The sequence below is a fragment of the Artemia sp. Qi Xiang Cuo genome, chromosome 18 (assembly GCF_049724085.1).
Source record: "Artemia sp. Qi Xiang Cuo chromosome 18, ASM4972408v1, whole genome shotgun sequence".
Lineage (NCBI taxonomy): Eukaryota > Metazoa > Arthropoda > Branchiopoda > Anostraca > Artemiidae > Artemia > Artemia sp. Qi Xiang Cuo.
In genome coordinates this window covers 42,537,925-42,682,103 of record NC_142811.1, presented here as the reverse complement: position 1 = coordinate 42,682,103, position 144,179 = coordinate 42,537,925, and the positions used below count along the sequence as shown (strand labels likewise).

General features: G+C 35.5%; 1 pseudogene; it reads left to right on the top strand.

Annotated features, from left to right (window-relative positions):
* Window positions 1–85,140: 85,140 nt before the first annotated feature.
* On the top strand, window positions 85,141–86,879 carry LOC148941515 (putative ATP-dependent RNA helicase DDX5 pseudogene; annotated as a pseudogene).
* Window positions 86,880–144,179: the final 57,300 nt, after the last annotated feature.

The window sequence follows — 144,179 nt, the reverse complement described above, 5'->3', positions numbered from 1 at the left end:
AAAAACAAAATCTCTGGCTGAATCATGAAGCACCAATGGAATGTGCCCGTCAATGTCAATGAACCATCCTTGTGGCCCATTGTCCTCGACGGTGTTAATGTCGGGGAACTCACAAGGATTCTCAAGCCATTTATAGTCCCCACACGGCAAAGAGTAGTGAGACATTGCCAAGGGGTACAAAGAGTTCATGTCCAAGAACACTGCATTTGACATTACACCAGTGTTGTTTTGTCCACTTGGATGGGTGGTCAAAACGCAATCCCTATCAAAAACATAACCTCCCCTCACTGATCTTTCTACAAAAAAGGTGTTAATCTACATCAGTTATTAAGCCTATTTCCTCCAAACTAATTTTTAAAATCAAGTCCATCACCAAATGTGGTGTGGAAAATTAATAGCCTATATCTAGTCCAAACTCTGAATAGATTTGGTCTTTGTTCTTGCAGACAATATCTAACAGAGTTAAAACGTCACTGGCCAAGTACAGTCTACAATAATCCCACCCATTTTTACAATTCCCCTTAGACCACACCTTCTTGGCAAATTCATATTCCTTGGCTGTGCATTTACTGTTGGCGAGTGAATTGAATTGGAGGTAGTTTCTCCTCGCTTAACCGAGCGCCAAAACAGTAATAGTCGTATGCATATACACCTTTACAGGTCAGTGGGTCATACATTTCACTGTCTGGAAAGTGCTGTTTAAGCAAAGGAAAACTATCAAAATTGTCGCTTTTCTGCACTTGAATCAATTGACTCAATGCCTTGAAAAAAAAACTAAAAGAATGTAAAAACCTGATTTTATTCCAGCACGTATGCCCATTATTTACTACCAGCCATTTCAACTCGAGAAGCACTTTTTTCTCTGCTGATTTGGGAATGATGTTAAAGGTAAATGAATTATTTACCCATGGACTATCTACTCCCCCTCCCTCCCTGTGCGTACGTGCCAGTGCCGGTAAAATAAATTTTAAATCATAATTTGAATTATGAATAAAAACTGGAATAAAAAACTGCTGGCTAACGTTTAAGTTACACGATTGATGCGCCACCCCTCTAAAATTACTCCCCCCAGTGGATATTTCCTGCCAATAGTGATTGTGGTCTCTGTTTTTCCCCTTCCCCCCTCTAGTTCCTTTCCCCTTATCCCCCTGTTCAAACTCCCCCTTACAAACCCAGCATATTTTTTGATTTTTAATTGCGAGACGATCCTCTGCAGACAGCACCATTGGGTAATGGGTATTTCTCGAACGAGAAATAGCGCCATTAGCGATGCCAATTAATTTAGTCAGTGCCTTGACTATACACTCTGCCTCATCCAACGTTTCAACTATTTCTAACAACTGCATAGTGTTAGAACTGTCTCTTTGCGCGTGGGCGTAGGAGACTGCAATAGCTTGATGTTCTTTGATTCAGTTTGGAAATTGAGGATCGTTCACTTCCATTAACTTCGCTTCACAATCCAACGAGATTTTAGTGCTCTGGAGGAGGGTGTTTTGAAAATTTTTTAAACTTAAAATGGCCCTATCCCCTGAAACCGTTTCCACTGACTGGTAGCCATGCCATACAAGATTTCATATGATTTTGCAACTTTAATTCTGTCCAAAATCGAGACAGGTATGTCGGAAAGTAGAAACATACCCCCTTTTCTTACCCTCTCCCAGAACTCTACTAATGTCTGTAATTGGGTTAAAATGGCCAATTGAATTGGGGTCACTAGGTGGTGTGTACAACAGCCATGCCCAGTGTTTCACCAATTAAATCGACGGCCCTCTTACTGCGAACACCACCCCCTTCTTTTTAGAACGAACCCCATCTTCAAATTCAGTTTCATACTGAACCACAGTAACGCCGATATTGAAATCGGCATTGGCCCTTTCAAAAATATCAATAGACCTGAGCGTTACTGGGTATTTTCCCTCTAAACAAGAAAAATCTACAATGGGAAAATCGGACCCCTCCTTCCCATGTACAGCCCAGTGATCTAAATTCGTCTTGGTAGCGTCACGTGCTAGAGGCTCGAACGCTGATATGAGGAAAGCATACTTGAAACATTTTTGATCTGTTTCAAAATAGATTCGCTGGATCCCTTTACATCCTTCTAGATCGTGATTATATTTTAAAACTGTATCCTTCTCACCACCACCCCCTCTTAAAATAAAATATGTTTAAATTTACAGATATTAACGCTTAAATTTTCAACATAAAGAACTACAGACCCACTACCATTTTCGTTATAATTCTCGAGATGCGTAATAATATGGCCTATCCACTCTGAAAAAACACCCTCAAAATTCTCTAAATTTGGATAGACCACTTGCATCTCGGTGTGTACATAATGAAGATATACCTCACTTTTTCCCTCATTTAAACACCTTTATAACAATTGGAATCTTAACGGAATCCCTACCTCCTCTCCACGACTTCATCCGGTTTTCTAGCAGTAATGGAATTTTATCCACATACTCATGGTGAATTTCTACAGGGTAAAACACAAAATCACCACCCAAAGGTGAATTCAAAGGGTCTTCTAAGGTTACAGTGTAAACAACTGTCGTATTTAAAATTGTGTTTGAGAGCTGAAACTCATGAAATGATGTAAATTGGATAAAACCCCCTCCCCCCCCCCCCCCTCTTGTATATTATCACCACCCCCTCCCCACATTGTTCAGTAATAGGGCTATAGGAAGCCACTTTAGTTGTTTGAAGTGGAAGTATGTAATCAGTGGCGGGAGGGTTCCCTGTTTATTCCCGGGTAAAATCCTCTATAGGCTGTAAGGTGTATGGACTTAGCAAATGTAAGTCCCCCTGCTCAACTGTGCTATTATCAACATTAAAATAATCAGTTAAGAAATCATTAGTATTAAACGCTATTTCAAGTGAATTACCATTGATATGTGAATTGTTGCAGAGCTCCACAAGCGCGTCTTCTTCTCCAACGGACGAACAGGGGGGAGATGGCGAATATGGAACCAGAACAACCTATAAAAGAAAATAGCTTATTTTCAAAGTGTCTAAATCATCCTATATTTAAAATTGGATTATTATTTAAAAACGCGCTTAGCAGTAGCATTTAGTTCCCTACTCTATATGTATTCTGAAAGTTCCAACTTAATACAATCTAAAAGATGACATTTGATTGTTTTGAGGTTTTGATTTTGTTCAAACAACTCATCAAAAAAATTTCATAATATATATATTTTCATAATGATGCTCTATATCTGCTTTGGAATAAAAACCGAGGTCTTTAAATGATACCCTATCTCTTTCTGGCCATATAGTTTATAACACAAAGATTTTGCTACGAGGAAATTATGATCGGAATGTAGTGCCTTTTTGTCTTCACTATGAGAATTCAACAGACTGAATGTAAACAATAATTGACCTGATTTAAAAGGGGGAACAATGTCTTTTAATATCTCTGACACGCTTTTACTGTGATGAAATGAATCGATTGTCGGAAGGCCCCTTAAAGCTATAACATTCTAGCAAAAAATAGCATTTTGAGATAAAAAGACTCTCTAATAGTAAACTAGAAATTAACTAAAATATTATTATGAAGGTTAAAAAGATAGCGAAGATGCCTACAGTGGGCAGAGAAAATAGGAAAGATTAAAAAAAGAGCGGTTTTTTTGACAGGTAAAAAAAAATACATTATATTTAGATATCTCTGAGGGAGGGGGAGCAGAGAAATTTAAAATAAGGGGTGGGGGATTATAGAGAAAATAACATTTCTAATATCTCTGACACACTTTTACAGTGATGAAAAATGGGGTGGCTTAGATATTTCTATAGCCAGGTAAAAATGCTTACATTTTTATATTTCGGCTGCAGTTGTGTGCTTGAAGACCCTGGTATAACATGCTGGAGGGCAACCTCCTGACTTTGCGTAGGTGGGGCAGCTCTCGAAGTCCCTGGTAACACATGATGGAGGGTGGACGAGCCGGCGGCGTTACGTTCCTGCGCAGATTGGGTTGCGGCTTAGGGCCAGTGTATTAGGGCCAGTGATGGTACAGACTCGTGCAGTCGATTCAGCGATGTCTCGGGCTTGCATCGGTGAGAGAGCAGGGTTCTCCATCTTTATGGCCCATTCTCTTTTTGTTTCTTGCCTAAACTGCATAGGGACTGGCACTGATGGGGCCGCCTCACCCTCTCTTGCTCTCTTCGATGGAGGGAGTACACATTCTTCATAATTTTCCTTAAAAGGAAGAAAAAATTTAGTATTGAAATAATTTTTCCCTTTTTTACAGAAGGAAAATAAGTACCCCCCACCCCCCGACCCATAATTTTGTCTAGAAAGCATTTATTGCAAAGAAGCCCCCCCCCCCCTTTTTCAACAAAGCAAAAAGTAAAAATTTGTGAGAAATATACTTGTTTCAGAAATAAAATGCTATTCAGTTTACACATAATAAAGTTATGTATTCTTTTTCTTAGAAATCCCGGCCCCTTAGTTTTCACGCGAAGAAACACTTTGTTTTCACTTTACAATGAAGGTTTTAGAAGCGAGGCATTGCAACCCTAACCCCCACCTCCATATAAACACTGAGTACTGAAAATGGAAAAATGAATATTACATGAAACTGACATCCATCCCCCTCTTAACAATCCCCCCTCTTTTTACAGAAGAAAAACCCTCTCCCTTTTCAGTAAAGCAAAAGTCAAATTTGCGATAAAGAAGCTATGATGTTAATTTGATCAAAAGTATCCTTTTAGATCTGTGAAACCTTTTGGTTAAACCACTAACGTAAGGATTAACAAGCAGGAAGTGCAATTGTGGGGTGTCAGCTAATTAACAGCTATCTAAATCTTTGCGGAAATGCTTAAGTCAACCCATAGTGGCTTAATAGCAAAGGGATTGACAGAAAGTTGGCTGTCAAAAGGAGAGTTCAAAAACATAGTTATTTCTGTTGGAAGAATCAGTCATAAATTGAGGAGGGGGAGAGGTTAGGTTTGCATGGTAAAAAAGAACATATTTTACACTTTCTAGCGAGTATAAACAATATATAGTGGAGCTTGTATTACGTGTGTGTGTGGGGGGGGGGGGTTACCTGAATTTGAATTTACTGGAGGGTGACTATGTAAAATGATTTTATTTGAAAATAAACAACGAAAATTTACTAAACAGAACTCACATTATAAATCGCTGTAGCCAAGGCTTCCAACTCATCAATATATTCCAATGTTATATCCATAGTGTCTTGGAACTTTCTGATCACAACGCATGTCCGTTATATACGAAATCTCAAGGGCGAATTGTGATGTAATGGGAAACCATATGTAACCAACTCCCTGATTGGCTTAGAAGGAGACACGTAATCCTGTTTCCCGTCATCGGATTAATACATTCTCCCCACCGATTATGTAAATGAATTTCTCGAAAATTCACTTGTCCTAGTCAAGTTCTGGATCAATTCATTCCCCACCGATTATGTAAATCAATTTCTCGGAAATTCACTTCCCCCCTCGAGTCCTACATCTATACATTCTCCACCGATTATTTAAATCACCCCCCAGTGTCATTTCACCTGGACGAACAACAAATAAATCGACGTTGACATCATCCATTAGACTCGATCGATAATCCTTGAATAAATTATGTACGTCAGTGTTAGACTAAATTGTAGATAGCAGCAGTGGTGCTCGTCACGAGTACTAGGGGCCTTTCTACTGATGGCTATGTAATAGTTTAGGGGATATTATCAGATCACCAACATTGTGGATATTGATATTGTTCTTAGAATACTTTTAGTAATAGATGCCGTTACTCTACTGGAATTTGAAGGCACTAACAGTGGTGAAGTGAAAAATAGGATACCCATATGGTTATATTATGATAGACTTTCTAATAGGGTCAATATTCTGTCTTTTCCTCTTGGCTACACCGAATTTTACAATTCTATTAGAGACAATCGACAATACGGACAATACGGGTGTATCTAATGACTACAAATGTACGTAGGCTAAAAGATGCCTAAATTGTAACGGTGAAATATATTGAAGATTCGTCGAGGAAGAAGAAATATAAAAGATGAAGACTTTTATTGTACATATAAGTTCTATTAGTAAATTCATTTACAAACAATATTAAAATACTTTATTCTTAGGGCATTGAAATCAAAATTATACAGCTAGGACAGGGTATTCTTAACTATGAACTCATTCAATCGATTATTGTCTAAATAAAAACTGAGAAAGTCACTATAATTATACTCACGACATCAAAAATATAGTAACGCATGAAAACGACAGCTTTTGATCTATAAATCTTGTACTCGCTTCCGATTTGGTCCGAAGACCTTTGTAATCCCACGACAACTAGTATAAACTGTATAATGTATTCATCATATTCTTGAATAAGCCTTTTCCTTATTCCCTTCAACCAGTGGTTTTATATATTTTCCCCTGTAAATTTAAAATCTTCTAAAACACACAGAAAATACCTTCGAAAAACAGGGCAGCCCCCTTTCTTGCATTTTAGATATGACTCTTAAGTTTAACATCGCTCCTTACTTTTGGCAAAACATTTGACGTAATTCAATATCTTTTCGTCTTTAATTTTATATTTCCTTATTGTTACAGAAGACATAGAGTTTAAAACATTTTCTTGAATGAGTCTTCTTATTTCCAGTGATTTTCTAAAAAAAATACCCTTTGTTGTTAAACAGGGGCATAGAATTTTAAACATTTTCTTGAATAAGCTTTTTCCTTATTTCCTTCAACCAGTGGTTTTATATATTTTACCCTGTACAATTAAAATTCTAAAACATACGGAAATAACCTTTTAAAAATAGGACAGCCCCCGCATTGCATTTTAGATATATCTCTTAAATTTAACGTCACTCCTTACTTTTAGCAAAACTTTTTATCTAATTCAATATCTTTTCGTCTTTAATTTTTGATTTCCTTATTGTTCAAAAGGGCATAGGATTAAAATCATTTTCTCGAATGCACCTTCTCCTTATTTCTAGTGATTTTGTAAATAATTTCCCTCTATTGTTAAAAAATGAACATTGAATTTAAAACATTTTCTTGAATAAGCCTTTTCCTTATTTCTTTCAACCAGTGGTTTTATATATTTTACCCTGTACAATTAAAATTCTAAAACATACGGAAATAACCTTTGAAAAATAGGACAGCCCCCGCTTTGCATTTTAGATATGTCTCTTAAATTTAACGTCACTCCTTACTTTTAGCAAAACTTTTTATCTAATTCAATATCTTTTCGTCTTTAATTTTTGATTTCCTTATTGTTCAAAAGGGCATAGGATTAAAATAATTTTCTCGAATGCACCTTCTCCTTATTTCTAGTGATTTTGTAAATAATTTCCCTCTATTGTTAAAAAATGAACATTGAATTTAAAACATTTTCTTGAATAAGTTTTTTCCTTATTTCCTTCAACCAGTGCTTTTACATATTTTCCCCTGTAAAATTAGAACCTTCTAAAATATACGGAGATAACCTTTGAAAAACAGGACAGCCCCCGCATTGCATTTTAGATATATCTCTTAAATTTAACGTCACTCCTTACTTTTAGCAAAACTTTTTATCTAATTCAATATCTTTTCGTCTTTAATTTTTGATTTCCTTATTTTTCAAAAGGGCATAGGATTAAAATCATTTTCTCGAATGCACCTTCTCCTTATTTCTAGTGATTTTGTAAATAATTTCCCTCTATTGTTAAAAAATGAACATTGAATTTAAAACATTTTCTTGAATAAGCCTTTTCCTTATTTCTTTCAACCAGTGGTTTTATATATTTTACCCTGTACAATTAAAATTCTAAAACATACGGAAATAACCTTTTAAAAATAGGACAGCCCCCGCATTGCATTTTAGATATATCTCTTAAATTTAACGTCACTCCTTACTTTTAGCAAAACTTTTTATCTAATTCAATATCTTTTCGTCTTTAATTTTTGATTTCCTTATTGTTCAAAAGGGCATAGGATTAAAATAATTTTCTCGAATGCACCTTCTCCTTATTTCTAGTGATTTTGTAAATAATTTCCCTCTATTGTTAAAAAATGAACATTGAATTTAAAACATTTTCTTGAATAAGTCTTTTCCTTATTTCTTTCAACCAGTGCTTTTACATATTTTCCCCTGTAAAATTAAAACCTTCTAAAATATACAGAGCTTACCTTCTAAAAACAGGACAGCCCCCTCCTTGACGGATACATTATTGTGGTCAAGTGAAGGAGTATTTTGCTGGATGATTAGCAACGATAGCCGAGAGAAGCTTATCCCCGTGTATACGGGGATAAGCTTCGGCTATTGACTGCAGCTATTGACTGCTGATTTTGGATAGGTGGAAACAGATTTGGCGCTAATATGACAAGGAAAAGAAAAAGGGGAAGGGAGCAGATGATTCCTTGCTGTCAAGCCAGTCATCAACTGATGCAGTGGTTACCACGGTGACACTAGAGACGCTTGCGGACAGTATCAATGTTATTTTTATCAACTTTGCAAATTAATGCACAGAAATTAAGTGAGCTCACGACAAATATTAACCGAATTGAGGAGAAAGTGAATAGCTTAGAATCTCAAATAAATAATGCAAGGAGGGAAATGGGTGAGCTAAAGCCGAAAGTCTAGACTTTGGAGTCGGAAACAGAGAATCTTAAAAGACAAGCTGTGATTCTAGCAGATCAAAGTATAACTTTAAAGGCACAGTTGGATGCAGTTACACGTACGCTTGTAAAAGTCGAAAGTAAGGAAACGGAGAAAAATCTACTCATGTGGAATTTGAATATTAAAAGTGAGTCTGAAGAAAAGGACTTGTTTAAAGCTGTGGCAAATGAAGGGCTAGGTGTGACTGAGGATTTTCCGTTTATAGTCACAGAATTTCAAACTGAAAAGAAGTTTGTCAAAGTTGAACTAAGCTCCAGGGAAGTGAAAATTGGAATGTTGAGAAATTCTACAAAACTGCATGGTAAAACTATCGGTGGTAATACGTGAATCTTTTTCGCTGGCGATGTGCCTATATCAGTGTGTGTACAAAGGAAAAAGTTACTTACTTTGTGTTCGAGGTTGCGTGATAAGGGTATTGAATCGTGGATAGGAAAGTTCTTACCCCCCTGCTTGTTTGTTCGTGGTCAAAATGGTGCTGTCGAAAAGTACCTTCTTGGTGAAATCCCGCAAAATTTAATGATGCAAATAGAAGGGACTTAGTAACTATTGAATGGAAGAAAGAGAGGGAAAGGAAGAGAAAAAAATATTTTGAGTCTGGTTAAATTTGATTAAAGTTTGGTGAATATGACTGTTTTTTTTTTCTTTTACTGTATTGTAAGTCTAGGCTATTGCTACTATTGAGTAAAAAAAAGTCTAAGAAATTATTTAAAGGGAAAATGAGATAGTTTAGGTCGCGCGCTTTAATGTCAGCATTTAGGTGGTATTTGCGACAGATGATAGTCGCATTGATAGAAATGTTTTGTTTCTTTATTATTATTTATTCTTTAGTCTTTTTTAGTTTTGATGGGTGTTGTGTATAATAATTGCTCAGATGAGAAGGTAGTTGAAATATCGACGGATGCTTTTGTGTCAACTGTTATTCATGGTTATTATGTCTAGTGAGAGATTGGCACTACTTGAGGATATTGGAGTAACATTTTTTGATCGTTTGGAAACGCAGCATAGGGATGGTGATGAGGGAGTATTATACCGAGGTTCTTCTGATGCTAAGTATGCTTTTGCGTGTGATATTATTCGTGGTTCGGCGCATTCTGCGGATTTTACGGTTATGAATTTTAATTGTCGATGTCTAAATAGCTCATATATGTATTTATCTGAATTGTGCCAGGAGAGCGATCTTCAGGTTGCAGGTTTAACTAAAACTTGGCTGCGTGACCACAACGATTCTTTGTTCGATATAAATGAATATAATTTATTTAAGAAAAATAGGAAAAATTACCAGCATGGTGGTCTGGCGGCATGTGTGAGGTCGAATTTTACCGTAAAGGTGAGAGGAAATATTTCAGTATATGAAGAAATGGTTTTGGAGAGTATGGTATGTGAGATAGTTCAGGGCGAAACTCATTTGTTTATTGTATTGGTGTACAAGCTACCGTCTGCATCTGATTCTCGTTTTTTGGAACTGATGGAGTGTCAGCTTGAAAAAGTCCCAGTTTCAGCGTACCCGTGTTTGGTAATGGGAGTTTTAACGAAAATTCGATGCTATCAAATGATTGATCTAGTCGAAATTTATTTAATCTCATGCTTAGGTTCGATTTATATCCAGGTGTTAATATCCCTACAAGAATTAGTGAAAGTAACGCGAAAATAATCGACAACATTTTTATGAATATTGGATTTATTGATCCGAAGGTAATTATCAATGATGTATCTGACCATTGTGCTGTCATGGTGACTTTAGAAGTATCGAGCCCCCAAAATAAAAAAGAGAAAAGAAATGGGATTAAATTAGATGCTGCTTCGATTAGGAAGTTTAAATGTAAACTAGCATCACAGGATTGGTCACACCTTAATAACTATGAAGATCCTAGTCATCAAATGGACAAATAGCATGGTCAGTCACTGCTCTGTTCAAGTTGCTCTAAGTACAAACAGTCGAGAAAAGATGAACCAAATAAGCCGTGGATAACGAAAAGCTTTCTAAAGTGTATAAATAGAAGGCACGATTCATATCAAGAGAAAACCCTGAGCCCAAATACATTTAATGAAGGGTTCTATAGACGATATAATAATGCTCTGAATAAGCTTCTCAGAAAATCAAAGCGGGGTTATTATCAAGCTGCATTTGAGAAAAGCGAGGGTGATTGTGCGAAGACATGGAAAATCATTAAGTCAATAATTGGCGAGAAAAGGCATGTATTACGTGAACACGATAACCCAAGGAATTTGGCAAATTGTATGGCGGAACATTTTGTGAATATTGGTGTTGGATCGAGAAGAATGACTGAACGAGATCTACCGGATGGTGAACCTTTCAAAGAATACTGTCCCCAAGAGAGTGAAGTAACCCTTTGGCTGACTAAAGTTACAGATTCCGAAGTTGAAAAAGTAATTAAAGAAATGAAAATATCGCCGTCCGGTGCCAATTTCTTGTCACTTAAAGCTATTAAACAAGTGTTGCCGGAATTACTTCCAAAGTTTTTTGAGCTAGTTAATAGTTGTTTCAAGGTTGATGTTTTCCCATATTTTCTTAAAATAGCTAAGTTAAAACCTATTCACAAAAGTGGTGATAAACAGGATTATTTCAATTATCGGCCGATTTCCCTTTCGCCGGTCCTTTGTCGAATAATGGAAAAGTTCCTGTATTGTAGGTTGATTTTTTTTTATGTAAGAATAATTATTTTTTTAGCAATCAATTTGGATTCCGGAAGGCTTATTCGACGGAGCATGCTCTTCAGTTTATAGTGACAACGGTAAGCGATGATTAGATGGTCACATGAAGGTGGCTACATTATTTTTATATATACTGAAAGCTTTCGATACCGTTGACCCCCAGATTTTGTTAGGGAAGCTTAGGAATTGTGGTGTCCGTGGTAATGTGATCTTATCTAGCAGATAGGTCAACATTTATGGAAGTGGGAGGTATCACGTCTATCCATTACCCAATCCAGTGCGATGCTTCTCAAGGATCTCCACTCGACCCATTGTTTTTTGCTGTTTATATTAACGACCTATGCAATGCAGTGTCTGGCCTAACAAATGACCTAAGTTCTGATTTTAGAGGCCCAAATAAGGTCCTTGTGTCGTTCGCAGATGACACAATCTCACGATTATTGCTCGTACGGAGCAAGAGTTAGTCGGATTGGTAGAAGGTTACCTGCATAATATTGAAGGATGAATGACAACGATCAAACTGGCTGTCAATTTTAATAAATCTAACATGATTATTTATGGGAGATCTAAGAATTACTATCCATGGTTAACAACCCTCAATGCTGGTCTAACCCCCCGCCCATGCCCATCATTCCCCCAAACACATCCAATTAAAAAAGTTGAGATAGCCATTTTATTCAGCGTAGTTAATTTCCAGATAAAAATATGTTTTTGAGGAGGACACTCCCCCAAAACCCCAGGGCAAGAGTTTTAAGTTATGCCCTGGGGGCATATACGGTTTTTAGAGAAGTTGTTGTCGTAGAAACTTAAAAACAGGCTCATTAGATTGGAAATTCGAAAGGCTTGTACCCTTTTTAATAGTCGAAAGTGATTTGAGGGCAACTAGCCCCCCCATGCCCATCATTCCCCCAAACATATCCAATGAAAATTCTGAGATAGCCATTTTGTTCAGCGTAGTTGATTTCCAGATAGAAAATATATTTTTGAGGAGGACACTCCCCCACAACCCTCAGGGCAAGGGTTTAAATTATGCCCTGGGGGCATATGAGGTTTTTATAGAAGGCGTTACCGTAGAAACTTCAAAAAAGGCTCATTCGATTGGAAATTCAAAGGGCTAGTGCTCTTTTTAATAGTCTAAATTGATTAGAGGGCAACTAGCCTCCCCCACGCCAATCATTCCCCAAAACACATCCAATCAAAATTTTGAGATGGCTATTTTGTTCAGCGTAGCTGATTTCCTGATAGAAAACGTGTTTTTGAAGAGGACACTCCCCCACAATCTTCTGGGCAAGGGTTTTAGGTTATGCCCTGGGGGCATATAAGGTTTTTATAGAAGGCGTTGTCGTAGAAACTTGAAAAACCATTCGAATGGAAATTCAAAGGGCTAGTGCGCTTTTAATGGTTGAAAGTGATAAGAAGGCAACTAGCCCCCTCCCCCACGCCCATCATTTCCCCAAACACATCCAATCAAAATTTTGAGATAGTCATTTTGTTCAGCATAGTTGATTTCCAGATAGAAAAAAAATTTTTTGAGGAGGACACTCCCCCACAGCCCTAAGGGAAAGGGTTTTAAGTTATGTCCTGGGGCATATAAGGTTTTTAAAGAAGGTGTTGTCGTAAGAAGTTAAAAAAAGCTCATTCGTTTGTAAATTCAAAGGGCTAGTGCCTTTTTTAATAGATGAAAGTAATTGGAGGGAAACTAGCCCCCCTCCCCCCACGCCCATCCTTCCCCCAAACACATCCAAACAAAATTTTGAGATAGCTTTTTTGTTCAGTGTAGTTGATTTCCAGATAGAAAATATATTTTTGAGGAGGACACTCCCCCACAACCATCAGGGCAAGGGTTATAAGTTATGCCCTGGGGGAATATAAAGTTTTTATTGAAATCTTTGTCGTAGAACCTTGAAAAAGGGCTCATTCAATTTGAAATTCAAAAGGATAGTACCCTTTTTAATAGTCGAAAGTGATTTGGGGGCAACCAAACCCCCTCTCACGCCAACCTTTTACGCAAACACATCCAATCAAAATTTATAGCTAGCCGTTTTGTCCAACGCAGCTGAAAGTTTTGAAAATTAGGTCTTTAAGGATGACAACCCCTCCCGCGCAGCCCTCAGGGCACGGGTTGTAAGTTATGCCCTGGGGTATATAAAGTTTTATTGAAAGCGTTGTCGTAGAAACTTCGAAAGGGCTCACTCAATTGGAAATTGAAAGGGCTAGTACCTTTTTCAATAGTTGAAAGTGATTGGATAGCGACTAACACCCCTCTCACGACCACCACTTTCCAAAACACATCCAATCAAAATTTTGAGATAACCATTTTGTTTACCTTAGTTGAACGTTCTGGAAATAAGGTCTTTTAGGATGATAACCCACTCAGAGCCCTCAGTGCAAGGGTTGTAAGTTATGCCCTGGGGTCATATAAGGTTTATATAGAAACTTTTTGCATACATCATAGGTAGCAGGATCGCGCTGCCTAAGTAAAGAACGGAGACACTCGAGAACGAGACAAGAAACGGGGACTAAGTAAAGAGGAGAACACTCCCCCACAACCCTCAGGGCAAGGATTTTAAGTTGATCCCTGGGGGCATATAAGAACGATGTTGGCACAATGGATTAGTTATTAAATTTTTCCTTTAGAGCAGGGCACTTCGTATCGAAAAAGTTGTCCAAAAAACTTCGAAAAGCGCTCATTCGACTGGAAACTGGAGTGGCTTGTGCCCTTTTTAATAGTCGAAAGTGATTGGAAGGTGACTAACACCTCTCTCACGCCCATCATTTCTCCAAACATATCCAATCAAAATTTTCAGATAGCCATGTTGTATAACGTAGTTGAAAGTTCTGAAAATTTGGTCTTAGAGGATGACAACCACCCTAGCAGATCTTAGGGTAAGGGTTGTAATTTATGCCCTGGGGGCATATAAGGTGTTTATAGAAAGCGTTGTCGTATCCGAAAGAGCTCATTCTATTGGAAATTGAAAGGTCTAGTGCTCTTTTTAATAGTCGAAAGTGATTGGAAGGCTTGACATTTTTATAGTTAAGATCGAAGTGGGTATAATGCATTATTTTTTGTTGTTGTTGTTGTTTAGATCAGGGCACTTCGGTTTGAAGGAGTTGTCGTGTGAACTTCAAAAAGGGCTCATTCGATTGAAAATAGAAAGGGCTGATCCCCTTTTTAATAGTCGAAAGTGATTTGAGCGCAACTAATCCCCCTTCCACTCTCGCCCTCCCACGCCCACCCTCTCACGCCCACCCTCCCACGCCAACCCTCCCATTTTTGCTTATAAAATTTAAACAAATCAAAATAGCGTAAGTGTATCCAAGCTATCAAAGACAGTAAACAGATTTTTTTGCAAATTGTATCAAGTTTTCCATTTCAGGTCAACTAGAGGAGCTATGAACTAAATTAAACAGTACTATTTATTTCCAGATTTTTAAAAGGGTGTATGCTGTTAAAAATTGCTGAAAATTTTTCACCAGCATACAAATAGCAGGCCAAACTATAAAGTCTTAAAAAACGAAAATATTTAAAGTATTATTTTCTCTTTCCCTGAAAAGACTATGTCCATACAAAATGAACAGAAATTAACTAAAAAACCTTTTTCCACAAAATATATTTTCAAAGAAAAGTAAAGAACTCCTTTAAACAAAAAATGAGCAAAAATAAAATCAAATAATCTACCAAGCGTTAAACTACCAGAAATCAGCATAGATAAATAAATGAAACCAAAAACGAATAGAAATTACAATAATTAACCGAGTCAAGCTCAAAACGAGCAAAAATTAACATAATTTGTGCACAAAACCCCTATGCCTTCCCATGGTCAGAACAAAATTTGCAATGTACTGAAAAAATACAAATGAATGTACATTGTCAGTTTAATATACATATACTCAGATTTAGTAATCAAAATGTTAATATTATTTGATCTATTAAAGTTATAAAAGTAAAAACATTTATATTTTTCAGTAAAGTGCGAATTTTTTTCTGACCTTGGGAAGGCATAGGGGTACAGTTAGTAAAATTAGGTATTGTTATGACATTGTTGATATGACCTTTGGATAACCCGTATACTCACATATTTCTTGCAATTTTCATTTTAATGCTCTTAGCCTTACAAATAGTTAGAATAGAAGTAGTAGTTGGAGTAGCAGTAGCAGTAGTACTGGTAGTGGTAGTAGTGGTAGTAGTAGTAGTAGTAGTAGTAGTAGAAGTAGTAGTGAATGTAGCAGTGATGGTTGTCTTAGTAGTAGCGTGCACATATTGCCTTTTGGTCAGATGATCTTCCACTTTCTCTGAAAGTTCCAACTTAATACCCATATCAGTCCTTGAGATACGTTCATTAGACAATGTGCATGCACATAGTGTCAGTTGGTTTAGTTCAAATGCCCCCTCAATTTTGTAAATGGAGTAGTGTGGTTAAAGTAGTATTAGTGGTAGCAGTTGTGGTGGTGGTAGTTGTAGTAGTAATGGTAGCATGCAAATATTGCCTTTTTGGTCATCTCCCTTATCATTTCCTGAAAGTTCCAAATTAATATACTTAGTCATTCCTCAGTTACGACTCTTAAAAGGGAACTATTTTTGGCTCTTGAGAGGGAACTAGAACTTTATATTTCCAATCAAATGGGCCTCCTCTAAAGTTTACACGATCGCCCCTTCCATAAAAACCTTATATGCCCCGGGGTATAGATATAAACTGAGTACAACTGAGTACAATTGGCTATTGTTATGACATTGTTGATATGACCTTAGGATAACCTGTATATTCATATATTTCTGGCAATTTTCATTTTAATACCCTTAGCCTTACAAGTAGTTGGAATAGAAGTAGTTGTTAAAGTAGTAGTTAATTTTCATATCGATCCTTGAGATACGCTCATTCGACAATGTGCATGTACATAGTGTCAGTTGATTTAGTTCAAATGCCCCCTCAATATTGTAAATGAAGTAGTGTGGTTATAGTAGTTGTAGTGGTAGCAGTAGTAGTTGTAGCAGTAATGGTAGCATGCAAATACTGCCTTTTTGATCATCTCCCTTATCATTTCCTGAAAGTATCAAGATTGAATAAATTCTTTATCAACATCCTTTGTCGGATACGTTGGATAACATTATCAAAATCTATGCATTAGAGTGAAAAAATTCTTTATCAATTTCCTATGTCTGATAAATCAGATATGTCTGATAAAGATACTCGCACCCATGCTAGATTACATGAAACACTTTTCAACCGAGATACACTTCGCCATCTTTTCATTATCAATAATGTAACTCCTCCATAGTTCTACCATTTAGCGATCGCTTCCTTTGTAATCCAAAATAAGAAAAACCTTCTATTCTCTCCTCTTTTTCCAGCCACGTTTCGACTAATGATTACAACTGAAAATCACGACATTTAAGAAGACACTCTACTTTAAGATACGAAGAGCTCTGAACTTTCCAATGTGCTTAATGACACTCTTAATTTCCGCCATGGCCCTGCTACTCCTATACACTATGTGAGCCAATAGGTTGTGACGGGTTAAATAGCCGCCTAGGCTCCATGTTTTTAGGGTCGTCAGCTCTAACTGACTTGCTCTTCTGTCTTAGGTAGCCTTCTGGGCTAATAATTTGTTGGCTGTTATGTTTGTGATCCCCCAAAGGCCCGACAAAAGTTAATGTGGAGCCTTTTTTAATAACCGGAGTTTCACTGTCCACCCCATTTATTTCGTTAGCACTGCTAAGCTCCTCCACTACACTAAAGAAAGATTGAATTGAGGATGAAGATCCTGAACGCGATCTTGAATTTCAAAGTTCTTCCAGGTTCTCTACTTTAAGATACGAAAAACCCTGAACATTCCACTGCGCTGAATAACACTCGTAATTTTCACCATGGCCCTGCTTATCCTATCCGCTATATGAGCCAATGGGTTGTGACTGTTTAAATAGCTGTTTAGGCTCCATTATTTCAGGATTGTCAGCTCTAACCGACTTGCTCTTCTGTCTTAGATGGTCATCTAGGCTAATAATTTGTTGGCTGTTACACATGAGAGCCCCCACAGGCACGACAAAAGATGATGCGGAACCTTTTTTAATAACCGGAGTTTCACTGTTCACCCCATTTATTTCGTTATTACTACTTTGCTCCTCCACTACACTAAAGAAAGATTTAATTGAGGATAAAGAGTCCGAACGCGATCTTGAATTGCAAGGTTCTTCCGGGTTAAACCGATTACTTTTATAAACCAAAATCATTATTAAATTCTTTTTGCAGCTCTGTTACAAACCCGGGTTCACTGTGATACTTTTGTCCCACATTTCCTGAAAACGTGAAGTCATAATGAATCCAGAAAATGTGGTAATGATATTGAAAAGATTAGTTATCTATCTGTTTATTAGTGCAGTCCGTAAATCATAATCAGTTTTTTCATTTATGAAACCAGATCGCTTTGATTTATTGCATCCGTAAAATGCTAATGTTACTTTATCTGTTCACAATTATTTCACTTTTTAGACCAGTTAAGGTCCACTAAGCTGAGTACGAATCAGATAATATATCCAATTTAAGATAGGTCCGTTCTCCTTTGAACTCTGTATCAACACTGTTAGAACTTTTACAACCCATGCTTCCAGGCTCTGGGGAGTTATGTCAACACCGAAGGCCTTGTTATGTGATCTTTGGACTAGTTTTTGAATAAATGGCTATCTCGAAATTTCTATCGGATGCGTCTGGGGATAATTGGACGCAAAGGGGGGGGGGGCTAGTTGTCCTTCGATCGCTGACTCTTTAAAAGGGTACCAGAAACTCCGATTTACAATTGAATCCCATCTGCTTTCTAATCCAATGAGCCCCTTCCAAAGTTTATTTAACCACCCTTTCCATAAAAAAATATATATGAGTACCCCATCCATTGGTCCTCCCCTGTTTCAAGGACATGCCATCTCTTTTCCCATAGGATTTCCAGGACATGCCCTCTGACTTCACGCAACACACATGTTTCTACCGAAGCCCTGTTTCTAGGCGATATCTGGCAAGATTTATTCAGTTTTATTATATGATTACTTTGAATGTGGTCCGTATAATACACAACTTTTGATAATAAGCTCCTAACCCCTCGCCCCTATTTCTAGCGCATGCCCTCTGATATCACAGTGCACACCCCGTTTCAAGCGCATGTTACACCACGCAACACATCCTTGCCTCTATACAAGTGGAGCTACCGACCCCTCGCACCTTCACAGTGCAGTCGCCTATTTTATTAAAGGGGACACACTTTGCAAGACTCCATGACACAACCCTCTGGACTCCAGTGACGTCATACAACTTACTGAATTTCAAATAGATATGTCTAATATGCTTGACGCAATTTTGCGTAAACCTACCACAGAAACCCATGGAGGAATCCCCGCTTGTAACGTAACGAGACCCGAAACCCCCAAAGCATTATTTTTTCACTAAATTAATGGTGGTACACACTTTACGTAATGGTTGTACATCCCTCACTGTCAGATAAAACCATTTTGACATTTTTAGCTCAAAGGCCATTCTTTTTTTGGCGTTTCCTTTTTTCGCTCAAAACACCATTCATAATTTTTTAGAGTTCTTGACCCCACCACGACTCGAAAGTTCATTCCCTTCCAAAGGTACTATGCCTCAAACAACTCGTCCATGACCCATTGCCAATATTTTGTATCTTGAACCATATTCTAAAAATAAACTATCGCACGACACCTGAGATTCACCATTTTTTGGCAGTCGTTAGAACGGCGTGTTTACTACAAAATTTGATACACTTCGGGGGGTATTGCTTTCAATATATTAATAAAGGGGAACAGGTGTCTTACTCGCCCAAAACAATAAATCTCAAAACACAGATAATGAAAATAAAAACAAATTGACGAACAATAAAACATAAGAAAAGACAGCTAAAAACACGACAAAAACTAAAAGATGGAAATGTCACGTTATAATATACGCAAAAGAACCATCTATTATAGAAAACTGGGGGCTTCTAGCAACCCCGCAGGGTAGGGAAGGGGGGAGTAATATTAGATGGAATTTAAACCATATGGTTTTTAATATGGAATTTAAACTGCTACCTGTTATATTTTCACCTCTTATTTTGAATAATTGAATTGAAAGGCACCATTTTTACGAGCCGAAACTTTTTTGTTGATTTCACGACAAAATTCCTTCATACTCCCAAACTCCTTATATGATAATGTGTCAAAGGGGTATTCAAATGAATTCGTATTTTCAATCACATATTGATCGCAAACAATTGGCCAATCATTGGGTCTAATTTTTATATTGTATGTATGATCCTTTCTTGGGATATCATATCTGTTTTTAAGAATACAATCTACAAGAGCCACTTCACACCTTCCCTCAAAATTAATGGCAGAGGAAAATTTTGTCCAAAAATCGCTCTTTTTATTCAAATCGTCATAAAGAGGATCAAAAACATTGAACATGAATGTCATACGAAAACCTTCAGATATTAAGGACGTCTTCAGCGGGTACACACGAATCAAAATCAGAGTTGAATCCTAGCCAGAGAACAAGCAGCTGTCGCCTACCCTGGCGTGTAGTAAGGAGCGCTCCGGCTCAATGGTAACCGAAATTCTAAAAAACGGAATTTCGATACCAATAGATACAACAAAAGAATAAAATTTTAATTGTTATTTCAAATATATAAGTTTCATCAAGTTTAATATTACCCATTAAAAGTTATGCGCCTGAGAAAATTTGGCTTATTTTCGAAAAAAGGGAAAAGACCCCCTAAAAATTATAGAAACTTAATGAAAATCACACCAGCATATTCAGCGTATAAGAGAACCATACTGTAGAGGTTTCAAGCTCCTATCTACAAAAATGTGGAATTTTCCATTTTTTGCCAGAAGAAAGATCACGGATGCGTGTTTATTTATTATTTTTTCTTTTCCCCAAGGGTGATTGTATCGACCCTGTGGTCCTAGAATATTGGATGAGGGATCATTGGAACGGAAATTAAAAGTTCTAGTGCCCTTTTTAAGTGACCAAAAAATGGAAGGCAACTAGGCCCCCTCCCACGCTCATTTTTCTCAAAGTCACCCAGTTCAAATTTTTAGATATCTATTTTGTTCAGCATAGTCGAAAATCTAACAAATATGTCTTTTAGGATGACTTAATCCCCCACAGTTCCCAGGGGAAAGGCTGCAGGTTATGGACTTTGCCCACCGCTTACATATTGTATTGATTATTGGGAAGTATACAGACATTTTCAGGAAGGATTTTTTTGGGTGGGGAGGGGGGCTGGAGGAGGGGGTTACTCGGAATAATCTTACCGTGGAGGATATTTCTTTGGGGTAAGGGACACTTCTATGAAGGTGGCGTTGGATTTCCAAGCATTATTTAAAAAACGATCAGAAATTAAATTTAAAAGAACAAGTTTTTTCTACTGAAAGTAAGAAGCAACATTAGAACTTAAAACGAACAGAAATTATTATGTATATGAATGGGTTCTCCCCCAAGTCAATACCTCGCTCTTTACGCTACAGTTTTTTTTAGTGCTTTCAAAAGAGTTATCTATTCTAATTAAACAGCCTTTGTGATTCAAGGTTTTGTGAATTGAACAAAATCTTAACTTTTGACGTAAAGAGCGTGCTATTGACTAAAGGTAGAAACCCCTCATATACGTAATAACATATACGTAATAAAAAAAAACAAAAAAACAAGCGATACGGCTCAATAGTAATCGAAACTGCAACTTTTGTACTTTTTGCCAGAAGAAAAATATGCGAATATAGAAGTTCGTTATGATACGTAAGTTAATTTATAAATTACGTCAGAACCAAAGTTAGAGACATCCATTTAGCAAAAGAAAATTAAAATTTTTATGCAAATTTTGTTTACTTATTCAATGATGGTGAGCCAAAATAAAAGCTGAAATAACTAAAAAACGATCAGAAATTAAATAAAAAAAAACAAGTTTTTTAAACTGAAAGTAAGGAGCGACATTAAGACTTAAAACGAACAGAAATTATTCCATTGATGAAAGGGGCTGTCCCCTCCTCAACGCCTCGCTCTTTACGCTAAAGTTTTTTATTGTTTGACAAAAATAGAGTTGTGAGAAAGCCAAACTTTAGTGTAAAGAGCGAGGCGTTGAGGAGGGGACAGCCCCTTTCACATACGGAATAATTTCTGTTTGTTTTAAGTTTTAATGTCGCTCCTTACTTTCAGTTTAAAAAACTTGTTTTTTTATTTAATATTGAACAAGGATCGATGAGGACGTTGGTTGTGTGTTTGCATGCTTTTATCTAAATCATGAATAAATGCAGTCGTATTTTTCATAGTACAATATCTTGAAATTAAAAGTCGAATAGGTCGTATTAAACATTTTGCCAATGCGGCCTTTATGAGACGATGACTATGATAGAGTATTGTATTATATTTCAATAAAATTTTGTTTACATGGGGATTAACAAATTCACTTCCATGGTCTGTTTGAATTTTTTTATATGAATCTTGTTCAAAGATGGATTCAAGGGCTTTAGCAACTTCATTGCCTCTCTTTGACTGCAATGGAACTGCATATGCATAACAACTAAACACACTTATGGTGAGTAAAATATACTTGTACCGTTTAATGTGACGTCTTTGAATCGTGTTTAGAGTCAAAAGGTCTGCTTGTAATATATGCCGAGGGTAAAAGGCTTTAGTTTTTCGATAGTAACGACACCTAGTCCTATGATTTCAATGAAGAGTAAAACTGGATTCCTTTTGCAAATACTCTTTTGCTAGCTTCTTTTCAATTTTGATAACCTGTGCAAGTGTAGACTGAGAACTTAAACTTCCTGGTTTTCCACTATTTTCATAAACACCTTTCAAAGTTTGATTCATTTTGATCGTAATCATCCGCTACCCTTTTGTATACTACCGGGTGAATCAATACGTCTTTGCTTTTGTCTAGATACCGGTGTCAAGTCACCACTAGGTGTGCTTTCCAAGAAAGATTTAAAATAATCTTCTACCTTTAATGGACTATGTTGTCTTAGTTTCTTTGGAATTTACTTATTTCCGATAAGACTTTTGGGAAAATTTTACGACTTTAAAAAATTATAGAAATGCTCGTCATAGGATTCTACTCTTTTACGATTCGCAATCAGATCCGATTATAAATCAATTAAATTGTAGGGCTTTTCCCTGCATTATAAGTTCATTCTTTTTCTCATCAATTTGTTCATTTTCAGTGAGATAAGTCAAGAGTATTTTACTTTGTTCACGAAAGGATTGAGGGAACAAGTCTGCAACAATTGTTATTAACTCTTCATTTCTTGGTATTTCACTGTTTTCAGAAGGTTGATCAATGACATTGACTTTGAGTGGTTTTTCAAGATAAGGTTTTCGCTGGTTACCACGACGTATTAATTTTGAAGCAAAATTAATTTTTCATCATCAGCAATTGTTTCATTGTTAAGAAGTTTATCACGATTATCTTCAAAGTGATATTTGGGTGAAAGATCAAGTTCCATTTGCGTCAATTTATAGGGTTCAGCCATTTTTAGAGAATAGTCTTTGCAAGTCCGGTGATTATCAGTAGTAACACTGAAAAGAAATTACCACCCGCTTGAAAAAGACGTTTTCTTTTACAATTTGTTTTCTTTTTTCAAGCTAGAGCACGTACAAGTGATCAATGTTGCCTTGTCTGTTGCTTATCACGATCTGACAGCTGAACATTACCCGCTGTCTACCGTGAGTAACATATGACATATTTAAAATATAAAGATTCTTTCCTTCTAAAGATAATTCCGACATAAATTAAACTCCCCCTAATTAAGTTCAAATCCCGTTTCCAAGAGCCTAAATTCTTAATCAGCAAAAAGAGAAATTGCGTTTTGGCATCAACCAAACAAAGACGCTATTCGGTTTTGAATTTCGCTAAGATAATTGGTAATAAAAAAATGCGAGGAACAAAGTTTCTCTGGAATTTTAAGTTATAAAGAGCAGTGTCAATGTTTAAATCGTCAAAATATTTAAAACAAACTATTGGATAGAGAGTTGGCATAATGAAGCTAGTTTGCGAACGTAATTACAAGGTAGCGGCCCCCTCCACAGGTATTGGGCCAATCGTGAAAAAGCTAGTAGAGCGCAGAAGCTATATTTGTCTGATATAGTGAAGAAAAGTGTTTTTCGCGTCAATTATGTTTTGTTAATTCTTTCATAGTCAGTAATGGATTGTCTCTATTGCCATCATCATTATTTTTGAGAGCCACTTTTATCCTTGCCTTTGTCGTTGCAGTTGAAGGGAAACACTATTCTACACCTAAATATAAGTCTAAATAAAACTATTGCTTTTCTGATTGTGTTTGTTTTATTTTATATGTTTGTATCTAATCGCACGGCAGGTAATTAGTTCGTAGGTCTCCATCGGTAGCGCTCCCAGGAATCTGATTTCTACATAACATTAGATGTAATCGTCACGGCGATAACCCGATGAAGCGAGGTTACGCTCCCGAATTGATAGCTGGAGAATTTCTAACCTACTATAGCTACGCATTTTGTTTTCTCGCCTTCAGCGAGTGGCACGATCGGTATACCGCTTTTAATCATAGTATTACATTTGTGGCCCCAGACTTTATTGCCACATTTGGCGCATCTTAATCACCACAGCTTTAAATCATAATATTATATTTGACGCGGTCAATATTTATTACCACAATTGCCTCAATCTTTATTTTTTTATCGCTACATATGGCACGGTAGGAAATTGGAGGAAAACATGCGAACTAGTTATGCTATAAACTTTGTAATTTAAATTTAATCATTGGCGAGATACAGACACATAAGAAAAGTAATTAGGCCTAAAATCGTTAAGCTATTACAGGAAAACTCTTTAAAATATCTCATAGGAGATAATAGCGTCCCCCAAAATAGGTTAAGTGAAAAAAAAAATTATTTTGAGTTAATTCAAAGCCAAAAATGTCAGAAGAATTAAGCGAACTATTAATGGCGCAAAAGTTGGTCGCGAAGAATTTAGAGATAGCGAAATCTAATTCCACAATACGATGGACAAACAGATATCGACGAATTTAATATCTAATTGGCTCAGTTTGTAGAATTAACAAAAACAGAGCTAGAAACGTTAGTCGGCATGCTCCTATTAAGATTAAAAGGGCAGGCCTTAACCTTCATAAAGCAAATTGAACATACTATAGGTGATGACACTAGCTTGCCAATAAATACGGTGGACAAATCGAAACCAGTTCCACAAATAAATTAAAACACGGAATGGTATGCTTTGACCATTCACAAAACGTAAGAGAATATCTTGATAATAGACGGATTTCAGTAGAAGCAAAATACGGAGAAGGTTCAGGAGAACCATATGAAAAAGTCATACTACATACATTTTTGCAAGGGTTACCCCCAAAACTATATAGAATGTTAATATCCAAAAATATTCAAACGTTTGACCTTGCAGTTCGGGAAGTATGTCGAATGATCGAAGTTGATACGATAGTGGCAAATCACAGTAAAATAAAAATAAATAGCCTAGGCGAATCAAACGCAAAACTGACCTTCAAGGGTAATCAGGCGTCTCCCAATTTCTTTTCAAAGGATAACTCCCCAGTGCCACAAAGATGTAAAACGCAAGAACCCGCTAGGCAGAAAACAGTATGTTTTCAGCCCGTCAAACAATTTAGTTGTGAAAATAACCCTACAATAATAAGATGCTATATTCGTAATCGACCTGAGCATATTGCGGGAGAGGGCCGTTATGTCCCCAATCGCACACCAAGAATTGCTATCGATAATACACAAACTTATGGAAACCATTTGTTCGGAAGAACAAATTTTAGTGCCAGTGGTGCACTAGGCTGTAGCCAGGGAAGATTGCGGTAATCAGTACCTTACAACGTCCTCCCCACAATAGAGAAATTAATTACCGATTTGAAACCCCAAATACTCGCTAAAGCCAATATAATGCGAGCATGGTATATAGAAATCCCGAAAATTTGCCAACGGGAAATGAAAATTTTTCAAGCCGACGGCAAATAGTTAATTGGCCGACAGAAATGAAAATTTTTCAAGCCAACGGCATTTGCAGTTGACGCTAGCACCCGTTACTAGCGCAAAAAATCCAAACTATCGTAATAATACCTGGCAAAATCAACAAACAAATGTAAATCAATTAGATATGCCTACGGAATGTCACATGTTTGAATCTCTATTGCAGACAACGACGTATGAAATAATTCCGCGGGAAACGCGTCAGGCCCCTCAGAAGAATAAATTTGACCCAGAGGGCGCCTAGAATGTTTTATAGGTCCAAACCGATAGTAGTTCCGTCTTGTAGTGATAGTAATAACAAGTTACCTATATTTAATGATTTTTGTGTAGCAAGTGTTTACTTTAAAGCTTTGATTGACTCTGGTGCAACAATTAGTATCATAAGCTCATGCGTGTTTAATATGTTGCCTCCGCATATTAGGCGACAGAGGAACCCTAATAATCCCAATTTAACTAGCGTGACAGGGAATAAATTGGTTGCAAGAGGTTCAATTTGCCTAGACGTAAAAAGGGATAATAGAATTTTTCCGAGAAATTTTATAATATGCGATAACTTTCCGTATGAAGCCATTATCGGCGCAAATTTTTTAAGGTCTAATAGGGTACTATTAGACGTAGCAAACGAAAGGCTTGTCTACCTGGCTAAGGGAGGGGAAGGAATTTCTATTTTAACAAATTGTAACAGAGGTTACGAAGAGAACATAACAGTAAATAAAATTTCTGGCGATACAATGTCGCAATCTTTTGAACCTCATGTCTCGCAAGGAGGATATGGCATAATCAGAAATTTGTTTAAATATTCTGAGAAACATTGCAGAGATGAAGTAAATTTAAATAACAAGTGGATTGAATATGCAAAAATAAAAATAGGAGATATGCGATAGTACAGGTCAAACGAAATCAAGAAAATAGTGGAACTGTTGAAAAAAATAGTAAAACCCATTGTGACACCGGAAGATGCCGAAAAGACGCAGGAAAGCGCCAGTATGTATCTAATAGACAACAATAGTGAAGAAAAATTGTACGGGTTCGTGATACTGAAAACAAAGATCCCTCCCAAAACGATGCAAAGAATTCAAATATCACAGATGATTGAACCAGTAGATAGTAAATCTGAAATATGGTTTACGATCCCGTCAAATGAAATTCCTGAAAATCTGTTATGCAAGGAACAGATTATATCTTACGACAAAGGAGAAAGTTTTATTTGGGTAACTAATAACCACGAAAATGATACAATTACAATAAAAAAGGGGACGTGTTTAGTGCAAATCCAAGTTATCTCGGAAAATGATTTTGATAGATTGGAAAATTCCAAAAGAAACCTAGTAAATGGCATTAAAACCTCAATTAACAAATACCCTCTAACTAAATCGCAATTCTTAAACAAATTTAATATGGATTATATTACGGACTTAGAACTTAAGAAAAAAGTATGCGAATTGCTATGGGATTTTAAAGATGTATTTTCCGCATCTGAAGATGACATCGGACTGATATCGTTTTATGAACATTCAATTTTAACAACTGGTAACCCTGTAAAGAAACAGCCATATCGTTTGCCGTATAAGCACAAAGAATGGTTAAAAAAATAAAATTCATAAATTAGAAAAAAAAATGAAATTATACGCCCCAGTATAAGTCCGTATTCTGCACCAGTGGTCTTGGTACCAAAGAAGAATGGTGATCTAAGACTTGTAGTAGATTATAGAGCCCTTAACAAACAAGTAGTTAGCGATAAATTTCATTTACCAAGAATAGATGAAACTCTTGACTCAATTTCAAGCAAAAACAAAATTTTTATTTCTTTAGACCTTACCCAAGGCTACCACCAAGTAAAAATAGCCGAAAAAGATGTCTATAATACTGCGTTTTCTCCGACCGAATGTGGATCATATGAATACTTAAGAGTACCTTTTGGACTTAAGACAAGTTCAAGCGCACTATGTAGACCCTTGTTACACCTGTTAAGAGGATTAAAAAATATCATTCACTTTGTTGACGATGTCATATGCCTGGGAGAAACTGCTCAACAAAACTTAGCAACATTAGCTAATGTTTTCTAGAAATTCAGACAAGGCAATTTAAAATGCCGGCCTGAAAAAGTAAATTTATTTCAACCTAAAATTAAAGTTTTAGGAGTGGTGGTGACGCAAGGAGAGATATCCCCAGACCCTGACAAAATAAAATGTTTTGAAAACCTCAAACCCCTAGAACTATGAAAGAATTAAGAGGAATTTTAGGTCTAGAAAAATTCGTGCGCAATTACGCCCAAATTGCAAAACCCCTCACGGAATTAACTAAAGGGAACTCCCAAAATATTACCTGGTCCCAGGAAGCTCAAACTTCCCCAGACCGTCTCAAAAAGGCAATCACATGTGAACCAATATTATCGCTGCCTGATTTTGAGAACAGACAATTAGTGGTCACAACTGATGCTAGCTCGAAAGGCATTGGTGCTATTCTTTCGCAAATAATTCCCATTGGAAACCCTGATCCTTTACAAGGACTTTCCAAAAAAATAGAATAGTTATATGCTATTCGAGTAGAACTTTATCAAAAGGCGAAAGTAGTTATTCCACCACTAACTTAGAATTATTATCTATAATCCACCACTTGGACAAATTTAAACACTTTTTAATAGGTAGAAATTTTATGCTACGATCAGACCATACAAGCTTGCAGTACCTGCGCACATTTAAAAACCCCAGAGGAATTCTAGCTAGATGAATTATGAAAACCAAGACCTGGATTACGAATTTGAATATTTAAAAGGTAAAACAAAATGCAGCGTGTGGCTTTTTGAGTAGATTCCCAGAAAATATGCCTTCGGACAATTAGGAAAATGAAGTTAACGCTATCAATACTAAGAGCAATTATAAATGTAAGAAAAACAAAATCAAAGACTCAGTAAAAGAAAATAAGGATAACTGTTGTCCCTTGTCTTTAAAAAATATAAAAAAAGCAAAAAAAGGACGAAATGTGTGTAGCACTTATTAATTATTTTGTGAATGATGATGCGTTACCAGATAAATTCAAAACTCTTAGAAAAGAGATAGATAATTTCTACTATGATCTTGATGAAGAAACACTATGCAGAATCGTGACTGCTGTGGCAAATAGAAACCAAACCTCAATAATACCTGTATTATTCCAAAACTTAATAACACCTGCATTCGAATATTTTCATTCAGATGTAGGTGGACATTTAGGAGTAGCGAAAACTTCCCATAAATTAAAACAATATTTTTACGTGCTGTCGGCAGTAACAAAACTTAAGGAATTTGTAAGTACATGAGAAGCGTGTAACTTGAGAAAAAAAGCCCAAGCTTATTCTAATCCTCCAATGGGAAGAGTCCCGGTAGCGAGATTCCCTTTTGATATTGTCTCATTTGATTTATATGGAACCAGTGGAGGCATGCAAGTTTCCAATAGAGGCCACAATTGTATTCTTTCAGTTATAGATCACTTTTCCGGATTTACTTTTGCAAAAGCATTAAAAAATTAAGGCGCTTACGCTACGAGTAAGGCGTTAGCGAAATTATTTTTAAAATTTGGCATTCGAAATAAGGTTTTAAGTGACAACGGAAGCAATTTTGTTTCAAAAGTAACAAAAGACTTAATGAGTTTTCTTAACATAGAGAAATTGGTGACATCGCCATAACACCCACAAGGTAATGGTAAAATAGAAAACAAGCATAAATTATTTTCGAATGTATTAAGCATTTATGCAAAAGACAGCAGGAACGATTGGGATCACCTGATTTAACTAACATAATCAATACTACTTAATCAATACTGCATAAACAGAAACAACCAAAGACAACTCTTTTTATTTACTTTTTGGTCGTGATTTTGAAATCCTATATGATCAGATTATTGAGTCCCGGCAATATTACAATAACTCGGAGGATTACAAACAAGAATTCATAAATAGGATGAAGAAAACTTATAAGATAGTTAGGCAAGAGTTCTAAAAATATAAAATAAACCAAGAGCTAAGAAACCAACCCAAAGTCAAGGGGAGCATAAATTTCAAGATAGGAGATTGCGTCTACCTAAAGAACGAGGCAAAGACGGAAGGCAAAGAACTTTCAAACAAATATTCTGGACCGTACAGAATAGTCAAAAAGTACGATAACAATTTCGATCCTACAAACAGAGGTTCTTCGTTCCGAGAAGATGTAACTAAAGCACCGAACTTACATCTGACAATTTAATTTTAAAATGGTGAACCCCGATAGTGGAAGAACTTACAAGGTGCATGTTAGCCGAATAAAAAGAGCCAAATTTCCAGAAAATGGGTACCGCGTCCCCCGTCTACCGATGCGTCAGATGCAGAAAATGATTCCCCTAAATCAAGATTGGCAGAGCTAAAACCCTTTAATTTCAAGCAAGACTATTTCGAGAATGATAGTGACGAGGAAAACTTTGAAGAATTTTTAGCTATGAGAAATCTGGTTATTCCCAAGAGAAAATCCCTAAATCAAGAGAGAATAAAACAAAAATCCCTAAGAGTTCATCATCGGAGAGTGCAGGAGAGTTAGATTATACGATATCTCCGAAAACCCAATTTTTCCCTGATAGAATTTCGACCCCATGTCCCTCCAAAAGATTTCCAGACGGTATTGTTTCCCCTGCAACACCAATAGAGAGGCCCCTGTCATTACAGGAGGAATTGAACAGAGCTGTAGAAACTCCGGGTATTACTGTAAAGAAAACTTCTCCCAAAGATTCAATTAAAACAAATCTGCGAGAAGCTATGGATATAGTAAATTTCCCCATAAAAAAGAGTCAAAGTAAATTGCCTAAGAATAAAACTCCCAAGGATGACCAGCAAGGACAATATCATGATATAACTGTGTCCAAGGTCAAGCCTAAATAATGGACTTCATGGAGGAAAATACTAGTGCAAAGAATGCCCCATCCCCCTGAAGACATGGCATTTAAACAGTGGAGGAGCCCCGCAAAAACTTTTGATTCCTCTCAAAGCTCTCAAGAATCCTTCAAATCTCTCGAGTTGAAAACTCAAAGCGAGGACTTAGAGAATAAACCTTCTACTCCCAGAGGAGTAGAAATTTACGAAGGAAGGGGAGATGATACCTCAAAAATGCGAGGTGCAACCTCTAAAAGTTTTAATGTGGAATCATTGGAAACCAGTTCCGAAGAGTCTGGCGGAAAATCAGACCATATAGTAGTAAAAGAAATAGGGAAATCAAAACCGACTTCAGCCGCCGCGCACGCAAAAGAAACAAAATTAAAAGGGCAAAAATTTTTTAAAAAACAATACAATAAATTTGATCTTATATCACTAGCAAAACCTAGAAAGAAAAAACCGCAAGAAGTCGAGGAGAAACAAACGACACAGTCAGGTAGAACGGTTAAAAAACCCGATAGATGGATTAAACTTAATCAGTATAGGATTAAAAGATTTTTATGGATAGGCGTCATAAAGGATTAATAATTAAAAAAAATTTAGCTCACAAGTAAAAATCATAAAACTATAAAAATGCTATAGAAAAGTTTTGTTCAACATTTATCCCGAAAACAAATTCTAATTAAAAAGTAACATTGTACATAATTAATTCGAATAATTTCCTTTAATATAAGAAGTCCACCCGTACCATTCCAGTACGATGTATCCAGTCCAACTGAAAGAAGCCTTGATAGGAAGTACTAAACGAGAAATATTCATACACCTTAGAAATGATCTTCGGTTGTTCTCTGTTCCAAGAGAAACTGTTGGAACTTTGTCTTGCTATAATAATACAGGAAGAATAAATCCAAGTTACAGGAGAGAATTACTATTACAAGATGTGGGTACAATAACCATAAAACAAGGATGTCGACTGGTAACTAAAGAGTCAACTGTTCGAACGATGTTAATTACCACGAGCGCAAATGTAATAAGTCCTAAAATAATCAATTTTAAGGCAATTAACCTGTCATACACTATTTCCAATATAGAGAGAGTGAGGAAATGAAAACCTCGATATGGTCCAAAATAGAAAAGAATAAAGGGACATTAAGGCTGACAAAAATAAGAGAAGCATTAGACTCCCAGATTCCCCTATTTACAAATTAGGACCAGAGATTAACGTATATGGATAATAGATACGGATTATTCTCAACCAATTTCTTGTAGAACAGACTACTGACCGTATGTTTCGTATTCGCGATTTCCCTGACCATGAGAACCTTACTGACTTTTAATTATAGAAAAATCCTGATACTAGGAAGGCAAAACTTAAAGGAAGAACACAGGGAAACGACTGAAATGTAGAAGTTAAACCCGGAACCCCGTGAGAAAGTCTAAGCCAAGAAATAGGGAAGACATTAGAAAACGAGTGGGTATAGAGATTTCCACTCGTCCTTGCTATGTCTTGTTCCCTCTTTGTAAGTGTCGTTTACTTAAAACCGTGTGGCTATGAACCTACAACATGCATTTCTTAAACAGCACGAACTTGCGTGAGCAATGAACGCATGAAATATGTTGTAAACTGAGTCCTCAAATTTAACAATGTAGAGTATTTTATGTTTAAAGGATTGTTTTAAATCTAATTGAGAATTAAATAAGTGTCGAAGAATGAAATAAGCCTTGTATCGTCGTTTCTTTTCTCAAAATAAGTTAGAAGAAATCTATCTTTTAGATTTCCCAATGGGAAGTCTATGTATATGAAACCAACATGATAATAATGTCGTTTAATTAAAATCATTATTCATGTAGTAATATTAGTGTATCTATTTAAGGTTGTCTTGCAGGGTAACATTCACCCTAAAATGCACCTAATCGTATTGATTATTATGTATTAAGACTACTTGATTTTAAAGAACGTGTGATTCTGCCTCTTTATTTTTATTACAGGAAGTGGAATGACATATTGGAAATCGATCATTATAAAGCATAATACAGTGTAGATACAACTTATTAGCATCTATTTTCATCATACCTCAACCAAAGAAGAGTACTCACCCTAGACTCCAGGTAATTTTCATTCTAGATTCGTTTACGAAAGTTATAGTTACCTTTGATCGTCGTTTCGTCGACCACAGACCATATTGCGTATCAGGTAACACTATATTTGAATCTCAGTTTCCAGTGTATTATCGAACTATATAATCTCATAAATCTTGAGAGCCCCATCGACCAGTACAAGATATAAGTACATGAATATCACCCTTGATGATCACTATGGACTTATGTACCAATACGACTGTATAGTTATGATATTTGATGATCCCAAAGATCGTTTACGTATAACAGATTCACATGTCGAATCCATTTTGACCGTCCCTCGGATTCTAACCTATAACCTCTATCAAATGCGAAAAGTTAATATCTCTGTTATCCCATAAATGTTACGAGATAATTTTTTGAAAAATGGACCTGGAAACCAACCATTGAATTGCAGAAACCAAAATTAACCGCAGTGACTAACCCCTCAGTGACAATATACCCCTCCCACAAGTTAAAGACAATATCTTGAAGCAGTCACTAAAGTTCGATGTCGACCCATTCCAAATCCAAACATCAATCATCCTGTGATTAACCAAGGAATCACTGCAAAAGTTAATAGACGCAAGCCAGGCACGAACAATTTTATAAGAGAACTATCATCTCTAAGTGCACAAATGAAAAATTTTATACGAGAATTACATTCTCTATGTGCTTTAAAATATCCCAAGAATGATATGCTGAGAAGAAAATGAACGCAGTTCCAGTGTTCAACCCCTTAATGATAAAGCACCCTTTGAACTATCTAAAAGCAGCAGGTGAGACTGAACTCTGATATAAAAATTCCAAACACATGTATCTGGGAGTATCATTTCCCGTTTGAAAATTGTATAAGCAAGATAACTATGCTCGAACTGTTCGGTGAAGAAACTATATTTTAAGTGTTTTTAAATTTTTGCCAAGACGAAAGGAGTGAAGGACCATAATTTACAACAGAAGGATTGAGTACGCTAAAAGACATGAATGGTGATGAAATAGGTGTGAATTTACATATTTTACATTTTAATAACTTCGATAACTTAAAAATTCCAATATCCTATCAGTAATTTTACATAGCAAACATTCCCAGTGAAAGTGTTTTAATCTTTACCAGTGAACGTGGTAAACATGATATTGTGTGTTTTAAATTGTTCTTATATGTAGTGTTAGATGTTCAGATAGAGTTATGTGTAGCGTTGTCGTACTATTCATTTAATGTAGCATAGATAGGAAGCAGTGTGCCCTATAGTCAGCAAAATCAAAAAAAAACTTGTAAAAGGTGAATTCTCAAAAAATCTTATGTAAAGGTTGAATAGCGTCAACCTTGCTTGAAATGTAAAAGTCATCAGTGTTAGATGAAGAAAAAAAATCTTTAGCATAGTAGCTAGGCTAGAACCATAGATAATCGGTAGATGAATTTTAGATAGGGATGCATAAAAAAATAAGAAAAGTAATAGAGAAAATTTGTAGCACTCCTGATTAAGCTTATATAAAAGTATAAAATAATACAATGTCAACTAAAATTACGTAGGACCAATAGTAAATAAATCGCGAATATTTCAAAACCCAAGGGCAAGCAAATCCAAATGACGGGACGTCATTAAATAATGGGAAGGGTAATAAGTACCGTGAGCAACATGTGACATATTTAAAATACAATGATTCTTTCCTTCTAAAGGTACTTCCAATATAAATTAAACTTCCCCTAATTAAGTTCAAATCACGTTTCCAAGAGTCTAAATTCTTAATCAGCAAAAAGAGAAAGTGCGTTTTAGCTTCAACCAAACAACGACGCTATTCAGTTTTGAATTCCGCAAAGATAATTGGTAATAAAAAGAATATGAGGAACAAAGTTTCTCTGGAAGTTTAAGTTATAAAGAGCAGTGTCAATGTTTAAATCATCGAAATATTTAAAACAAACTATTGGATAGAGAGTTGGCATAATGAAGTGAGTTTGAGAACATAATTACAAGGTAGCGGCCCCTCCACAGGACTGGGGCCAATCGTGAAAAAGTTAGTAGAGCGCAGAAGCTATATTTGTGTGATATAGTGAAGAAAAGTGTTTTTGCGTCAATTATGTTTTGCTAATTCTTTCATAGTCAATAATGGATTGTTTCTATTGCCATCATAATTATTTTGAGAGCCAATTTTATCCTTGCTTTTGTCGTTGTCAGTTGAAGGGAAGCACTGTTGTACACCTAAATGTAAGTCTCAATAAAACTATTGCTTTTCTGATTGTGTATGTTTTATTTTATATGTCCGTATCTAATGGCACGGCAGGTACTTAGCTCGCAGGTCTCCATCGGTAGCACTCCCAGGAATCTGATTTCTACATGACCTTAGAGGTAATTGAAACGGCGATAACCCGAGGAAGCGAGGTTACGCTCCCGAATTGATAGTTGGAGAATGTATAACCTGCTATAGCTACGCAATTTGTTTTCTCGCTTTCAGTGAATGGCGCGATCGGTACAACGCTTTTAAATCCCAAAATTACATTTGTTGCCCCAGACTTCATTGACAAATTTGGCGCATCTTAATTGCCACATCTTTAAAACATAATATTACACATGGCACAGTCTTTAGTGCTATATGTGGTGCTATCGGAGAACTTATAAGGTGTAAGTTCACAGCTTTAAATCATAGTATTACATTTGTGGCCCCAGACTTCATTGCCACATTTGGCACATCTTAATCGCCACAGCTTTAAATCATAATATTATATTTGACGCGGTCAATCTTTATTACCACAATTGCCTCAATCTTATTTTTTTATCGCTACAGCTGTTAACTTTAAAAAAAAGTTCCGACAAGAGATTAATAGCTTCCTTGTCAATAGCTTGCTTGAGAATTGCTTTTTTAAGTTGTGAATTTGAATTGGCTAACACAGAAAATAAATGCCGTTGTTTGTGTAGCTGCTTCAATGTCATGATTGCGACTAATGACCTTTTTTACTAGTCACGGGTAGATATACAGTAATTTCAGTATCGAAAATATCAGTGACTACACGCAACTCTTCGGGCGTGTTTTGATACAAGTCTAATAAGATGTCACCATAAGGTTTATTAGTTACTTGATTGTATGCAGAAAGTAAAAATTTAGGTTCACCAGGATAAGTTTGTTTGTTTAGAGTTATAAGAGAACTTGAATCACGATCAACTCTATAGATGATGTAGTAGGCACAATTCAATGCTCATGCATTTACTCTGATGAAAGAGACTATTGAGAAAAATAGTTACGGAAATTTTTTCGTGATGGGACCGGACAGTTAACAATTGTAACATTTCCTGTGACCATTCTTCAATAGAATCAGCTAAAATCATCAATAATCAACCATGAATTTGGTGCAATACTAATAAACACGTCAAGTCATTGAGTAAAGTTTATGCTTGGATCAATATTCTTCATTTTATCATAGGATTCTTGTCATATATTAGAGCAATAATAGATATTTTTCGTATGTTCTAAAAACATACGAAAAAAGTGGCTTTTTGCCAGACATGGGCGAACCGGCAAAACGAACTTTGAAAAATAAGCACTTTATCACGATTGGGCGGCCAGCCATAACAGTGGTCGAGCCGGCCCCCTTGGTGGCAAGTGAGAAAAGTGGCCGAACCGGTACCCAAGGTGGCCAGTGATAACAACGGCCGTGCTGGCATATGCGTTGGCAGTGGCAAGATAAAATAAACACTTAAAAATAAAACACAAAATAAACACTTGAAAATTACCGCTTTGCGCAATGAAATTTCATAATTTTAAATGACTTGGACAAAAAAAGCAGTGCTGAGCTGATGACGAAAACGGCTCTCCTCCCAGCCGACGGCCCCCTCCCCCATCCCACAATTATAGAGGTTTCCCCAAATGGAGTTGCTTTCCATAATCTACACATTCAACTCGATCTGAAGTAAGATAATGGCCATATGGTAGTGCTCTCACACCACCTTCGAGTACACTGGCTCTTGGAACAAAATTTTGCTCTATACAGTTCCTATTAACACTTATGTTGAAAGTTCCCTTTACAGAGTATGCAGGCACCCCTTTGCACACTTTTTTGGTAGTCTCCTTGTGCGTTTCCACGCAGTACAACTTCGGACCGGGAAATACACCATGCAATACCAAATCTCTTTCCGTTTCTGATTTTAATTTAAACAATTGATTTGGGGCCTGGCGTTTCACCAGCTCTGGATAGTGGGACTCATCCCAGTTTGTATAATCCACCCGAGAGCTAATGTACTCTCCATTTTCCAAATCATCTAATAAATTATCTGTTTTAACTTTTAACAATAAAGAATCCGTATCCGCATAAAAAACTTTAACTTGTCCCTCCCTCGGCCACTGGCGCTGACATACCTTCTAATAAAAATCCAACATGAGTTTCTTTTATATTTTTAAAATGGCACTACCAATTGCAATGTTGTTATTTAAAACAACATCTCTGTTTTTACAATGTAAGAGGACCATATTATAGTCTATGATCCTGAAGGATGTGAATTTCGGACCCGCAGTGATACGGGCACATTTTTTTGGGTCAGTCAAAACGTCACAACATCTCCTGTTTCGTGCACTCTCACACATCTTACCAAAGGCTGAATTTAGAATGAGTTTAAAGATCTCTTTTTCGACCTTTGTTTTCGCTTGAGACTTTTTGTTGATAAAAGCGTCAACAAATGTCTTCATATAAGGTTTTCGGTCAAATTAGAGGGCTCTATGAATCCTTGTGACATTGAAACTGTTGGCAAGCATCCACCGCAAAAGAACATGGTGTGAAACAATATTTCGTTTCGGCTCAAGCTCGGCAATAAGCTTTTGTTGTCAAGGTTTCCAATGAATGTCTTTATTCTCTACTAATGATAAATTGGAGGGACTCAGCGAGTTCCTATGCACCGGTCTATTGAATCAGGGAAAAACAAAGTCTTTTACCGAGTCATAAAGTTATAAAGGAATTTAACCATCAATTTCGAAAAACCATCGATATGGTCTATTGTCCTCAATAGCGTGAATATTGGAGAAATCTGGAGGAGAAGAATTGTCAAGCCATTGGTAATTCCCCACGGAAAATAAAAGTGAGACATTGCCGATGGATATAGGAAATTCATATCCAAGAAAACGGCTTCCAACGTTTCATCGGTGCGTTATCCAGTCGGGTTGGTTTCAGGGATACGATCCCCGTGAAAAAATACCCTCCCCTAATAGAACTTTGTACAAACAGGTGCTGATCCACGTCGGCGATCAGACCTATCTCAGCTTCACTGATTTTGAAAATTAAATTCATCACCAGACGAGGAGTGGAAAAATAATACCCCTAATCCAAACCAAATTCTTCATAAACTTTGTCTGTTTTTTTACAGACAATATGCAACAAAGTCAATATATCACTTGCCAGGTACATTTTACAATAATCCCACCCGTTTTTACACCTTCCCTGTGCCCATACCCTCTCGACAAATGCGTAATCGGCAGTGGTGATTGCCGATCGCGAAGTGAATCACAAAATTCTGCGATGGGCGGTAATTGTTCCTCATTTAGCTTCGAGGTGCAGATTTCGTACTCCTACGGGTATATGCCCTTTCACGTTAATAAATCATACAATTCCTCATCTGGCAAGTGGTGTTTGAGGAGGGGGAAACTATCAAAATCTTTACTTTTCTGTACTTGAATTAATTGACTTAGGGATTTAGGGAAGAGACTAAAAAAATCAATGCAACGGATTTTATTCAAGTACTGTTTGCCATTATCAATTGTTTGCCATTTAAGTTCTAAGACTAGCAGATTTTCATATGATTTTAGTATAATGTTATATGAACGAAACCATCTACCCATGCGCTGTCTACAACTTCACCTTTCTGCAATCGTGCCAACGCTGATAATACGAATTTCAAATCATAGTTGGAATTGTGCATGTAAACCGATAAAAAGTATTTTTGCCTAACATTGAAATAACACGATTTATGCATGACCCCCGAAATTTACCTCCCCTTGATGAAATTTATTGGCATAAATGATCATGATCCCGGGTTTTCACATCCCCCCTCATAAGTTTTTTTCTTACAAACCTAACAAATGTCTTGATTTTTAGTTGCCAACTCGTCCTCTGGTGATAGATTCATTGGACAGTGTCTATGGCACAGCCGTGAAATTACCTCATTTGCTGTTTTAATGAGAGCAACCATAACTGTGCCAACACAATCTTTTCCCCTAACATCTCAAACAAACGTCTCAAAAAAATCTACGAATTACATGGCATTATTTGAGTCCCTCCACGCATGCGCAAAAGCGATCGCAATGGCTTCATGTTTTTTAATATGATTCGAATTTGACGGATCCGACACATCCATGCGAGCAGCTTAAATGGTCAATGATACCTTGTTGCTCTGCTACAGTATGTTCTGAAAGCTTTTGAATCGCAAGGTAGCATTGTCCCCTGAAACTGTTTCCACAGACTGGTACCAATGACGCTTGCAGTGTCTCAAATGATTATTTAGTTTTAATTTGGAATACAATCTATTAAAACACATTGGGCAGTAAAAGCGCGTAGTTTGATTTTTACCTTCACTTGAAACCCTGCTAATATTTGGAATAGGAAATAAAGGTCCAATTGAATCAGGATCTTTGGCAGGCTCGTAAAGAAGCCATACCCAGTGAGTCAATGGACGGTGCTCTTACAGAATAAGCTAGCCCTTTTTCATCACTTAGTTTCCCATCTTAAAATTCTTCATCAAACTGTAAAACTGTTACCCCAACTTTTAAATGTTCATTAGACTTTTCAAAAACATCAATTCCCTTAAATGTAATTGGATATTGTCTCCTTAAACAATTAAAATCTACTTTTGGAAAATCAGAACCCTACTCGCCACTATTTACTGCCCAATCGTCTAACATTGTCTTACTAAGAGCATCTTTCTCGGGCCTATGACCCGCTACAAGGACGGAATACTTGAATACTCCAAGCCTGTGTCGAAAGAAAGTTTCATACACCCCTTGTAGCTTTTAAATTACTATTATATTTTTTAAAGTTAGGTTATTCGAAAAGTTAGTTCTAATTTTTCTAAAAACAATGCTGATAGCCCACTCCCATTCTCATTGTACCCCTCCATCCTATTTAAATTTCACCCACCCAATCTGAAAACAAACCCTCAAAATTATGCAGGTCTGGGTGTAGTGTCTGCATTCTCTTTTGAATATGATGATCTACCAAAACACCCAAACTTGCATAAGAAAATATAATTTAAACGGGATGGATGATTTTAAACAATTCCACCCTCCCGCCTCCCGTAAATGTTTTTCGAGAAGTTCCCTAATCATGCTGACGTAGAGGTGTGTGGTTTCTATAGGATCCGTTTGAATACTTCCACATGACAGGGAATTGAACGGGTCACAAAAGTCGGCCCTATATACATGAATATTGTGCAAAGTGCCATCTGATAAAAATTCAAATTAGGTTACACTTGGATCGAACCAGCACCACTTTGTTCCCTATCACTGTGAGGGGCGGGCGCTTCTAGCACTCTCTCGACCTGGTTAGCTGGTAACTGATTTAATAAATTGTCCAAAAATTCATTGCTGAGGCTGAGATCCCTCACAAAACTGTCTAAATCAATGTTGAAGAAGTCACTAGCCGGACTTGCTCCTGCACTTAAACAACCCTCGTGTTCACTTTCCCTTATACTCTAGTAAAATTGCGATGGTGACGATAATATGTTCTCTTGAGATGACGCTGTGTGAACCTAGAAAAATAATAAGAGCATATTAGCTCACTGGAAGCTATTGCCCTATGAAAAAGAGAGAACGGTTATGACTAGTATGCCCTCTTGGAAGTGTGACACCCTACTACTCATAGCATTATAAAGGGGTACCATGCCCTCTTGGAACTGTAACCACTCCACTACTCATTAGAATGTATCATTGTATTATGATGGGGTGCCACGCCCTGTTTGAACTGTAGGCCCTCCACTTCTCATTGGAATACAAAGGCGTCCTATAACCTCACTACTGATATAAATGGAATGCCCCTTCCATAGAGCACCTTTTGTATGTATTATGAAGCATTGAAAGGTTTACCCAAACTACTGCTATACCCTTTGGAATTTAAAAAAAATAGTTATGGAAAACTTACCGAAGGGGGGACTATGTCAAGAAGATTCTCCGCCCATGCCATCAAATCTTCAGAGGCTTCCTCGACTCTTCCTTCGCCAATAAATTGGGCTACATGCTGGTCAATCTCGGCCTGAAAAAAAAACTAGCAGTAAAATGAATGTCCCCATTTCTCCCTTTATTAGGAACCCCGAAAACTTCTAAGCGAATAATCCTCGCAAAAGCTAAAAGAGTCGACAAGGCTAGAAAAGGTTAATAAATGTCATTATATCTATTAAACTAAGGAGGGGCATGTAACCTGGAACTTCAATATTTCGACTTCTTGAAAAAAAGCGTACAGGTAAAACAAAAGAGTACGTTCTTAAATGAATAAAAAAAATCTAACAATGTGAAAAATTAAAAAGAGTATTATAGGAAGAAACAGATGACTCCAAAAACCAGTGAGTATGCGCTTAAAAGCTGAAAAAATCCTTATTTCTAAGTCCCTTGAGACTCGGGGTGGGGGGGGGGGAGGGGGCTTATGAAGCCTGAAAAAAGACAAAAGTATCAAAAAAAGACAGATAAGTTGGCTAGTCAAGAAAAATAAGTATGAATGAAGCTAACAAGGGCACACCGAGAGTCCTGAAAACCAGGGAGTATGCGCTTAAAAGCTGAAAAAACAATCTTATTTAGAAACCTCTAATATTCTAGCAAAAATATATACACATAAAAGTTTCCTTACAACGCTTAAAAATGGTGAAAAAACAAGCTTATTTCTGAGGGGGAGGTGAAATTTAAAACTAGGCAGGGTAGGGATGTATTCTGAAACTTTAATATTCTAGTGAAAATCCATACATATAAACCAAGTAGGTTCTTATTAGCTTAAAACCCTCCTTCAAAGCCCGAAAATGGGGGAAAATGTCGGTAGTGGACCAAACAACAATTTAATATCTCTGACAGGCTTTTATTATGTTGAAAAATAGTGGAAAGAAAGGGATATATTCTGAAAAAGTTGAAAAAAACAGTCTTATTTCTGAGTGTTTAAAACAAGGGTAAAACTACAGATAAAAAGAATAAAAACTCCTCCAAGGGCTTAAAGAGGCATGGAAAATGCTTTTACTCGCCAGGAAACATAGGGTAGGAAAAAGTGAAAATAAAGGCCTAAAAAAGTTGAAAAATAGTTAGATATTTTTAGAACCAGGTATCAATTAGAGGTAAAAATGCTTACATCTCCAAATTCTGCCTGCACTTGAGTGCCGGATGGTCCTGGGAGCGCATGTCGGAGGATGGACGGGGCGTTGGCATCACGCTGTTGTGCAGTCTGGCCAGCAATGTTAGTGGTATGTGCGGATACGGCAGCGATGTCACTGGCTTGCACAGATAAGTCAGAGGGGGTCGCCATTTTGTAGTTACCCGCCCACTATCTTTTCAATTTTTTACCAGGTTGCATTGGGGCCTTTCTGGAAGGGGTGAGACCTTAACTAGCGTGATGGACTCCGGAAAATACAAGATGAGTTATCAAAGGCTGTACCACCAGTGCCCTGGAAGGGCTTGGCTTCTATTGATGGGGAGCCAAGGGTTGCACGGGCAGTGCCCGTCCAGAAGGAGGACCATATCTGATTACTGATGGCCTTACTGGGGTTGCCTCATCCACTCTTGCACGTTTGTTGGGAGAAGCAAGGGCAGGGAGATTCTGAAAAGCAGAGAAAATTTAGTATAAAATAATAATGTTACGGAAGAAGAGAAATTAGTGAAAGTATGAATTTAATGAAAGCCTCTTTGGCTATTAATCATCTAAAGAACAGATAAATTCCATAAATTCGAAAAAAAGAGCATTTGAATGTTTCCAGCCCTCTCTTTTCCGGGAAGGTAAGACATGGAAGCCATAGTTTTGTTATTGCCCCCCTCCCACCTTTAAACAAGTCACTCCTTTTTTCAAGAAAGCATAAAAATAGGCTTGGAAATAATACGCGATCGTTTTTTTATGCATAGGAATTTAAAAAATGGAAAATAAATCGAATACTATAGGGCAAAAATTCAAGAGAATAATTTTTCCGTAGCCTGGGCATGCATATGATCCTATTAACGGAGGGGGGATACATATTTTTTTTTTATCATTTTGATGCAATAAACAGCTTAAAAACTAGATTTTTGTCTTGAATATAAATAAATGTATTTATTATCCCATTCTCTCTCTTTACACGTAATTTCAAGACCTAAATACTTCAATAATGTATTAATTTTGCAGACAATTCGTCCCCTTTCTTCCGGATCGTCTAGAATTATGCAATGCCATAAGTTTGACAAGAACCTTTCCTTATTTACCAGACACCCCTTTCCAAAGGGTTCTGCCTAAATTCACACATATTTTCTTGTTAATTTAGACAACGTGTGCACGATAGATTTGATGAATGCTAAGGTTTAAACAGGCGTCTCTAGAGTCTAGACATGAGAGTGGAAGATTGCAGAAAAACGAAATCTATTAGCGAAAAGAATAATTTCTTTTTCGAAATTATTAAATGGTAATGAATGGTAGGGGGAGGGAGGATGGGTTACACAGTAGAAAAAAGAGTATATTTTGAAACAAAGCAAAGTATAAAGATTTTTATTTGGTGGGGGGGGGAGGTAGCTATAGAAAAAAGGCACTTACATGATTGTTGGTATTATCCATTGTTCAAGATGCTTGTGTACTTGTCAACTTTTTGAAAGAGACTGATAGGGAAATTATCTCTACCCGCTATATATATAGCATACTTTGAAAGGGGGAAGTTCTCTTTGGCTTTTAATAGAAAAGCCTTGTGGGGGATTTCAGTCACCTGGGAATTTTATCTAGACATGATTTTGCATAGAAACAACACAGAAGATTTCAGCCACCTGGGAATTTTGTCTAGTAAAAACGTGGGAGAGTTTTGCTAGCTGGGGGACATGTATAGAAAAATATCATAGGGGATTTCATGCACCTGGGAACGTGTCTAGACATGATTTTGCCTAGTAATAGTGGAAAAGGGTGTGTCACGTGACATCAGAGGGCTCCGGTAGAAATCCAAAGTTATTTCCCCTATGGTCCCCTTGTGATCTGATTACATGTTGCAGAAAAACTATGGGAAAGGGATATGCGTGTTGTAGAAAAACAAAGGGCGTGTGTCATGGAATAAACACCTGACCTAACCTTTGAACTCTTGCCAAGGACATTGAACTCTTTCCAGCTATAAACAGGTGTGTCGCGTGACGTCAGAGGGCATGGGCTAGAAATACTATGCAAAAGGGAGGGCATGTCCATGAAACCTGGGAGGGCATGTCCCTGAACCAACTGAGAGGATACTATTACTTATATGCCTCCTGGCACAAATTACAACCTTTGGCATGAGGGCTGTGGAGGGGTTGTCATCCTCAAAGACATAATTGCTTGATCTGTCAACTACTCTGAGCCAAATAGCCATCTAAAAATTTTGGTTGGATTTGTTTGGGGAAATAATGGGCGTGGGGGGATTGGTTGCCCTCCCATCACTTTCGACTATTGAAAAGGGCACTGTGGCGTTTAAGTTTTGGACTGCTGTTATGGGGGGGAGTAATCTCACTCGATTGGGGATTATTTTCTAATTACCTTTAGAGTCGCACCATTAGTGGCGTTAATAGAGCGTTACTTGTGTCGTTATGTGCCGCGCCACTCCCTGTTGGGAGAAACAAAAATAGGTTAACTAATGAATTGGCCTTTCCTTGTGAAATGACCAACTTGATCAGAGAGGCTTCAATCCGAAGTTACAATCATGCTAAATTTTACCTTTTGATTCTGACAAAAGTGGCACTTAAACTACACCAAATGATATGGGGGGAGTTTGAACTAGGGAGCTCGTCAAATAAGCGCCATAAATATTCTTCATAGGTCATCAGGTTCATGGGAGCGTTTCCAATGGATAATATACGAACTAGAGGGCTACTTTAGAAATCTAGATACGAACATATAAAATAAGACTGTAAAAATAGAAAAGTAATGGGTTTATTAAACTTACATGATTAAACATGCGGCTTCAAACTTCAGTAGGCAAATGCAATAATACAGTGATCATATCAGGAATGCTCATAACACCATAATATAATGCCCCGAAAAACACTTCCTCACTACCGTATATCACGAAGTTTGCTTCTGAGCAATAACACTAATTTCCTGATTGGTTCATCTCCACACGGAGGGCCCGTCTCTTTACTCTTATGCTGAAAAAATCAAAAATTATGCGGCCAAGACTGCCCAATAGTTTTTTCGCGATATTCTGATCATTAAACATACAAATTCCTGAGAGTACTTCTAACACTACCAGACTAATGTTTAAGACATTGTCCCACATTGTTTTTCAAAATACTTCAACGAAATTTCATTCCTTTTCATTAGGTTGGTGCATGCAAAAACCCGCAGTTTTTTGCCTTTGAAATTTGTGAATAGAGTCTGGAATGTTAAAAAGCCTTTTGTTTCGTTGAACACTCGTTTTACAAAGGTCCATGAAATACTTCCGAATTAATCATCTCTGGCTTTAAAGTAACATTTGGCTGATAAATAAATGAGAGTTTAAAACGGAAATTCAACTTAATTAAGGGAGTTTGACTTGCATCGGAAGAATATTTAGGATAAAGTAAACTTTTCATATTTTAAAGTAAACATTGTACATGGTACATATCACCCATCCCAATTTTGAATAACGTCCCGTTATTAGTATTTGCTTGTCTTCGGGTTTTTAAATTTTTTGAAATTTGTCTACTATTTGTTTCATGCAGTTTTTATAAGTCTATTTGCTCTTAAGCAATTAAAATTCTTTCTATATTACTTTTCTTATTTTATTTCATATAGTCTGCTAAGTTTCCTCTACCGGACTAAAATAGCTACTTACACCAAGGTTTTTTTTTCTATATCTACCACTGATAATTCCTATATTTCTAACAATAATTGGTAAGTTTGATCTCACTCTACTACTACTAAAAAAAATTTTTTTTTTCAAGATTATTCTCTCTATATATTTTTTTTCTATTTTACGTTAGCTACAGAATAACTAAGTTTCTTGACTGACTAGCTCAGTCGGTAGAGCATAAGACGGGAAACTCTTATGCTAAATTAAACGAATAATATGACAATACTACACCTGATTCTAGCTAAATATATATGGCGATACATACATGAATAATTTATAACACTCACTATTGGATTACCATTTTCTCTGGTAATAGAAATATTTTCACTGGGTTTGTTGTGTAAGCATGAATAATACAATATCAATACTGTTGGATTATCAAAGTTAATAAAACATGATATAAGTTTTCACCTATTTTACCACTATACGTGTCCTTTAGTGTACTCGCTTTTTCTTCTGTAAATCGTGGTCCTTCGTTAGTATTTTTGAAATAGGAAAGATATTTATATATAGTTTCTTCACAGATTAGTGTCACATTATAGATGCGTTCATTTCAGACAAAATGATTAAGTCTCTGATTGCAGGTGGGTAGAATTTCGCCATTAGGGTTCGTTTTCACCTATTGTTTTTGAATGTCATGTAGGGTGCTTTGTTGTTAAAGTCTTTAGCACTGGGATTATGTTGATGATAGAAATGTTGATTATTTGAAGACAGCAGGATGTAGCGTATTGTCTTAGGGTTATCTTCAATTATGTAGAGAATTTTGTTGGTAACTGTTTCTTCATGCACTTAAACATTATAGTTCATAAAATTGTTCATGCATGGCTAGTTTCCATTAGCTTATATAGTGATTCCTTGGTAAATCGTGGGGGAATTACGTTTGAATTTGGAGAGCGTCAGCATTAAACTTTAGTAACTCTTTTAACATACTGTCTATAATTCGTGGTAGGAGTACATTGTAACTCAGAGGTTGTTACTAGAATTATTTTGATTTTTTTTATTTAGTTTCCAAGTTCATACTTCAATAATTATTTCATAATGTTTACGGTAATGTATCTATTGTCTCTATAACTTCGAAATGGAGAAATATTCGAAGATGAGTTGAAGTGTTACTCGTCGACGTGTAAAGCTTTTCTTGGATTTCTTTACATACTCAACGTGGTAAAGTGAGTTCACCATTTCTATTATTAAAGATGATATATTCATTTACGTCTTATGTTAGATAGTGGAATTCTCAGGTTTGCTATGTTTATAAAGTACAGGATATTTGAGACTTGTTACCTGATACATAATACAATTTGTATTTGAAGAAATTTTTCTTCGTGGAACGCTCATTGTTTCCTTGATCGAAACGTATCCGTAATTTGATGTGCGAAGCTTGATGAGGCTCCCTTGGGCTTTATGGCGAGTACTCTTCGTTGGTTGAGACGTGATGAAAATAGGTGCTACTGGGATATACTTGCACTGGTTTATGCATTGGCCTGATTAGTATGTTGTCCCAATTCCTGAAATAAAATAATTCGGCAGAATCACATGTTCTTTAGGATGAGTAATCATGACACAAGTGGGTCATGTATCAATTGGGTACATTTTACATTATAAGGCAACTTAAATGCACTGACATTATTATATACACACATTAATTTTTAACGAAATGACATTTTTATTACATGTGTGGGAACACTTATGAGTCTTCCCTTGGAAATTCCTAAGCATAGAATTTTCTCTTAGGTTATCATAACAGCGATACAGGAGATTAGTTTTTATGAAGTAAGGTTTCACTTTATGCTCCTTAGCATATGCTATCGTATACACTTTATTTCAATCTCTTTTAACGCCTAACTATTTTTAAATCGATTCATAACAATTATTTAAACAAATTCTACGCTACATCATTAAATTTGAGGTCTGGCTTTACAACACATTTCATGCCTGCATTGTTCACGCACGTCCGTGCTGTAAAAGAAACGCATGTTGCAGCGTCATAGCCACACGGTTTTACGTAAACGATACTACATGGAGGGAGATAGACATAGTAAGGACGAATGGAGACCTCAATATACCCATTTGTCTGCTAATGTCTTCCCTTTTTCTTGGCTTAAGCGATTTCATGGGGTTCCAGGTTTAACTTTTGCATTTCTCCCACTTCTCCGTGGTCTTCCTTTGGTATATGCCTTCTTATTTTCAAAATTTTTCCATAATTGAAATTCAGTAAGGCTCTTATAGTTAAGGAAATCGCGAAAACGACAAATACAGTCAGTAGTATGTTCCACCAAAAATTGGTTGAGAATAATCCGTACCTCTCATCTACGTACATTAATCTCTGGTCTTCATTGGTAAATAGGGGAATCTGGGAATCTAATGCTTCTTTTATCTTTGTGAGTGTCAACGTTCCTTTATTATTTTCTATTTTTGACCATATTGAGGTTTTTATTTCCTCGCTCTCTATATTTGGAATAGTATATGACAGGTTGATTGCCTTAAAATTGATTATTTTAGGACTTATTATGTTCGCACTCGTGGTAATTAAGGGTGTTTGGACTGTTGATTCTTTAGTTACAAGTCGGCATCCTTGTTTTATGGTTATCGTACCCACCTCTTGTAGCAGTAATTTGGTTCTATAACTTGGGTCAATTTTCTCCGTATTATTGTAGCAAGATAAAGTTCCAACAGTCTCTCTTGGAACAGAACATAACCAAAGGTCGTTTCTAAGGTGTATGAATATTTCTCGTTTATTACTTCCTATTAAGGCTTCGCATGAATCTGGTATTTCTTCTTGTTGCGTGTCTTTTAAGAATATATCTAACATACAAGATCCAGACTTAACATTGTAAATAGGTAACGTAAGTTGGCAAACTAGGTTTTTGAATGACACACACTCCTTTAAATCTTGGGGGTTTGCTAGGGCATATTTTCGTCTATCTTGGTCAACAAGTAAATAGTCAGTTTTGGGTGTGACGGTCATAAATGAATTCGTCTTCCTTATGTTAGCGGGGAAGGTTGAGATTTTGTATAAGTCATATATCGATTGTTGGTTTATCAATGGACTTGTCACTACTGCAAATAATTGTTCATTTATTTCTGTGATATGTACTTTTAGCTTTGTATAACAAAGGAATAAGTTTGACACTTCTGGTTCCATAGGTAAATGTAAATCAAACGTTAGATGTGTTTTTATTTCATCGAAAATGCTCTTGAATTTCGTAGGGTCTACTAAGTTGTATGATGAGGGTCATCCCGTGAGTTCGAATAAATCGAACTCGGATTTACCAAAGTCGGTTGCTAGATTTAGCAATGACACCGTAATCAGGTCGAATGAAAACCTGGTAAGGCTCGAATCCTTCACTATAAGATCTATTTCATTCCTTAATTACTTCATTACAATTACAGTTTTTGAGATTTTCTTGGATATCGTTTCTACTTTATCTCTTTGGTAGTTGGCTATACTTGCTTGTATTTTTTGGAAGTGTAAGGTTATGTTCATGGCATTGTTCAATTTTTTCACGTTTTCCCTTAGGATATTCAGGTCTGCTTCCGTTGTTAAACCAAAAAGGCGGGAGGCGAGTTCTCCGATGATTGGAATTAGGCTCGTCGATCTGCGATATTTACTTCTTCGAAAAAATACTTAAAAAATTCGCGTGGTACTTTGTTTTAATTTTTGTATTTCTGTATTAAATAGTTCAAACAAGGCTTGTAATCTTTGCCTGTATAATATTAAAAATGCTTGGTGAGTTGACACTTTTTGGGCGTTTTTCTCGCTTAGATCAGGTAATGGTTCAATATCCTCTTTAGCTGGCTCGTCGGCCATTGCTAACCTAGCACAAGTGCGTTTGCCGTCTATGGTCCAGCATTTCTGGTGTGGGTAGTCATTTTCTTCTTCCCTTTTATAACTTTTTTTCTTTTCTTTTGGTTTAATCGCTTGTACTTTTATTGTTTGCATTTCGGTGTATTTTAGTGGAGTTCCTGCGTTCATACCTATAGTAAATATGAAGTTATGATGGGTTCGCGTAAATGTGGGCTCTCTGGACAAGGTCATGTTTGGTATCAGTGTTTGTTTAAGATAGGTCAGTGTTGTCAAATTTACAGGTGAATGTTTGATAAATGTACTCGTTTCTGGGACTGTGCTCGTCGTAGTTTCTGACATTGAAGATTGTATTTCTCTTATTGACTTTTCATAAATAGGCGTGGTCGTTTTTGTGTCTTTTTCTTTTATTTCGGTAGGGTTTTCGTTTCTATTATCTTGCTGCGTGTTTGAAAATTTTAATTCTTTTAGGTTAATAACTTGTCTGTAGTCTGTTTCCTGTGCGATTTTCGATAATATATGGCTCGTGACATTATTCTCGGTATGATTCTGCGAAAAGTCCGTGAGAAAGGTTCATAGGCTAGTTAATTCATTCAGCATCGCGTAAGGTCAATCGTACAATGTTACTGTACTTGGGGTCTCAGATTTGGTATTTTCTACATGTTACATTGCGGTAAGACCCTCCGCTAAGCATTCAATGTTCTTTGTTGACAGTTACTTTCTATTTTTTCTGACACTGGTTCCTAGGGCCATGTCTATTTCTACCATTTTTTGTCAAAATCATCTATTATAAATTTTGATTTTAATTTTGGGAGAGTTGGGGCTTGGAATTCCTTGTTGTGTTTACTATGCATCATTTTACTGGCTTGTAATCCTTTATCTGATCTCAGGAATTGAAATATAGACTCCTTGAGTTCATTTGTATTTGTCTTTAGTCTTATGACTTGTTGGAATAATGTTTCAAATGGTTTGGGATCTAATTTCATAAAGATTTTTCATGAGTTGTGGCTGGATAGAAGCGAGATTTCGTGCTTAAATATAACTCCATGTTTTACAATATCTTGGGCTGCTGCGTGAACAACGAGGATTATGATGATGTTCTTAAGCCTCATCTTTTTTCTTGTTTCTAAAATTAATCTGTTATTAATTTTATCTATTTTTGGAAAATCTGTTTTACATATTTTTCTTTTTTTTTCTTATAATCTTTAAATTGGGCCGTTTTATGATGATTTTTTTGTTGATTTGATTTTGAATTGTTTTGTATCATTATCTAAACAAGACTGTTTTAGAAACATAGTACAGACTTCGTTGGTGAAAGACGTCTTTAAAATTAGAATTGTTATGGAAATTATAGGCTTACAGATCAGTCTTGTTGGTAAACGACATCTTAAAATTGGAATTATTATGAATATTCTATCTTTTGCCGTAGCGGTTATATATTGTTTTAAATAGTTAAGATACACTTCAAACATATACAAAAAATATACGCCACTTGCCAATTGTTAACTAAGTGTTTGAAGTATATTTTTTGTTTTTAATAAGTGGCACATAAATAAGTAAGCAGTTAACGTACACAGCAATACACTTGTAGCCTATTTTCGTTATCAATCCTTTAAAGACCTTGTTGACATTATTATAAGTAAAATCATTAGACTTTGCGTTAATGCAAAAATTATTCTTTTATACGAGAGCGCTGATGTAATTATATGGTTTTACCTGTCATAGGATATTCCTGAACTATTCAAGTTACTTTATTTATTATATCCACATTACATATATATATACTTTCAAGGGATTAAACTTTTAAGACAGAGTGGTTTACTATACGTCTTATTTTAAGGATATTTTAATTCTATTTATAAATATAATTCTTCCCATGCTCATTTATATTCAGTTTCAAGATTGCCGTGTCTTTCGGTAGTTCCATCCGTGTTTCTAATCGTGCTAGCATGGTATTAAGGCGATGAACTTCCCATGATAACACATTTGTGCTTAGAAATTTCAAATCAAATACCATGTTATTTCCAGTGTTTTCATTTGTATCCATATGCATTATATAGACAAGCAGATCATTTGGGAGTTCTTAGTTAGTCAACGTGTTCACTTTGTTATTTTTTGTCCATATTTTCACGAATTACCTCACGACATGGTTCGGCTAGGGAAGGTCGATTATTTATAACTTTCACTACTTTAAAAATTAATTGCATATGTGACGCATTACAACATTGTTGTTCACGTACAATGATATCAAAATTGGGAAATACTTTGGATCCAAAATTTTCATCTTCTTCAAAAAGATTCAGTGCAATTTTCTTTATGTCATTGTAATCTCGTGCGGTAATTTCCAATGTATTAAACTTTACTTCGGGGTTTACGCCGTTAAAATTCCTAGGTACAGCACTAGAACTTAAATTTTCCAATCGAATGAGCCCCTTTCAAAATTTTCATGACAACTTCTTCAGTACGAAGTGCCCTGGTCTGAAAAAAATAATACATTGTGCTCATTTCGCTCTTTACTCAGGCAGCGCTATTGCGCTGTCCGTGATACCAATAAATTACATATGGTTTTATGCATTTTTCCGTTTGCGGGGAGCAGAGCTCGTATACTAATAAAATAATTATAATAATAAACCTTATCATTGAAAGAAGCAGAATTATTCTTGTCTGTATTTCTTAAATACATAAAATGTCTCCGCGGATATAACATTCTCGCGTGATATAAAACAGTGCGTGATAACCAACTGTAAGTAAGGAGCGACTCGGCTCAGTAATAACCAAAACTCTAGAAACCTGAGTTTCTATGACAACAGATGCGTCACAACTGACTTCTTATGCTGATTCCAAATATATAAAGTTCATTAAGTTTAATGCTACTCATCTAAAGTTACGATCTGAGAAAATTTGCCTGATATTTGAAAAATGGGTAAACGCCACCAAAAATTCAAGCAATCTTAACCAAAATCTCACGAGCAGAGTCAACATATCAAAGAACCCAATTGTAGAGGTTTCAAGCTCCAATATACAAAAACGTGGAATTTTGCTTTTTTTGCCAAAGGATCATTGATCCGTGTTTATTCGTTTTTTTTTTCCTAGGGGTGATCGCAACAAAGGAATGATCTTAGATTATCGAGTAGGATCTCATTTGATCGGGAATCAGTAGTTATAGTGCCGTTTCTAAGTGATCAAAAAGATTGGAAGGCAACTAGCCCCTATCCCACACCCGTGTTTTCTCCTAAGTCATCCGCTCAGAATTTTGAGATAGTCATTTGATTTAGCATAGTTAAAAGGTTCAGCATCTATGCTTATGGGGACGACAAGACTCCCCATAGACCCTGGGGAAAGGGTTGTAAGTTACGGAATCTGCCCATTGTCAGAATTTGTATTTGTTATTGGAAAACATACCCCCCAAAAATTTTTGTGGGTATTTTGTGTGAGGGGATTTTCCAAGGGGAGAATTTTCCGTGGTGGGAAACTCCCCGGGTAAATTTTCCAGGGAACATTTTACACAGGGGAGGGGGATGTCCTGGCATTTTTTGAAAAATGGTCAAAAATTAAATTAAAAAATTAAATTTTTTTCAACTAAAAATAAGAATTAACATTAAAACTTAAAACGAACAGAACTTATTTTGTATATAAAGGGGGGGGGGGAGGGGGGCGCTCTCCCTTCTACAACCCTCGCTCTTTACGCTAAAGTTTTACTTTTTATCCCGATTCTTTAAAGAAGACTGCTCAAACACAAGACCCGTTGAATTTGAATGAGAAGCTTTTTAAAGAACTTCAAGAGTTTAGTGTAAAGAGCGATGGCTGAAGAAGGGACAGCCCGGCTCTCATATACGGAATAGTTTTTGTTCGTTTTAAGTTGCTCATTACTTTCAGTTGAAAAAACTTTTTTTTGTTTAATAGGGCATATGCATTGATATTTCATTATGGAAGAAGGAAAATTAAAAAAAAAAATCTTAAAACAGACAACTAAGAGTACTTAAGAAATTTGATGCCACATAAGAGTGCTATCCCGAAAATAATTTGGGTTTTGGCCTCAAGAGCGAGGGGTAAGACAAGTGCTACCTCCTTTGTAAATGAGCTGTGTCTCTTGTACCTTATATCTAATGGCACCTACAAAAATTCCTCCCTGGAGGGCATATTTTACTTTTTCTTCTAATTAACTGAAAAAAAATCCTTTTTTCTATTAATTCTCTAGTCTTTGTCCTTCTGAAGCTCACATTTGAGAGGCAAATTGATAACGTATAGCAATATAAATCAAGAAATAATTTGATCGCTGTTATTTAGAGCTCGCTTACAGAATAGGTATGTTGTCACCGTGACAACAACACTTTCGCGTGACACAGGAAAAAAGAATTGATGTTTAATTGCGAAGAGGAAACATTTTTACTAATTGGGTAAACATTTTTTCCTATTTAAAAAAAAGATAGATACTGCGCTATTAGAAATGGAAGCTATCTATAAACAGATAAAGGTTTAGCCGGGAGAAGTGAGTGGTAGAGCAAATGCCACCTTGACCTTTTTTGTATCTGAGTATTGTTCTTTGTTTTTAGTAGAGTTTTGGGTTACATATAAGAGCAATAGCAGAATCTCCAGCTCTCCCCCGGGAGAGGCGAGAGAGGATGTTGTTTAAGATTTTGAAAGTTGTTTTCAAAGTCTTGTTTCATTAGTTATGAACTCGCTTCCGCTGTGTTAATATCTAATTGATGTTTTCGCTCTTGGTATTTGCCAGTCGAAATTCCCCGCGTTTAACTTGAACATTTACAGACCGTGCATCACCCTGGACTTTCCTAAGTGATATTAGTGACCTTAGATCTTGTTAATTGGATTATAGGATTTGTGTTATAGTCCTGAACATTGCAAGAAATCAGAGGTGAGATTTTTAGTTCGAAATAGCTCATGTCTGACACAAAAGAATCACCTGAAAAAGACATAGATGTCTCACCTTTTCTGCCCTAAAAAAGAAACTTAAATAGACCCCCCTCCGACACCACTCATCTTAAGGGGATAAAAGCCTAAACATGCTTCAAGCTAAAATTACTGGTGAAACCCCTGGCAAAAGAAAAAATGATGCAATTAGATCACCACCTGAAGAGTAGGGGAAGATGTACTACCACAGGGGGAACACCATATATGGGCTTTGACCTACTTTCGGGGGTGACGCTACACGCTCAGTGCATACATCCGGGACAAAATCATTGACCTCGAATGAGCTAGAATACTAGACGAACTAGATTACACACTTCTTCCTAGGTCAATCAACGGTTAGAAATAGTAACGGGAGTGTGACGCAATTAATATCCCTGAAATTTCAGCAATGAATTTACGTAACTGTTATATCACAATGTGTTTAAGCTTCGAGGTTAATCGATGATGTGTAATTAATACAGACATGGATTGCGTTGGACTTATTGTGTACTTCGATTGGGTAAGAATTCATGACAGAAAAATCAATAGGCTTCATAGGAATTTAAAATGCATCTGCGTACATTTGCCAGAACAACGGAAAAGTCAGAGATTAATTGACATTTTAGGGGAAATATTTGGGGTGAAACTCTTTGGTATAATAGACATGTACACAATATGGGATGTGGGCGATATAAAATATTGTTTTCGACAATGGAGTATGCTAAAAAGTTGAAAGTAATGAAGCCATTGGTGTCAAGATGACATTGTGAATTAACCTAGTTTTACTTCCCGACTGTGTTCTGTATATTATACAAGTACCATTTAAGCAGTGTTTTCAATATAAAAAAATTATACCAATAAAAATGAAGATGCCAAGAAAAGAATTTTAATAAAGGAATTCAGAATAATCCTTAGAAATCTTTAGAAATGAACTAGTGAGACAATTATGAGTATGAACCATCAAGGACTGCAACCACCAAGGACCTCAACCACCTAGGTCCTCTGTCCCAATCTCCAAGCCCCCACTCCAACTTTTTGGACCCATCACCCCATTTTTTTACTTTTTGAAGTTTATTTTTTGGACTATTTTTTATTTTTTAACATGATAATTTTATTGTAACTTTTTTGTACATGTCTTAGAATGACATAAAACATACTAAAAGTATAAAAAATTCATTTTTAAGCTAGATTTCTTAACGTATGTAGATGTGTTGTCAAAAACCTATGATTTAAGGTGCATAGTTTACTATTTCGCACTTTTCTGACCTAGGTTTCTTAGCCTGTAATAGGAGTGTGTTGTCTGAAATCTATGATTTGGGGTGTTTGTTTTACTATTTTAGACATTTCTCAGCTAGGTTTCTTAACCTTTCGTAGATGTGTGTGTTGCATGAAACTCATGATTTGGGATGTCTAGTTTGCTATTTTGGACTTTTCTGAGCTAGATTTCCTAATTTTCGTAGGTGTATGTCTGATTTAATGAATACTATTTGGTTTTCTAATAAAGTTGGGTTTTAATTTTCAGAAATAAGAACATCTGTGTTTAAAATACATGTAATTTCGTTAATGATATTTGATTTCTTTTAATAATAGGGCACATTTTTGCTTATTAAAAAAAAATAAAACAAGGATATAGTGTTCGGAAATGTAAATACCCCAGTTTAAGGTACATCTGATTTTATTAATAAAATTTTCTTAGCTAGGTTTTTTATCTTTTCGTAGATGAGTGTTGCATGAAACTCGTGATTTGAGATGTCTAGTTTGCTATTTTGGACTTTTTTCTGAGCTAGATTTCCTAACCTTTCTTAGGTGTATGTCTGGTTTTATTAATAATATTTGATTTTCTAATAAACTTGGGTTTTAATTTTCAGAAATTAGAACAGCCATGTTTAAAATACATCGGATTTTAATAATAATATTTGAATTCTTTTAATAATTGTGTTCATTTTTGTATTTTTTTTTAATAGATTTGGGTTTTAGTCTTCAGAAATATGAAAATCCCAGTTTAAGATACATCTGATTTTATTAATAATATTTTCTTAGCTAGGTTTCTTAACCTTTCGTAGGTGTGTATTGCATGAAACCCGTGATTTTGGATGTTTAGTTTGCAATTTTGAACTTTTCTGAGCTAGATTTCCTAACCTTTCGTAAGTGTATGTCTGGTTTTATTAATAATATTTGCTTTTCTATTAAAATTTGGGTTTTAATTTTCAGAAATAAGAAGATCTATGTTTAAAATACATCGGATTTTTTTAATAATTTTTGATTTCTTTTAATAATTGGGTACATTTTTGCATATTTTTAAAATAAAGTTGGGTTTTAGTCTTCAGAAATTTGATCATCCCAGTTTAAAATACATCTGATTTAATTAATAACATTTTCGTGGCTAGGTTTCTTAACCTTTCGTAGATTTGTATTGCATGACACTCGTGATTTAGGATGTCTTGTTTGCTATTTTGGACTTTTCTGAGCTAGACTTTCTAACATTGCGTAGGTTTATGTCTGGTTTTATTAATAATACTTGATTTACTAATAAAGTTGGGTTTTAATTTTTAGAAATAAGAACATCCATGTTTAAAATACATATCATTTTATTAATAATATTTGATTTCTTTTAATAATTGGGTACATTTTTGCATATTTTTTACTAAAGTGAGGTTTTAGTTTTCAGAAATATGCATATCCCAGTTTAAAATACATCTGATTTTATTAACAACATATGATTTTTTTTAATAAAGCTGGATTTTAATTTTCAGAAATATGAACATCACAGTTTAAAAAAACATCCGTTTTCATTAAAAAAATCAATTTTTTTAATAAAGTTGAGTTTCATCCAAGACCTCATTGGGTATATTTTTGCATATTTTTTAATAAAGTTAGGTTTTAGTTTTCAGAAATATGCACATCCCCATTTAAAATATATCTGATTTTATTAATAACAATTGATTTTTTTTATAAAGTTGGATTTTAATTTTCAGAAATATGAACATCACAGTTTAAAAAACTTCTGTTTTTATTATTAACATTGATTTGTTTCACCGTTTCAATATAATTTTCGTGTCTAAAATTCATCTATTATTAAAATGATTTGAATATTGTTCTCGTATGTAATTATCAATCTGCTGGATATAATAATAATAATAATTTATTTATGACCCACATATGAACATTATAAATGGCATTGCGGAGTAATGGAAAATATAAAAGAAAAAATAACAACATCATTACGAAATCAAACAACAACAAACAAAAATACAAATTAACCGATATCACGATGAAAAAAACAAAGTAAGGGGTCAGTGACAAAAAAAACATTACTAGTATTCATAATCATACTAGAAGACACACTGACCAGTCGCGCACAAGCATCAATGACACCATAACGGGATACAATATTTCTATTTTTAAAACGGCCGGGAAAATACATCAGATATTTACAATATCTAAAGTAACCACTTCTAAGTTTCCGTAAATCTTTTTTCCTCAGTAAGTGGTGGAATACAGATAGAAAATTTACTCCTGGAGAGTAAAAACTCTTATAAGGCCGAGCTAGGCCCTTACGGTTGTAACACCCTCTATTTGGAGATATCTTACCATATGACACCATTACTTAAAGCACTAGTAACCAACTCAGAGCAAGTTTCGGAAATGGACGGGCAAAACGATATACCATGCCACTTGACTTCATTCAAACAAGGTAATGAAATCGAACCGAGGTTTAATGGAGATACAGAAATGCTACTATTAAAACACATAAATTCACACTTTCCCATATTAACAGATAGGCCAATATCACTAAGTAGAGAAGACAGCTTACGGAAGCTCTGAGCCAGCCCTCGACGAGAAAAACTAACTAAAAGGACATCGTCGGCGTATGCAATATAACTTACACCAATATCAAGAAAAAACACAGTAGGAGATAGAAGTTTTAAACAAGTAGCGAGGACACATTTAAATATATAAGGAGATAAAACTCCTCCCTGTCTAACGCCTTTCCTAACAGCTCCCGAATCAGAAGTATTTGACAGCCACTTAATACGCATATAAGAATTATCATACCAATATCGCAATGTAGAAATAACTGAATAATTGACTCCGGAACAAGTAAGGGAATGCAAGGCCTGGGCGTGAACAACATTATCAAAAACCCCGGAAATGTCTACTGCGCAGCAACACATTGAACGCTTCTGGGCAAAATCTTCCTTTAACAACCGGCTGAGCACATGATGCGCGTTGGGGCAACCAACCCCTCTTCTAAATCCTAGTTGAAAAGACAAAAAATCGCACTTAGAAGTTATTTCAGGCAAAAGGACATACTCAAAAATCTTACTCATAAAGCAAGATACAGTAATCGGTCTACAATTCGAGCATGAATCTGGATCTTTACCGCGTTTAAGTATAGGCGTGACACTACCGGAAAGGAAACTATCAGGAACCAGAGATTGAGCTATACAAATCTGGAATATTAACTGCAGGTGGTTCAATAATAATGGACAATCATAAGCAAAATTCCTAAAGCATAGGCCATCACAATCAGGAAAATCTGATCTTTTTACTTTCTTCAGCGCCCAATGTAAATCACTCATAGTTATCGCAGGGACTCTATATTGACAAACAGACACTGGCAGGACCGAACTAAGTAGATTAGAAAAATGTTTCTGAACACACTGATTAAATACGGAGAATATGTCAATATAATGGCGCACAAAATTCATAAGGTTTAATTCCGACTGAGGGGGGGAGAACACTTACTGCTATTGATAACTCTATTCCAAGTCATTTTACTTTTTGGAGCGTCCCACGCGTTGAGCCTTGCATTACGTAAGCAAGATTTGTATTCTTCCTTCGTTTTTTGCTTGACTATAAACACAGCATCGGAGGAGGGTCGATCGCTAGCGTTCCATAATCGCAACTAAAACTTTGCGCGGTTCTTTACTTTTTTCACTTCCGGATGTATTCACTTCCGGAAAGGCACAGGGGATTGCGAGACCCAGAACGCACATTCTCAATCGGAACTGTAACTTTTGTTGCCGACTTTAGACATGCCACTATCTGGTGATAATGCGAATTTAGGTCTTCCTTAGAATCAGGGCACTTTATCGAAGTCTGGAGAGAGTCAAGCGGGACTTTAATAGTTGAGAGTAGAGTGCATAAAGTAGTAATATACATCTCAACGTTTATCCGATTCCAATTGGGCTTTGATTTTGAATGGGGACCCTTAAAGTGGGCTTGAACATCAGGAGGCTCAACTAGGCACGAAATAGGGAGATGGTCATCATTGATTTTATCTTCATCAACAAACAACTCGGATTTAATTAGACCGGACTTTAATGAGACACAATAATATGGTCGAGGTAGGATTTAACGGAGCCTCGATTATGAATGTAAGTATAAGCCTGGTTCTTATCAGCGACATGATAGACACTTGGCAGAGAATCTAGCAGGAGTTCAGATTGATCAGATGAGGTCAATATGTCAGTATTCATATCCCCGGCTAAGATCCAATCAGCATTTTTATCTGCAAATTTTAGGAAAAGAGATTTCAGTTTATGGCAAGCTTTAGCAAAAGCAGTAAATGACTGAGTGTTTCGATGATTGCATGGGAGAAACACATTTACAAAAGCCATGTTATTATACTGGATTGCTAGAATATTAGCATCAGAATAAATTTGTAAAGGCTGATATATCGACCGAATGAAGATGGCAGTGCCGCCGGAAGGGTGACCGCGGGTCTTTTTTGCTTCTCGAATAAATATATCATGTGTAGCAGACCGCCTTAAACTGTTGGTATCAACTTTGGAAAGTAGATGCTCCTGTAGGAATACAACATCAAAATTTAGCAGTTCGTCAATTTGCTGATCCTTATCTTTAGTACCATTAATGTTCAGAGAAACAAAACTTAAGGCTGTAGGAGAAGCCATCATGTTGTCTTGCCAAGCGCATTTCTCAGTACCGAGCATTTTAAACTATAAGAAACATGATTTCCTCCGCAATTGGCGCACTTAGGAGCAGCTGAGCAAGGGCTGTCCGTGGTGTTTTCGTGAGCCCCATCACAGCGGGAACATTTTGATAAATCAGGAGAACGTGGGCATCTAGCAATAGTTCTGATCTACCCCTTGGTACCAGAAACGACGGCGCGGTAATTCATGGTAGATTTCAACACAAAAAAGCTCATATCCAAGTCGGAGACCACGGTTAATTGCATTTTTCAGTGCTAACTGATCCAGAAATTCCAAACAAAAACATTTTGAATGTCTTATTTTTATAGCACGTACTAATCCCGGCATGCTTTCCTTTAGAGATGATTCTGATACATTTTCAGGGATACCCCGAACAATACCAAGTGCTTTTTTATCAAGGACCTTGGTTTGAACATTAGGTAGGCTCTTAGAGGCTGAGGCGGCAAGGGATACGGCTGACTGCCTATCTCGAGTAACTACGATCCACTTTTTATTCTGATTATCAGGTTTTAGACTTAAAATACCTTCATGACCTTCAAGCGTATTCAATTTATCTTTTTGCAAACCAGGATCAGTTAAATCGGTAGGGGGCTACCACTGTTTATCGATATTAAATTATTAAGAAGACTATATTTTCTTTGAAATACACCTTTACATTATAATTTTTATGTCTACAATTCATCTATTATAAAAATGATTTGAATATTGGTCTCATACGTCATAGCCAATTTGGTTGATATGGATTATCCTTTACTAACATTTTTTTCCAGCGAATCCCCAGCCTTCAAGGGGCCCCCTCCTTCCATCTTTTTGGACCCCCCCCATTTGGTTAATACTTTTTTGAAGTTCATTTTTTTAACGTGATAATTTTATTTCAACTTTTTGTTACATGTCTCAGAATGACATAAAACATACTTAAAGCACAAAAAATTTAAATTTAAGCTAGATTTCTTAACGTTTGTAGATGTTTGTTGTCTGAAAACCTATGATTTGGGAGTGCTGGGTTTACTATTTCACACTTTTCTGACCTAGGTTTCATAGACCGTCAAAGGTGTGTGTTGTTTGAAATCTATGATTTGGGATGTTTGGTTTACTATTTTAGACATTTCTTAGCTAGCTTTCTTCATTTTTCGTAGGTGTGTGTCGCATGAAACTCATGATTTGGGATGTCTAGTTTGCTATTTTGGACTTTTCTGAGCTAGATCTCCTAACCTTTCGTAGGGGTCTGTCTGGTTTTATTAATAATATTTGATTTTCTAATAAAGTTGGGTTTTAGTTTTCAGAAATAAGAACTTCCATCTTTGAAATACATCTGATTTTATTAATAATATTTGATTTTTTAATAATTGGGATACATTTTGTATTTAAAAAAAATACAGTTAGGTTTTAATTTTCAGAAATATGAACATCACGGTTTAAAATACCTCTGATTTTATTAATAACATTGATTTTTTAATAAATTTAGGATTGATCTAAGGCCTCATTGGGATAAATTTTTGCTTATTTTTTTAATAAAGTGGGGTTTTAGTTTTCAGAAATTTCTTATTAAAACATAGGATTTTTAAAAATAAAGTTGTTTTTTTTCGATGTTATGAATTTCAATATGTTTTTATCTGTAAAACTATCGGATGATTCTAAAAGACATAATTTTCTAGATATAAAAAAGGGCTTTATTGAAATAATGCATTTACACATAAATCTATACACTGTATAGTTTTTAAGATTATGACTTCATCATCTTCAACCGATGGTGATGTCTCGATGGTTATGTCATCTTTGTCATTGATAAATGTCTCCTTTATTGCTTCTTTCTGTCTTTTAGTGGGCGGGGGGGGGCTCCATAATATCTTCATCCAGCTGCACATCTTCAACCATAGCTTCTTTACGTCTTTTAGTGGGTGGGGGGGGAGAAACTCCCTGGTATTATCATCCTCTGCCAGCTGCAGTGTTTCTGGAGTTTCATCTTTCTCCCCCCAGTCCAGTGACTTTTCAATATTGGATATTGTAACCTCATCCTCTAGATCCCTCCACTGACTTTTATCAAAAACGGATTGTGCCTCCTGAAACTTAAAAATAAAATATGATGATCATGTCACTGAATATTTTTTATTCATTACATTTTTACATATTTTTTTATTAATAACATTGATTTCCTTTTAATAATTGGGTAAATTTTTGCATATTTTTTTTAATAAAGTGAGGTTTTAGTTTTGAGAAAACTAAAAGTTTGAGAAATTCATCTACTATTAAAATTATTTGAAAATTGTTCTCGTATGTAATAGTCAATCTGGTGGATAATTTCCCTTTACTAACATTTTTCCAAGGGGGGCCACCACTGTTTGTCGACATTAAATTATTAAGAAGGCTATTTTTTCTTTGAAATACATGTCAATACCTCTCCTTCTTGGGATATTATATTTGTGAAGAAAAAAAGAAAAAAAAACAGCACTCAAAATCAATAACAGAGCAGATCATTCACCTCTAAGAGTAACAATTTTAATAATTAGACATTTATCTTCGTTAATAACACCAGATATATCCGTTAATGGTTTTCATTCGTAATTGACTACAACTGTGCTAGGGAAAAAATGCCCAGTTCATTTTGCTGTATATATCGTAAACTTGGAGAGGGGAAGAGTTCCTCTTTAAAAATATAACTTACACGACATATTCTATACCATCAAAAGTGTCGTTATTTTTTCCAAGCCCACGGTAAAAATGTATTTATTGTTTTATTGTGCGTTTAAGTCAAACAGCTCGTTGTAACAAACTACAAGGAGCGACTCGGACCATCTAGTTTAAATTTTAAGACAACTATTTTTATTCAGTATAGTAGAACGGTCCAGAAACTAGGTCATTAGGAATATTGAGCATGTCAAACCCACAATTATGGCAAATTTTGTATTCAAATAGAAAAAAAAACGAAAAGATATAAAATATTTTTCATGAAAATGACTGTCAATAAAAAAAAGAATAGAAATTCATCTAAAAAACAAGTTACTGGAACTTTAAATCAAACATGAATTTCATTATTGAGATAGTATTAAACAAAAAAAACAAAAGTCTTAAATAATTTGGACTATTAATCGCTATTCTCTGATTAATATATCTTTAGTTCTAAGTAGACTGCTCTAAGAATCAACAGAAACAGAGTTATATTGTGAATGAAACTAGCGGTAAACTACATTCATTATTTAGATTAACCTATGTTATTAAAGAAAAAGAAAAACAAGCAAATGTCTTCTCTCACTTACACACACAGAACTATCTCCCTGGAATCGTTATATTAATCAGATAAAATATTATAATTTAATATCCAGGCCTCGGAAAGTCCAAACGAGGAAAGACTTTTGTTTTGTTTTTTGTTTAATGCTATCTCAATAATGAAATAATTGTGGGTTTGACATGCTCAATATTCCTAATGACATAGTTGCTGGACCGTTCTACTATACTAAATTAAAATAGTTGTCTTAAAATTTTAACTAGATGGTCCCTGTCGCTTCTAATAGTTTGTTACCACGAGCTGTTTGACTTAAATTCTCAATGAAACAATAAACACATTTATACCGTGGGTTTGGAAAAAACTAATGACACTTTTGAATGGTATAGAATATTTCGTGTAAGTTATATTTTTATGGAGGAACTCTTCCCCTTCCCATGTTTAAGATATATACAGCAAAATGAACTGGACGTGTTTTTTCCTAGCACAATTGTAGTCAATTACGAATGAAAACCATTAACGGATATATCTGGTGTTATTAACGATGATAAATGTCTAATTATTAAAAGTTCTACTCATAGAGGTTAATGATCTGCTCTGTCTTTGATTTTTAGTGCATTTTTTTTCTTTTTTTTTCTTCACAAATATAATATCTCAAGAAGGAGAGGTATTCACAAGTATTTCAAAGAAAAAATAATTTAATAATTTAATAATTTATAATTTAATGTCGTAATAATAATTTAAATTCTTATTTAATTTAATTCTTATAATAATTTAATTTAAACTTCTTAATAATTTAATGTCGATAAACAGCGGTGGCCCCCTTGGAAAAATGTTAGTAAAGGGTAAACCATATCCACCAGATTGACTATTACATACGAGAACAATATTCAAATCGTTTTAATAATAGATGAATTTTAGACGCAAAAATTATATTGAAAGGGTGCATTTGCCCCCCCCCCCCTTGGAAAAATGTTAGTAAAGGGTAAACCATATCCACCAGATTGACTATTACATACGAGAACAATATTCAAATCATTTTAATAATAGAGGAATTTTAGACACGAAAATTTTATTAAAAAATTGCATTTCAATGAAAAAAAAACAACTTTATAAAAAAATCAGTATTATTAATGAAATCAGATGTTTTTTAAACTGTGATGTTCATATTTATGAAAATTAAAATACAACTTTATTAGAAAAAATCAATTGTTATTAATAAAATCTGATGTATTATAAACTTGGATGAGCTTATTTCTGAAAATTAAAACCTCACTTTACTAAAATATATGCAAAAATGTACCCAATCAGGCCTTTGATCCAACCCAACTTCATTAAAAAAAATCAATTTTATTAACAAAATAAGATGTTTTTTAAACTGTGATGTTCATATTTCTGAAAATTGAAATCCAGCTTTATTAAAAAAAATCATATGTTGTTAATAAAATCAGATACATTTTAAACTGGAATGTGCATACTTCTGAAAACTAAAACCTCACTTTATTACAAAAATATACAAAAAATGTCCCCAATGAGGTCTTAGATCAAACCTAACTTTATTCAAAAATCAATGTTATTAATAAAATCAGATGTTTTTTGAACTGGGATGTTCATATTACTGAAAATTAAAATTCAGCTTTATTAAAAAAAAATATGCAAAAATGTACCCAATGAAACTCAACTTTATTTTAAAAAATGTTATTAATAAGATTAGATGTTTTTTAATCTGTGATGTTCATATTTCTGAAAATTAAAATCCAACTTTATAAAAAAATCAAATGTTGTTAATAAAATCAGATGTATTTTAAACTGTGATGTGTATGTTTCTGAAAACTGAAACCTCACATTATTAAAAAAAGTGAAAAAATGTACCCGATTATTAAAAGGAAATCAGTGTTATTAATAAAATCAGATGTTTTTTAAACATGAATGTTCATATTTCTGAAAATTAAAATCCAGCTTTATTAAAAAAATATGCCAAAATGTACCCTGCTTAGATTCGTTTAACTTCACTAACATGGTCCTCATTTTTTATTCTTAAGTTTCAGGAGGTACAATCTATTTTTGACGATAGTCAGTGGAGGGATCTAGAGGATGAGGTTAGAATATCCAATATTGAAAAGTCACTAGACTGGGGGGAGAAAGATGAAACTCCAGAAGCACTGCAGCTGGCAGAGGATGATAATACTAGCGAGTTTTTCCCCCCACCCTCTAAAACACAGAAAGAAGCCATGGTTGAGGATATGCAGCTGGATGAAGATATTATGCATTCCCCCCCCCACCCACTAAAAGAGCAAAAAAGAAGAAAAAAAACAGACATTTATCAATGATAAAGATGACATCACCATCGAGACATCACCATCGGTTGAAAATGACGAAGTCATAATTTTAAAAGCTATAGAGTGTATAGATTTATGTGTAAATGCATTATTTCGATAAAGCACTTTTTTATATCTAGAAAATTGTGTCTTTTAGAATCATGCAATAGTTTTACAGATAAAAACATATTGAAATTCATAACATGGAAAAAAAAAACTTTATTTAAAAAAATCATATGTTATTAATAAAAAAATTTCTGAAAACTAAAACCCCACTTTATTAAAAATATGCAAAAATGTATCCCAATGAGGCCGTGGATCAAACTAAACTTTACTGAAAAATAAATGTTATTAACAAAATCAGAGGTATTTTAAACTGTGATGTTCATATTTATGAAAATTAAAATCCAACTTTATTAAACAAAACACAATAATGCATCCAAATTATTAGAAAATCAAATATTATTAATAAAATCAGATGTATTTTAAAGATGGAAGTTCTTATTTCGGAAAACTAAAACCCAACTTTATTAGAAAATCAAATATTATTAATTAAATCAGACATACACCTACCAAAGGTTAGGAAATCTAGCTCAGAAAAGTCCAAAATAGCAAACTAGACATCCCAAATCATTAGTTTCAGTAACACACACATCTACGAAAGGTTAAGAAACCTAGCTAAGAAAAGTCTTAAATACTAAACCATACACCCAAAATAATAGATTTCAGACAACACACTCCTATGACAGGCTAAGAAACCTAGGTCAGAAAAGGGCAAAATAGTAAACCATGCACCTCAAATCATAGGTTTCAGACAACACATCTACATACGTTAAGAAATCTAGCTTAAAAGTGAATTTTTATGCTTTAAGTATGTTTTATGTCATTATAAGACATGTAAAAAGTTGAAATAAAATTATCATGTTAAAAAATAAAAAGTAGTTAGAAAAAATAAACTTCAAAAGGTATAAAAAAGGGGGGATTGGCCCACACAGTTGGAGTAGGGGGCCTTGGAGGTTGGGAGAGAGGACCTTGGTGGTTGAGGTCCTTTTTGGTTGCAGTCCTTGATGGTTCAAACTCATAATCGTCTCACTAGTTGATTTCTAAGGATTTCTAAGGATTGTTCTGAATTTCTTTATTAAAATTCTTTTCTTGGCATCTACATCTTTATTGATATCAGCTTTTTATATTGACAACACTGCTTAAATGATACTTGTGTAATATACAGAACACAGTCGGGAAGTAAAGCTAGGCTAATTCACAATGTCATCTTGACACCAATGGCTCTATTACTTTCAACTTTTTAGCATACTACATTGTCAAACCCAATATTTTATATCGCCCACATCCCAAATTGTGTACATGTCTATTATAGCGACCACAGAGTTTCACCCCAAATAATTCCCCTAAGCTGTCAATTAATCTTTGACGTTTCCGTTGTTCTGGCAACTGTGCACAGATACATTTTAAATTCGTAGTAAGCCTATTGATTTTTCTGTGATGAATTCTTACAAAATCGAAGTACACAATAAGTCCAACGTAATTCATGTCTGTATTAATTACACATCATCGAATAACCTCGAAGCGTAAACTAATTGTGATATAACAGTAACGTAAATTTATTGCTGAAATTTCAGGGATATTAGGTGTGTCACACTCCCGTTAGTATTTCTAACCGTTGGTTGGCCTAGAAAGATGTGTGTAATCTTTTACGTCCAGTATTCTAGCTCATTGGAGGTCAATGATCTTGTACCGGTTGTATTCACTGAGCGTGTTGCGTCACCTCCGAAAGAAGGTCAGTGCCCATCTATGGTGTTCTCCCTGTGGTATTACCTTTACCTCTACTCTGAAGAACCCAAACCTGAGATTATATTACTCCCTAATGATTCCACACCAATTGAAACACTACCTGGATCTTTAGATATGCCATACTATTACATTGTGACCATCAAGAAAACCAATGGTGAAACCTTTACTAGAGATTGGTTAATGGATAATAGAAAGCCTCTGTTTCTACTTGCTAGCTCAACTTTTGAAGTAGTTTTCCTGACAGACGGTCTGAAATATCTTTATTTTACCTCTTACAAGGCCGCGGATTCAGTCCTTTCAAGGTCCAAGGAACTAATCGTTGAGGGTTCCAAAGTCTTTACCACTTCAAAGAAGTAGGAAAATCCTATAAATACTTGATTTATGGCGTTGAGACCGGTATATCAATTGAGGAATTTACAGCTGAACTAATTGATTCTTTGGGTCATTCCGTCCAACATACAACAGCCACAAGACTCTGCTTGAAAATGATAGCAATCTTATACCCAGTCGCTCAGTGCTCATTGTATGCAAAAACGAGTTGCAAAGAGAAGTTTTTTTGTATGGTATGACCCATCGTCATAAGTCCTATAAACCAAAGCCCCTACAATACACAATTTTCCTAGCTCATGGGTATAGCAAAAATAAGTGTAAACGGTCACTCTAATCATGTCGAAAATGTGGTAAATCTAGCCACGTTACAGAAAATTTCACCGAGAAAGACGCCATCTGTAAAAATTGTAATAATAAGGGGCACATGGCACTTGAGAAGCAACTTTGTCCGGCCTATCACAAGAAAGTAGTGTTTTGTCAATTAAAGGAAATGGAGAGTACCCTTTTTGGGTCAATTAAAGGAAGCGGATAGTACCCTTTTAGTGTGTCAATTAGAGGTAGCGGACAGTACCCACTAGATCCATGTGTGCACAAGAAGCATACTTACCGTTGATTACGGTACATACACACAGTACCGTATTGTTCATTATATTGATGTTTGATTTGATGTTTATCTATACAAGTGGGGTATCATTCCTAGCAGACACATAGTCATTACAAGCTGGCTATCATTCCATGTTTTATTTAATGTTGTTTTTTTGTATGGATGTTTTATTGTTTATGGATGTAAGGATTTTTATTGTTCACCAGACAAGCGGGATATTATTCCTTGTTTTATCTAATGTTTTTCTTTTGTATGGATGTTTTATGTTTATGGATGTAAGGATTTTTGTTGTTCACCATACAAGCGGGTTATCATTCCATGTTTTATTTAATGTTGTTTTTTATGTATGGATGTTTTATGTTTATGGATGTAAGGATTTTTTTATTGTATGGATGTTTTATGTTTATGGATTTTTAATGTCCATTGTATTGGTGTTATATTTGATGTTTTTTGTATGGATGTATGGTTGTTATTGTAGGGATGGTTTTGTTTTATCATTCCAAGCAGACACATAGAGAATCCATGCATGTTTTATTGTATGGATGTTTTATGTTTTTGCATTTTTAATGTTCACTGTATTGGTATTATATGTGATTTTTCATTGTATGGATTTATGGTTGTTATTGTAGGGATGGTTTTGTTTATTGATATATGGTTGATTATGTTTGTTACTAGATGTTAACAGTAGTCTTTTTTTCTTGACAACACACGCCTGCATTTCCAATAGTATTACCAATAGTGCTTGTTTCGTAGTTCAAATATTGATCTTTGTCTGCATTTACAGCAAACAAGACTTTATCATGTGTACACACTTTCTCCGAATAATTCATCTTCACTTTTTAAACAAAAATATGATACATATGTCTACCCTTCTAATGTAAAAAATTTACTGATATAGTACGTCTAATAAACCTTGTAGAGTCAATAACCTGCCATAGAGTACCACTGGGACAGCCACCTCGTGTCTATTAGCAAGCATAGAGTATCATAGGTTTAGCCGCGTTAATACAAAAATGATAATAATAAAAAAAGAGAAGTTGAACTTTTTTCTTCTTTTAAAATTCAGAACAGAAGTGGAACTTAAAAATTGATAAAAAAAATATGTAAAAAAGTTGAATAATTTTCTAAGTCTAAAAAATTCAGTCCAAAAAAAGGGCTACTACATAAATTATTTTTCTATTAGTAAAAGTCACGATTAACATATCTATATCATTCTCATTTTGAATTTGGAAAATATTAAATGTGATTTTTTTATGTTTTAAGTATGTTCATGTCATTTTAAGATACGTAAAAAAAGTTGAAAAAACTTTCAAAAAAGGGTCCCCAAATTCCCCCATCCCCTCTCCCCCCCAAACTCACCCTCTCCAAACCAACCCTCCCCCTTCTTGAGTGGTGACACGGAACCCAACAATCAGAAGAAATTGTCTGTCCAGTATCCATCTCAAATCATCGTGGTATGCATATTCTCAGGATGATGCCATAAATAATGCCACGAAACAGATCACTGTTAACACCTAGTAACACACATAATCAACCATATATCAATAAACAAAACCATCCTTACAATAACAGCCACACATCCATACAATAAAAAATCAAATATAACACCAATACAATGAACCTTAAAAACCCATAGATATAATACATCCATACAGTAAAACATGTAAGGATTCTCTATGTGTCTGCTTGGAATGATAAAACAAAACTATCACTACAATAACATCCATACATCCATACAATGAAACATCAAATATAACACCAATACAATGAACATTAAAAATCCATAAACATAAAACATCCATACAATAAAAAAATCCTTACATCCATAAACATAAAACATCCATACAACAAAAACAACATTAAATAAAACATGGAATGATAGCCCATTTGTATGGTTAGCAATAAAAATCCTTACATCCATAAACATAAAACATCCATACAAAAAAAAACATTAAATAAAAATGGAATGATAGCCCGCTTGTATGGTGAACAATAAAAATTCTTACATACATAAACATAAAACATCCATACAAAAACAAAAACATTAAATAAAACATGGAATGATAGCCCGCTTGTATGGATTGACTATGTTTCTGCTTGGAATGATTGCCCGCTTGTATTGATAAGCATCAAATAAAACACCAATACAATGAATATTAAAAATCCTTACATTCATAAACATAAAACATCCATACTAAAAATAACCGTTAAATGAAACATCAGTCATACAAAAAATATGTCTGCCAGGAGTGATAGCCCGCTTGTATGGTGAGAGTACTGTCCGTTTCCTTAGATTGACATAATAAGAGGGTACTGTCCGCTTCTTGTGTATACATGGATCTAGGGGGAAGTGTCTGCTTCTTGTGCATACATGGATCTAGGGGATACTGTCCGCTTCTTGTGCATACATGGATCTAAAGGTACAGTCCGCTTCCTTTAATTGACACAATAAGGGGGTACAGTCCGCTTCCTTTAATTGACCCGAAAAGGGGGTACTCTCCGCTTCTTTTAATTGACACAATACTACTCAAGAGAGCCGCGATCCTCTCAACCTCTGTGAGATTGAACTTGCCCTACGCCGTCCGTAGCCGCTACAATCCCTGGACAACCAACTCCAAGTCGACCCTTAAATAGCCAACTGAAGTTTCAAAGAACCAGAGGAAACAGGTCCCACCCCAAATAGGTAAAGGCTTCTCATTTGCCCAATTTGCCACTCAATATCCTCTACTTAACGCCAAACCGCAGCCTTCCTCTTCCCAACTTCCAGTTTTATCGCATCAACAAGTTACTCATCATTATAATCAAGAATGGCAATGGTTAGCCACATACCTCGTAGCTTCCCATCTTATAGAGGTTGGCCGTGAACCAGTTGAACTCAAAAATATCCTTAACAAAAGGCCATTACTACGCTCCAAGGAGATCTGGCAAAAAGCTACGGTTCAATTTTTATCATAGGCAGCGCGATAGCGCTGCCTAAGTAAAGAACGATGTGGGCACAATGTATTATTTATTTTTCTTTCTTCTCCATACCCGGGCACTTCGTATCGAAGGAGTTGTCGCAGAAACTTCAAAAAGGGCTCATTCGTTGGAGATTAGAGTGGCCAGTGTCCTTTTTAATAGTCGAAAAGGATTGGAGGGCAACTAGCCCCCACCCCCATGCCCATCATTCCTCAAAACACATCCAATCAAAATTTTGGGATAGCCATTTTGTTCAGCGTAATTGATTTCCAGATATAAAATATTTTTTTGAGGAGGATACTCCTCAATTCAAAGGCCTACTGCCCTATTTAATAGTCGAAAGTGATTAGTAATATTTTTTGTTGTTGCTGTTGTTTAGACCAGGGTACTTCGTATCGAAGGAGTTGTCTTGGGAAATTCGAAAGGGGCTCATTTGATTGAAAATAGAAAGGGTTGATGCCCTTTTTAATAGTCGAAAGTGATTGGACGGCTACAAATCCCCCTTCCACTCCCACCCTCCCATTTGCCCATTATGTTTAAAAACTAAATGTTGCCTTAAGATTAAATCAAAATGCACTGCGATTATGCTAATTCCCAATAAGGCATCTCAGCAGTATCCCAAGAACGACTGAGGGTATTATGTTCAAACTTTCGAGGCTGCTTCTACTCTTAAAATTTAACCAAATCAAAATAGTGTAAGTGTATCAAAGTTATCAAAGAAAGTAAACAGATTTTTTGCGAATGGTATCACGTTTATCACTTCAGGTCAACTAGAGGAGGTATGAAACTAATTTAAACAGTACTATTTATGTCCAGATTTTTAAAATGGTGAATGTTGCTAAAAATTGCTGAAAATTTTTCTTCAGCATACAAATAGCAGGCTAAACTATAAAGTCTTAAAAAATGAAAAGATATAAAGTGTTATTTTCTTTTTCCCTGAAAAGACTGTGTCAATATAAAACGAACAGAAATTCATTAAAAAAAACTTTTTCCACCAAATAAGTTTTTCAAAGAAAAGTAAAGAACTCTATTAAACAAAAAATGAGCAAAAATAAAATCAAATAATCTACCAAGCGTGAAACTACCACAAATTATCATCTGTAAATAAATGAAACCCATAACCAACAGAAAATACAATAAATAACCGAGTCAAACTCAAAACGAGCAGCAATTAACATAAGTTGGGTGCAAAACCCCTATGCCTTCCCAAGGCCGGAACAATATTTGCTATTTACTGAAAATAAATATAAATGTTTTTACTTATATAACTTTAATAAATGAAATAATATTAACATTTTGATTACTAAATATCAGTATATGTATATTAAACTGACAATGCACATTCATTTGTATTTTTTCAGTAAAGTGAAAATTTTTTTATGGCCTTGGGAAGGCATAGTAACCAGCATGCCAACCCTATAAGCAGCCCCGATGATACCTTAGCTCATGCTAATTGTAAATACCTTGATATTCTCGATTTTGCTACAAATGTGGAGTCAAAACTAGTCAATAATAATTCCCTCAATGTTCTTTTGTTCAACATCAGAAGCATCCGGGATAAGTGGCTCAAGTTTAAAGATTATTTTCATTCAATGGTGTCTGCCCTTTTGACGTAATAGGATTAACAGAGACATGGCTTTCCGAAAATGATGAAACTAGTGATTTTTTAGTCCCTTGTTACCAAATAATCCGTATGCCCAGGAGATTGACAAAGTGTTCTGGGGGCATCTCATTTTACATCCGTTCGAATGTAAATTTTACCAGGTAATCAGAGTGCAAATCTATTTTCTCTACACAAATAAATCTCAGATGTATTTATTCAATAATTGTTAACATAGCTATCGGCCAAAATTCCTATATACTCTCCTTGTTTTATAAACCTCCTCCATTTCGGATCTCATGCTTTTGTAATCTGTTCGATGATTTCTCTAATTTTATTAATCTACCCCATAAAAAGGCAATAGTTCTTGGGGACTTTAATTGTAAACTACTCAATTTTGGTAAAAATAGTGAATCCGACACTTTTTTTGAATAGTGACCGCGAATGGTCTTCTAGCCACAATTTTTTTCCCCAGTAGAGTTGAACCTGTGAGATCAAGTTCAACATTAATTGATAGCATTTTCGTATCTACTTCCCTGGGAAATAACCTATCCTCAAATAAAATATTTTCGGATCTGTCAGACCATTTTCCCATTTACTTGTCACTACCTTCGCAACCACTACCTCTACGCTCTAGGATTAATATTCCAACACCTACTATAAATTACAGATCTGCAAATATAACCCATTTTATTGATTGCCTAAGAGCTACTGACTGATCCGATGTTTTGAATTGTCAAGAGGTAAATTCTGCCACAAATGGTTTTTGTGCAAAGGCTAACTGAGATTATCCATTCAACTTTTCCTATTCGTAAACTTAACCGGAAAACTATCCCTATATGCCCCTGGATGTCACATAGCCTCATTGTCTCCTCATATCGGAAAAACAAATTATATAAGTTAGCCTGTAAGATCAGTAGTGATAGTGACCCGCTCCTCCTTACAGGCTGTACTCCCTTGCTTCAATTCTAGTTCCATGTTTTTCTGCCCAACTGATAGCGATGAGGTACTTCAAATCATCGGTTCTCTCCCTATTAGTTTTACACATGACTGTTTTGGATTATGTAATAAGCCTTTGAAGACCATATCTCCTTTTGTTTACGAGCCCATCAAGCACATTGCCAACCTATCTTTATCCCACGGAATTTTCCCTGATTTACTAAAGTCAGCCATTGTTATTCCAGTTCATAATTTGACCTTAAGAAAACTATATTGGGCTTTTTTTGGATTTCTCTAAGGCATTTAACACAGTCAATAATAGTATTTTAATAAGTAAATTAAATAGTTACGGTATTCGTGGGGTTCCCTTTCTTGGTTTGATTCTTATCTATGTGGAAGGGTACAGAGTGTGAGCGTAGGTGGAGTATCCTCTCAGCCCTTACCTGTTTGGAGGGGTGTCCCTCAAGGCTCCGTTCTAGGCCCGATTTTATTTCTCCTATATATCAATGATCTTGTTATGGACCTGGGCCCTTTAGTGTATCATGTACTATTTATTGATGACAGCAACTTCTTCATCACTGGCACAAATTTACCATCGGCAATAACCTCTGCCCAAGTCCTTCTGAACAGAGTCCAGGCGTGGTGCCTTACGAATAACATGACCATTAATAGCAAAAAAAGTCAAGTACTATTATTCGGAAACCCCTACAACAAAGACGTAATCATACCTACTCTTGGCCTCAAGTACTCCTCCGACATCCTCCCATAAGTGGAGGTTGCCAAGTTTCTTGGTGTATTTATTGGCTCATGCTTGTTATTCTCTAATCATATTTCTTACATTACAGCAATAATTTTTAGACAAGTAGCTATGACTAACCGTGTGAATTATTTTCTTCCTCCTGACATCCTAGTTACCCTCTATTATTCCTTTATTTTTCCTTACTTTTCTTGTTGCGGATCAGTTTTGGGACAAACCGGTCCTTCACTAAAAAACTCAAATTTGCCCAAAACCGTGCCATTAAAGCAGCTTTTCGGCTTCCCCGTCTATATCCAACCCGTGATTTGTGCTCAGATTATGGTACAGCTACACTAGATCAAATCATACAGAAACTAAACTTATCGCTTGCTTACTGTGCTTTCCACAATAATCTTCCTCCTCAACTACTAACCTATTATAATATTAATAATTCGGAAGCCCACTGTCTCCGTTCATCCAATGGAGCCTTTATTGTTCCTAAATGCGTTTCTAGTGCTGCTCAGCAATCTCCCATTTGCAAATATATTATTATCCAATGGAACAAAATACCCTCCAGTGCTTAGCTAGCGACAAGTTTCTGCAAGCTGTACGACAATGTAACAAAACTTGATAATATAATTTAATCTTTCAACTTTTAACCAATTTGCTTTAATTACCCATGTTTTATTCTTCTATCTTTCTTTTTCAGTGTCACTTTAATTTTTTTTCTTTTTTGGTCCTTGACAAGTTCTCTTCTAGGATCTTTATTTTTATACATGTTTGTGTTATATTTTTATTCGAATAATAGCAATAAAATTGGTTTCGCCCGAATGTAGTGTCCTATATATACAGACCATGATCCAGCTACTCCTGCAACCACAAAACCGGAAAGTTTAATTTATTTAACAGAAGAACTTTCAAGAAGAGCAAGAAGCTCCTCATCTAGAACCTCAACCCCAGGCAATTGTAGACTTTTCAAAACTTACCTGTATAACACATCATAAACCATTTTGATCATACTTATTGACGAAAGCAACTTGGCGCAGCGGAAACACGTTGGGTGTTTAACCCGTAGGTTGATGGATCAAAACCTCATCGAGCCTCGCTGGGACTAAAAGCTAATGCTCCTTGGTTAAGTTTCAATTCAGCAACGTCTGAAGCTGCTCCTGATAATATTATTAGAATAGTCATTTAAATTTGACGCATATTTGGCCCCATAATCAGCCTGTTTGTTTCCGTGTATTCGAATACGGATGGAGGTCGAAAATATCATTAATGATTTTGCTGCTTCAAGGATTTTTTTGTAGATTTCTTATGTACTTCCACTTTTTGGTCTGGCTTATATAGGCCTTTTTTACTAACAAGTTGATCCAAATTGGTCTTAGAGCCTGTGAAAATGACCACTTTTTCATGGAGTGACAGTAGAGATGAAGATGCAACACATACTTATCTTTAGAAATGATAGTACAGCACAAATTTATTTTAATTGTATTTCTTAAGAAATCATCATATAGGTAGACAACATAAATATTTTTGCAGTTTACATAATAACCTTAGCGTTTCTGAACTGAAAACTAAAATAAAAAAAACCGATTTTTTTCTTTGAAATATATGAAATATTTCAAATGCGTACTTTAAGGGTTAAGCTAAAAAGAAGTTTGGTTTCGGGATATAAATTTCAATGATCGTAATTCGTAATGATCGTAATGATCGTAAATGATCGTAAAATTCAATTTAGTGTAAAACACCCGGTAACAGACATAGAAAGCTTCGTCAAGATTGCAGATGAAAAAGGTGGGGTTTTAGATTACGCCATATATGGTTATAACCCATACTACTATAACCTCATTCATCAAGGTCGTACACAAAATGTAGTTTTTTGTCAAAATTGATTCTAATTTAAAAACTTATGTTTTTAACTACAAAAGGTAAAAGATTTAGTAATTTCCTTCAAAAAGAGACATTATACAGCACTCTATGATTTTCCAGTACCCAACTAGTTGAGGAGAAAAAAAACTGGAAAAGCAAACCTGCTGCCGATATGGAAAATCGTGGTTTCAGCCACTTTTCTTGATTTTCAAACCAATATGTTTTCCTTATTTTTCCCGCCAAGAGACAGTTAGTTTCCTATATAGGGGTATTGGACAATGACGTTCAAATAGTGTATTTCGTTTTTTGATCTGGCTCTAGTTCTAGTTTTGGGACGTGATAGTTTCTAGCTACCGCAACAACCCAGATAATTACATAAAATTTTGCATTTATTTGATAAGGGATTACAATAATTCCAAAACCTTAAAAATAAAATCAAAATTTGGAAGCTTACAATACAGTTCCTTACAACGAATTGTTTGATAAAATCCACTAGCTACGTGATTAAGCTTACAGGTTCGAACATAACCATTTTTGTATACATCGAATTTGAACCTAACCCGGGGCCAATTTTTCTGTTAATTATATATGGATGATGCTGGTTCCTAGGAAAGTAAAGTTTTAGTACAAACTTATATTCTCTTAGTAATATTCACTTATTATAGGCTTTATTATTTCTTTTTTAATTAATGAAGTTTGTTCTTTACTGTAAATACGAAAAGACATCAAAAATGTAGTTTTTAGTCGAAAATTTATTCTCTTTTAGAAATAATTTATTTTAGTTATAAAAGATTTTTAACCCAATTAATTTCTTTTAAAATAAGCCATTGAACAAACTCTCTACAATGTTCCAGTGCCAAGCTATCTGTAGAAAAGAAAGAAGAAAGAAAAAATATGCCGTTTAGAAAGAATGTTGTAGTAGCCGCCACTTTTCTTGATTTTCAAGCCTATATATTTCCCTTTGCTGTTCAAGCCAAATGACAGAATGTTTTCTGTACAGGGGTTTCGGACAAGGCTGTTCTAGTGGTGTACTTTTTGTTTTGATCTGACTTTTTTTTAGGAGTTATGGGTTTTTATATTTTTCTTAACATTGGAAGTGATCGCCTCTTACTAAGTTGCTAGCTACTGCTGTAACCCGAAAAAGTACAAACAGGAAAAAACCTATGGATTTTCTTATTTGGTATAGTAAGAGACACACCTCAAAAAGTCAGGCAACTAACGTCCATTCAAAAGATGATCTTATTATCTTAACTTTTAGTTACTATGTGCCGTGGTTTGTTCTTTACTAGGTTTTCAGCTATATCCGATGAAACTAGCATAGGACTTATTTATAATGAACTGTATCAGCACTTTATTTATATCAATAAAACCATGATAGCGATGATACTTACAAAATTCACGTTTACAGTATTGATCCTTTATGTAGTAACAACAAGTAAAACTAATTTTAACATTTTATGATATTTTTCTAGTTTGAATTAAAAGATTCAAACTATTGCTCAGAAACCATGAATATTTTTGCAGTTATCATAATAACTTTAGCGAAACTGAACTGGAAACCAAAACAAAATAAAAAATTTTGTCAAAAGATAAACGTGTATAAATATTGTATCCACTTATTAAGTCATATATGGTTATACGAGAAAAAATCAATCCCTTTGTATCTTTTCAACAAATTGTAAACAGTCACCTTTTCAATGTGATCATAATAACTTTATATTCGTTTTGTATTATAATTAACGAATTTATTACCATGTCTTATATGTAACTTATTTTTCATAAGTCACTGATGGTACAATGGTAAGCATAATAGTGGTTAGAATATCTGGCATTCATTAAGATTGGCAATAAAAACGTAGTTTTTAGCTCAAAAAGTTTTTAGCTTTATTAATTTCGTTTTTTAATTAAAAGGCAATGGAACTTTTAATTTCCGTTCGAATGCGCCCCCTTGCGACTTTCTAGGACCACTGGGTGGATACGATCACCCTTGGGGCAAAGAAAAACAAACAAAACAAACATTTGGGATCTTTCTTCTGGCAAAAAACACAAAGTTCCACATTTTTCCAGATAGGAGCTTGAAAGCACTACATTAAGGTTCTCTGATATACTGAATCTGAGTCTAAGGGGTTGTTTTCCCCTTTTTCGAAAATAAGGCAAATGTTCTCAGGTTAGTAATTTCTTATGGGTAGGAGTAAACTTGACAAAATCAATGTATTTAAAATCAGCAAAAAATTAAATTTTTTTAATGTATTTGTTGGTATCAAAATTCCATTTCTTTAAAGTTTTGGTTACTATTGAGCCGCGTTGCTGTTACTAGACAGTTTGTTACCACGAACTGTTTGAAAATTTTAAGGACACAGGAGGTGAGGGCAAATTTGTCTCTTACTATTTCAAAGAAGAAAAAGCTGTAGGATTTGTTCTGTTTGCAATCATATAGCATAGGACGAACCCCAATTACAACTGACGTCATCATAAAGTTTTACTAAAACGTCATTTATAGTTGTGACCCACTATTATCAAACAGTTCATGGTAACGAACCATATAGTACGAGCGACTCGTCTGAATTGTAACCGAAACTCTAAAAAACAGAATTTTAATATCAATAGATACATCAAAAGATTCGAATTTTTATGCTGCTTTAAATATATAAGTTTCATAAAGTTCAGTCTTACCCATCAAAAGCTAAGAGCCCCAGAAAATTTGCCATATTTTCTAAAAAAGGAAAAAACACTCTCTAAAACCCATAATATCTGAATGAAAATCTTGACTTACTTGACTTATGTCTCCTGCCGGGTGCTGCTCGGCGTAGAGAGTGACGTCTGCCTCCTCCATCCACTTCGGTCCATTGCAAGCGTTTGCACATCGCTCAACCTGATATTTGCCATCGTCAGGAACTCGGACAGGCTGTCAGACCATCGTTTCTTCGGTCGGCCGCGAGGTCACTTCCAACCGGCTTTGACAGGGTCGAAGTCATGGATCGTTTTTGCAGGTATGTGTGGAGGCATTCAAAGTAGGTGTCCGAACCATTGTAGTGTTTGCCAGGCTGCTTGGGTTGAAAACCGAGACTGCTTGGTGAGCTGCAGCAGCTTCTCATTGCTGACAAAGTCGAACCATCGTAGACCTTCGATCGTCCTCAGGCTCTTCAACTGAAAGACATCAATTGCCTTGAGGGTTGCAGCTGAAGCTTGCCACGTCTCAGCTCCATAGAGCATTACAGAGCCGACGAGGGCGTTGAAAATCCGCAGCTTCGTTGTGCGACTGATGTTCGGTTTTCGCCAGAGGTGACGGTTCAGTCTGCCCATGGCAGAAGACGCTTTGGATATTCTCGCTTGTAGTTCAGAAAGAAGCGAGCCATCTGAGGAAATTGTGGAGCCCAGGTAGGTGAGCCTTTGGACAACTTCGATGCTAGTGGTGCTATCCAGGCTAACTGAAGGATTGGCAGCAGGAGAGGATGGGTCAATGGCCATAATTTTCGTTTTAGTCCAGTTTATCTGCAGTCCTACTTTTGCAGCCTCTTCGTGTAGGATTCGAAGCGCTTCCAGCAACTGCTCCATGAGTCCGCCAGAATGGCCAAGTCATCGGCAAAATCAGCATCTGTAATGACACGATCTCCAAACTTGAGTCTAAAGCTGAGACGTGAAGTAGTCCTTGTCATAACGTAGTCTATGATGACATTGAAGAGCTCTGGGGCAACTGCACATCCTTGGCACACTCCAGTCGTGATTTGGAAGAACGGGCTGCGGCGGCCGTTCACTTGAACACAGCTCTCCGTCACATGGTGTAGAGCTTTGAAGAGTCTGCAGTATTTCTAAGGGAGGCCTGTCGATTCCAGAATCCGCCAAAGAGCTTCTCGGTCCACTGAGTCGAACGCAGCGCGGAAGTCGACGAAGGTAAAAAAAGCTTTTTGTCGGAACTCCGTGGCTTTTTCTATGATTTGTGGGATCGTAAAAATCTGCTCGATGGTTGAACGGTCCGACATGAAACCAGCTTGCTCCGGTCGCCGGATTTTACGAATGATATTTCGACATCGATCTAGCAGGACCATTGAGAAAAGTTTTCCCGGGACAGACAGTAGGGTTATTCCGCGGTAGTTCAAGCAGTCGCTTCTAGAACCTTTCCTCTTCCATAAAGGGATAATGACACCCTTCAGCCAATCTTCGGGAATTATCTCGGTTTGCCAGATTGTAGAGAACAGGGTGTGGAGAAACAGGAGCATAACAGAGACCTGCATATATTAGCAGCTCCGCACTCAGGCCACAGATACCGGCAGCTTTATTGTTCTTGAGCCTTTTCACTGCATTTTCAATTTCTGATGGGCTGAAAGGCTCGTCTGGAGGAGCATCTGTTTCGGATCTTGGACTGCCAGGTTGGCTGGGACTATCAGTAGGAGGCATAGACGGGCTAGTGTTGTTCAGGAGTGAGCAGAATTGGTCCTTCCACCGCTCGAGACAAGAACCCTCATCAGAGAGGTGTCCCATCCCTGGATAGGATGGGTCCCAATGCTGGTGTTTTATTTTCTGTGAGATCGCGGAGGTGCTTGAACAGGCTACCAATGTCTTTCTTTTTTGCTGCTAGTTCAATTTCATTGGCTTTCCTTGCAATAAACTGGGTTAGTTTCCGGTGAATAAGTCTTTTCCGCTCTTCTCTGAGCCTTCGATAGGTGGCCATGTCCCCAAGAAGTCTTGCCCTCCGCCTTTGCTCTATGACCTGCAGTGTTTCGTCAGTTAGCCACGATTTCTTCGGGAAACTCCGCTTGCCAAGTACCAGCTGTGCTGCTTCACTGGTCTGTGATTTAAAATACTTCCAGGCGTCTTCGCTGTTGTTGAGTGTGCCCAGGAGCTCAAAGCGATTTGATATCTCAACACTATACTTCTGGAGAGTATATGGCTCCTTTAGTTTCCCAATATCCGCTGCTACTGGTTTTCTTTCCGATCGCTGTGCATGGAGGCGAAGCTGGACATCAGCACACACAAGCCTGTGATCTGCATTTCCGAGCTCTGCTGATCTGTAAGTTCTGCAGTTCTTCAGCGATGATCTCCAGCGTTTAGAAATAATGACTTAGTCAATCATCTTCTTTGTGCGACCGTCGTTACTATACCACGTGTACTGGTGGATAGTCTAACGTTGAAAGTAGGTGTTTGCGATCACAAGTTCATGGGATCGGCACAGTTCGAGTAGGCGAAGGCCGTTATCGTTCAGTGGGTCGGGGGATACAGGTCCAATTGTGCCACGCCAAACACCCGTATCATCTCACACTGTAGCATTGAAGTCACCGAGAAGAACAGTGACACCGTGGGGGGAAACTGTTGACAGACATTTGGACAGAGCAGAGTAGAATTCTTCCTTGGTTACGTCGTCGGAGTCGTTGGTCGGGGCATAGCATATAAAAATTGTCATCTTGCCATGCTTGTGCCCAAAGCGGGCCTTCATTATTCTGCCCGATACAGCTTCGTGCAAGAGTAAGGCCTTTCTTGCAAGGCTGCTTAGCGCGAGGCCAACACCATTTCTTCTCATGCTCCCTCCAGACCAGACTAACGAGTAATTATCGCCTATTCGCTCTTCTCCACTTCCAGTAAGACGGGTTTCTGTGAGACCTGCAATTGCCACTTTATTCTTACGAAGTTCTTGAGAAAGTAGGTTCTTTGATGCAGGTGCATTCAGGGTCAAAACATTCCAGGTGGCTATTCGAAGCCCCCTTTTGTCTATAAGGTTCAGTCTGTCAGTCTTTCTGACGTCGTCAGCATGTCCATTGACACGCGTTGGTCGAGATCTTAAAAGGAAGTCCGAATCCGAGGCTATTTCGGATCCGAGACTTTGCGTAGCACTTGTTTTCAGATGGAGGGTCTCTAGCCCAACAGACCCTAGACCTGGAATCTGATTAGAGCTAGGTTTAACCTAGATACTGATTTTCCCAGGGTGGGCTCCACCCGCCACATGAGGTTGCAGCAACCCTGATCGGAGTGTTTAGTTAGGGGATGACCCCATATCCAGAGGCACGTGGTCAGCAGACAAGGTCTGCATCATTCCGGACGAACTCCATTCGCCTCCAATGAATGAAAATCACACCATCAAATTCAGTGTATCAGAGAACTTTACTGCAGAGGCTTCATGCTCCTATCTGCAAAAAAGTGGAATTTTGTATTCTTTGCCAGAAGAAAGATCACGGATGCGTGCTTATTTTATTAATTTTTGTAACCGGGATGATTGTATCGACTCAATGGTCCTAGTATGTCGCAAGAGGGCTCATTCGAACGCAAACTACAAGCTTTATTGCCTTTTTAATAAAAAAAAAATAAAAATAGAATCTCCATTTACAAAAAAACTACATTTTTGGTGTCTTTTCATACTGAGTCTGTTCAAAGATATTTGGTTTTTGAAGCAATCAAAGAGTTTCTGGTAACGAACTGTATAGTAAGAGTGACTCGTCTCAATAGCAACCGAAACTCTAAAAAACGGACATTTTAATACCAATACATATCCGGGTTGCAGCGGTAGCTAGCAACCTAATAAGAGACGATCAGGTCCAATTTTAAGAAATATAAAAACCCATAACTCCTAAAAACAGAGTCAGATCAAAACAAAAAGTACACCATTAGAACCGCCTTGTCCGAAACCCCTATAAAGGAAACTTACCGCCCTGCGGCTTGAATAACAAAGAAAATATATTGGCTTGATAATCAAGAAAATTGACTTTAACCACGTTATTCTCCACAAACGGGATATTTTTTTCTTTCTTTTCCACAGATAGCTTAGCACTGGAACATCGTAGAGAGTTGTTCAATGGCTCATTTTAAAGGAAATCTCTAGATCTAGCGCTATGTGTACTTAATTTTTTTTTAAATCAATTTTTTTTTACGAAAAACTTAATTTTTTATATACAATATTAATCAATGACGTCATAGTCTTTGGATGTATTTAGTACATAAAGTCTGGATCATCGAATTAAAGTTGAAACTAAGTAAAGAAAAATTATGCCTACATATATTCACAGTGATGTATAAAATTTCCCATTACATTTGTAAACTGTTCCACAGTTGCCGGTTCATACCTTGGAAGCTTTTCACTAAACATGCAACATTTCTTTTGGATATTACTATGAAGTTTTGCGAAAGCATCTCTAGCTGACTTTTCAACAAAATCCATTCTTTCAGAGATAATTTTATTCTTTAATTTTGAATATTTTTCGTAATCCCGGTAAAACATTCGTAAAATTTTTCTAAATTTACTAAGATCAGCCAGCATTGTTGCCATGTTTTTGGACTTCTGAATATAATTTTTAATTTTGCCCTTATGCGTTCTTTGCAGCTTGTGTAAACTGCAAAATATCCATGGTATCCGAGCAATAGTTTGAATATTTCAATTCAAGCTAGAAAAATACCTTAAAATGTTAAAATTAGTTTTATTTTTGGTTAGGTTCTAACTACCCGATGTGGAATTTACTATGTATTTTCAGACCAAAAAATTCAATTTTTTAATATATTTCATTTTTCAGTTTAGAATCGCTAAAGTTATTATGTAAACTGCAATTACAGTAAAGAACGATCTCTCTCCAATAGTAACTGATATGTTACATTAAAAGACGATCATTGGAATAAAAAGTTATTGCATGCATTGGACTTAGTTAGCTACTTGATCGTTTGAGGTTCGTCTCTTACTATTTCAAAGAAGAAAAAGCAGTAGGCTTTTTCCTGTTTGTAATATTTTATAATAAAGATCGAACTCTTCCCTATACTAACGTGCATACGCAACTTCACTATAGTTAAGATTACAGTATTTATATTTCCGGGTTGCAGCGGTAGCTAGCAACCTAGTAAGAGACGATCACGTCCAATGTCAAGAAATATAAAAACCCCTAGTTCCTAAAAAAGGAGTCAGATCAAAACAAAAAGTACACCATTAGAACCGCCTTGTCCGAAACCCCTGTATAGGAAACTTTCTGTCCCTTGGCTTGAACAGCAAGGGAAATATATTGGCTTTAAAATCAAGAAAATTGACTTTAACCACGTTATTCTCCCCAAACGGGATATTTTTTTCTGTTTACAATAAAAAACGATCATTGGAATTACAAACAATTGCATACATTGGAATTAGCTAGCTACTTGATTGCTTGAAACTCGTCTCTTACTATTTCAAAGAAGAAAAAGCCGTAGGCTTTTTCCTGTGTGTAATGATCACGTCCAATGTTAAGAAATATAGAAACCCCTAACTCCTAAAAACAGAGTCAGATCAAAACAAAAAGTACACCATTAGAACCGCCTTGTCCGAAACCCCTATAAAGGAAACTTACTGCCCTGCGGCTTGAATAACAAAGAAAATATATTGGCTTGATAATCAAGAAAATTGACTTTAACCACGTTATTCTCCACAAACGGGATATTTTTTTCTTTCTTTCTTTTCCACAGATAGCTTGGCACTGGAACATCGTAGAGAGTTGTTCAATGACTCATTTTAAAGGAAATCTCTAGATCTAGCGCTAGTTGTACTTAATTTTTTTTTTAAATTCTTTTTTTTTATGAAAAACTTAATTTTTTATATACACTATTAATCAATGACGTCATAGTCTTTGGATGTAGTTAGTACATAAAGTCTGGATCATCGAATTAAAGCTGAAACTAAGTAAAGAACAATTATGCCTCCATATATTCACAGTGATGTATAAAATTTCCCATTACATCTGTAAACTGTTCCACAGTTGCCGGTTCATACCTTGGAAGCTTTTCACTAAACATGCAACATTTCTTTTGGATATTACTATGAGGTTTTGCGAAATGTTTATTAAGATCCATAATAGTTATAGAAACATGCACCCAAGTTATTTAAATCGAAGACAAGCAGGTGGCACGACAGAATGGTTAGCTCGCCATCATATTACTCACAACGACAGGTTTGAAGGATCTCGAAAGTCCAATGGAACTTTTTACAAGCCTACACGAGAACAGGATACTGGTCGCTCAGAAGCACACGAAAAAAGATTAAACAATCTTAGCATCAAGTTTGCCAGAGATTCCAACCAATACAGTATAAGACGAGATGGTAATCCCAACCAATACTTTCGCCGTAATCCTGAACACAAAAGCAAGTTCGAAGGGTCTAAAAATTCAGGTGGCAATTTTTCAAACCAAGGACGTGATGGCACTTACCAACGACAGCCATTACAAAAGAATTTCTATAGTCCCCATCCTACTGTCGTAAAAAGATCCAAAAAAGAAGTAGACAGCTATCGTGATTCTAAAGAAATTCTAGTTGAAGGAGTAGACGTCCCTCATCCAATCATGTCATTCGAAGAATCTGGTTTTTCTGAAAATTTAAAATCTCAGCTGACATCACAAGAATTACATAGTCCCACTCCAATCCAAGCACAAGGTTGGCCAATTGCCTTATCTGGTAGAAATATGGTAGGCGTTGCATCAACTGGATCAGGTAAAACGCTGGCCTATATACTGCCATCGATCGTCCACATTAAAAACCAGGCGAATCTTAAAAAAGGAGATGGACCCATAGCTTTAATTTTGGCTCCAACTAGAGAATTAGCACAACAGATCAAAGCTGTGGCAGACATATATGGAGCGTCGTCTCGCATAAGAAGCATATGTGTCTTCGGTGGGTCTCCAAAGTTGCAGCAAATAAGAAATTTGGAACAAGGATCTAAGCTTAGCTTGCTACTCCTGGGAGAATGATTGAATTTTTAGAAACACGAAAAATAAACCTTAGACGATGTACTTACATTGTCCGTACATCGTCCTGGACGAAGCAGATAGGATGCTTGATATGGGCTTTGAACCACAAATCAAGAAAATTTTTCGACAAATTGGCGGTGAAAGTCAAATTCTGATGTGGTCAGCTACTTGGCCGAGGGAAGTTGAACCCCTAGCAAAAGACTTTTTAGGCTCACACATCAAATTGAACGTCGGCCCAAAGGTTTTATCGGCCAATCACAATATTCAACAAATTGTCGAAGTGTGCAAGGAGCAAGAAAAAAAACCTTAAGTTAATTGTACTTTTGAATGAAATGTCCAAAGAGCAGGAAAACAAGACAGTTATTTTCGTAGAGACAAAACAAATGGCTGACAACCTAGAAGACAGTATTCGCGGAGATGGGTATTCAGCAAAGGCCATTCATGGTGACAAAGATCAAAGAGAGCGAGATTGGACTCTGAAAGACTTCAGAAATAGCAAGATAAATATATTAGTGGCAACAGATGTTGCAGCCCGCGGTCTAGACATTGACGACATAAAATATGTAATTAACTATGATTACCCTCATAACAGTGAGGATTACATTCACAGAATAGGAAGAACTGGGAGGTCCAACCGGACTGGGATTGCATACACCTTCTTCATCCCACAGAATGGAAGCAAGGCTAAAGATTTAATAGGGGTTCTCAATGAAGCAAATCAAAAAGTCGACCCAAAATTGTATGAAGTTGCAAAGAACTCAGAAGCCTGGTTCAAATGCCAGAATAGTAGAGGTTATGGAGGAGGAACTGGATTTAGGGGGCGTGGCAGCTATGGAAGGCGGAATGTCAGAGAGCGATGGTAAACGGCTATGACTTCTCGAAAGCCCAATTAAGAAAAAAATTACCAGAAACAACAGACACAGTTAAGCGACATATTTTGTGCTATTTTAATTTTTGTTTTAACAATTTTGAAAAATGTGGAAAGTTTCACAACAGAAATTTATATTGCTCTGTTTTCCTTAATATTTAGTTTACAACTTTTTCAATAAAAATAGAAATTGCCATATTTCTTTGTTTTCGTTAATTCTGCAGCAAGATTTAGCAGATGATTCATCTCAAACTGCTGAAAAAGCACGGCATCATAATACACATGTATGATGACATTAAAAAAATACAATTTATTTATATATTCGAGAACCTATCTTCAATAACGTAAAATGGACGAAATACCTTCCCTATATTTCTCCAGGCACCCATTTAGAGCTAGTTCAACTTTGGGTAAATTTACAGTCACGCCACTGGCCCCCATTAAAAACTAAATAATCGGTGACACCAGGACTCGAACCCCTGTCCTCACGGACAAAGGATTTCAAATCTAAGGACGGCTAAGAGAATGGCCAAAATTATTTTCTGTTTCTTATAACATCAAAAGTCCAATTGATTTTCAGTGCCATTTACAATGTATTTGACCAAATTGGTTTCTAAAAGAATACTAATTCTAAGATCACTTTGTAAACAAAATTGGCCTGCCATAACAAAGAATAAAAAACAAAGGAAAGAAAATCGAAAATGCGGTTTTGCAAGACCAGCGGAAGTACTGGACAAGACAAGACGAATATTTCGTGAGGACAACTTCTTCCCTTCTTTGGGAAAATTGGACAAATTATATAGGACAAAGTTTCAAGGACACATTTTCCCATTTTTGAATATAAATGTGAACGAAACAAACCGGATAAAAATAAAAAAATAAAAACAGACAAAGCGGAAAACAAAACAAAAAAAACAAATAAAAACCTAAATTGGAAGAATTAAAAAATCTAACAAAACGGACAATAACAACAACAGATACAATCAGAATTAACAGAATTAAAACCTTTAATAGCCGTAAGCCTATCTCCAAGAACGAGTCACTCGTCGATATTCATGACTATCAAAAAGATTTTCTAGTTCTTCCAATTTGGGCTTTTATTTCTTATTCTTTTTGTTTTCTGCGTTGTTTTTTTTTCTCATTTAATTTTTATCAGGTTTGTTTCTTTTTCATTTACGTTCCAAAAGTTTAAACATGTTTCATCTAAACTTTTTCTTACAGCACTGAAGAAGGGGAGCGATTGTACTCCCAAAATATTCGTCTTGTTTCCTCCAGTTTTTTAATTGGCCTTAAAAAAATATATTCTCTATTTTTTTTTTTTTTTTTTTTTGGTAATTCTAATAATAGATAAAAAACAAAGTATAGGGTAGACCACAACCATGAGGATTTAAACTTCTTGTTATTATACTAAAGATTAACGGCTTAAAAAAAATGGTTCGCTGTTTACTAGGTTCTAGTTAAGAAAAAGTCGACGGCTATATAAAATAAGATATTACTTCCTTATTTAGGCTGGAGACTACCTCCGAAAATTTTATGGACGTACGAAAACCATTTTTAATTTACGGGAAGTCACTGGTCCGAAGTGGGGAAAAGAGTGGAGATATAACCCGGTTCAATACAGCTTATTGCAATCGATTGCAATTGATTTCTGCCACTGACAGCCATACTGTTAGCAAAGAATTGGTTTTCACTGGCTGTCAATGACTATAATCAATTGCAAAAGGGCTATGCTAAAGGCTGGAGAAAGCTTGGTACACCGCCTAATTTGACCCTGGAATCTCCCCCTATTTTTTAATATTCCACGTTAGAAGCACAAAAAGTATTTTCCTAGATTTTCTCAACAAATTTAACACGAAACCTATACTATAAGTAGCTTCTACAATACAGCATGAGGTAAACCCAACATAATAGAAGAAAAAAAGACTACACAATCCTGGAAAGAATAATATTAGCAGGGCATAACATTAACAGGGCGTTAGTAGGGTCTAATATTTTCCTAATGTCTGAATATTTTCGCCAAACTTTTTATACATTCATTCACAAAAGCTTAATATTTCAACTCAACTACTTTTTAATAGAGTGAAACGTCTCTGATCTGCATTCTAAATGAATGGAGCGTTTTGGAGCATATCTAAAATTAAAGATTCTGGACAATCCATTTTTTTAATTATTTAATTACCCTTAACTGCTGGAGACTTGTCTTTTAGATGCTTTAAAATATTAGGGAGGGTAAAGATCCCTAGATTCTTCCGCCGGTACCTGCTTAAAGTCAGTTACTTAACCTGCCAAGATTTTTCCAGTGTAACCCAGATTACAACGTACAGAGTATATTTCGACTTAAAAAACTTATCTAAAGAAATGTAAGCAACATCATACTATTGCAAGTACGTATCCAAATAATAAATCCAAGTAATAAAAATTAGAATGTAAAAAAAAGTAAAAACTAAAATAATTAGAATGCAAGAATTAAATGATTTTTTAAATAATATAGAAGGCAATTTATATTTATTCCAATATATATATATATAGGCAATACTTCAATATAAATTTCTTACTTGCAGGGAAATTTGAGCTTCAGTCTTACAAATATACAGATTAATTATCACTATAATCAAGCCCCCTTTGACATTTCGTTCTTTTTTAATGAGGTGACCAGACGCTGAAAAAAGGGGTTTTGCTTTGTTTTTCCCCATTTCCCCTTCTTAAATCACCAGACATCCATCTCTTTGCCAGTACCAGTTTTCCATGCTGTTGGATTGAAAATTTCCAAAAAAACAATATGCAAACACTTTCTGACAGCAAAGTGAATCTTAACATCTTACTGGTGTTTATCGTACTTTCTCTTGTACTTGGTATTAATTTTTTTCATGGCCTTTCTTATGGCATTTTAATGATTATACATCAGTCAGAAATTTGGTAATAGTCGTTTTTCCAGTCAAGACATTTATCATTTTTATTCAGACAGTTGATTAGATACTTTTCCAAAATCTCTTTCTTTATTTAAATCATCCAAAATGATTGTGTTTCATCGATAAATAAAAATATTCTTCGTAAAAACAGAAACGCTTACTTAGTGAAAAAATGGAAGATTAGTTAACAAAGTATATTGAGAAGTTTTGTTGTTTAAAGAATAATTTAGTTTTTTAATTTAATCGAGCTTCCAGGCCTTTTTACTTTGATTGTCCGATTAAATACATTCAATAGTTGCCATTTAATAGTCAAAATACTTCATCACTTGAACTGACACTAAACTGGAACTCCCTCAAGAGGAATGGTGGAGGTGGTGGATGAACTTCAGACAACTTGAATCATCTCTTTCCCTGAGATCTTGAAGTTTTACAGCTTTTTATATAATTTTTATTTTTGTTATACAAAGTGTTTATTTTTATATCCGGAAAAGGAGGACCAAAAGGTCCGCTTCGCAGACCTTTGGCTTAAAAAGGATCGCTTCGTCGGTTTATTATAGCCTTTATTTGGTCGCTCAGGGACTAGTCCTTTGCAAATTCAACCTCGCAGACTTGTCATCATTACGTCACATCCATCGCTATGGCGACAATCGGGCCTTCAGGTTTCGCACGATTGTCATTTTCTTTGTTTCATCTCTAACATGAGTCTTGCATGAGCTTATAGTGCAAAAAGTTATTCATGGGTGTATTAAGAACAAATATTGGTTGCCCCCTTCCCCCTCCCAATATACAAAATTTGAATGTCCTTTACCCAACCCTCTGCCCAACCTCTTTCAAGGGCAATGTATTGATCCACAAAGGGGGACTCAATTTCTGAGAAACTGATTTAAACGATTGGCGGGGAATTCTATCATGAGGGGATTACATTTTAAATATGGCTTCTCAGGTCTTTAGGTCTGAGAGATAAATTAATATTCTATTTTTAAATATGGCTTCTCAGGTCTTTAGGTCTGAGAGATAAAATTAATATTCTATCGAAGCCATAATAGTGTAAGTAGGAACAACTTAGATATATTTTTAGGAATTCAAGACAGATTAAATGGATTCCTGGGAATTACAAATGTGACAGCGCAAGGATGCCGAAACAAAGGAACACGAAGAAATTACTTTTAGGGGATTATTTGGGCGAAACAGTTTGAGACATTTTTGGGATTTTTTGGGCGAAACACTTTGAGACATTTTAGAAGATAATTTGGGGTGAAACTCTGTGGACGTTATACACAAGTTCCATTTGAACAGTGTTGTAAGGTCCTCTACCCCAACCCCAAAGGTCCCCCTACCCCCGGGCCCCCCAAAGGACCCCGGGCCTCATCCCTCGGGGCCCCCAAAGGACCCCCCCCCCCCAGGGCCCCCTCCGCCGGAGCCCTCCAAAGGGAGGGCTCCTCCTGAGCCCTAGTTTAGAGTTTTAGTTTGATATTAGCTTAGAGTTTTAGTTTAGAGTTAATTTATTTAGTTTAGTTGTAGTTCAGAGTCTAGAGTTTCAAGTTAGACTCTCAGCACTTAGAGTTTTAGTTAGAGTTATAATTTAGTTTGGTTGTGTTTTTGGACTTGTGGTTTAGTTTTAGCTAAAGGTTTTAGTTTAGAATCTTAGCCTAGTCTTAACTTAGAGTTGTAGTTTAGTTTTAGTAAAGATTTTTAGTTTAGAGTTATAGTTTAGTTTAGTTTTAGTTAAGTTTAATTTTAGTTAAGAGTTTTATTTTAGACTTTAGAGTTTTAGATTAGAGTTTTAGTTAGAGTTATAGTTTAGTTTAATTTTTGTTAAGAGTTTTAGTTTAGAGTTATAGTTTACTTTTAGTTCAGAGTTTTAGTTTGATATTAGTTTACAGTTTTAGTTAGAGTTATAGTTTAGTTGTAGTTCAGAGTCTAGAGTTTCAAGTTAGAGTTATAATTTATTTTACTTTTAGTTAAGTGTTTTTGGACTTGTAGTTTAGTTTTAGCTAAACCTTTTAGTTTAGAGTTTTAGCCTAGAGTCATAGCTTAGAATTTTTCCTTGCACTTTTAGTTCAGTTTTAGATAAGAGTTTTAGTTTAGAGTTTCAGTTTGGTATTAGCTTACAGTTTTATTTAGAGTTATAGTAGTTAGGAGTTTTTGTTTAGAATTTAGAGTTTTAGTTTAGAGTCTTAGCTTATAGTTTTAGTTAGAGTTATAGTTTAGTTTAGTTTTAGTTAAGAGATTTTGTTTAGAGTTTAGAGTCTTAACATAGAGTTTTAGTTACAGTTTAGAGTATTAGTTTAGAGTCTTAGCTTAGGGTTTTAGTTCTATTTTTAGTTTAGTTTAGTTTTAGTTGAGAATTTAGAGTTTTAGTTTAGAGTCTTAGCTTAGAGTTTCTGTTAGAGTTATAGTTTAGTTTAGTTTTAGTTAGGAGCTTTATTTTAGATCTCTAATTTAGTTTTACTTAAGAGTTTTAACTTAGAGTTTATAGTTTTAGTTTACAGTTTTACTTTAGATTTTTAGTTAGAGTTATAGTCTTAGTTTAGTTTTAGTTAAAGTTATAGTTTAATTTAGTTTTAATTCAGAGTTTTAGTTTAGAGTCTTAGCTTAGCGTTTTAGTTTAGAGTCTTAGCTTAGAGTTTTAGTTAGAGTTATAGTTTACTTTAGTTTTAGTTAAGAATTTTAGTTTAGAGGCGTTGTTTAGTTTTAGATAAGAGTTTTAGTTTAGACTTATTGTTTAGTTTTAGATATTAGTTTTAATTTAGAGTTTTAGTTTATTTTTATCAAAGAGTTTTAGTTTAGAGTTGTAGTTTAGTTTAAGTTAAGAGTTTTAGTTTAGAGTTTAGAGTTTCAGTTTAGAGTCTTAGCTTAAAGTTTTAGTTAGTCATAGTTTAGTTTAATGTTAGTTAAGAGTTTTAGTTTAGACTTTAGAGTTTTAGTTTAGAGTTTAGAGTTTTAGTTAGAGTTATAGTTTAGTTAATTTTTGTTAAGAGTTTTAGTTTAGAGTTTAGTTTAGTTTTAGTTAAGACTTTTAGTTTAGAGTTGTAGTTTAGTTTTAGTTAAGAGTTTAGTTTAGAGTTATAGTTTAGTTTAGTTTTAGATATGAGTTTCAGTTTAGTTTTAGTTTGATATCAGCTTACAGCTTTAGTTAGAGTTATAGTTTAGCTGTAGTTCAGAGTCTAGAGCTTCAGGTTAGACTCTCATCACTTAGAGTTTTAGTTAGAGTGATATTTTATTTTAGTTTTATTTAAGTGTTTTTGGACTTGTAGTTTAGTTTTAGCTAAACGTTTTAGTTTTAGAGTTTTAGCCTAGAGTCATAGCTTAGTTTTTCCTTACAATTTTATTTTAGTTTACTTTTAGATAAGAGTTTTAGTTTAGAGTTTCAGTTTGGTATTAGCTTACAGTTTTAGTTAGAGTTATAGTTTAGTTTAAGTTAAGAGTTTTTGTTTAGAGTTTAGAGTCTTAGCATAGTTTTAGTTAGAGTTTAGAGTTTTAGTTTAGAGTCTTAGCTTAGAGTTTTAGTTTGAGTTTTAGTTTAGTTTACTTGTAGTTCAGAGTCTAGAGTTTCAAGTTAGACTCTCAGCACTTATAGGTTTAGTTAGAGTTATAGTTTAGTTTAGTTTTGTTTTTGGACTTGTGGTTTAGTTTTAGCTAAACATTTTATTTTAGAATTTTAGCCTAGTCTTAACTTAGAGCTGTAGTTTAGTTTTAGCAAAGATTTTTAGTTTAGAGTTGTAGTTTAGTTTTAGTCATAGTAATAGTTAAGTTTAATTTTAGTTAAGAGTTTTAGTTTAGACTTTAGAGTTTTAGATTAGAGTTTTAGTTAGAGTTATAGTTTAGTTTAATTTTTGTTAAGAGTTTTAGTTTAGAGTTATAGTTTACTTTTAGTTCAGAGTTTTGGTTTGATATTAGCTTACAGTTTTAGTTCGAGTTATAGTTTAGTTTAGTAGTAGTTCAGAGTCTAGAGTTTCAAGTTAGAGTTATAATTTATTTTAGTTTTAGTTAAGTGTTTTTGGACTTGTAGTTTAGTTTTAGCTAAACCTTTTAGTTTAGAGTTTTAGCCTAGAGTCATAGCTTAGAATTTTTCCTTGTACTTTTAGTTTAGTTTTAGATAAGAGCTGTAGTTTAGAGTTTCAGTTTGGTATTAGCTTACAAAAATTAGTTTAATTTTTGTTAAGAGTTTTAGTTTAGAGTTATAGTTTACTTTAGAGTTATAGTAGTTAGGGATTTTAGTTTAGAATTTAGAGTTTTAGTTTAGAGTCTTGGCTTATAGTTTTAGTTAGAGTTATAGTTTAGTTTAGTTTTCGTTAAGAGATTTTGTTTAGAGTTTAGAGTCTTAGCATAGAGTTTTAGTTACAGTTTAGAGTTTTAGTTTAGAGTCTTAGCTTAGAGTTTTAGTTCTATTTATAGTTTAGTTTAGTTTTAGTTGAGAATTTAGAGTTTTAGTTTAGAGTCTTAGCTTAGAGTTTCTGTTAGAGTTATAGTTTAGTTTAGTTTTAGTTAGGAGCTTTATTTTAGATTTCTAATTTAGTTTTACTTAAGAGTTTTAGTTTAGAGTTTATAGTTTTAGTTTATAGTTTTACTTTAGAGTTATAGTTAGAGTTATAGTCTTAGTTTAGTTTTAGTTAAAGTTATAGTTTAATTTAGTTTTAATTCAGAGTTTTAGTTTAGAGTCTTAGCTTAGAGTTTTAGTTAGAGTTATAGTTTAGTTTAGTTTTAGTTAAGAATTTTAGTATCATAAGAATCGGATTTTTATGTTGATTTTAAATATGTAAGTTTCAACACGTTTAGTCTCAGCCATCAAAAGCTCCAAGCCTGAGAAAATTTGCCTTATTTTAGAAAAAAGGGGAAAACATAAAAACGTACTTTGTTCTCAGTTTAGGGTTACTAGAGTTATTAAGTAAACTGCAAAAATATTTATGGTATCCGAGCAATAATTTGAATGTTTCAATTCAAACTAATAAAATACATTAACATTTTAAAATTAGTTTTATTTTTTGTTAGGTTCTAACTACCCGACTCGAGATTAAATTGGTATTTCCATACAAAACAATTCATTTCTTTTCTATTTTAGTTTTCAGTTCAGAATAACTAAGGATATTGCTTAAACTGCAAAAATATTTGAGCAACAATGAAAATTGCAATGCAATCTGAGCAACAATTTTTATCTTTGAATTCAAACTAGAAAAATACCTGGAAATTTTAAAATTAATTTTATTTTTGGTTAGGTTCTTGGTACTTGATCAAAAAGTTCTTGGTAACGAACTGTACAGTAAGAGCGACTCGTCTCAATACTAACCAAAACTCTAAAAAAGGGAAATTTTTATACCAGTAGATACATCGAAAGAATTGGATTTTTATGCTGATTTCAAATATATAACTTTAATTGGGTGTAGTTATACTCTACAAAAGTTACAAGCCTGAAAAATGTTTCTCATTTTTGAAAAAAAGAAGAAAACAGCCCCTAAAATTCATAGAATCTTAATGAAAATCACAAAATCATATTCAGCGTATCAGAGAATTTTACTATAGAGGTTTTAAGCTCCTATCTGCAAAAATGTGGAATTTAGTTTTTCTGGCAGAAGAAATATCACGGACGCGAGTTTATTTTTTTTTCCAGGGGTGATCGTATCGACCCAGTGATCCTAGAATGTCGTGAGAGGGCTCATTCGAAAAGAAATTAAAGGCTCAATAAAAAAAATGAAAATAGACTCACTTTTTACAAAAAAAACTCCATTTTTGCTGTCTTTTCATGCGGAAGTCTTTTCAAAGATATTTGATTTTTGAAGCAATCAAACAGTTCGTGGTAACGAACTGCATAGTAAGAGCGACTTGTCTAAATAGTAATTAAAACTCTAAAAAAAAGGTATTTTAATACCAATAGATACATCAAAAGAATCAGATTTTTATACTGATTTTAAATATTTAAGTGTCATGAAGTTTAGTCTTACCAATCGAAATCTTAGAGCCATAAAAATATTACATAAAAGCCATAGAATCTTAATGAAAATCACACCATCAGATTCAGCTTACCATGGAACCTCACTGTAGAGGTTTCAAGCTCCTATTTGCAAAAATGTGGAATTTTTGTATTTTTTGCCAGAAGAAAAATCATGGATGCGTGTTTATTTGTTGTTTTTTTTTCACCAGGGGTGGTTGTACCGACCCAGTGGTCCCAGAATGTTGCAAGAACGCTCATTCAAACGGAAATTCAAAGTTCCAGTGTTTTTTTTTTAATCAAAAAACATTTTTTTTTGAAATAAAACTTTTTACAAAAGAAACGCAATAATTTAAATCTTTCAATTCAAGCTAGAAAAATACATTAAAATTTTAAAATTAGTTTTATTTTTGTGAGGTTCTAACTACCCGACTCCCCGACTTAATGTGTATTTCCATACAAAAAAATTGATTTTATTTTGTTTTAATTTTCAGTTCAGATTTAAATAAAGGAGCGATATATTTTACAATAATAAGAATCTTGGCACATATACGTTGAACAGAATGACTATCTCAAAATTTTGATTGGATGTGTTTCGGGAAAAGGTGGGCTTGAGAGGGGGGTTAGTTGCCTTCCAATCACTTTCGAATATTAAAAAGGGAACTAGCCCTTTGAATTTCCAGTCGAATGAGCCCTTTTTGAAGTTTTTAAGACAAAGTTTTCTATAAAAACCTTATATGTCCCCAGGGCATAGCTTACATTCCTTGACCTGAGGGCTGTGGGGGGAGTATCCTCCTCAAAAAAATAATTTCTATCTGGAAATCGACTACGATGAATAAAATGGCTATCCCAAAATTTTTATTGTATGTGTTTGGGGAAATAGTGGGCATGGAAGGGGTGTTAGTTGCCTTCTAATCACTTTCGACTATTAAAAAGGGCATTAGCCATTCCAATTTTCAATCGAATGAGCCCATTTTTAATTTTCTACGACAACTCCTTTGATTTTCCATAGTGTAAAAAATGTAAAACTGGAAAAAGCCTAAGGCTTTTTCTTATTTGTAATAGTAAGAGACGAAAGTCAGAGAATCAGGAAGCTAATCAAGTCCAATATGTCCGAACTTACATAATCCCTTTTTATAATTACTAGGCTGCCAGCTACCGCTGTAACCCAAAATTAATACTTCAGTCATGGGTGGTAAAGCTATTTCTTTGCTATAAGTTTATTCGATGAAACTTACCCCCAACTTATAATGACCTATATTGATTCTTTATGTAACTTATTATTCAAGCCAAGGAACAGTTAGTTTCCTATATAGGAGTATGTGACAAGACGGTTATAATAGTGTACTTTTTTGATCTGACTCTAGTCTTAGGATTTATTGGCTGCTTTTGTTTTTATTATGGAACGTGATCGTCTCTTGCTAGGTTTTTAGCTACCGCTGCGACCTAAATATGTATATCACCTACTGTTAGAATTCTTTGCTGTATGAACGTTTCACGGTGTAATGGCTAGTGCTCAGGATTCTGAATCATGTGATCTGAGTTCAAATCTCGGTGGAGCCTTTTTATACCGTGTAGCTTACTTAATCTACGATATAGGTTTCTGTTGTAGTTCCTTCTTTTAAAAATTAAATTAATTACTATGAGTTAGGATTCGTTCTTTACCATAAACTAGCTACCGCTACAACCAGGATCCTCTCAACTTTTCACTTAAAAACTTATGTTATGAAAATGATATTTAAATTAATAAATAACAAATCACAAGCTCATACAGCTTATATTCCAATTTAGCTATACAACGAACAAAATGGATAGTGTAATAATGTGTCACTGCGTAAAGAGAGCTCCCAGTCATCCATAACTGATTTGAATGTTAAAAGAAAAAGCTGATATAAGCATTAATTATCGATGTCTTGAGTGTCTTATTAGTCTACTTGCTGAAATGAAAATCTAATAAAACTGAAACTTAAATTGTGATATCTTATTGGGACATTTTCTTGGCATTCAACAGAATCACAAAATACACCTCTAACATTTTTAAAAGATTTTGCAATTTCTTTAATCAAACTAAAAAAATCAATTTATTCAGTTTTCTTCTGGCACAGGTGGTTCTAGTACAGGTGATTCTTGTACTGATGGTTCTGGTTCAGGTAGGTTTGGGGCAAGTGGTTCTGGTACAGATGGTTCTTGTACCGATGTTTCTGGTACTGATGTTTCTGGTACTTGTGGTTCTGGTACACGTGGTTCTGGTAAAGGCGGTTCTTGTATAGGTGGTTCTGGTACAGGTGGTCCTTGTACAAGTGGTTCTGGTACTGATGCCTCTGGTACTTGTGGTTCTGATAAATTTGGTTCTGGTACAGGTGGTTCTGGTACAGGTGGTTCTGGAACAGCTGGTTCTTGTGCAGGTAGTTGTGGCATAGATGGTTCCGGTACAGGTGATTCTGGTACAAGTGGTTCTGGTTCTGAAGTTTCTGGTATTAATGTTTCTGGTACTTGTGGTTCTGGTACATGTGGTTCTGATACATGTGGTCCTGGTACAGGTGGTTCTTTTACAGGTGGTTCTAGAACAAGTGGTTCTGGTACTGATGTTTCTGGTACTTGTGGTTCTGGCACATGGGGTTCTATTACAGGTGGTTCTCGTACAGCTGGTTCTGGTGCAGGTGGTTCTGAAATAGGTGGTTCTGGCATAGGTGGTTCTGACAGAGGTAGTTCAGGTGCCGGTGGTCCTGGTACTGATGGTTCCGGTGCAGGTGGTTCGGGCAGATGTGGTTCTAGCACAAGTGGCACACACGGCATTTCATTTCCAGCCTTTTCATCAGTTTCTTGTGATGGTTGCATCTTCACGCCTCTTTCTTCAGCTAGAGATTCGTTGGTTTGTATTCTTTCAATAAATTTCAAAACAGTTGATGGAGCCTCTGTACTTTTGGGTGTCAATGATGATGCTTCAGTAATTTTTTCTACGTATGACACTCCAGCCTCGTCTTCTACAACATTTTTCTCAGATAGTTTTTCCTCAAGATCAAACTCTTTTGCAGTATTCGTTTTAACTTCTGGGGCCTCGGTAATTTGTGGTACCCGTTTGAGTACTTCACAACTTTCAATTGTCGATAGAGGCTCTTGAGTACTTTCCTGCACGAGCATTTCAACATTGACTTCTTCGAGTGTTTTCTCAAATAGCTGTTCTTTATTATTTGTTTCTTCAGCTGGAGGCATTTTTGGTATTTGACTAATTTCTGGTGCCAGTTTTAGTTCTTCAGTGATTTTAGGTATTGGCAATTCTTCTTTAGAGCTTCTTTGTAGCAACAGTTCTCCAGCCACGATTTTCTCGAATGAATGCATTTTAGTATCAGATTTTTTATCTGGTAGGGCTTGTTCGGAAATTTTTTGCAGGAAGGCTTCTCTAACCTTGTGTTCCTTTGTTGTTTCCTCAGGTGTAGTTTCTTCATCTAGACTTATTTTGATTAAAGTTGCTTTGGATGGAGCCTCAATATCAGTTTTTTCTGGAATCGAAAGTGCTTCTTCAGAAATTTTTTGTAAGGATGGCTCTTTAGCCTCACATTTCTCATATGATTGCGATTTAGTATCAGTTTCTTCATCTGAAGTTATTTTGGTTTCAGCCACTTTAAATGAAGCCCTAGCATCGGTGCCTTCTGGTATTGACAGTGCTTCTTCAGAATTATTTTGCCCGGACGCTTCTCCAGTCTCGTTTTTCTTCGTTGTAACTCCAGGAGGCTGATCAGCTACTTCAACATTACTTGTTTTAGTTGGTGATACTTCCAGTGACTTGACTGTATTCAACACATTGTTTTCGTAGTCATTAAAATCTCCACTCTCAACACTGCATATGCTTATCGTATCTTCGTCTGGTTTGGTGACTTTATCACCATCAAAACCGTCGTCTGTACATTTAAAAATCTCCAGAAAGATGCTACCTATAATCTGCTGTTTCTTATAGATCTCAATTTCTGTTTTGGTAGTATCGGACACATAAAGCTCTCTTAAGGTAAGTTTTCTGCTATTCCCCAATTTTCCACCTCCCCAGCGAGTGAAAATGCTCGGTTCTCTTAAGTGGAACTCAATTTTGATGTCTTCAGATGTTAATTCAATTCTCAGTTCCGTGCTGTATTTTAGTTTTTCCGGATCAGTGCCTGATTCAGTTGTATATTTTAGTTTTCCGGCTTTCACTTTAACAAATGTTGGCTGCTTCCTAATATCAAGTTTTCCGTAAAGAATATTTACTTTATATATCATTATTCAAGTATATTACTAATTTAACTAAAAGAATGACGTAGCAAGTCACTTAAAACAGTAATATATTCAAACTTGTTTAAAAATTGTTGGTAATTTTTCTACTTTCAATTCAAAAAATTAAGTTGCTACTTAGACACCATAAATATTTTTGCAATTTATATAAAAACATTAGAGATTCTGAACTGAAAACTAAATGATCTTAGAGTTTTTGGTTTTTCTACAGCCTTATAAAAAGTTATGCTATTATCTGGAGTTATTGGCTATTGTTTTGTTACTATGGCATTTGTTCGTCTCTTACTAAGTTATAATAAAAAAAAAATTAATTTTAAATTTTTCAGGTATTTTTCTATTTTGAAATAAAAAATAAAAATTATTGCTCGGATACCATAAATATTTTTGCAATTTACATAATGAACTTAAAACTAAAATAAAATAAAAATTGGGATTCTTTTCTACGGAAATATAGCACAAAAAATACGCACTTTAGAAGTTGAGCCAAAAAAAGTTTGGTTCAAGGAGACAATTATAACTTTGAAGTGAGAGATGAAATAAAACTTTCGTTGATTAAATCGGAAAAAAAACTAATTTGGAAATTTTCAGGTATTTTTCTAGTTGAAATTAAAAATTCAATATTATTGGTCAGACACCATAAATATTTTAAATTTTACATAATAACCTTAGCGATTCTGAACTAAAAACTAAAATAGAATAAAAAATCGAGTTTCTTTTCTACGGAAATAAAGCAAAAAAGATACGCACTTTAGAGGTTGAGCCAAAAAAGTTTGATTCCAGGAGACATTTACAACTCTGAAGGGAGAAATGAAATAAAACTTTTGTTGATTAAATCGAAGAAAAAACAAAACTAACTTTAAATTTTCAGGTATTTTTCTAGATTAAATTAAAGATTTAATACTGTTGCTCAGACACCATAAATGTTTTTTTCAATTTACATAACAACCTTAGCGATTCTGAACTGAAAACTAAAATAAAATAACCAATTGAATTTTTTTTTTCTACGGAAATACGCACTTTAGAAGTTAAGCCAAAAAAGTTTGGTTCCAGGATACGACTATAATTTTGAAGTGAGAGATGAAGTAATACTTTCGTTGATTAAATCGAACAAAAAAAATTAATTTTCAGGAATTTTTCTGGTTTCAATTGAAAACTTAATATTATTGTTCAGAACTTTAGAAGTTGAGCCAAAAAAGTTTGGTTCGAGGAAACAATTAAAACTTTGAAGTGAGAGATGAAATACCAGAACCACCTATGCCAGAACCACCTGCACCAGAACCAGCTGTACGAGAACCACCTGTAATAGAACCCTATGTAACAGAACCACAAGTACCCGAAACATCAGAACCAGAACCACTTGTTCTAGAACCACCTGTACCAAAACCACCTGTAAAAGAACCGACACCCCTTTAAGCTATTTGTATGATCATTTTCAAACAGTAAGACTATAAGATGAATGTCTCTTGACATTAGAGAAGTAAAAAAAAGTTTGAGAATGTTTCTTTGTTTTGAAGTTATCATGAAGATTGAGTGTTTCGTAGTTCATATGTCCCCTTAGTGAAGATACGTGTGCATCTAGTATATTCTTTCCTCCATAATTACGAATAACACCACCACTTTTGGTTGCCCCGTCTGTTTGTTGTCTCGTAGGAATGCACAAATTAATTCTTTTCGCAGTACCTATATATATACATATCAACATTGTTTTCCAAATTTCCATTACCGAGAAACTAGACAGGGAAAGAAAAATAGTTACTTTTTGCAAAAAGAATTTTGCAAGAAAATATTTTTACCTTTATGGGAAATATAAATTGGAACAGTAGGCCCAACGGAAAAACTAGGCATATTAGATTTGCCTTCCGAAGAAATTTTTGAGATCTAAAGTGTGTCATACATTTTTTAGCATTAGGCTATTACAAATGAAAAAAAGGCAAATTGCTTCACAATGTCTAGATAACAAACTACAATTTTAATTTTACTTTAATTTAAGCCCTCTATGCATAAAAAATAAAATAAAAAGTACATGAAGAGAGAAAAGGTAAAACAGAAACAAAAATCTCAAAGAAACTGGTAATTATGGACACAGACGTCTCAAGGCACTCACAAAAAAAAATGACAAAAAACTACAATTTAGAAAAACTTATATCAATGAAAGAGAACTTAATGGAAAACTTACTACTGAAATGGATCTAACCATAAATTGAGTTTCTAAAGCATCCGCTTTCTCATAAAATCTAAAAACTAAAGTCCGAATTTTTGTCCGAATTCTTTAAGAATGACTCATGAATCATAAACGCCGTTTAATTAGAATAAATAGCTCTTTTAAGAGTACTAAAAAAACTCGGGCGTAAAGAGCGAGGTATTGACAATGGGAATTCCCCTCATATACGTAATAACTTTGGTTCGTTTAAGTTTTACAGCTGCTCCTTACTTTCAGTTGAAAATTTCTGTTTTTTATCTAGTTTCTGATCGTTTTTTTAAATAAAGGTGAAAAATTCGGCTCCCTCTCCATGGAAAATTCCCTTCACCCATGATAAATTCCTCTATCAAAAGATCCTCCCATGTAACAGTAGGAGTGACCCAATAGAAACGAACTATACATAATTTATGCATGTTTTCATGGTTTTTCTCACTGAGGATGTTTTATCATGGGTTTTCTCACTGTTGATGGATGTTGTAATTCATGTAAAAATGTAATTCATGTCTTGAAGACATTTTTCAAATTGATTTAGCAAGATTAGTGCAATACTTTCAGCTAATGGGTCGGAAAATGTACATTCTAAACGCAGACTCCTCGTATGTACTATATTCATATCCTGGGTGCCAGACAAATCCAATACAATGATACTATGTGTTTTAGAAAACATTTCTTCGGTTATACCATTTTCAAATAGTTGTGAATCGTGATCTAAGGTGTGCATTGTCAACTCAAACAATCTCCTATGGGATTTATCAAAATATAGATTGGCAAGAGATGAAAGCCCAAACATTTCAAATTTATGTGGGCATCCAGTCCATGATCCTATTGCACTAGTGCTTTTTACAAATGCCAAGGCCAGTTTTGATGGAATTTCGCCACTGATAAAGGATGAGTCAGTCAAGGTGCGTGAGCCTGTGGCAATATGACGTTGATTGGTGATTGTATGAGGAACAAGTAGTTTAATATTATTTCCACTGGCTCTCAGTTTTTCAACTGCCAAAGCAACATAACTCCTAACCTGCTGTTTGTGTACATGTACTGTTGCCAACGTTTGGGAGAGAGTTACATCAGGATTGGTAGCAAGTTCCTTTTGTAAAATGAAATTGGATGGAGCACAAGCGTCAATTTTATATCCACTTTAATATTGGGTAGTAGCCATTGGGGTATATTAAATATTTCATGATATATTTTTCCAACTAGATGTATATCACTAGTTGTAGCATTTTAAGTGCATCTGTAGTAATATTAAATTAAAAAAAACAAGTTTTTTTTAACTGAAAGTAAGGAGCGACATTAAAACTTAAACCGAACAGAAATTATTCCGTACATGAAAGGGGCTGTCTCCTCCTCAGTCCCTTTCATATACGGAATAATTTCTGTTCGTTTTAAGTTTTTATGTCTCTCCTTACTTTCAGTTAAAAAAACTTGTTTTTCTTATTTAATTTTTGAATGTTTTTGAATTAATGCAGGTTTTGATTTTGGCTCACCGTACATGAATAATTAAAACAAAATTTGCATATTAATTATACTTTTATTTGGTCAAATGGTTTTCTCGAATCTTGTTGAATATTATTTATGAATGAATTTATTAGTAATAAATATACCTAACTTACGAATTAACTTACTTATCGAACTTCCATATTGATATATTTTTAATACGTATATTAGGGGGTTTGCCCCCTAGTCAATACCTTGCTCTTTAAGCGAAAGTTCTAATTTTGTTCCAATTCCTTAAAAATGACCCCTTCATCACAAAGGCCGTTAATGAGAATAAATAACTCTTATGAAAGTACTAAAAAAAATGTTTGGCTTAAAGATCGAGGTATTGACTAGGGGGTGAACCCAATCAAATAGCTAATATTTTCTGTTCGTTTTAAGTTTTGATGTTGCTCCTTACTTTCAGTTGAAAAACTTTTTTTTTACATTTAATTTCTGATTTTTTTAAATAATGCGGGGCAGTCCGGCGCCCCCTTCATGGCAATGTCCCTACCCCCATGAAAACTTCGTTCACGGAAAGATCCTCCCACAAAACCCCCGAATCACCCCCACCCCCCACCACCAGAAAAAGTTACCCCTGAAAACGTGTGTATACATCCCAACAACCATATTGAATGTTATGGTAAATCTAAAGGCTATTGTTTGTCACTTCATAAAAACACTGTATAGGACATAACAGGCCAAAGCAAGGCCATCGCCACTTTTTTGTAAGACATGAATTTCGAATTTCTTACAAAAACTTTATTTTGGAACTAAATTGACTTCATGACTTTTAAACACGGTAAGACGTATATATTATGAATCAGAGAAAAAAGGGCTTTAAAATGAGCCACTAGTCAAGCAGATAAGGTTTAGTCCCAAAAATTAGTGTCTGGCGTCTTAGAATCTCCACTGCTGTGAGCCAATAGTAGAAAGGACCCTAGTACTCGTGACATTACCACGTGGTTTATGGTTTTTCTCACTGAGAATGATAAACAGGATTTTTCGCACTTGAAAAAACAGGAATTTTCTCACTTTTATGGATGTTTCTTGGACGGTTATGAGTGTAGGTCAATTTTTTTGATGTTTTTCTCGGATGTCAACAGTAATTTATGTCTGTTTTATGGTTTTTGTCAGTGAGAATGGAAAAACAGGAATTTTCTCGCTTTTATGGATGTTTCTTGGACGGTTATGAGTGTTGGTCAATTTTTTTGATGTTTTTCTCGGATGTCAACAGTAATTTATACATGTTTTTATGGTTTTTGTCAGTGAGAATGGAAAAACAGGACTTTTCTTACTTTGATGGATGTTTCTTGGAGAATTGTTTCCGGGGCGAAGTTTATTAATGTCTGACAGATGACGTCAAGTTGATTAATGTCTTTGGAGTTTTGTCCAAGAGAATTGTTTCCGGGTGAAGATAATTAATGTCTGACAGAAGAAGTCGAGGTTGATTGATTGTCGGAGATTGATTTACCTCCGGGCAAATGTTTTGATCTTAGCGATGAAGAGATTAAAGCAGGAAAGGGTTTCCCAGTAATTTCAAATGTGACAGTGCAGGGATGCCAAAAACAAAAGGAACACGCTGAAATTACGTTTAGGGGTTATTTGGGCGAAACAGTTTTAGATATTTTAGGGAATTGTTTGAGCGAAACAGTTAGAGACATTTTAAAAGATGATTTTAGAAGATGTTTAATAAGAAGATTTGAGGGTGAAACTCTGTGGTCGTTATAATACACAAGATCCATTTGAACAGTGTCGTGAGGTCCCCTACCGCAACCCCAAAGGGCTCCGATCCCCCTACTCCAACCCCGAAGGAAGCCCCGGTCTCAAAGGTCCCCCGGGCTCCCAAAGGGCCCCTGGACCCCCAAAGGACCCTGAGCCCCCATTTTTAAATACTTTTTTAAGGCTTTATTATATCTTTTCAGAACAAGTTATTTTTCTAATGTCCATCCTAAACCCATTTTACAAGTTGAAGTTCCCATCCTTTTCACCCACAACTTTACTATACTGCTTTTTTGAATGCTCCAACACCAAGCAATACTTTTCAAAGGCATTTCAGAACCATTTCTTTTCTTAATGTCCCTCCTAAACCCATTTTACAAATTGTAGTACCCATTCTTTTTACAAACAACTTTACTTTACAGCTTTTTGAATGCTCCAACACCAACCAATACTTTTCAAAAGGCATTTCAGAACAAGTTCTTTTCATAATGTCCTTCCTAAACCCATTTTACAATTTGAAGTACCCATCCTTTTCACACACAACTTTACTATACTGCCTTTTTGAATGCCCAAGACCAAACAATACTTCTCAAAAGGCATTTCAGAACAATTTCTTTTCATAATGTCCTTCCTAAACCCATTTTACAAGTTGAAGTACCCATCCTTTCCACCCACAACTTTACTTTACTGCTTCTTGAATGCCCCAGCACCAAGCAACACTTTTCAAAAGGCATTTCGGAACAATTTCTTTTCTTAATGTCCTTCCTAAACCCATTTTACAAGTTGAAGTACCCATCCTTTTCACGCACAACTTTACTTTACAGCTTTTTGAATGCTCCAACGCCAAGCAATACTTTTCAAAGGACATTTCAGAACAAGTTCTTTTCTTAATTTCCCTCCTAAACCCATTTTACAAATTGAAATTCCCATCCTTTTTACACACAACTTTACTTTACAGCTTTTGAATGCCCCAACACCAAGCAATACTTTTCAAAAGGCATTTCAGAACAAGTTCTTTTCTTAATGTCCATCCTAAACCCATTTTACAAATTGATGTACCCATCCTTTTCACCCACAACTTTACTTTACAATTTTTGAATGCTCCAACACCAAGCAATACTTTTCAAAGGGCATTTCAGAACAAGTTCTTTTCATAATATCCCTTCTAAACCCATTTTACAAGTTGAAGTACCCATCCTTTTCACCCACAACTTTACTTTACAGCTTTTTGAATGCCCCAACACCAAGCAATACTTTTCAAATGCATTTCAGAACCAGTTCATTTCTTAATGTCCCTCATAAAACCTTTTTACAAGTTGAAGTACCCATCCTTTTCATCCACAACTATACTTTACAGCTCTTGAATGCCAAAACACCAAGCAATACTTTTCAAAAGGCATTTCAGAACTAGATATTTTCTTAGTGACCGTCCTAAACCCATTTTACAAATTGAAGTACCCGTCCTTTTCACCCAAAACTTAGTTATAGGTAAGAGTTTGAAGTTTTAGCTTAGAGACTTAGCTTAGAGTTTTAGTTTAGTTTAGTTTTAGTTAAAAGTTTAGAGTTTTTTAGCTTAGAGTCTTAGCTTAGAGTTTTTGTTAGAGTTCTAGTTTAGTTTTAGTTAAGAGTTTGGTGTTTTACCTTAGAGTCATAGCTTAGAGTTTTAGTTAGAGTTCTAGTTCAGTTTAGTTTTAGTTAAGAGTTTAGAATTTTAGCTTAGAGTCTTAGCTTAGAGTTTTTGTTAAAGTTGAAGTTTAGTTTTAGTTAAGAGTTTAGAGTTTTAGCTTAGAGTCTTAGCATAAAGTTTTTGTTAGAGTTCTAGTTTAGTTTAGTTAAGAGTTTAAAATTTTAGCTTAGAGTCTTAGCTTAGAGTTTTTGTTAAAGTTGAAGTTTAGTTTAGTAATAGGTAAGAGTTTAGAGTTTTAGCTTAGAGTCTTAGCTTAGAGTTTATGTTAAAGTTGAAGTTTAGTTTAGTAATAGTTAAAAGTTTAGAGTTTTAGCTTAGAGTCTTAGCTTAGAGTTTTAGTTTAGTTTTGTTTTAGTTAAGAGTTTTGAGTTTTTTAGCTTAGAGTCTTAGCTTAGAGTTGTAGTTATAGTTCTAGTTTATTTTAGTTTTAGTTAAGATTTTAGATTTTTACCATAGAGTATTATCTTAGATTTTTATTTAGAGTTCTAGTTTAGTTAAGTTTTGGTTAATAGTTTAGAGTTTTACCATAGAGTTTTAGCTTAGAGTTCTAGTTAGAGTTGAAGTTTAGTTTAGTTACAGTTAAGAATTTAGAGTTTTAGCTTAGAGTCATAGCTTAGAGTTTTACTTAAAGTTGTAGTTTAGTTAAGTTATAGTTAAGAGTTTAGAGTTTTAGCTTAGAGTCATAGCTTTGAGTTTTAGTTAAAGTTATAGTTTAGGAAAGTTATAGTTAAGAGTTTAGAGTTTTACCTTAGAGTCATAGCTTAGAGTTTTAGTTGGAGTTCTAGTTTAGTTTAGTTAAGAATTTAGAGCTTTAGCTTAGAGTCATAGCTTATATTTTGTGTTAGAGTTCTAGTTTAGTTTAGTTATAGTTAAGAGTTTAGAGTTTTAGCTTAGAGTCTTAGCTTATAGTTTGTGTTAGAGTTCTAGTTTAGTTTAGTTATAGTTAAGAGTCTCGAGTTTTTAGCTTAGAGTCTTAGCTTAGAGTTTCTGTTAGAGTTCTAGTTTAGTTTAGTTTTAGTTAAGAGTTTAGAGTTTTAGCTTAGAGTCTTAGCTTATAGTTTTTGTTAGAGTTCTCGTTTAGTTTAGTTATAGTTAAGAGTTTAGAGTTTTAGCTTAGAGTCTTAGCTTAGAGTTTTTGTTAAAGTTATAGTTTAGTTTAGTTATAGTTAAGAGTTTGATGTTTACCTTAAAGACTTAGCTTAGAGTTTTAGTTAGAGTTCTAGTTTTAGTTAAGAGTTTAGAATTTTAGCTTAGAGTCTTATATTAGAGTTTTTGTTAGAGTTCTAGTTTAGTTTAGTTTTAGTTAAGAGTTTAGAGTTTTTAGCTTAGAGTCTTAGTTTAGTTTTTTGTTGAAGTTCTAGTTTAGTTTAGAGTTATAGCTTAGACTTAGAGTTTTAATTAGAGTTCTAGTTTAGTTTAGTTTTAGTTAAGAGTTTAGAGTTTTAGCTTAGAGTCTTAGCATAGAGTTTTGGTTTAAGTTCTAGTTTAGTTTAGTAATAGTTAAGAGTTTAGAATTTTAGCTTAGAGTCTTAGCTTAGAGTTTTTGTTAAAGTTGAAGTTTAGTTTAGTAATAATTAAGAGTTTAGATTTTTAGCTTAGAGTCTTAGCTTAGAGTTTTAATTTAGTTTAGTTTTAGTTAAGATTTTGGAGTTTTTTAGCTTAAATTCTTAACTTAGAGTTTTAGTTAGAGTTCTAGTTTTGTTTAGTTTTAGTTATGAGTTTACAGTTTTATATTAGAGTCTTAGCTTAGAGTTCTAGTTAGAGTTGAAGTTTAGTTTAGTTTAGTTACAGTTAAGAACTTAGAGTTTTAGCTTAGAGTCATAGCTTAGAGTTTTAGTTAAAGTTGTAGTTTAGTTAAGTTTTAGTTAAGAGTTTAGAGTTTTAGCTTAGAGTCTTAGCTTAGAGTTTTTTTTAGAGTTCTAGTTTAGTTTAGTTATAGTTAAGAGTTTGGAGTTTTACCTTAGAGACTTAGCTTAGAGTTTTAGTTTAGTTTAGTTTTACTTAAGAGATTAGAGTTTTAGCTTAGAGTCGCAGCTTAGAGTTTTTGTTAGAGTTCTAGTTTAGTTTAGTTTTAGTTAAGAGTTTAGTGTTTTTAGCTAAGAGTCTTAGTTTAGAGTTTTTGTTGAAGTTCTAGTTTAGTTTTAGTTTAGAGTATTAGCTTAGACTTAGAGTTTTAATTATAGTTCTAGTTTAGTTTAGTTTTAATTAAGAGTTTAGAGTTTTTAGCTTAGAGTCTTAGCTTAGTTTTATATAGAGTTCTAGTTTAATTTAGTTTTTGTTAAGAGTAAAGAGTTTTACCAGAGAGTCTTAGCTTAGAGTTTTAGTTAGAGTTAAGGTTTAGTTTAGTTACAGTTAAGAATTTAGAGTTTTAGCTTAGAGCCATAGATTAGAGTTTTACTTAATGTTATAGTTTGGTTAAGTTTTACTTAAGAGTTTCGAGTTTTAGCTGAGTCTTAGCTTAGAGTTTTTGTTAGAGTTCTAGTTTAGTTTATTTAAGAGTTTAGAGTTTTACCTTAGAGTCCTAGCTTAGAGTTTTTGTTAGAGTTCTAGTTTAGTTTAATTTTAGTTAAGTATTTGATGTTTTACCTTTGAGTTTCAGATAGAGTTCTAGTTTAGTTTACTTTTAGTTAAGAGTTTAGTGTTTTACCTTAGAGTCTTAGCTTAGAGTTTCCGTTAGAGTTCTAGTTTAGTTTAGTTTTAGTTAAGAGTTTAGAGTTTTAGCTTAGAGTCTTAGCTTATAGTTTTTGTTAGAGTTATAGTATAGTTTAGTAATAGTTAAGAATTTAGAGTTTTAGCTTAGAGTCTTAGCTTAGAGTTTTTGTTAAAGTTCTAGTTTAGTTTAGTTATAGTTAAGAGTTTGGTATTTAACCTTAGAGTCTTAGCTTAGAGTTTTAGTTAGAGTTCTAGTTTTAGTTAAGAGTTTAGAATTTTAGCTTAGAGTCTTATCTTAGAGTTTTTGTTAGAGTTCTAGTTTAGTTTAGTTTTAGTTAATAGTTTAGAGTTTTAGCTTAGAGTCTTAGTTTAGTTTTTTGTTGAATTTCTAGAGATTTTTAGCTTAGAGTCTTAGCTTAGAGTTTTAGTTTAGTTTTGTTTTAGTTAAGAGTTTAGAGTTTTTTATCTTAAAGTCTTAGCTTAGAGTTTTTGTTAGAGTTCTAGTTTAGTTTAGTTTTAGTTAAGAGTTTAGAGTTTTTAGCTAAGAGTCTTAGCTTAGAGTTTTAATTAGAGTTGAAGTTTAGTTTAGTTACAGTTAAGAATTTAGAGTTTTAGCTTAGAGTCATAGCTTAGAGTTTTACTTAAAGTTCTAGTTTAGTTAAGTTTTCGTTAATAGTTTAGAGTTTTAGCTTAGAGTCTTAGCTTAGAGTTTTTGTTAGAGTTCTAGTTTAGTTTAGTTATAGTTAAGAGTTTGGAGTTTTACCTTAGAGACTTATCTTAGAGTTTTAGTTTAGTTTAGTTTTAGTTAAGAGTTTAGAGTTTTAGCTTAGAGTCGCAGCTTAGAGTTTTTGTTAGAGTTCTAGTTTAGTTTAGTTTTAGTTAAGAATTTAGTGTTTTTAGCTTAGAGTCATAGTTTAGAGTTTTTGTTGAAGTTCTAGTTTAGTTTTAGTTGAGAGTTTTGGATTAGACTTAGAGTTTTAATTCGAGTTCTAGTTTAGTTTAGTTTTAGTTAAGAGTTTAGAGCTTTTATCTTATAGTCTTAGCTTATTTTAATAGATAGTTCTAGTTTAATTTAGATTTTGTTAACAGTAATAAGTTTTACCATAGAGTCTTAGCTTAAAGTTTTTGTCAGAGTTATGGTTTAGTCTAGTTACAGTTAAGAATTTGGAGTTTTAGCTTATAGTCATATCTTATAAAGTTAATTAAAGTTATAGTTTGGTTAAGTTTTACTTAAGAGTTTCGAGTTTTAGCTGAGTCTTAGCTTAGAGTTTTTGTTAGAGTTCTAGTTTAGTTTATTTAAGAGTTTAGAGTTTTACCTTAGAGTCCTAGCTTAGAGTTTTTGTTAGAGTTCTAGTTTAGTTTAATTTTAGTTAAGTATTTGATGTTTTACCTTTGAGTTTCAGATAGAGTTCTAGATTAGTTTACTTTAAGTTAAGAGTTTAGTGTTTTACCTTAGAGTCTTAGCTTTTAGTTTTAGTTAGAGTTCTAGTTTATTTTAGTTGTATTTAAGATTTTAGAATTTTATCTTAGAGTCTTAGCTTAGAGTTTTTTATATAGTTCTAGTTTAGTTTAGTTTTAGTTAAGAGTTCAGAGTTTTTAGCTTAGAGTCTTAGCTTAGAGTTTTTTTGAAGTTCTAGTTTAGTTTAGTTTTAGTTAATAGTTTAGAATTGTAATAGTTAAGAGTTTAGAGTTTTAGCTTTGAGTCTTAGCTTAGAGTTTTCGTTAGAGTTCTAGTTTAGTTTAGATATAGTTAAGCGTTTGGAGTTTTAACTTCGAGACTTAGCTTTGAGTTTTAGTTTAGTTTAGTTTTAGTTAAGAGTTTAGAGTTTTTTAGCTTAGAGTCTTAGCTTAGAGTTTTTTTGAAGTTCTAGTTTAGTTTAGTTTTAGTTAATAGTTTAGAGTTTTAATAGTTAAGAGTTTAGAGTTTTAGCTTAGAGTCTTAGATTAGAGTTTTTGTTAGAGTTCTAGTTTAGTTTAGATATAGTTAAGCGTTTGGAGTTTTACCTCGGAGACTTAGCTTAGAGTTTTAGTTTAGTTTAGTTTTAGTTAAGAGTTTAGAGTTTTTTAGCTTAGAGTCTTAGCTTAGAGTTTTTGTTAGAGTTCTAGTTTAGTTTAGTTTTAGCTAAGAGTTTGGTGTTTTACCTTGAAGTCTTAGCTTAGAGTTTTAGTTAGAGTTCTAGTTTAGTTTAGTTTTAGTTAAAAGTTTTGAGTTTTACCTTAAAGTCTTAGATTAGAGTTTTTGTTAGAGTTCTAGTTTAGTTTAGTTTTAGTTAAAAGTTTAGAGTTTTTAGCTTAGAGTCTTAGCTTAGAGTTTTTGTTGAAGCTCTACTTTAGTTTAGTTTTAGTTAAGAATTTATAGTTTTAGCTTAGAGTCTTAGCTTAAAGTTTTTGTTAGAGTTGAAGTTTAGTCTAAACTAGTATAACCACAAAATTACACAATATTGCATAGAAATACCAAAACCATAGGGTAGATTAGGTTAGGTTAGGTTAGAGGTTAGGTTTCTCCACGTTTAAGTTAGGTTAGATTAGTTTAGCTTATTATGAGCGCTCATGATAAGCCAACCTAATCTAACTGGTATAAAGTCGACATGGGGGGATTTTCCGGCGAGTGTGGTTAGGTTAGGCGCGCGCGTACGTAGGCTAACCTAACGTAACCTAACTTAACCTAACCTAACTTGATCTAGCCTAACCTAACCTAACCATACTCGCCGGAAAATCCCCCAATGTCGACTTTGTACCAGTAAGATTAGGTTAGCTTATCATAAGCGCTCATGATAAGCTAAACTAATCTAACCTAACTTAAACGTGGAGAAACCTAACCTCTAACCTAACCTAATCTAACCTAAGGTTTTGGTATCTTTATGCAATATTGTGTAATTTTGTGGTCATGCTAGTTTAGGATAAACTTCAACTCTAACTAAAACTATAAGATAATAATATCGGATAAAAATCTAAACTCTTAACTAAAACTAAACTAAACTAGAGCTTAAACAAAAACTCTAAGCTAAGACTAAGCTAAAAACTCTTAACTCTTAACTAAAACTAAACTAAACTAGAACTTCAACAAAAACTCTAAGCTAAGACTCTAAGCTAAAAACACTAAACTCTTAACTGAAACTAAAATGAACTAGAACTCTAACAAAACTCTAAGGTAAGACTCTAAGCTAAAATTCTAAACTCTTAACTAAAACTAAACTAAACTAGAACTCTAAGTAAAACTCTAAGCTAAGACTCTAAGGTAAAACACCAAACTCTTAACTAAAACTAAACTAAACTATAACTTTAACTGAAACTCAAAGGTAAAACATCAAACTCTTAACTAAAATTAAACTAAACTAGAACTCTAGCAAAAAAAACTCTAAGCTAAGACTCTAAGCTAAAACTCGAAACTCTTAACTAAAACTTAGCCAAACTAAAACTTTAAGTAAAACTCTAAGCTATGACTCTAAGCTAAAACTCTAAATTCTTAACTGTAACTAAACAAAACTTCAACTCTAACTAAAACTCTAAGCTAAGACTCTAAGGTAAAACTCTAAACTCTTAAATAAAACTAAACTAGAACTCTAACAAAAACTCTAAGCTAAGACTCTAAGCTAAAACTCGAAACTCTTAACTTAAACTTAACCAAACTATAACTTTAATTAAAATTCTAAGATAAGACTCTAAGCTAAAACTCTAGATTCTGAACTGTAACTAAACTAAACTAAACTAGAACTCTGAATAAAACTCGAAGCTAAGACTCTAAGCTAAAAAACTCTAAACTTTTAACTAAAACTAAACCAAACTAAAACTCTAAGCTAAGTCTCTAAGGTAAAACTTCAAACTCTTACCTATAGCTAAGTTGTGGGTGAAAACGACGGGTACTTCAATTAGTAAAATGGGTTTAGGACGGTCACTAGGAAAAGAACTTGTTCGGAAATGCCTTTTGAAAAGTATTGCTTGGTGTTTTTGCATTCAAGAGCTGTAAAGTATAGTTTTGGATGAAAAGGATGGGCACTTCAACTTGTAAAAAGGTTTTCTGAGGGACATTAAGAAAGGAACTGGTTTTGAAATGCATTTGAAAAGTATTGCTTGGTGTTGGAGCATTCAAAAAGCTGTAAAGTAAAGTTGTGGGTGAAAAGGATGTTAACTTCAACTTGTAAAATGGGTTTAGGAGGGATATTATGAAAAGAACTTGTTCTGAAATGCATTTGAAAAGTATTGCTTGGTGTTGGAGTATTCAAAAAGCTTTAAAGTAAAGTTGTGGGTGAAAAGGATGGGTACATCAATTTGTAAAATGGGTTTAGGAAGGACATTAAGAAAAGAACTTGTTCTGAAATGCCTTTTGAAAAGTATTGCTTGGTGTTGGGGCATTCAAAAGCTGTAAAGTAAAGTTGTGTGTAAAAAGGATGGGGACTTCAATTTGTAAAATGGGTTTAGGAGGGACATTATGAAAAGAACTTGTTCTAAAATGCCATTTGAGAAGTATTGCTTGGTGTTGGAGCATTCAAAAAGGCAGTATAGTAAAGTTTTGTGTAAAAAGGATGGGTACTTCAACTTGTAAAATGGGTTTAGGAAGGACATTATGAAAAGAACTTGTTCTGAAATGCCTTTTGAAAATTATTTCCTTGGTGTTGTAGCGTTCAAAAAGGCAGTATAGTAAAGTTGTGTGTAAAAAGGATGGGTACTTCAATTTGTAAAATGGGTTTAGATGGGAAATTAAGAAAAGAACTGGTTCTGAAATGCCTTTGAAAAGCATTGCTTGGTGTTGGAGCATTCAAAAAAGTAGTATAGTAAAGTTGTGGGTGAAAAGGATGGGAACTTCAACTTGTAAAATGGGTTTAGGATGGACATTAAGAAAATAACTTGTTCTGAAAAGATATAATAAAGCCTTAAAAAATTATTAAAATTGGGGGCTCAGGGGCCTTTGGGGGTCCGGGGGCCCTTTGGGAGCCCGGGGGACCTTTGGGACCGGGGCTTCCTTCGGGGTTGGAGTAGGGGGATCGGAGCCCTTTGGGGTTGGGGTAGGGGACCTCACGACACTGTTCAAATGGAACTTGCGTATTATAACGACCACAGAGTTTCACCCTCAAATCTTCTTATTAAACATCTTCTAAAATCATCTTTTAAAATGTCTCTAACTGTTTCACTCAAATAATTCCCTAAAATATTTAAAACGGTTTCGCCCAAATAACCCCTAAACGTAATTTCAGCGTGTTCCTTTTGTTTTTGGCATCCCTGCACTGTCACATTTGAAATTACTGGGAAACCCTTTCCCGCGTTAATCTCTTTTTCGCTAAGATCAAAACATTCGCCCGGAGCTAAATCAATCTCCGACAATCAATCAACCTTGACTTCATCTGTCAGACATTAATAATCTTCACCCGGAAACAATTCTCTTGGACAAAACTCCAAACACATTAATCAACTTGACGTTATCTGTCAGACAATAATACACTTCACCCCGGAAACAATTTTCCAAGAAACATCCATCAAAGTAAGAAAAGTCCTGTTTTTCCATTCTCACTGACAAAAACCATAAGAACATGTATAAATTACTGTTGACATCCGAGAAAAACATCAAAAAAATTGACCAACACTCATAACCGTCCAAGAAACATCCATAAAAGGGAGAAAATTCCTGTTTTTCCATTCTCACTGACAAGAACCATAAAACAGACATAAATTACTGTTGACATCCGAGAAAAGCATCAAAAAAATTGACCGACACACATAACCGTCCAAGAAATGTGATAAAATTTCTGTTTTTTCAAGTCAGAAAAATTCTGTTTTTTCATTCTCAGTGAGAAAACCATAAACCACGTGGCAATGTCACGAGTACTAGGGTCCTTTCTACTGCCAATTGTGATAATGCTCCGATTTATGGCGAGTGACAGCTTCTTTGAAACTTCTCATATGTCTGATGATAGCACTCCACGTTTTGAGAAGAATAGGAACTTTTTTCTAATTCTTTGACCTTATGGCTGGAATTTTAAGACTAGGGCGATAAGAAAATCGCCCTGGTTAAATAAAAGAGTCACAAAGAGTTTTAGCAATGAAAAAAGTAATGAATGTTATGGTAAGTCTAAGGGCTATTGTTTTCACTTCATGAAAATACTGTATAGGACATTATAAGCCAAAGCAAGGCTATCGCCGCTTTTTTGTAAGAGAAGGATTTTGAATTTCTTAGAAAAACTTTATTTGGGAACTAAATTGAATTCAAGACTTTTAAACACCGTAAGACGTATATATTATGAATCAGAGAAAAAATGCTTTAAATTGAGCTACTAGTCAAGCAGATGCGGTTTACACCCAAAAAGTAGTGTCTGGCGTCTTAGAATCTCCTCTGCTTTGAGCCAATTGTGATTATGCTCCTATTTATGGCGAGTGACAGCTTCTTTGAAACTTCTCATCTTTCTGATGATAGCACTCCTCGTTTTGAGAAGAATAGGAACCTTTTTCTAATTCTTTAGCCTTATCGCTGGAATTTTAAGACTAGGGCGATAAGAAAATTGCCCTGGTTAAATAAAAAAGTCACAAGGATTTGTGGCAATGAAGAAAATATTGAATGTTATGGTAAATCTAAAGGCTATTGTTTGTCACTTCATAAAAACACTGTATAGGACATAATAAGCCAAAGCAAGGCCATCGCCGCTTTTTTGTAAGACATGAATTTCGAATTTCTTACAAAAACTTTATTTTGGAACTAAATTGACTTCATGACTTTTAAACGTATATATTATGAATCAAAGAAAAAAGGGCTTTAAAATGAGCTACTAGTCAAGCAGATAAGGTTTAGTCCCAAAAATTAGTGTCTGGCGTCTTAGAATCTCCACTGCTGTAAGCCAATTGTGATTATGCTCCGATTTATGGCAAGTGACAGCTTCTTCGAAACTTCTCATATGTCTGATGATAGCACTCCACGTTTTGAGAAGAATAGGAGCTTTGTTCTAATTCTTTGACCTTATGGCAGGAATTTTAGGACTAGGGTGGTAAGAAAATCGCCCTGGTTGAATAAAAAAAGTCACAAGGAGTTGTAGCAATGAAGAAAATATTGAATGTTATGGTAAATCTAAGGGCTATTGTTTTTCACTTCATAAAACACTGTATAGAACATAATAAGCCAAAGCAAGGCCATCGCCACTTTTTTGTAAGACTTGAATTTCAAATTTCTTAGAAAAACTTTTTTTGGGAACTGAATTGAATTCAGGACTTTCAAACGCTGTAAGACGTATATATTATGAATCAGAGAAAAAAGGGCTTTAAAATGAGCTACTAGTCAAGCAGATAAGGTTTAGTCCCAAAAATTAGTGTCTGGCGTCTTAGAATTTCCACTGCTGTGAGCCAATTGTGATTATGCTCCGATTTATGGCTTCTTTGCTTCTCAGCTTCTTTGAAACTTCTCATATGTCTGATGATAGCACTCCATGTTTTGAGTAGAATAGAAACTTTTTTCTAATTCTTTGACCTTATGGCTGGAATTTTAGGACTTGGGCGGGAAGAAAATCACCCTGATTAAATAAAAAAGTCACAAGGAGTTGTAGCAATGAAGAAAATATGGAATGTTATGGTAAATCTAAGGGCTATTGTTTTTCACTTCATAAAAACATTGTATAGGTCATAATAAGCCAAAGACAGGCCATCGCCCGCTTTTTTGTAAGAAAAGGATTTTGAATTTCTTAGAAAACTTTATTTGGGAACTAAATTGAATTCAAAACTTTTAAACGCGGTAAGACGTAAATATTATGAATCAGAGAAAAAAGAGCTTTAAAATTAGCTACTAGTCAAGCAGATACGGTTTAGTCCCAAAAAGTAGCGTCTGGCATCTTAGAATTTCCTCTGCTGTGAGCCAATTGTGATTATGCTCCGATTTATGGCGAGTGTTAACTCATTTGAAACTTCTTATCTGTCTGATGATAGCACTCGACGTTTTGAGAAGAATAGAAAACTTTTCTACTTCCTATGGCTGGAATTTTGAGATTAGGGCGATAAGAAAATCGCCCTGGTTCAATAAAAAAAAGTCACAAAGATTTGTATCAATGAAGAAAATATTGAATGTTATGGGCAATTGTTTTTCACATTATAAAAGAAACTGTATAGGACATATTAAGCCAAAGTAGGGCCATCGCCGCTTTTTTGTAAGACATGAATTTTGAATTTCTTACAAAAACCTTATTTGGGAACTAAATTGAAATCAAGACTTTTAAACGCGGTAAGACGTATATATTATAAATCAGAGAAAAAAGGGCTTTAAAATGAGCTACTAGTCAAGCAGATATGGTTTAGCCCCAAAAAGAAGCGTCTAGCGTCTTAGAATCTCCTCTGCTGTGAGTCAATTGTGATTATGCTCCGATTTATTGCGAGTGACAGATCATTTGAAACTTCTCATCTATCTGATGATAGCACTCCACGTTTTGAGAAGAATAGGAACCCTTTTCCAATTCTTTGACCTTATGGCTGGAATTTTAAGACTAGTGCGATAAGAAAATCTCCCTGGTTAAATAAAAAAAAGTCACAAAGAGCTGTAGCAATGAAAAAAATATTGAATTCCATGGTAAATCTAAGGTCTGTTGTTTTTCACTTCATAAAAACACTGTATAGGACATAATAAGCCAAAGAAAGGCCATCGCCCGCTTTTTTGTAAGATAAGGATTTTGAATATCTTAGAATAACATTATTTTGGAACTAAATTGAATTCAAGACTTTAAACGTGGTAAGACGTCTATATTATGAATCAGAGAAAAAATTAAAATGAGCTACTAGTTATTCCCAAGCAGATACGGTTTATTCCCAAAAAGTATTGTCTGGCGTCTTAAAATCTCGTATTATTATGCTCCGATTTTTGACGAGTGAGAGCTCATTTGAACTTCTCATCTTTCTGATGATAGCACTCCACGTTTTGATAAGAATAGGATCCTTTTTGTAATTCTTTGACCTTTTGGCTGGAACTTTAAGACTAGGACGATAAGAAAATCGCCCTGGTTAAATTAAAAAGTCAAAAAGAGTTGTAGAAATGACAAAAATGTTGAATTTTATGGCAAACTTAAGGGCTATTGTTTTTCACTTCATAAAAAAACTGTATAGGACATGTTAAGCCAAATAAAGGCCATCGCCCGCTTGTTTGTAAGACAAGGATTTTGAATTTCTTAAAAAAAAATTATTTGGGAACTAAATTGAATTCAAGACTTTTAAACGTGGTAAGACGTATATATTATGAATCAGAAAAAAAGGGCTTTAAAATGAGCTAATAGTCAGGCAGGTATGGTTTAGTCCCAAAAAGTAGTGTCTGACCCCTTAGAATCTCCTCTGCTGTGAGCCAGTTGTGATTGTGCTCCGATTTGTCGCGAGTGACAGCTCATTTGAAAATTCTCATCCCTCTAATGATAGCATTCCACATTTTGACAAGATTAGGAACTTTTTTCTAATTCTTTGACCTTATAGATGGAATTTTAAGACTAGGGCAATAAGAAAATCGCGCTGTTTATATAAAAAAGTCACAAAGAGCTGTAGAAATGAATCAAATATTGAATTATATGATAAATACAAGGGCTATTGTTTTTCACTAAATCAAAGCAATGTATATTGTATAATAAGCCAAAGTAAGGCCATCGCACGCTTTTTTGTAAGACAAGGATTTTGAATTTCTTAGAAAAACTTTATTTGGGAATTAAATTGAATTCAATACTTTTAAACGCTGGAAGACAAATATATTATGAATCAGAGAGAAACGGGCATTAAAATGAGCTACTAGTCAAGCAGATATGGTTTAGTCCCAAACAATAGTATCTAACCCCTTAGAATCTCTTCTGCTATCAGCCAATTGTGCTCTGATTTATGGCGAGTGACAGCTTATTTGAAACGCCTCATCTGTCTGATGATAGCTAAGTAATCTTAAACTAAGTAATAAGCTAAGTTCCACCTGGGGAATTTTACGATCGCATCATCTGCGCCGTTACAGTTTATTTTGTGGCATTAAAGGCTGCAGTGAATGCAATGGGGGGAATATACAAATGGGTGACCGCGCCAATCACTGAACGCGACAAAACAAAATGCTTAACTATAGTAGGTTAGAAATTCTCCAACTATTAATCCAGGAGTGTAACCTCGCTTCCTCGAGTTATCTCCTTGTCAATTACCTCTAATGTTATGTAGAAATCAGATTCCTGGGAGCTTTACCAATGGAGTACAATTGAACTAGTTATTCACTATGCGATGAGATACAGGCATATAATAAGAACAAACACAAACAGAGAAGTAATATTTTTATTGAGACTTACATTTTAGATGTACAACAGTGCTTTACTTCAATTGACGACAATAGAGGCAGAGATAATAATGACTAAATCTCTGCAATGACTGCATAATAATACTTCTGACAAATGAATGCACCGAAAAACTCTTTTCTTCACTATATCAAACTAGTCCTGATTCTGCGCCCTAAGAGCTATTTCATGATTGGTCCCACTCTTGTGAAGGGCCCGCTACCTTGTAATTATGTTTGCAAACTCACTTCATTATGCTAACTGTCCATCCAATAATTTGTTTTAAATTTTTTGATGATTTAACATTCATACTGCTCTGGTAACTTAAATTTCCTGTGAACTTTGTATCTAGTAATTTTTTTAGTGCCAAATATCTTCGCGAAATTCAAAACCGTCTCCCGTGATTAGCCTTGAGGTTTGGCTGAAACTAAAATGCAGTTTTTCTTTTGCTGATTAAGAAGTTTTCTTTTTGAAACGGGATTTAAACTTAATTAGGGGAAGTTTAATTTATGTCGGAATTATCCTTAGAAGGAAAGATTTTTTTTTGTATTTTAAATATATCACATATTACTCATGGTACATATTACCCTTCCCATTATTTAATGACGTCCCGTCATTAGGACTTGCTTGCCCTTGGGGTTTTGAAATATTCTCTATTTATTAAGTATTGGTCCTACGTAATTTTAAATGACATTGTATTATTTTATACTTTTATATAAGCTTAATCAGGAGTGCTAAAATTTTTCTCTATTACTTTCCTTATTTTATTATATATCCCTTTCCAAAGTTCATTTACCGGACTAAGATTATCTATGGTTCTAGTCTAGCTACTATACTAAAGATTTTTTTTCTACATCTGACACTGATGACTTTTATATTTCCAACAAGGTTGGAGCTATTCTACTTTTACTCTAAGGTTTTTTGGAAATTTACCTTTTACAAGTTTTTTTTATTTTGCTAACTCTAGGATAATTATGCTTCCTATCTAAGCAAAATTAATGGGGAAATACATAGATTTTACATTAACTCTATGTAAGTAAATAGCAATACATATATATATATATATATATATATATATATATATATATATATATATATATATATATATATATATATATATATATATATATATATATATATATATATATATATATATATATATATATATATATATATATATATATATATATATATATATATATATATATATATATATATATATATATATATATATATATATATATATATATATATATATATATATATATATATATATATATATATATATATATATATATATATATATATATATATATATATATATATATATATATATATATATATATATATATATATATATATATATATATATATATATATATATATATATATATATATATATATATATATATATATATATATATATATATATATATATATATATGAACGACTTAAAGCATATAATAATATGTTCACTACATTCACTACTGATAATTAAAACATTTTCACTGGGTTTGTTCGTTATATAATTCTGATAATAAGTTATCGAAGTTGTTTTTCAAAACTATTTTTTCTATCAAAACTATTAAAATGTGACATATGTAAATTCACATCTATTTCACCACCTTACGAGTCTCTTGGCGTACACACTCCTTCCGTTGTAAATAGTGGTCCTTTACTCTTTTTGTCTTGGCAAAAAATTTTTAAACACTTACAATATAGTTTCTTCGCAGAACGCTTCAAGCATGGTTATGTTCATCTTGGACGAAAAGCTTGCTCTAATTGTCAAACGGGAAATGATACTCCCAGGTACAGGTGTGTAATTTTGATATCAGAGTTCATTCTCACCTGATGTTTTTGGATAGTTCATAAGGTGCCTTATCGGTAAGGGGTTGAACACTGGGACTGTTGGGACTTGGGACTTGCTCTATTATCAACACAGTCCGGATTGGGTTGATTTTCTTCTCAGCATATCGTTCTTGGGATATTTTAAAGCATATAGAGAATGTAATTCTCGTATAAAATTGTTCGTTTGTGCACTTAGAGATTATAGTTCTCTTATAAAATTGTTCGTGCATGGCTTGAATCAATAGCTTTTGCTGTGATTTCTTGGTTAATCACAGGGGAATTGCTGCTTGGATTTGGAATGGGTCGACGTCAAACTTTAGTACTTCTTCAACGTATCATCTTTAACTTGTGGGACTACTATATTGTCACTGAGGGGCTAGTCACTGGGGTTACTTTTGGTTTCTGTAATTCAGTGGTTGGTTTCCAGGTCCATTTTTCAGAAATTATCTCGTAACATTTATGGGATAACAGAGATAGGAACTTTTCGCATTTGGTAGAGGTGATAGGATGGATTCCGAGAAATGGTCGAAAGTGATTCGACGCGTGAATGTGCGACACATAAATAATTTTTGGGTTCATCCAATATCATAACTATGCAGTCATATACATTGGTCCATAAGGATTATCAAGGGTGATATTTGTGTACTTATATCTTGTACTGGTCGATGGGGTTCTCAGGATTTATGTGTTTGTATAGTTTGATAATGCACTGGATACTGATATTCAAATATAGTGTTACCTGATATGTAGTATGGTTTGTGGTCGAGGAAACAACGATCAAAAGGTAACTGTAATTTTCGTAAACGAAGCTAGGAAGAAAAATGCCTGGAATCTATGGGGAGTACTCTTTGTTGGTTGAGGTATCATGAAAATAGATGCTACTAGGTTGTATTGGCACTGGACAACGTATTGTAATTAATGATTTCCCATAGGTCATTCCACTTCCTGTAATAAAAATAACAAGGCAGAATCACACGTTCGTTAAAATCAAGTAGTCTTAATACCTAATAAACAATGCGGTTAGGTGCATTTTAGGGTGAATATTACCCTACAAGACAATATTAAATAGATACACTAATACTACTACACAAATATGATTTTAACAAAACGACATTATTATCATGTTGGTTTCAGATACATAGAATTCCCATTGGTAAATCTAAAACACAGAAATTCCTTCTAAGTTGTTATAAAATAACGACGATATAAGAGATTAATTCCTTTAACTTTAAGTAAGGTCTCTTATTATGCTCGTTAGTATACTTTAATACACACATTTTACTTTAATTTCCTTCGGCACTTATTTAATTCTACGTTAGATTTAAAATAACCATTTAAACACAAATTACGCTACATCATTTAGTTTGAGGTCTCAGTTTACAACATATTTCATGGCTTCATTTTTCACGCACGTCCGTGCTGTTTAAGAAGCGCATGTTGCAGCGTCGTAGCCGCACGATTTTACGTAAACGACACTTTCAATGAGGGAACAAGACATAGCAAGGATGAGTGGAGACCTCTATACTCACTCGTTTTCTAGTGTCTTCCCTTTTTCTTGGCTTAGATGTTCTCATGGGGTTCCAGGTTTAACTTCTGCATTTCAGCCGTTTCCCCGTGCTCTTCCTTTGGGTTTTTCCTTCTTAGTCTCAGGATTCTTCCATAATTATAAATCTGTAAGGTTCTCATGGTCAGGGAAATCGCGAATACGAAACATACGATCAGTAGTATGTCCACCAAAAATTGGTACAGCCCAAGATTATAATGCTGACCTGTCGGCACAATTTGAAGACGTGACTATATTTTTTTCAACCTAACTTTTGAATGCCTACTCACTACTTTTGACTTTTCATCATATTTACCCCCCCCCTCTATTTTAATAGACTCAGACCCTCTCATACGTAGCTAAAAAAAATTTTTTTTTTATTTTTCAGGCTTTGAAGGATACTGTTACGCTAATAAGTGCCTACTCGTTAGTTTTATAAATATTTCTGGCTTTTCCTTATAATATTAAAGCTTCAGGTTATATGCCCCCCTCCACCCTTATTTTTAGAGGACTCTAAATAAGGCTCTTTTCAACTTTTTAGACCAATTGTCCCCTTGTCAGAGACATTGTCAGCTTTTTACTCTAAATTCTATTATTCATTTAAGAGCTTACTCTTTTTATATTTTACCTTTTTGCTAGAATACTGAAGTTTCAGGTTACATCCCTCCTAGTTTTAAAAGACTCTTCCCCTCAAAAATAAGTAAAATAAGGTTGTTCTTAACCAACTCACTCTAAAAATGTAATTTTTTACTTGTCAAAGAAACCACTCTTTTCTAATCTTTAAGTGTTTACTTATTTACGCTCCCCCGAGAAATAATATCATTTTTCACTCCTTTCTAATCTTTAAGTCTCTAATTGTTTACCCCCCCCCCACTTAGTTTCAAGAGAATCGGCTCCCCTCAGAAATAAGTAAATAAGACAGTTTTTTCACCATTTTTCAAGCTAATAAGACTAATTTTTTTTATCTCTCAGATACATTAAACGGGTTATTCGCCAAGAAGGTTATTTTAGGGTTCCTAATAATGGGGAAATGGGACATTTATTTTCAGGAAATAGCTAAAAATATGACTCAAAGAGCTTAGGGAGATATGCCCCTCCCCCCCTTTCTCCTGTGAGTTCCATTCAGACCTTTTTTTTTCATTTTTCAGAACGCGTTCGACCAATTAGTTGAGAACCAGCTCATAAGGCTCTTAGAAGCTACACCAGCGGAGGACACAGCAAGGACTATGAATATACATGATGCTAACCCCCCTTCATTAATTTTTGCAAGACTCTTTAAAACATAAGCTTTAAAACTCTTAACTACTAGTAAGGAGTTCCAAGATTTTAATAAAACCACAAGAGGTCTCTTAGAGCCTTGTAACATTTATTAGCAATATTGTGGGCACAGGGGGTACCTTTCAATGCTTCATAATACATACGAAGGGTGTCCTATGGGAGAGCATTACATTTATAGCAGCAGTGTCTTAGGAGGGGAATTCCCCCCAAGGCCAGAACATAATTTGCACTTTACTGAAAAAATATAAGTGTTTTTACTTTTTATAACTTTAACAAATCAAATAATATTAAAATTTTGATTACTAACTATCAGTATATATATTAAGCTGACAATGCACATGCATTTGTATTTTTTTTTCAGTAAAGTGCAAATAATGCCCTGGCCTTGGGAAGCCATAGGGGTTTTGAGCCCAATATGTGTTAATTTCTGCTCGTTTTGAGTTTGACTCGATTATTTATTGTATTTTCTGTTTGTTATGGGTTTCATTTATTTGTCGATGCTGATTTGCAGTAGTTTCACGCTTGGTAGATTATTTGATTTTATTTTTTCTCATTTTTTGTTTAAAGGAGTTCTTTTCTTTTCTTTGAAAAACTTATTTTGTGGAAAAAGTTTTTTTTTAATTAATTACTGTTCGTTTTATATTGACATAACCTTTTCGGGGATAAAGAAAATAATCCTTTAAAACTTTTCGTTATTTTAAGAATTTATAATTTGGCCTAGTATTTGTAAACTGGAGGAAAATTTTCAGCAGTTTTTAACAACATACACCCTTTTAAAAATCTGGACACAAATAGTAGTGTTTAATTTAGTTTCATACCCCCTTTAGTTGAGCTGAAATGGAAAACTTGATACCATTCGCAAATAAATCTGTTTACTTTCTTTGATTATTTGGATACACTTACGATATTTTGATTTGGTTAAATTTTAAAAGCAGAAGCAGCCCCTAAAGTTTGAACAAAATATCCTCAGTCGTTCTTGGGATGGTGCTGATATGCCTTGTTGGGAATTAGCATTAACACAGTGCATTTTGATTTAATCTTATGGCAACATTTAGTTTTTAAACAAAAAAGGTAATGGGGAGGGTGGGCGTGGGAGGGGGATTAGTTTCACTCCATTCACTTTCGACTATTAAAAAGGGCACCAACCCATTCTATTTTCAATCGAATGAGCCCTTTTCGAAGTTCCTACGGCAACTTCTCCGATGCGAATTGCCCTGGTCTAAACAACAACAACAACAAAAAAATAATACATTATACCCATATCGATCTTTACTATAAAAATGTGAAGCCTTCCAATCACTTTCGACTATTAAAAAGGGCACTAGGTCTTTCTATTTCCAATCGAAAGACCTAGTGCCCTTTTTGAGTTTCTACGATAATGCTTTCTATAAACACCTTATATGCCCCCAGGGCATAAATTACAACCTTTACCCTTTGTGCTGTGAGGGTGGTTGTTATCCTCAAAGACCTAATTTCCAGAACTTTCAACTACGTTAAATAAAAAGGCTATCTTACAATTTTGATTGTATGTGTCTGGGAAAATGGTGGGCGTGTGAGTTAGTTGCTCTCCAATCACTTTCAACTATTAAAAAAGGCACAAGCCCTTCCAATTCCTTCAATAAGAACCATATATGCCCCAAGGGCATAACTTATAACCCTTGCCCTGAAGACTGTAGTGGAGTGTCCTGCTCAAAGGTATAATTTCCTGAACCTTAAACTGCGTAGAACAAAATGGCTATCTCAAAGTTTTGATTGTATGTGTTTGGGGAAATGGTGGGCTTTGAAGGGGTGTTAGTTGCCTTCCAATCACTTTCGACTATTAAAAAGGGCACTAGTCATTCCTATTTCCAATCGAGTGAGTCCTTTTTGAAGTTTATACGATAACGCGTTCTATAAGATAAGATGTATGTAAGTTTTGCCCCCAGGGCATAACTTACAATCCTTGCCCTGAGGGTTGGGGGGGGGGGGTTGCCATCTTCAAAGACTTAATTTCCAGAACTTTCTGCAATGTTGAACTAAATAGATATCTAAAAACTTTAATTGGATGTGTTTGGGGGAATGGTGAAAGGGGGGTTAGTTAAGTTACGATTACTTTCAACTATTACAAACGGCACTATCCCTCTCATTTTCCAACTGAATGAGCCCCTTATGAAATTTTTACGACAACTCTATCTATAAAAACCTTATGTGCTCCCAGGGCATAACGTAAAGCCTTTTCCTTGGGGGCTCTGGGGGGTTTGTCATCCTTAAAAACATAATTTCCAGAACTCTCAACTACGTTGAACAAAATAGGTATCTCTAAGCTTTTATTGAATGTGTTTGAGGGAATGGTGGGAGTGAGAGGGTGTTAATTACTCGCCACTCACTTTCGACTACTAAAAAGGGCAATTTCAATTTCCAATCAAATGAGCCGTTTTTGAAATTTCTACAACAGGTTTCTATATAAACCTTATATGCCCCCAGGGCATAAATTAAACCCTTGCACTGAGAGCTCTGATGGGATTATCATCCAAAACACCTAATTTCCTGAACTTTCGACTACGTTGAACAAAATGGATATCTCAAAATTTTAATTGGATGTGTTTGGGGAAATGGTGGGCGTAAGAAGGTTTAGTTGCGCTTCAATCACTTTCGACTATTAAAAGGGCAATAGCCCTTTTAAATTTCAATTGAATGAACCCTTTTTGGAGTTTGATAACATCGCTTTCTATAAAAACCTTATATACCCCCAGGGCATAACTTACGACCCATACCCTAAGGGCTGTGGGGGTGGAGGGGTTATCATCCTTAAGGAGCTAATTTCCAAAACTTTCAACTACGTTGAATAAAACGGCTATCGAAAATTTTGATTGTATCTATTTGGGGAAAAGATGGCGTTAGTGGGGGGTTAGTTGCCCTCAAATCACTTTCGAGACTATTAGAAAGGGCACTAGCGCTTTGAATTTCTAATCAAATGAGCCCTTTTTCAAGTTTCTACGACAAAGATTTCAATAAAAACTTATATACCCCGGGGCATAAATTAAAAACCATAACGTGAAGACAGTGGGGGGAGTGTTCTAATCAAAGGTACAATTTCCTGAACTTTAAACTGCGTGGAACAAAATGGCTATCTCAAAATTTTTATTGGATTTTTTGGGAAAATGGTGGGCGTGGAAGGGGTGTTATTTACCTTCCAATCACTTTCGACTATTAAAAAGGGTACTAACCATTTCAATTTCCAATTTAATGAGCCCTATTTGAAGTTTCTGCGACCACGCGTTCTACACAAACCTTATAGGCCCCAAGGGCATAACTTACACCCCTTGGCCTGACAGCAGGGGGGGGGGGTTGTCATCCTCAAAGACCTAATTTCTGGAATTTTCAACTACATTGAACAAAATGGATGTCTCAAAATTTTGATTGGATGTCTTTGGGGAAAAGGTGGCCGTGAGAGGGGGGTTAGTTACCCTTCAATCACTTTAGACTTTTAAAAAGGGCCCTAGCCCTTTGAATTCCCTCCTCAATTTTTCCTCCTTAAAAACATAATTTCTATCTGGAAATCAAATACGGTGAACAAAATGGCTATCAAAAAATTTTTATTGGATGTGTTTTCGGAAAAGGTAGGCGTGAGAGTAGGTTGGCGTGAGGGGGGGGGTAGGTGCCTTTAGATCACTGTCGACTATTAAAAAAGGCAATAGACCTTTGAATTTCCGATAGAATGAGCCCTTTTTCAAGTTTCTACGACAACGATTTCAATAAAAACTTATATGCCCTCATGGCATAACTTATAACCATTGCGGTGAAGACTGTGGGGGGAGTTTTCTGCTCAAAGGTATATTTCATTAACTTTAAACTGCGTGAAACAAAAAGGCTATCTCAATATTTTGATTGGATGAGTTTGGGGAAATGGTGGGCGTTGAAAGGGTGTTAGTTGCCTTCCAATCACTTTTGACTATCAAAAAGGGCACTAGCCATTTCAATTTCCAATCGAATGAGTCCTTTTTGAAGTTTCTGCGACAATGCTTTCTATAAAAACCTTATATGCCCCCAGGGCATAACTTGCAACCCTTGCTCTGAGGGCAGTGGGGGGTTTTCATCCTTTAAACTACGTTGAACAAAGTGGCTATCTTAAAATTTTGATTAGATGTGTTTGGGGAAAAGGTGGGCGTGAGATGGGGGCTAGTTGCCCTCCAATCACTTTCGACTATTAAAAAGGGAACTAGCCCTTTGAATTTCCAATTGTATGAGCCTTTTTTGGAAGTTTCTACGACTACGCTTTCTATAAAAAAAAACTTATATTGCCCCAGGGCATAAGTCACAACCATAGCCCTGAAGGCTGTGGGGAAGTGGCCTCCTCAAAAACATAATTTCTATCTGGAAATCTACTACGCTGAACAAAATGGCTATCTCAAAATTTTGATTGGATATTTTTAGGGAAATGGTGGGCGTAGAAGGGGTTTTAGTTGCCTTCCATTCACTTTCTACTATTAAAAAGGGCACTAGCCACTCCAATTTCCAATCGAATGAGCAATTTTCGAAATTTCTTTGATGATTCCTTCAATACAAAGTGCCCTGGTCTAAAACCAAAAAAAAATAATTATACATTGTGCCAACATCGTTCTTTAGTTAGGCAGCGCTATTGCGCTTGCCTATGAAAAGAACCATATTGGAGGCTATGATCGCGAATGATGTGAAGTTTGGATCTGCAATGATTTTGGCACATTCTTTTGGGTTGGTTACGTCACAAAGACTCCTGTTACGCACACTCTCACACATTTTACCAAAGGCAGAATTTAAAATAAGTTTAAAGTTTCCTTTTCGACCTCTGTTTTCCTTGAGACTGTTTGTTGACAAAAGTGTCGACAAACGTCTTCATGTAAGGCTTTTGATCAAATTGGAGTTCTCTATGAATGTTTGTGACATTGAATTTGTTGGCTAGTATCCACAGCAAAAGAACATGGTGTACAACAATATTCCGTTTCGGCTCATGGTTGACAATAAGTTTTTGTTTTGAAAGTGTCCAATGCATACCTTTAATCTCTACCATAGATAAATTTTAGGGACTCAAAGATTCCCTAAGCACCGGTCTATTTATGTAGGGGAAAACAAAGTCTTATACTGAGTCATGAAGTTCCAGATGCATTCCACCGTCAATTTCGAAAAACCATCCTTGTGGTCCATTCTCCTCAACAGTGTGAATGTTGGGGAAACCTGGAGCAGAAGGACTGTGAAGCCATTGCTAATTTGCACACGGGAAATAAAAGTGAGGCATTGCCGACGGATAAAGGAAATTCATATCTAAGAAAACGGTGTCCGACTTCTCATCGGTGGGTTGTCCAGTCGAGTCGCTTTCAAGGATACGATTCTCATGGAAAACATAACCACCCCTCGTGGATCTCTCTGCAAATAAGTGCTGATCAACGTCAGCGATCAGACCTATTTCAGCTTCACTAATTTAAAAATTAAATCCATCACCAGATGAGGAGTGGAAAAATGATAACCCGAATCCAACCCAAATTCTTCATGAATTTTGTCCGTGTTTTTACAGACAATGTCTAACAACGTCAAAACATCACTTTCCAGGTATATTTTACAATAATCTCACCTGTTTTTACACCCTGTATTTGTCCAAACCCTCTTGCAAAATACATAGTTGGCAGTGGTGCATTGACGATCGCGAAGTGAACCACAAAACTCTGCGATGGGCGGTAATTCTTCATCTCCTAGCTTCGAGGCGGAGCTGTAATACTCGTACGGGTATATGCCCATACAAGCTAATAAATCATACAGCTCCGCATTTAGAAAGTGCTGTTTAAGGAGGGGAAAACTATTCAAATCGTCACTTTTCTGTACTTGAATGTGTTGACTTAGAAATTTAGGGAAAAAACTAAAGGAATCAAGGAAACGGAATTTATTCAAGTATGCTTTAACAATATGAATTGCATACCATTTAACTTCTAAGACTAGCAAATTTTCAGAAGATTTCGATATGATGTTATAAGGAAAAGAACCATCTATCCATGCACTATCTACAACTTCACCTTTTCACCCAATCGGGTCAACGCTGATAATATGAATTTCAAATCGTAGTTAGGATTGTGCATGTAAACCGGCAAAAGTATTGCTTCCTAACATTTAAATTAAACGATTTATGCGCCATCCCCAAAAATTACTTCCCCTGGATGAAATTTCCTGCCATAAATGATCAGGATCATGGCCTTTGCATCCCCTTCATTAATTTTCTTTTTACAAACCCAATATATTTTTTTAATAGCCAAATCGTCTTCTGATGCTAGATTCATTGGATAGTGTGTATGGCGCAGCCCTGCAATTGCCTTATTTGCTGTTTTAATAAGAGCAACCATAGCTGCACCAACACAATCCTCTCCACCCAACGTCTCAACAAAATCTACCAATTGCATGGTATTACTTGAATCTCTTCACGCATAGGCAAAAGAGATCTCAATGGGTTCATGTTTTTTCACGCGATTCAAATTTGACGGATCCGACACATCCGTGAGCAACAGCTTCAATGTCCAATGGCACCTTGTCGCTCTGCAACAGCGCGTTCTGAAAGCTTTTGAACCGCAAGGGGGCATTGTCTTCTGAAACCGTTTCCACAGACTGGTACCCATTACGTTTGCAGTGTCTCAAATAATTTTTTAATTTCAATTCACTACGAAATCTTGAAAGACACATTGGGCAGTAAAAGCAGGTCCCACCCCGCTTTATACCCTCACTCAAAACCCTGCTAATATGGGGAATGGTAAAAATGCCCAATTGATATAGGATCTTTGTCAGGCTTGTTAAGAAGCCATACCAAGTGTTTCACTGATTCAATGGACGGTGCCCTTACGGAAATATTACACCCTTTTTACCACTAAGTTCCCCTTCTTTATATTCTTCATCAAATCGTGAAACGAACCCCCAATATTTAAATGTTCATTTGCCCTTTCAAAAATGTCACTCCCCGTAAGTGTTATTGGATAATCTCCCTTTAAGCAATAAAAATCTACTTTTGGAAATTAAAACCCTTCATCACCGCCATTAACTACCCAATCGTCCAAAATTGTCTTACTAACACCCTGATTTTCCTCGGGCTTATGACCCGTGACAAGGACTAAATATTTGAAACACTCCAACCCCGTGTCGAAACAAAAGCGTTTTACACCCTTAGTACATTTTAAATTTACATTATATTTTCTAAACTCCCCCCTCCCGCTCCTTAAAAAAATTATTTTTTAAATTTCGTAGTATTAAGTTCTAATTTTTCAATAAATAACACAACCAATTCCCATTCTCATTATACCCCTCCAGTTTATTACAAATTTCACCCACCCAATTCAAAAATACACCCTCAAAATTATGCAAGTCCGGATGAAGCGTTTGTATCTTTGTTTGTATATGATGCTTGCGCAAAGTACCCGAACTTGCATTTGAAAAATTATTTTAAACGTGATGGATGTTTTTATTACAGAGTCCTGTCCTCCCGGCTCCCACATATGGTTTTTGAGAAATGCCTGAATCATGCAAATCACTTAGGAGTGTGCAGCTTCTATATTATCCTTGTGAATACTACCAAATGATAGGGAATGGAAATAATCACCAAACTCAGCCCTATATACGTGAATATTGCGCAAAGCTGTATTAGATAAATGCAATTGTGGCAATACTGGAGGCGAGTCAGCTCCACTTTGCTCCCCTAAAGCACTGTTTGGGGCGGGCGTTGTCTTGACTTCACTCGATGGTAACCGATCTTCAATCCATTCTTAGTCTATATCAAGGCCGAAACCACGCACAAAACTGTCCAAATTAAACTTAGTAGGAGCCACACAAGCCGGACTCGCCTCTGCACTTAAACCCCCCTCGTGTTCACTAGTTTCTGGGACCTCCTGCGTGTTCATAATTATCTCTATAATCTCGTAGAAGTTTTAAGTCACTTGAGAAGATAAGGCATGAATCTAAAAGAATAATAAGAACATATTAGCTCATTAGAACACGTTGACCCTATGAAAAAGAGAGAATGAGTGTAGAATGCACCATTGTATTATGTGTATAATGAGCCCTTAAAGTCATTGAACCCCTACTACTCATTGGAAAGTGTCATTGTATAATGGGTACCATGCCCCCTTGAGCTCTTAGACCCTTACTACTGACTATGTATGTAAAGGCCTCTTTTACGCCACACTACTGCCATAAATGTAATGCCCTCCCATAGGGCACCCTTTGTATGTATTATGAAGCATTGAAAGGTACCCCCTGTGCCCACAATGCTGCTAATAAATGTTACAAGGCTCTAAGAGACCTCTTGTGGTTTTATTAAAATCTTGGAACTCCTTACTAGTAGTTAAGAGTTTTAAAGCTTATGTTTTAAAGAGTCTTGCGAAACTTACCAAAAGGGGGTTTGCATCATGTATATTCACAGTCCTTGCAGTCTCCTCCGCTGGTGTAGCTTCTAGGAGCCTTCTGAGCTGGTTCTCAATTAATCAGTCGAAAGCGTTATGAAAAAGGAAAAATTTTTTGCAATGAATGGAACTAACCGAGGAAGGGGGGCATACCTCCATAAACTCAACGAATCACATTATTATTTATTTCCTGAAAATAAATGTCCCATTTCCCCATTATTAGGAACCTGAAATAGCCTACTTAGCGAATAACCATTTTAATGTCTCTGAGAGGTAAAAAAATTAATTTTATTAGCTTGAAAAACGATGAATAAACAGTCTTGTTTACTTATTTCTGAGGGGGGCCGAGTCTGTAAAAACTGGGGGTAAACAAGTAGACACTTAAAGATTAGAAAGAAGTGAAAAGTAATATTATTTCTGGGGGGACCATAAATAAGTAGACACTTAAAGATTAGAAAAGAGTGGTTTCTTTGACAAGCAAAAAATGACATTATTAGAGTGAAATGGCTAAGAACAACCTTATTTTACTTTTTTCTATAGGGGCAGAGTCTTTTAAAATTAGGGGGGATATAATCTGAAACTTCAATATTCTTGCAAAAAGGTAAAATATAAAAAGAGTGCGCTCTTAAATGAATAATAGAATTTAGAGTAAAAAGCTGGCAATGTCTCTTACAAGTGCAAAATTGGTCTAAAAAGTTGAAAAGACCCTTATTTACAATCCTTTAAAAATAAGGGTAAAGGAGGACACGTAACCTGAAGCTTTAATATTAAAGGGAAAGCCATAAATATTGATAAAAGTAACGAGTAAGCAGTCATTAGTGTAAAAGTATCGTTCAAAGCCTGAAAAATGACATTATTTTTAGCTATTTATGAGGGAGTCTGAGTCTATTAACTTAGGAGGGGGGGTAAATAAGCTGAAAAGTCAAAAGCAGTGAATAGGCACTCAAAAGAGAGAATTAATTTAGAAAATAACGAGAAAATGCCACTAGTAGGCCTAGAATGTAAAAGACATCATTATTAAGTTGATAAGAAACAAGTGAAAAAATAGCTTTTATTAGGTTGAAAAAAATATACTCTCGTCTTCAAATTGCGTCGATAGGTCAGCATTATAATCTTGGACGGGTGGCACTTGAGTGCTGGACGGTCATGGAAGAGCTTAATGGTTGGTAACGTTGTTCGATTGTGCAGCCATGTCAGTGAAGTAATGGGCTTGTGCAGCCAGGACTGTAACTTGACCAGGCAGCATGGAGGCTCGATGGAGAAGGGCTTGCATTTGTCTCACAGCTCGCAAATATGGCCCTGAGACGTAATGAGGGTGCATAGATGAGGCTGCATTTCTCTTGCGATGTTTTGGGGACGTGGAAGGGCCACCGATGTTTGATCGGTGCCCCTAGCTCTCTTACTTGGAGAAGGGAGGGAGTGGAAATTCTGGAAGAGAATACAGGATTTAGTATAAAATAGCGTCCCCCTTTTACAGATGAAAAAACAATATGCTATAAATTAGTGCCCCCCTTCTAGAAATCCCCTACAGTAGTCATAGAAAACAGAATCCTTTTGTATGTTATTAATATTTAAACATTGTCCAGCTTTTAAAAATGTGGTATTTATCGTCGAAGGAATGGATAAATAGGCCAGAATTGAGACATTTTTTATTATACAACTTGTGCAAAACACACCCGACAGTCAATGGCCATAGAATAGAAATAAATGTTCTTGTTTTTACCATTTAGAAAACACAATTTAAATACATACCTAGAGAGGCAAAGCATTTAAAAGCAAAAAAAGCTAAGGTGTGTTTAAAGCTTAAAAAACTAGCATTATTCCTCTGGGGCCAAAAGGTGTATACAATCCAGATCACAACTTAGATGATTTAAACAACTATAAAAAACTAGATTTTTGTCTATACTTAGGATGGAAATAAGTGTTTTTATTACGCACCCTATGTCCCTGTTTGCACCCCCCGCCTATTACATAAATTTCAGGGCCTAAATATCATATGAAAATGCCTCTATCATGCATTAATTTTGCAGAAAATAGGACCTCTTTCAGACAACCTAGAATTATGTAAATGGATCACCTCCTGTAAGCTTTATTGACGGCAACCCTTTCTGATTGTCAGTATTTATAAGACACTCTTTTGAGAGGGTTACAGGAATAGCAGGCTTATTCACATATGCTTTTAATAATTTAGACAAAGCGCGAAAGATTTTGACACATTTGATGAAGGCCAAGATTATAACTAGCGTCTCTGGACGTGAGGGTGCAGAAAAACATCTTTTTGAGAAAAAAATAATAATTCTTTTTGAAAGGATTAATTAGTAATTAATGGAGGGGGATGAGTTTTTATACAGTAAAAAGAAGTTATTTTATGCACTAGTAGAGATCTAAGTACCATTTCTAGCACGCTATATTCCTTCCGGTGCTATTTGGGGAGATTAAGTTCCATGGCACCTTTCCAAGGCAGATTACCAGACTGGTTATTTGGCAAGAAATAATGTGGTCAAACATATTTTGGGAGCATGCACGAAGATTTTTTGGACAATTGCCTTAACTTGAGAGTAGTTTGTTAGAAATGCATCGTTGATAATTAAAAAATCGGATGCTAAACTCAGACAAACAAAAGGATTGTAACACCTGATTGGCTCGTATACTTTGCATGATATTTCTTAAGTCAATTAAGATGAAGAAATGTCAGAGTGTAGGTTTAACATCACCAGGCACGTGCGAGGGAAATTTTTTGTTGGTGGGGGGCTTAAAAAGGCAAAAATGGGTGAACTACATGAATTTTTAAGACGGTTCGTGAAAATCCCAAGGTTTTTTCTGATTTTTTGGACAATTACCTTAACTTGAGAGTAGTTTGTTGGAAATGCATCGTTGATAATTAAAAAATCGGATGCTAAACTCAAACAAATAAAAAGATTGTAATATCTGAGTGGCTCGAATATTTTTCATGATATTTTTTACTTCAATTAATATGAATAAATGTCGGATTGTAATATTTAAATAACCAGACACTTGCGATGGAACTTTTTTTTTTGCGGGGGGCTTAAAAAGGCAAAAATTGGTGAACTACATGAGTTTATAAGACGGTTCGGGAAAATCCCAAGGTTTTTTCTGATTTTTTGGACAAGTGCCTTAACTTGAGAGTAGTTTGTTAGAAATGCGTCGTTGATAATTAAAAAATCAAATGCTAAACTCAGACAAACTAAAGGATTGTAACATCTGATTGGGTGGTATATTTTGCATGATATTTGTAAAGTCAATTAAGATGAAGAAATGTCGGAGTGTAGGTTTGACATCACCAGGAACGTGCGAGGGAAATTTTTGTTGGTGGGGGGCTTAAAAATGCAAAAGTGGGTGAACTACATGAGTTTATAAGACAGTTTGTGAAAATCCCAAGGTTTTTTCAGATTTTTTGGACAATTGTCTTAACTTGAGAGTAGTTTGTTAGAAATGCATCGTTGATAATTAAAAAATCGGATGCTAAACTCAGACAAACAAAAGGATTGTATTATCTGATTGGCTCGTATATTATGCATGATATGTCTAAAGTCAATTAAGATGAAGAAATGTCGGAGTGTAGGTTTGACATCACCCTGCACGTGCGAGAGAAATTTTGTGTTGGTGGGGGGCTTAAAAAGGCAAAAATGGGTGGACTACATGAGTTTATAAGACAGTTTGTGAAAATCCCAAGGTTTTGTCTGATTTTTTGGACAATTGCCTTAACTTGAGAGTAGTTTGTTAGAAATGCGTCGTTGATAATTAAAAAATCGGATGCTAAACTCAGACAAACAAAAGGACAGGAATGGGATTGTCTTTAGGGGGGAATTTTCCATGGAAGAGGGGAAGGGTATTTTTACGCGAAAACAACTTCAACCATGCCCAGCTCCCCGTGATCAGAAATTAAATTATAAAAAGGTTTCTTCAACTGAAAGTAAGGAGCAACATCAAAACTTGAACGGGCAGGAATAGAGGCTGTTTCCAAAGATTTAGGATTCATTAACTTTAGTGTTGCCAGTCAAAAGCTATGAGTTTGAAAAAATTGCCTGATTATCGAAAAATGAAGAAACACCCTCCAAAAGTCGACAGGAATGGGATTGTCTAGAGGGGGGATTTTCCATGGAAGAGCTGGAGGGTATTCTTACGTGAAAACAACTTCAACCGTGCCCAGCCCCCCGCGATCAGAAATTAAATTATAAAAAAGTTTATTCAACTGAAAGTAAGGAGCAACATCAAAACTTAAACGGGCAGAAATAGAGGCTGTTTCCAAAGATTTAGTATTCATTAACTTTAGTGTTGCCAGTCAAAAGCTATGAGTTTGAGAAAATTGCCTGATTATTTTAAAAATGAAGAAAAACCCTCCAAAAGTCGACAGGAATGGGATTGCCTTGAGGGGGGAATTTTGCATGGAAGAGGGGGAGGGTATTTTTACGTGAAAACAACTTCAACCGTGCCCAGCCCCCCTCATTTTTAACATGAAATGGCTGAAAAGTGTTTTGGGGAGGGAGGATGGATATTAGTCTCTCATAGACGTGTGTTGTCTGAAACCTATAAAAATAAACTATTTCTGTAAAATCTGAGCTAATAAGGGTTTTGACCGTAAACTCTAGTTTTTTTGTAAGAAAATTATGGAAAATACAATTCTCAGGTACAGGTGTGAAACTTAACTCTATTTTTGGATTGAAAAATAAAACTATATCCGTAAAATCTGAACTAATAGTTCAATATTTTTTTTCATAAAAACAAACTTTTTTTTTAAACTTCGAAATTTTTCAACTTTATTTATTTTTTCTTTTTGTACATATCTTAAAATTTCAAAATATGCTTACGGTTCTAACAATTGTGCTCTATGATTGGTCAGAGACATGATGTGGCTTTCCCACTGGTATTCTATGATCGGTTATCGACACTACCTAGTCTATTGCATGTATTAAATCCGTATTTTTAACGCAGTGGAAGGATTAACACATAAGTCATATCTTTAAAAAGTGAAGATGGAGCAATTGAATAGAGTGTGTTCACATAACAAGGTTATTGTAGCATTTACTGCCACAAGGAGAAGTATTTAAACTATGAAACAAGTACAAGTGGTAGCACTATCGGAAACGTATGTGTGCGTTATCATGACAGTGAGAGTTTAGATTTCTTTGGAGCACCCAAGAATTTCTATTATGCAAATGCTGGATATGCGAAATTATCATTTCCAGAGATGATTACACTTAGAGAATGCCAGCATAAAAATAATTGTTGATGATAGAAGACAACTCCTTGCTACTTCTGCAGGTAACACATTACCTACGGATACATCCAATCATCAGCTTTCGGGTATTAGCATTCAACGGAAGGCTAATAAAAGAAAGGCCTACTCTACTACTAATATCGTAAACCATCTTGTTTACGCGCCGAAACTGTTACCTGTGTAAAAATAATGTGTTAATAGACAGTGAAATTGTCAGAAAAATAAAAATGGCATTTTCAGAAAATATCACTACGGAATGTAAAGATGAAACGATGAAAAACAAAGCACTAGTAAACGTTACTGGCATTGATCAAACAGTCAATGAATCAAATAATACCGAAGACGAAAAACATATTGAGCCTGTCGATGACACACCAGTAAAAATTGTGCATGATTCAAAATGGAATAATGATTATTCTACTGATTACGAACTAAGAGAAGACAATAGCTATAGTATCAAGAGAGAACTTGGTGAACCATTTTATGGAACAGATTCAAAATGTCCAAAGTTGTTCATTGATATTAATAATGTATAATAATATATATATTTTTTGTATTAATATTCTACATTACATTATTTCATTAAAAAATATTATACATTACATTGTTATGTGTTCATTATTTTTAGAGTAAGCTAGCATATCGAACCTTCGTTTTTCAAGCAGACTGTTTTTCGAACCAAAAATAGACTAAAGTTTCAGATTTGAACCAGAGAATTGTATTTCCATAATTTTCTTACAAAAAACTAGAGTTTACGGCCAAAAACCCTTATTAGCTCAGATTTTATAGAAATAGTTTTATTTTTCGATCTGAAAATAGACTAAAGTTTCAGATTTGAACCAGAGAATTGTATTTTCCATAATTTTCTTACAAAAAACTAGAGTTTACGGCCAAAAACCCTTATTAGCTCAGATTTTATAGAAAAAGTTTTATTATTCAATCGGAAAAGAGACTAAAGTTTCAGATTTGAACCAGAGAATTGTATTTTCCATAATTTTCTTACATCTTTGGAAATCGTTAACGATAACAAACATGTTTTCGACCAGATGGGTTTTTGAAAGCACATTCAGCATGGCGTGCGCTATTTTTTTTATCAAAACTTAAACGGGCAGAAATAGAGGCTGTTTCCAAAGATTTAGAATTCATTAACTTTAGTGTAAAGCTATGAGCTTGAGAAAATTGCCTGATTATCGAAAAATGGGGAAACACCCTCCAAAAGTCGACAGGAATGGTATTGTCTTGAGGGGGGGATTTTCCATGGAAGAGGGGAAGGGTATCTTTACTTGAAAACAAATTCAACCGTGGCCCACAATCAGAAAATAAATTATAAAAAGTTTCTTCAACTGAAAGTACTGAGCAACATCAAAAATTAAACGGGCAGAAAAAAGTGTGTGTGTGTGTGTGTGTGTGTGTGTGTGTGTGTGTGTGTGTGTGTGTGTGTGTGTGTGTGTGTGTGTGTGTGTGTGTGTGTGTGTGTGTGTGTGTGTGTGTGTGTGTGTGTGTGTGTGTGTGTGTGTGTGTGTGTGTGTGTGTGTGTGTGTGTGTGTGTGTGTGTGTGTGTGTGTGTGTGTGTGTATGTGTGTGTGTGTGTGTGTGTGTGTGTGTGTGTGTGTGTGTGTGTGTGTGTGTGTGTGTGTGTGTGTGTGTGTGTGTGTGTGTGTGTGTGTGTGTGTGTGTGTGTGTGTGTGTGTGTGTGTGTGTGTGTGTGTGTGTGTGTGTGTGTGTGTGTGTGTGTGTGTGTGTGTGTGTGTGTGTGTGTGTGTGTGTGTGTGTGTGTGTGTGTGTGTGTGTGTGTGTGTGTGTGTGTGTGTGTGTGTGTGTGTGTGTGTGTGTGTGTGTGTGTGTGTGTGTGTGTGTGTGTGTGTGTGTGTGTGTGTGTGTGTGTGTGTGTGTGTGTGTGTGTGTGTGTGTGTGTGTGTGTGTGTGTGTGTGTGTGTGTGTGTGTGTGTGTGTGTGTGTGTGTGTGTGTGTGTGTGTGTGTGTGTGTGTGTGTGTGTGTGTGTGTGTGTGTGTGTGTGTGTGTGTGTGTGTGTGTGTGTGTGTGTGTGTGTGTGTGTGTGTGTGTGTGTGTGTGTGTGTGTGTGTGTGTGTGTGTGTGTGTGTGTGTGTGTGTGTGTGTGTGTGTGTGTGTGTGTGTGTGTGTGTGTGTGTGTGTGTGTGTGTGTGTGTGTGTGTGTGTGTGTGTGTGTGTGTGTGTGTGTGTGTGTGTGTGTGTGTGTGTGTGTGTGTGTGTGTGTGTGTGTGTGTGTGTGTGTGTGTGTGTGTGTGTGTGTGTGTGTGTGTGTGTGTGTGTGTGTGTGTGTGTGTGTGTGTGTGTGTGTGTGTGTGTGTGTGTGTGTGTGTGTGTGTGTGTGTGTGTGTGTGTGTGTGTGTGTGTGTGTGTGTGTGTGTGTGTGTGTGTGTGTGTGTGTGTGTGTGTGTGTGTGTGTGTGTGTGTGTGTGTGTGTGTGTGTGTGTGTGTGTGTGTGTGTGTGTGTGTGTGTGTGTGTGTGTGTGTGTGTGTGTGTGTGTGTGTGTGTGTGTGTGTGTGTGTGTGTGTGTGTGTGTGTGTGTGTGTGTGTGTGTGTGTGTGTGTGTGTGTGTGTGTGTGTGTGTGTGTGTGTGTGTGTGTGTGTGTGTGTGTGTGTGTGTGTGTGTGTGTGTGTGTGTGTGTGTGTGTGTGTGTGTGTGTGTGTGTGTGTGTGTGTGTGTGTGTGTGTGTGTGTGTGTGTGTGTGTGTGTGTGTGTGTGTGTGTGTGTGTGTGTGTGTGTGTGTGTGTGTGTGTGTGTGTGTGTGTGTGTGTGTGTGTGTGTGTGTGTGTGTGTGTGTGTGTGTGTGTGTGTGTGTGTGTGTGTGTGTGTGTGTGTGTGTGTGTGTGTGTGTGTGTGTGTGTGTGTGTGTGTGTGTGTGTGTGTGTGTGTGTGTGTGTGTGTGTGTGTGTGTGTGTGTGTGTGTGTGTGTGTGTGTGTGTGTGTGTGTGTGTGTGTGTGTGTGTGTGTGTGTGTGTGTGTGTGTGTGTGTGTGTGTGTGTGTGTGTGTGTGTGTGTGTGTGTGTGTGTGTGTGTGTGTGTGTGTGTGTGTGTGTGTGTGTGTGTGTGTGTGTGTGTGTGTGTGTGTGTGTGTGTGTGTGTGTGTGTGTGTGTGTGTGTGTGTGTGTGTGTGTGTGTGTGTGTGTGTGTGTGTGTGTGTGTGTGTGTGTGTGTGTGTGTGTGTGTGTGTGTGTGTGTGTGTGTGTGTGTGTGTGTGTGTGTGTGTGTGTGTGTGTGTGTGTGTGTGTGTGTGTGTGTGTGTGTGTGTGTGTGTGTGTGTGTGTGTGTGTGTGTGTGTGTGTGTGTGTGTGTGTGTGTGTGTGTGTGTGTGTGTGTGTGTGTGTGTGTGTGTGTGTGTGTGTGTGTGTGTGTGTGTGTGTGTGTGTGTGTGTGTGTGTGTGTGTGTGTGTGTGTGTGTGTGTGTGTGTGTGTGTGTGTGTGTGTGTGTGTGTGTGTGTGTGTGTGTGTGTGTGTGTGTGTGTGTGTGTGTGTGTGTGTGTGTGTGTGTGTGTGTGTGTGTGTGTGTGTGTGTGTGTGTGTGTGTGTGTGTGTGTGTGTGTGTGTGTGTGTGTGTGTGTGTGTGTGTGTGTGTGTGTGTGTGTGTGTGTGTGTGTGTGTGTGTGTGTGTGTGTGTGTGTGTGTGTGTGTGTGTGTGTGTGTGTGTGTGTGTGTGTGTGTGTGTGTGTGTGTGTGTGTGTGTGTGTGTGTGTGTGTGTGTGTGTGTGTGTGTGTGTGTGTGTGTGTGTGTGTGTGTGTGTGTGTGTGTGTGTGTGTGTGTGTGTGTGTGTGTGTGTGTGTGTGTGTGTGTGTGTGTGTGTGTGTGTGTGTGTGTGTGTGTGTGTGTGTGTGTGTGTGTGTGTGTGTGTGTGTGTGTGTGTGTGTGTGTGTGTGTGTGTGTGTGTGTGTGTGTGTGTGTGTGTGTGTGTGTGTGTGTGTGTGTGTGTGTGTGTGTGTGTGTGTGTGTGTGTGTGTGTGTGTGTGTGTGTGTGTGTGTGTGTGTGTGTGTGTGTGTGTGTGTGTGTGTGTGTGTGTGTGTGTGTGTGTGTGTGTGTGTGTGTGTGTGTGTGTGTGTGTGTGTGTGTGTGTGTGTGTGTGTGTGTGTGTGTGTGTGTGTGTGTGTGTGTGTGTGTGTGTGTGTGTGTGTGTGTGTGTGTGTGTGTGTGTGTGTGTGTGTGTGTGTGTGTGTGTGTGTGTGTGTGTGTGTGTGTGTGTGTGTGTGTGTGTGTGTGTGTGTGTGTGTGTGTGTGTGTGTGTGTGTGTGTGTGTGTGTGTGTGTGTGTGTGTGTGTGTGTGTGTGTGTGTGTGTGTGTGTGTGTGTGTGTGTGTGTGTGTGTGTGTGTGTGTGTGTGTGTGTGTGTGTGTGTGTGTGTGTGTGTGTGTGTGTGTGTGTGTGTGTGTGTGTGTGTGTGTGTGTGTGTGTGTGTGTGTGTGTGTGTGTGTGTGTGTGTGTGTGTGTGTGTGTGTGTGTGTGTGTGTGTGTGTGTGTGTGTGTGTGTGTGTGTGTGTGTGTGTGTGTGTGTGTGTGTGTGTGTGTGTGTGTGTGTGTGTGTGTGTGTGTGTGTGTGTGTGTGTGTGTGTGTGTGTGTGTGTGTGTGTGTGTGTGTGTGTGTGTGTGTGTGTGTGTGTGTGTGTGTGTGTGTGTGTGTGTGTGTGTGTGTGTGTGTGTGTGTGTGTGTGTGTGTGTGTGTGTGTGTGTGTGTGTGTGTGTGTGTGTGTGTGTGTGTGTGTGTGTGTGTGTGTGTGTGTGTGTGTGTGTGTGTGTGTGTGTGTGTGTGTGTGTGTGTGTGTGTGTGTGTGTGTGTGTGTGTGTGTGTGTGTGTGTGTGTGTGTGTGTGTGTGTGTGTGTGTGTGTGTGTGTGTGTGTGTGTGTGTGTGTGTGTGTGTGTGTGTGTGTGTGTGTGTGTGTGTGTGTGTGTGTGTGTGTGTGTGTGTGTGTGTGTGTGTGTGTGTGTGTGTGTGTGTGTGTGTGTGTGTGTGTGTGTGTGTGTGTGTGTGTGTGTGTGTGTGTGTGTGTGTGTGTGTGTGTGTGTGTGTGTGTGTGTGTGTGTGTGTGTGTGTGTGTGTGTGTGTGTGTGTGTGTGTGTGTGTGTGTGTGTGTGTGTGTGTGTGTGTGTGTGTGTGTGTGTGTGTGTGTGTGTGTGTGTGTGTGTGTGTGTGTGTGTGTGTGTGTGTGTGTGTGTGTGTGTGTGTGTGTGTGTGTGTGTGTGTGTGTGTGTGTGTGTGTGTGTGTGTGTGTGTGTGTGTGTGTGTGTGTGTGTGTGTGTGTGTGTGTGTGTGTGTGTGTGTGTGTGTGTGTGTGTGTGTGTGTGTGTGTGTGTGTGTGTGTGTGTGTGTGTGTGTGTGTGTGTGTGTGTGTGTGTGTGTGTGTGTGTGTGTGTGTGTGTGTGTGTGTGTGTGTGTGTGTGTGTGTGTGTGTGTGTGTGTGTGTGTGTGTGTGTGTGTGTGTGTGTGTGTGTGTGTGTGTGTGTGTGTGTGTGTGTGTGTGTGTGTGTGTGTGTGTGTGTGTGTGTGTGTGTGTGTGTGTGTGTGTGTGTGTGTGTGTGTGTGTGTGTGTGTGTGTGTGTGTGTGTGTGTGTGTGTGTGTGTGTGTGTGTGTGTGTGTGTGTGTGTGTGTGTGTGTGTGTGTGTGTGTGTGTGTGTGTGTGTGTGTGTGTGTGTGTGTGTGTGTGTGTGTGTGTGTGTGTGTGTGTGTGTGTGTGTGTGTGTGTGTGTGTGTGTGTGTGTGTGTGTGTGTGTGTGTGTGTGTGTGTGTGTGTGTGTGTGTGTGTGTGTGTGTGTGTGTGTGTGTGTGTGTGTGTGTGTGTGTGTGTGTGTGTGTGTGTGTGTGTGTGTGTGTGTGTGTGTGTGTGTGTGTGTGTGTGTGTGTGTGTGTGTGTGTGTGTGTGTGTGTGTGTGTGTGTGTGTGTGTGTGTGTGTGT